The sequence below is a fragment of the Scophthalmus maximus genome, chromosome 3, assembly GCF_022379125.1.
Source record: "Scophthalmus maximus strain ysfricsl-2021 chromosome 3, ASM2237912v1, whole genome shotgun sequence".
Lineage (NCBI taxonomy): Eukaryota > Metazoa > Chordata > Actinopteri > Pleuronectiformes > Scophthalmidae > Scophthalmus > Scophthalmus maximus.
In genome coordinates this window covers 28,904,424-29,032,500 of record NC_061517.1, presented here as the reverse complement: position 1 = coordinate 29,032,500, position 128,077 = coordinate 28,904,424, and the positions used below count along the sequence as shown (strand labels likewise).

The 128,077-nt window shown below is 43.1% G+C and overlaps 4 protein-coding genes across 12 annotated transcripts; 1 reads left to right on the top strand and 3 right to left on the bottom strand.

Annotated features, from left to right (window-relative positions):
* Positions 1-7,432: 7,432 nt before the first annotated feature.
* Positions 7,433-46,979, top strand: plagl2 (pleiomorphic adenoma gene-like 2). 2 transcript variants are annotated; one of them, XM_035645651.2, is made up of 4 exons: positions 7,433-7,685; positions 38,823-38,991; positions 39,081-39,206; positions 40,265-46,979. In XM_035645651.2, exon 4 carries the CDS (start codon positions 40,269-40,271, stop codon positions 41,727-41,729), a length of 1,461 nt encoding a protein of 486 aa, XP_035501544.1. In that variant the 5' UTR covers positions 7,433-7,685; positions 38,823-38,991; positions 39,081-39,206; positions 40,265-40,268; the 3' UTR covers positions 41,730-46,979. The 2 variants fall into 2 exon arrangements, with proteins under 2 accessions (XP_035501544.1, XP_035501543.1); XM_035645650.2 differs by having other exon boundaries at positions 39,081-39,582.
* Positions 46,980-49,156: 2,177 nt separating this feature from the next.
* On the bottom strand, positions 49,157-66,524 carry tm9sf4 (transmembrane 9 superfamily protein member 4). 2 transcript variants are annotated; one of them, XM_035645649.2, is made up of 18 exons: positions 66,478-66,524; positions 63,648-63,758; positions 63,313-63,412; positions 62,988-63,144; positions 62,358-62,502; positions 61,619-61,742; positions 61,369-61,490; positions 60,667-60,778; positions 59,021-59,091; positions 58,473-58,605; positions 58,069-58,150; positions 57,875-57,950; positions 57,003-57,086; positions 56,404-56,579; positions 56,249-56,312; positions 54,925-55,044; positions 52,599-52,688; positions 49,157-52,021 (listed from the first exon to the last, which is right to left on the bottom strand). In XM_035645649.2, the coding sequence occupies exons 1-18, from the start codon at positions 66,493-66,495 to the stop codon at positions 51,872-51,874; spliced, it is 1,935 nt and encodes a 644-aa protein (XP_035501542.1). In that variant the 5' UTR covers positions 66,496-66,524; the 3' UTR covers positions 49,157-51,871. The 2 variants fall into 2 exon arrangements, with proteins under 2 accessions (XP_035501542.1, XP_035501541.1); XM_035645648.2 differs by lacking the exon at positions 66,478-66,524 and adding an exon at positions 66,364-66,420.
* Positions 66,525-67,317: 793 nt separating this feature from the next.
* hck (HCK proto-oncogene, Src family tyrosine kinase) lies at positions 67,318-83,050 on the bottom strand. 3 transcript variants are annotated; one of them, XM_035644255.2, is made up of 13 exons: positions 82,793-83,050; positions 76,727-76,863; positions 75,632-75,692; positions 75,017-75,110; positions 74,760-74,855; positions 74,357-74,460; positions 73,457-73,606; positions 73,092-73,244; positions 72,812-72,994; positions 72,314-72,390; positions 70,551-70,704; positions 70,084-70,215; positions 67,318-69,162 (listed from the first exon to the last, which is right to left on the bottom strand). In XM_035644255.2, exons 2-13 carry the CDS (start codon positions 76,853-76,855, stop codon positions 68,960-68,962), a joined length of 1,536 nt encoding a protein of 511 aa, XP_035500148.1. In that variant the 5' UTR covers positions 76,856-76,863; positions 82,793-83,050; the 3' UTR covers positions 67,318-68,959. The 3 variants fall into 3 exon arrangements, with proteins under 3 accessions (XP_035500148.1, XP_035500149.1, XP_035500150.1); XM_035644256.2 differs by having other exon boundaries at positions 75,632-75,656; positions 82,793-83,047; XM_035644257.2 differs by lacking the exon at positions 76,727-76,863 and having other exon boundaries at positions 75,632-75,656; positions 82,793-83,048.
* A 2,967-nt stretch (positions 83,051-86,017) lies between these two features.
* On the bottom strand, positions 86,018-96,164 carry rbbp8l (retinoblastoma binding protein 8-like). 5 transcript variants are annotated; one of them, XM_035644253.2, is made up of 14 exons: positions 96,005-96,164; positions 94,387-94,476; positions 94,198-94,240; positions 92,994-93,089; positions 91,868-91,980; positions 91,568-91,643; positions 91,214-91,386; positions 91,077-91,120; positions 90,870-90,946; positions 89,088-89,823; positions 88,887-88,983; positions 88,723-88,784; positions 88,436-88,586; positions 86,018-87,668 (listed from the first exon to the last, which is right to left on the bottom strand). In XM_035644253.2, the coding sequence occupies exons 2-14, from the start codon at positions 94,445-94,447 to the stop codon at positions 87,631-87,633; spliced, it is 1,767 nt and encodes a 588-aa protein (XP_035500146.1). In that variant the 5' UTR covers positions 94,448-94,476; positions 96,005-96,164; the 3' UTR covers positions 86,018-87,630. The 5 variants fall into 5 exon arrangements, with proteins under 5 accessions (XP_035500146.1, XP_035500143.1, XP_035500142.1 ...); XM_035644250.2 differs by having other exon boundaries at positions 88,723-88,787; positions 96,005-96,162; XM_035644249.2 differs by having other exon boundaries at positions 88,723-88,787; positions 88,887-88,986; positions 96,005-96,161.
* Between the last annotated feature and the right edge of the window lie 31,913 nt (positions 96,165-128,077).

Here is a 128,077-nt window from a genome sequence, read left to right as displayed (position 1 = left end):
ACCCTCCGCCTTGTGCGACTGAATCCACTGACAACTGCTCGAATATGTCACGTCGCAGGAGTTCATCATCTGCTCAGTGACACGGCTGCTCTGCGTATACAATATGATCTGCATGCAATTTGTCGCCCTTTATTAATCCAGGGACTGCGACTGCATGTATCCAGTTCAATGGTCAATAATAGATTATTATCATTATTGTGATTTTAAAAAAGTATTTACAATACCTGATGAAGACTATATTCATGATGAAATCTAGATTATTTTTTTTTTTCAATTTTTAATTTGATCACAATGAAGACTTTTGGGAAGTTTAAGACTCAGGCTGCCGCTTTCAAAGACACTTAATCCTTCCACATCCTCCAGTTCAGCCAACCCAGTCTAACGTATTCTCTCTCTTTGTGCTCAATCACTCTCGTTTTTTTCTTTTCTCTGATGCTCGGCAGCTGGCTGCTCTTTCCCTCTTTTCCTGTGCCGTTCGCTCTCTGTCTGCTCCTCCCCCCATCCCTTGAACACACACTGTTTTTCATTGTTCGAGATGACACCAATGATAACAATGCAAAGAGCCACAACTCACAGCCAGAGTACGCTGCAGAGAGACAGAGAGAGAGAGAGAGAGAGAGACTTCCTTCAGGTGAACAAATGACACTCATCACAAAAACAAAAATGAAACAAAAAACTTTAACTTAACTTGATATCTCCCCACTTTTATTGGATTTTTATTGCGTCTGATCTGGAAATTAGAGCCTTCTTTCAAAAGGCAATACTTGCACTCTGTATAAAATACATATGGTTTTTTATAGTTAAAAAAAAAATTGTTGCATATTTTTTAATATGTCCACCTCTTCCCCGATGCCTTGACTCTTGCTGCTGCTGTAACAAGTGAATTTCCCCAGCTCGTGATGAATAAAGTCTTATCTTATCGTATCCTAAGTCAAAAAGTGACCGGTAGATGTTGTAGTTGTTACCCTGCAGAATGAGGTTGTGATCCTTTTTTCGAGGCCAGAAGTTCCTCAGACGCTTCGCTCTCGACGTTGTGAGGCTGCGGAGTCAGAAGGTTCGCGTTTCATCGTGACGTTTAAAGGTGCTTGTGTGTGGCTCACGTTTCCTCCCTCCTCTGTTTTCACCTCTGCCGACACAGAATAACAGGCCCGTAGCGCTCCGTGGCCTTTTCCTCAAACAACCCGCCCCCTGTTGACCTTTCTGTGTCGATAGCGACAACCTGGCTTTCAGTTCAGCTGAGGGCTGTGAGCCCATAACCTTAGCGTGTGTGGTGTAATTCCCCATTTTCAGCATGCAGCTATTTACAACTTAGTTAATGTTAAATCGTCCAAGTCCACAGGTTTTCTTTCAGACAGGGCTTTGACAAACACACAGGTCAAAGGCCAGTGAAGAAAATCTTGCTAAAAAATCATTTAAAAAAAATATGAATATTACTTAAAAATCTAGCATAAATCAAAGTAATTCCAGCTCTAAAGATTTCTGCACTTATCTTTTATTTATTTTAAGAGGTGCTGAGTAACCAACCCAAACTAGAAAAAATCTTTTGATAAAGTTATTTATCTGCATTTACAGTAGGTCTTTTCCCCCCAGAACAATAGCCAAATCAGAACTATACCCTTTAGTGACTTGGATAAAAATTAGATCTAATATGAGAGAGACAAAACTCAATTTGGCTCTGAAGATTTATGTAAAAAAAAAAAATACTAGCCAAAATAACAAAGCTCTGTTGACCAAAGGCCTTCTATTTCAAATTTGTTCTCAGTTTTTTGCCCCCTTTATTTTGGTAAGAAATAGAATGATAAGAAAAAAACAATCTTGCACAAAAGTAACAAAAAAGTGACTACAGTATTATGACTCAAAGATTTCTCTTGATTTAGATGTGCTAAAAAAGGGCCCAAACTAACAAATCGGTCCATGTGCTGACAAAATCAATATATTTTTTCCATTTTAGCTTTACTCATATGATCCCCTTTGACAATGCTGGATTTGAGTAATGTACGGATAGAATCCAAATCTACAATAAAAGTATAAGAAATACATTTTGGCTGCATAGATTTCTTAAAACTTTATTTTATTAAATTACAAAAAAAGGCCTATTTACATGGGTTTTTTTCATAGAGATTCTCCAGTGTAGCAGCAATGTGCCCTCCTCATAGTGAAAGGGTGAATGAATCAATTTAATAAAACTAACAAAAAAATAACAAAAGTATATTTGGGCTGTCAAGATTTATTTGGATTTAAATGTGTCAAGAAAACAAGGCCATAACTTTCCCCTCTCTGCTCTGACGTTGATCATGAATGAAATCAGAATTAATCCAAAACAGTCGTAAATATTGACTCTCATTTAGACGTGTTCAGAAAATTGTTGAGTCAAAAAGTAGACAACAAAAAAAAGTCACAAATTAGTTAAAAAAACTTGTTGTTAAATTTGGATTTAATGTGGAAGTGTTCAGAAAAACATTATCCAAACCCAACCAAACCCTTTTGATTGCTTTCCCCCAGCTTTTCCCCCCTTGGCAGCGGCGTGCCTTGGTGATGTGGATGAAGACTAACTTCAACAGAGAAGTGAAACACAGGTCGCTGTAAAAACCGACTTAAACTTTGAGGTGTTGAGAAATCTGGCTAAAAACAGACAGTTTTTTAAACTACTTTTGGTTGAAAGTTTTAGTCGAAGGATAATTGAAACTCATTTGGGCTGTACGGACTTCATTCGATTTCCTGTGTGGAAGATAAGACAACTGACAAGTACTAACAAATCTCTGATGACAAAATGCTCATTTTTAGTTTAACTGTACTTCTCAACTGTGATCCCCTGTTTGGCAGCGGATAGAAACCGATTCTGACCTCTGACATTGCTTCTGTGCAAAAAATAATAAAACAAATGGAGTGTTAAAATATATTTAGATTTTGAGGTATTGAAAAATATATATATATAAACCATCAAAAGCCTGTTATCAAAACACCTCTCCTCGTTTTCAGTTCCCTCTCGGCAGGGATCTCCCTTTGGCAGCTGCCGTGCCCCCGGCGACGTGGACGCGTGGCCGGACAGGACGCCCCGCCTCTCCACCCATCCACCTTATCGACCCGCCGCACAGCACTGGTGCGGGGGCTGCCTGCGACCTGATACCTCACATCGCCGCGGAGAAGTCGGTCCCGGCTGAGATAGAGCTCCCCACCTCTGCTGTGCCCGTGGCTATACCCCGGAGTTATCACGCACCAGATGCTCAGCGGTTGCATAATGCACACAGGATGTGATCACTGGCTCCATATCTGACGGTGCAGCACCGCAGAGCTCGGCGTGCTCTTTTGACAGGTGCTGTAGTAGCAATTTTCGTGGTACTTTGTGTTTTGAGCTGTCAATTTTGTGTGCGAGAGGGAATGTTTTCATGCTTGTTTTACACCCAAAGATGAACCAAAACCCCCCAACAAAACCCCCCAAATATTCTTAAGCCTTTTCAGCCCACGAACCGAACAGAAGCAATTTCGTCTCACCCTGAACCCCGGTCTCATTAAAACACAACTCGTTTACACAACTGTAATCAAGGGAATGCTCATGCCTCAGTCCCATGTCTGTTGGGGATGGTGGTGTCTGTCTCCCTGTGTCCCGGTGGTCCCCCTCCCGCGCCACCACCCCCTGCCCCGTCCTTCTCCGAGCTGTTTATCGCCCATCTCTGCTAATGTAAAGAGCCCATATAAAAACACACACGCACACAGTCATTTCCCACCACGCCAGACACTGAACGAAAAGGAAAAAAAGGCACGCTGGATATTCTGGTGGCAAGGAAATCCTCTCCAGATGTGAACAAATTGTCCCTCTTACTAATTGCCATTGTTTTTGCGCTGATTTCTGGGTTTCTCAGGTTTGCGTACAGAGGGGGCTGAGAAGTGCATGTCAGAATTAGACGTGTGCGTGTGTGTATCTGTTGCTCAGGTATGTGCGACTATGAAGCCGACGGTGCTTCAAGGAGAGCCGTGAAGTGAAGGAGGGGGCGTAAGGGAAATTGGGATGACACCCGAGGAATAGCTGGAGATCCGACTACTGTTATACCCAGCAGGCATAAGCAGACGCAGATGTTTCCGCTCAATGCCTGATGAAGGCTTCATTTAAGCGAGCCCGTTGCGTTCTTCGGTCCTGTGATCATAACTTCTGAAGGGGTCGGCTCCGTCGTCCCTCACAGTGCATCTAATCAGGACTGATTAGGTGTGTGGTAGCCAGAGACATGCAGGGGAGTGGCTGCTCCGAAAAAGGCTTCCCCCCGCTGCTGCACTCACCAGGGCGGTTTCTGCGCTCATGGTGTTCCCCAGACGGTCTGGACACATGAGAGAGACAGAGAGACAGAGAGGAAATCAGAGGATGTGCAGCGCCACGACATGACGTGGCAAAAGACTTAAGTTAAAAGTCCCTGTCCGCAACTCTGAATAGAGCAGACCACCGTGCAACTGCAATCAACCCCGCTGTGGTCGCACCCACCACACTGTAATCCAAATAAATAAACAGTGGCATAATAAAAAGAGGTCTCCCGCGCCTCGACCTCATCCATCTTCCAACCGTTTGTTTCTCTCTATCCTCTTCTCTCGCTCCCACTTCTGTCCATTTCGCAGCCTCCTCACGTGAGGGGCTGCAGATGGTCCGAGGGGGGGGAATTCCCTGTGACCCCCCATTTCTCAGAACTTACGGATCATTTATGTGCGACGTTATCTGCTTCACTCCGTGGCATCAATGAAACTGTGATAAAACAATATCAGGCCCCATCCTCGAGTAAACTGACCTGGCCTGAGCAGAGCTGATGCTGTTTTCATACTCACAGTCAATTCATAGAGACTTTCTATGTAATCACATATGTTCCGTACCATGTGGCCAATTAACAGGGAAAATCAAAAAAAAACTTAAGAGTTAAAGAGGGTTAGGGGTTAAAGTAAAAACAAATGTCACACCGCACAATGAAACTCTTACTGAGGTCCTCCTCCATTACACAGTTAGATAAAAGAATAAAAAATATCTGTTTCAAAATAAAAGTGCAGCGTTGTTGAGCCACAGTGGACGTTAAGTGCATTGTGTTGCATGTTGAACCTACACTTGTATAAAATAGGAAGTGAATTGTGCATAAAGTATGTGCAAACGAGATGTGATGAATGGATATTTTAAGTACTATAAATAAATAGAAATATGTATTTATCATATTTTTTACATCATATTATCATATCAAAAGCACTGTTAGAGCAAATCAGTGATCCAGAGGTCTTAACCAAGTGTGTCTAGCAACTTATTGCTTGTAATTATATTGTAATTTATTACAGGTCAGCAAAAACAGACAAACGTGTCCTTTAGAAATCTTATTATATAATAATATAATTTAGAAATATGTATACAGTATGTTTTTATGTGTTATAGAAAAGATGAAATCCATAATTCTATGACAACATGCAGTGAAATGATTGCATCAGTTTGATCAAATACCGGGGTCTTCCCTGACCACGTCACGTGGGGAGTCTCATATCTCTAAAAACAAAACTAAAAACTAAAAAACAGCAACATCCTGAAAGTATTATTTGAACCTAAACCCACTCAACTACTCAGTGGAAATATGAGTGTGATAAATAATTCATCATTCATACCCATAAGGATGTGGCTTTTAATGAATGTACTAATTATGATCCACCCTTAAAAAAATAAATAAATTGAATTACATCATCACAATAACGAAAAGCTAACCGACCTCCGCAGGACTGTCACCTCATCACCGCACACACACACACACGGGCACGCGCGCACACGCACGCGCACACGCACACGCACCTGTTCAACAGCCATTCCTCTTGTATTGAACACGCCAAAAAGGCTTATGGTGCTTTCATGTTCGGTCGGAAATGTGGCAACATGGTTATCAAACAAAACACGATTTACTCTAAGTGGAGTCTTGTGTGGTATATTGAAATGTAACTTTTCTTTTCAATTTAGTGCTCACCCAGCAGCATAAGCATCAGTTGTCATTGGATCGTTGAATCAAAACACCAATCACTGGCACTTTTAACTTTTAAAGTATATATTATGGTCCATTGATGTCGTTCATTTTGCTACACAAATCAACATAAAAATGGGCTCCTTTTTCTTTCTTAGAGATCATTAAAACGTACATAAATAAGCTCCGCTGACAAGTGTTTTTCTTTTCTTTTTTTCCCCCATTTCTATAGATGTAAAATATGAGCAGGCGGGTTGCACTTGAAGGCATCATTATTGAAGACTCTTGCTCCCCCACCCCCAATAGGCCACTCACTCTCCCTGCGCAAACACATTCACCCTGCGGGCTTGGTGGGGCTGGGGGCTGGGGGGGTGGGCCGGGGCCGTGGGGGCGTTTAGGGTGATGAGGAAACGAGTTGGTGTGCCCTGGAAGTAATTCTTCCACCCCGCGGACCCCCCCCCCCCCCCCCCCCCCCCCCCCCTCCTCTTCCCTCCAGGAAGAAAAAAATAATAATAACACAAGGTGGAAGAAACGGGACCACCACCATTACCAACACGTGGGGACCCGGGGGCGACCATCCACATTCCTGCTGATGGACTGAAAGTTTTCTTCATCTATCCGCTTTCACATAGATTAAATAGATACATATGAAATAGCACTATTTCAAGACCATGATTTATATAATTACATTTTGTTTTTTATTTCTGCTTTTTTTTAAAACATTTTTTTATGGTTAATGTGCTCAAGAAATATGTCAATATAACCCACATAAAATCCCACCACTCCACTTTAGTGTTTTGTATGTATTTATTATGTATATTATTATTATCGATTCACACACTTCGTCTGCGGTGACTCGTTTTATTCGAACGCACTGATTTCCAGCTGTGTGCGCCCCGCTCCCCCCACTGTCTCACCCCAACCGGCCCGTGATGAGCGACGAAACAAACACACACCTCGCACGTCTAATAACGACCGTTTGCAAAAGTGACGGGGGGCTCATGTGACGACGGAAGTTGGTCGCGTTTTTTCCCCCATCCTCCTTTTAAAGTATGATAACACAAGACTAGCCAAACAACCCTTTTTTTTTCTTATGTTAAACAATAGGCCTCCAAAGTCAAAATAGAAATATTAAAATATAAGGCAGTAGCGGCCTAAATAATGATGTAATGAATTTGGCTATGGGCAACAATTGGGAATCCATTAAAAATATTTGGTCATTTGAACCTCCGTTTCCAGGCAACATAATTATGTTGTTTGTAGAATTATTGTGATTATTTTTAAAGATATTGTCTGCCCCCCCTCCATAAACATAATGTATAGGACACTTAATCGGGACAGCAGGTGTAATAACCGAATCAATCGCCTGTGACTGGGAGCACTGGCTGAAAAACCAGTAACGCTGTCCCTGCTTGGAAAAAAAAAAAAAAAAAAAAAAAAAAAAGTTTGCGAAAGTGGCCTGACGTCACACTCCCACAATGCTTACCGCCCCATAACTCCGCTGCAGCCCGAGGAGAGCCAGGCACGCTCTCGGGCCCCGAATATAGAAAGAAATAATTGGGGGGGAAAAATCTGGAAAAATTAATAAACGAGCGGATCGAGCGGAGGACGGCGCGGGGAGCGGCGGCGGCTCTCCCACGGCGGGTTTCGTGCTCCGGTCCGGGATGGAAGGTTACCGGGGCCGCTCCGTGTGAAATTGACTAATGCGGTGCTGGAAACTTTTAGGTGGGTTGACTGCTCGTGTTTTTTCTTCTTCTTCTTCTTCCTCCCTCTCTCTCTCTCTCTTCTGCAAGAGCTCGTACTGTGGCCGCGCGTCCCGACGCGTGCATGTGTGTCTCCGTCCGAAACAACTTCGTGTAAACTTCGTGTCAACTTCCCATCTCGCGCACGCTGACACATCGACGCGCGCGACACTCCAATTGTTATGAATGTGTTGTTACCGCTGCGCAGTCGGACTTTGCGTAAAACCTTTCGGGGGGGCTTATTTTGTTGTTGTTGTGGCAAACTGGAAGGACATTTAATTTTGAATCACTCTTTCGCTTCCTCCTCTGTTTTCTCCCCCCCCCCCCCCGATCTGTTTTGGTCGGTGAATAAGTTGCCAGCGCGAGTGCGAGGAGTTTGGAGCCTCGGCGCACTGCGTCGCGCGGCCCGTCGCCGTTGACGTCCGGCGCTTCTCTTTTGCGAGTTTCTTCTGCGTTCCGGTGACTTTTCGTTGGAGGCGAGTTTCCGAGAGTGGCACGCCGCCGCGCAGGAGGGGGACGTCCCCGCGCTGCCTGTCGCCGTGCGACGGGGAGGAGAAAGTGCGATTAACAGAAAGTCGCAGTTGTTGTGCGTCGAGTTCGCTTCTCTGCGCCGTGTGCACCAGGAGGGGTTTGAGACTGGAGCGCAGCGGAGAGTGGCGCAGCCATTGTTGGCCACTGCGTGTATCCGCCGCGCTCGGTTATTTCCACGGCTTGTGTCATGTTTGCGGCCCGTCGGATGTTGTGCGTCTCTTGCCTGCGTGTGTGTGCGCGCGCGCGCGCGCGTGTGTGTGAGGGGGGGCTTTTCCTTGGAAGCGGGTAAATAACAAGACCCCACCATAAGAGGGGGTTGAGGGGGGTGGGTGGGGGTCACAATGTGGGGGTTCGGTTTGTGCACTTGTTATTGATAGCTGACTTGGCTGAAGGTTTTTCTGCTCGCCACACATTTGTTTTCAATGAGGAGTCTGGAGAACCAGTTGCTCCGAGTGACCGAAAACGAACTAATATTGTGCAGATAAATACAAAGTTGAATTGACCTTGTTGCACTGTGGTGTTTTTCTCATGTCCGTACTGTCACCACGACAACATCTTTATAGCTACATATAGTACATTGTATTTCATGTAATTGTGTCTGTACATGAGCTGTTAGTTATCAGCGGACATCCTGTGGTTGTAACTTGTACAGGGAGGAATCTCATAGGCTCCGGGCTAACTATGATTATTCACTATCAGCTGTGTTATTAATGTATGGTTTAGTCTTTAAAGTTTGAAAAGAAAAAATACCGGTTTCAAATTTACTTGCGCCAAAGTTGAGGCCTTCAGGTAAAGCTTCGATCGACAGTCCTCAACCTTCCAGCGTCGGTGATTTACCATCACACGAGAAAGGAAAAGGACGCGGACTGTATAGCAGGGACGTTTTGGTTTAAATGTCTTAGCAAATTGATTGATTAAGATGTATTTTTGTGGATTGTCTAATCGATCGAGCAGATCCAGATTGTACCTGCGATGGCCTGCTCGCTTTCTCATGACACACACTACCCTTCTGTGCACAAACTGGTCATTTCTCTGGGGGACAAAAGAGTCAACCGGTGATGTAGTGTTAGATCAAATTCAATTAAAAAGGTAAATTGTGACCTTAAGGCCGCAAGACCAACAAAGTGCATATATTTGCATATGTAAGAGCTCCTCAAAACTTTAAAAAGATCAATGTCAAAGTTGCAGATCAATGAGATCTGGTGAAGTGGGACCACCACACAATTTGTGCTGCAGGCTTTTAAAAAATTTTTTTTCCATCAAGGCCTCTAGCTACATAATAAGGAAATGGAAGAGGGTTTGTCACGAGACAGTGCCTTTGTTGCCGCCACGTGAAGTGCAAGTCGAGACCTATGTGTGTGTTGATGTTTGCCACCCTCTCTCCGGAACAACCCCAGTGAGCGGCGGATCCGCTGCGCGGGCTTCAGCGGTTTGAATTTCCTCTGGAGACTCCTCCAACATTCAGACCATCGAGGCAGGCCGGCGTCGCTCTCGTACACCTGTTTTATTTCGGGACGCGGTGGCGGAGGTGCAAGGCTCGCGTAGACGCCGTAAATAGTTCGCTCAAACTTCCAAATATCAGAGGTGGGTTTGTGAACGGCCAGAAAAGAAAAAAAAAAGTGTCTTTTCTCTGCGTGGCGAAAAAAGATCATTAGAAGTCACTTTTAGAGCTGCAGCAGTTATCGATTAGTAATCGGTTAGTAATCGATTACTAAATTAATCGCCAACTATTTTGATAATCGATTAATCGATTCAAGTAGTTTTTATGGGAAAAAAGTCAAAATGCTCTGATTTCAGATTCGTAAATGTGAATATTTTCTGGTTTCTTTGCTGCTCTGTGACAGTAAACGCATTTTCTTGTGTGGACAAAACAAAACATCATCTTGGGGTTTTGGGAAACACGGACGGCACTTTTTACCATTTCATGGACCAAACTACCAGTCGATTAATCGAGAAAATAATCAACAGATTAATCGATTATGAAAATAATCGTTAGTTGCGGCCCTAGACATTTGAAATAGATCAAGCAAGCAAGGGATATTGGGAATAAACTTCCAAACTTCCATTTTTCATATTTCTTTTAAGAATCACGCGGAGCCAATCCCACTTCTAAATATTTGTTTTCACAGTCATAAAGTCCCGATGATTCATGTTATGCTGGTGCATTCTTCGCTGATCTTGCCTCCAAAAAATATTTTGCGCCGGCGTCCCGGAGCCAGCTTCTTCTCATTAACTCCCATGCATTGCCTTCCATTGCTTCCATGCCCCTGTGGTCGGAGGCAGCACGTTTCATGTTTGCCTTTGTGATTGAGTGAATGTGTTTTGCCTGTGAGAGCTCGCACACATGCCTGTTTTTTGAGATGGTAGATGGGAGCGTGTGTGTGTGTGTGTGTGTGTGTGTGTGTGTGCCTGAGAGAGAGAGAGAGAGAGAGAGAGAGAGGGAGTGAAAGAAAGAGAGAGCTGTTTTTGACCTGGAGGGAGGTCTTCTCCTCTGAAAAAAAATCCCCCACAATTCCTTGCACCTCAGTGGGCAGCGGCAGCGGCGGCGGTGGCAGCAGCGGCGGTGGCGGCCGCGGCAACAGCAGGCTGATTTCCATGAGAAAAGAGCATCAGTTGGGTTAATGGGAGGGACAGCCCTCTGAGGGGGACAAATGGTAGTTAATAACCAGGGAAGAATCGGAAAAGCTCTGATCCCTCTCTTTGTACTTTCTTCACCTTCCAGAGGCAGGGATGGAGCGGGGCGGGTGGGGGGTGCCGAGGAGATGGGTGAGGGAGGAGAGGGACACTGGGTTCAGGCTAGAATGGATGTTGTTCGCTAAAGGCCTGCGAGGAGATTGCACTATTTGTTATTTTCTCAAGACAGCAGGGGGGGGGGGGGGGGGGGGGGCAAGCTAAGAGCCTGAGAACCTGAACACGGAACATGGGGCAACAGCGAAGACAGGCACAGTTTGTGTGTGTATGTGTTTGTGTGTGCCCGTGTCGTAGTTTGTGTATTTGAACTTTTTGTCTCCTCACATGGACACTGCAGTGTTTACACGCATGTGTGTCCAGTGTCATGGGACGAGCGGGGAAAGATTATTTGTGATATGTGAGGTTTCACACTCACACACACACACACACACACACACACACACACACACACTCTGTGGCCGCTGGTCACTCAGGTCAACTGTGAGAGAGGGATGGCTGGAGAGGAGGAGAGAGTTGCACTGTGTGTCCATCAGGGAAAAGAAGAGAAGTGCCGCAGGTCTGGAGAAGAAGAATAAAGAACTGAGAGAGAGAAAGGCATTTGATATAGGACATTTCAGCGCCTCACATGCACTATGATGTGCAAAACAAAGCGTTAGTTAAGACGTGATTTTATTTGATTTATTTATTTGCACACATAAAATTCCAGATGATGAAAAAATAAGAATGTGTCCGGAAAATTCAAGAAGCCATAGGTCTTATACAAGGGACCTTCCCTCAATTTAAGAAGAAAAGACAAATGATAACAAAATATTAAAACTAAGCTGACATGATTATAGAGAAATACAACGAAAAGTGATGACAAATAACAAGAAGCACACAAAATGAACAAAAGACTAACCAATGAGTAGACCACAGTTCAGTACACACAAAAGAACCCCCCCCCCCCCCCAGGTGACAACCTTGTATTACAAAATACATGTAAAACAATGAGGGGGGAAAAGGAATATAGGTACACATCAAGAAATGATCAGACATCATGAATTCAATGTGCGGACAGTGTCTTTTAAAAAATGTTCTAAAGATGACGAGCTCTTAATAACGTGCACTTTGGCGTTCCATATCTGTAAACCGCGATATCTGAGGGAGTACTGGCCATGTTTTGTTTTGTAGAATGTCTTTCCTACGTAGGGCTGTGTATGAAATACAATACTGAATGTATGATGTCCCGAAAGCTATATTTGAGAGATTTGGATTCTTTCATTGAATGATGGTGGTGTTTGCCTCTAGTTTTTTCGTGGCTGTTTCTCGTCCTTGCTGCTTTTAATTCCAAGCTGCTTATTTGAGGCTCAAACTGATGTTTACAAATGTATATAAGTGCTAAAAACGGATCGGTGATTTGTCATTAATGTGGTGTCAATTTTCTGAACGCTAACAAACTCGAAATGGATGCCGCTGCGTAACGGAGATCGACAAATCTGCTTGCGGACTTTGCGACCCTCGCGGCGCTGTGTGTTTGTGTCACGTTATGTCCGGCATCGCGAGTAGCCCATGTTGTCTGCCGTGTAACTGACTGCGTCCACCGTGTCAATTCGCTGAGTGTGTGACTGTGGAGAGTGTTCGTTCAGTTGCTTCATGGCCATTGGAAAAGGTGGTTTGACTGTAGTATTTCAACTCAAGGTCCACTCACACAACTGCACATCATGGACTTCATCAGCAGACAGGATTTGGATTGATTTAGCCGAATAGTTACTTGCTGCTAAAGCAACTCTAGGCCAGTTTCTCGGTTTGAGTCGTAAAATGTTGATGTGCTGATATTAAACTTTTTCATATCACTCACATTGAAATGAACTGTTTTTTTATTTGAGGTAATATGTGCTGGGTGCAAAAAAAACTTTCTCCACAGTGGATACAGCACTTTACATACATTTACTACACACACTTGGCAGCGGTGACAGAGGAGAGAGAAGAATGATGCTTTACTGTGAAAACGACTGATTGAAAACAGACGTACAAATGATCAGCGCGTGCACACGAACGCACACACACATTTACAAGGCTAATTAAAGTTTAAAAAAAAAAACCCTTCACATTTTCATTTTTATTATGCATAGGCACAACAGTAATAACGCAGGCGCACACGCACACATTTACTCCCAGTCTGGCAGAGGCTCCTCGGACCGGCGCACATTCTGACGGGTGCTGCAGTATGCCCGGTCAGAAATAGTAAGAGGATGCTAGATGCTTGAACCACATACTGCCACTTTTGCTTGCGGATCTTTTTTCTAGGAAGAGCGGGGCAGCTGTGGCTTTTCAGAACCTAGATCCATCCATCAACCGGCACCCATGGTTTACACCACACAACACACACACACACACACACACACACACCCTCTTTCCTTCCCCTCTTTTTCCTCCCTTCATCCTTCACCCCCCTTTCTCTCTCATTCTCTGTCCCTCCGTCCTTCTCCGCTCTGCCCTTCATCCATCCCTCTCTTCCAAACTGAGTTTACAGCCCCCAGGCCACTTCCGCCAGGCTGTCTGCAACAGATTTATTAATAGGCTTTTCTCTCTCTGCAGTAAACACAGCGTTGGTTTAGGGGGGGGGGGGGGGTTGTCTCTCAGACACTGATAGACTTGTACTTAACCTTAGGCACTGACTGACTTGAGAAAAGAGCAAAGCCTGTTGGTTTTCAGAGATGATCCACTGCAGATAAGGTCTAAGAAAAAGAGTCTGCAGAAAATAAACACAAGTAGGAAATGGAAGCAGCTTGCAGTGATATTTTACATTGTTTTTAAAATACCAGTTGAGGCACACATTTGGGTGGATCGTCATTGCATAGGCACCTCAGCTTGCTGATCCACTGTAACATACTAAACTTCGGACATTGTTCTGAACTTCTCTGGAGGGGCTGTACGAGAGGATGCAAATCTCCGGAGATAAACCGCAGAATTGCATTTGGACATTCTGTCATGTCATATCTGGAAACCGCTTATGATGCCAGTGGCAGAATTACTCATGTAATATCTTTGTGCAGTCTCTTAAAAAACGAAAACCTTGTAAAAAAAATGAGTTAAGTATCCTCTTTAAGGCTACATGATTGGCATTGTGCTAAAAAAAAATACTCAGGGTGTCCAATGCAAAACGTCAGCTTGCTAGTTGTATTGCAGTGAAGAAGTTACTAAGCCTTAGTATTCCAAGTGTGATGAGGAATCTAGGTGTATACTGTACATGTTTGGATAGGCAGACCGGATTTAGATGTGGAGAAAAGGCTCTTAGGACGAGGAGTGAGCTCGATAATCTTAACGGTGTGTCAGGTAACAAGGTGAGTCGAATCTAACTAAAGAGACGCACAGAACCGGAAACTTTACAATGAACTCTGGTATAGTAGCATCCTGGACTGACTTTGACCATGTGTGGAGTTATGATGTCTTTTGCACATGCCCTGCACAAAAAGGATTTATTTAGAAATGCTCCTTGGCTTTGGAAGTGAGGCAGTGTTGGTTTGCTACTGTTGTAAACTTGCTGAGCCAGACGTACCATAAAAATTCATCATGAGAGGAGATAAACACGCCTTACTTAGACTAAAAACAACCCCACAACCCCTAAAGCAGTTTTACAAGCCGAGCACCTCTCTTGCTGCAGCCCTGCGTACTCTGCCGCCGCTCAACCTGTGAACAAATGCAGAGCTTGACAAGTCTGCTGTCGCGTCGTTGCGATTGGACATTGCGCTTTTTTCGGGCCAGGCGGGTTTCGCTCGCTCTCAGTTCCAAGACGAGAGGGTGAACTGTTGATGACGACGGCGTGATGAGATCGACAGCTCCAGAATCCAGAATGCGAATTTTATGCAGCGAACCAGTACTGTTTCCATGGCCAAGGGGGCATTTTTGAGCTCTGCCTCAATAAAAGTTATAACACAGGTCAAGGAGAATCAGTTTGCAGATTAGCTGCATCCCCAAATTCAGATCTGAGTTGGGGAAAATTAAGACATTTTTAAATGGATAATGTGCACGAGAGAGAGAGAGAGAGAGAGAGAGAGAGAGGTGAACTGGCCTGAGCCATTGGAGACGCCATGGAGTTGTACCGGACCAATGAAACAGGACCTCACGCTCTGCTGGCCTGTCATCATGCAGGATTGAGTACTGAGCAAGAAAGCATACTCCTTGAATGATATACTGACAATCTGACGTCCTCATGGTTATTACAGATGTAGCCTGGCGTTTTAAAGGGCTCTTCTTACCGCGACATGCGTTGCTTGCATGGCGGATCTTTGTGGCGAAATGGCTTGCTTGGTTTGTTGCCTCGTGGTTGCAGAGGTCTGTTGAATTGAAGTTTTCTTTTTGATATCGGATCATTTGTTTTGTCTTCCTCTTGTCATGTAAACGGAAGGTTGAAATGGATCAGAGGTTGGATTTTGAAATATGACATACTTCTCAGATACTGCTGCTGTTTTAGGAAAATACGTAAACCTGCTCTTATGAAATCACCTCCATTTTTAGAGTTGTTTTATGTTTTTGGAGGCTGTGATGTGATTGTTTTGTGTGTGTTTTAGGGCTCCAAATATAAGTTATTGAATCTCCATTATTTAATCTGATGATTGGTTTTAAAATAATGTCACTGTGTAATTATTTGGTGTATAAAACGTCAAAATGTGTCTTTCCAAAGTGTGGTTTTGGATATTAATTTAATAGCATTACTTCCACATATATATATATTTTTAAAGCTTATAGTTATAGTATAGTACGTGCTTTCCTATTTATTTGGTGATAATTTATTGTTCTTAACGGCAAACCGCTGCTCACTGTTTTCTTTGCAGTGATAAATATGGTGAAATTTAATTTTAATGTTTTGTTTAGTACATTTCTCCCTTATGTGGCAGAGCTTCTTGTAATTCAACATAACCAGCAGCACAATTCCTGTCATAGGAAAGCATTTTGAAGTGTACTTTTATTTAATTTTTAAACATTTATACTGTTTTCAGTTTCGACAGCCAATCTGGGGCCTGCGTCATCACAGAGGCTGACTTTGATTTCATTGGCTCACGGTCAGAGCGACTATAAAGCTGGAATCATTTTTTCGTTATCGATCGATCTGCTGATTATTTTCAAGATTAATCTCTCTGTCATTGGGCATTTAAAATGTCAGAAAATGGCCAAAAATCTGTTTTCCTAGAGCCCAAGCCGACATAGTCAAACTGCTGGAGATGTCTGAAAACAACTGGGCAAAACCCAAAGATATTCCGCTACTGTCATTAAAAGTAAAATGAAAGAAGCTCCAACCGGCTGATAAATTTATTATCAAAAATGTTACTGATTTAATTTTCGAACAATTGACTACTTGATTCATCATTGTAGCTCGTATAGTGGCCAACACGGGCTGCCTGAGATAGTTCCAAAGACGGTTGGTAGCTGAGATATGTCATTATTTCAGGACTGAAAAAGGAAAACAGTTTATTGATTGGTCAAGACATTGAAAATTAATTAGTGGAAATACAAAATGTGGTTTTTACAACTTATCAATTTTGTTTACATTTCCAATTTAATATTTCATTAATAAAATGAATCCCTGTTTTAAAAAGCTATTTGATTAAATGTTAAATTTATTTTTTCACATTTTGTATACCAAATAATTACTTTACAGAAAACGCTTGCAGATGAATTTGTAATAAAAATAATCATTCGTCAAATAATCAGCAATTATTTTCATCAACAATGGTTTCCCAAGATTGGAACTTGATTTAATGTTCCGAGCATTTTGAACGTAGCAGGTGACAACCTTGAACTTTTCCTCTAATGTTGGTGAGTCGTGATCCAGAACAAGAACCCTGTCTCCCAGAAAGCATCTGTATTCTGAAGCTGCTCGTACCAAACATGGACGCAGATGTATTCATAAAACAACGCAGGAACCTCGACCATTGAGCTTCTGTCGCTTTGCATTCGACTTCCCTTCCTGTAACTTTTTGGCCATCAAGCAGGAGACAAAAAATAACTGGGCTAGAAAAGAGCTCAACCCAGAGCCAGACTGAAAAATGAAAAAGAAATGTATTCACGATCTTCAGCATCCCTGTTATTATACGTTCAACAATGACGCTGCGGTCGGAGCCACGGTGGACGCGATGCGGTGCGCCGGTATCATGCGCTGTAGCCGAGGAATGCACCACTACTCGACCGTCTAGTATGTACATGCAGAGAGAGGACCGATGCATGTCGGAGTGTTGCTGAGATTGGACACGTGACTCAGCACAGAGCTATCTGTGTGTGTGTGTGTGCGCGTGTGCGTGTGTGTGCGTGTCCTACCGGTACAGTAATATCTGGAATATGGTCCCGGTCTGTCCAGCACAGTCTAGAGATGCCGATTTGTGAGTCAGTGAGAAGACTGAAACCTGATCTGTGTGCTGAGAGAGAGGGAGAGAGAGAGTGTTAACTCTCTGACTCACACACTCGCTCACATATGGATACAGTAGTAGTGACAGATGACTGCGCTGCTCCTGATTCGTGCTCAGGAGTGTGAGCAGGGAGCGGGGGGGGGGGGGGGGGGGGGGGGGGAATGTAGCCACAGTGTCTGATGACACATCCCCTCTTCCTTCCTCTGAAGTGATTTTTAATAACGCCTCCGCCGCTCCCCGCCCTGCTCAACAATCCCCATACTCGCTAAATAACGCCAAGCAAAACCTCCGACTCCCTCGGCAGACAAAAGAAAATTCTCCGCAGCTCCAGTGTCCGCTGGCCGGAACGCAGCGGGGAGATGGGGAGCGGACGTTATTTTAGTTTCTCCCAGTATTTGAGCATCACTGTAAATATCTGACTTGACCGATTTTCAATTATTACAACATGCAAATACTAGAGACTGTTAAATATTCATATTGTATTTGTATATATTATCAGCAAAATCTAGTGGTTAAAAAAATGAATTTTAATATAGTGTTAAGGTCATTTCATACTACAAGGAGCATTTAAATGTTGTTACTTATTTGGTGTGGTTTATCATCATTTTATAATAATAATTGATCCATAGAAGTGATCGGAATTGTGATTTTTCTTTTGCTAAGCAACTGTGACTGTATCTCTCCAAACTAATGTGGTGGATTCAAAAGTACATTTCCTCTGAAGGTGAGTGGATTAGAAGTGGAGTTGAAGTAGCAGAAACTGGAAATACACTTAAGTTTTATCACTTTATCTTTCATTCAGCGCGAGCACAACGCATGATTTATGGTTCATATTCATATTGCTTGGTTCACTATACTTCTCCGCTGTAAGTTCACTATTTAAGGTAATAGGTGATAATTTCCCTTAAACTCCTAAAGGCAAGAAGTTGACATTCACTCTTGACCTCTGAAGTTGTCATTTAAAACCAAAAAAAATAATAATCTCAAGGTCCCCTTACTAGATTTCTCATTCAAGGGCTGTGGTCTTCATCTGAAAAGCCAGAAGGTGAGATTGGTTTACCGGTCATGATGTTGAAGAAACACGTATAAGATATGTACAAATAGTCTAACGTCATTCTTAATTCATATCATCATGATAAAAAAGTTATATTCATATAAAACGATGTTATAAACATTTATCATCGTTTGACCACAGGCTTCACGAGGGGACCTGTTAATAAAAGTTCCTGTGCTTATAGAACTCTGTGACAGTGCACATGATTTATTAAATGTTGCAATGACTAATGACCACACTCATCCTCCTCCTTGTCCTCCTCCTCCTCCTCCTCCTCCTTCACCTGTCCGCTCCTCATCCTCCTCCTCCTTCACCTGTCCGCTCCTCATCCTCCTCATCCTCCTCCTCCTCCTCCTTGTCCTCCTTCACCTGTCCGCTCCTCCTCCTCCTCCAGCTTGTTCATCGAGCCTGCGCTCTCCCCTCCTCTCCCGTCTCACTCCCACCGCACATTTCCCTGTCTCCCCTCCGTCTCTCAAGCGTACTTCTCTCACTCATTATTTCCTTCAAGTATTCTCCTTCTGTGCCATTCTCCGCTCAGAGCTTTGAATTTCCCCCCCTTTTTCCCTCACTCTCCCTCTTTTCTTACTCCAGCTCTCTGCGCCCCCCCCAAACCCCCCCCCCCCGGACGACCACTTACCAAATTTAACCCCTCACCCACTCAAACGCATTCCACCGGCTTCGTAAACACACACACATGCTTCCAAACATGTTATGGTACTCAGAGGGACTTCCTCCTCTCCGCTCCTCTTTCCTCACATCTCTCCATCCATTCTCTCCGCCTCTCTCTCCCCACCCTCTCCGTCCGTCCGCTCCGAGTCTCGGCGAGCGACAACAACAAGTTGGAGGAATGAAAGTGGGGTGACAACCGCGAGTCCCCTCTCTGCGTCCCCTCCAGGGCCAGTGTGAAGTTTTCAGTTTGATTGAAGGCCTCTTTTCTGTGGTGTGCGGTGTGAAAGCTGTCCTAATTGAATGATAAAGTGCCCTGAGATGGAGTCCAGTGAATAGCCAACAATGGCCAGCCTGTGTGTGGTAGAGGGATTTTGGTTCACATCCAGCCTCTGCCTCTCTGCTCCGAGAGGGGGCCTATTATAACACTCTCTGCTGGACTCGGTCACGTGACGCCGCCTCGCTCCCTGCGACTCACCCCCGTCCCCTCCCCTCCCCTGCCTGTTTGTCCCCCGTCCCCCCCCCAGTGTGGCCTGGCCAATCCGGTCACATCATCAGCCTCCTCTTCACTCGGCCGGTTTGGTTGGATGGTCTCATTTTGCCAGCGAGTGACTTTCAGTCGCAGCTATCTGTGTGTGTGTGTGTGTGTGTGTGTGTCTAAACTACTACAGTTTAATAAAAATGAAAGAAATCCCCAGATTCCAAATCTAAACTTCAAATTTCGGTGACACCCTTGGAGCTTGTTGTGACCCATTCAAAAGAGGCAGTGTCCTCTTGAGACCCCTGGTTACGGCTTATGGCCTTTGTGTGAACATGAGTTATGAGCAGTTCACATAAAGAGTGTTTTTTTCCCCTTTTCTTTCCAAGGTCGTTTGAATAGTTTTTAGAATCGGAAGAAAATGTTTTGGACATGTAACAAGAAAATAAGCAAATTGATAAAATCTGGATTAAGAGGGAAAAAAACTAAAAACCTAAGGGGATATATGCCGAGGACGTGCAGCCGTTTTATAGGCATTTAAATGTCACATTGCGTTTGTCCTGAGTTACTAAAAGACCACGCTGAAGTTTTGTGTCCATTAAATGGAGGAAAAGCAGAGTTAAAGTGATGCGGTGAAGAAGTGCAGAAACAGGCCGGTGAGGTTGGACGTGTACTGCGCCGGATTTATCACCTCAGACTGACCACTGCAACAGACGATACGGTCCGCATGTTCTTCTTTGTTCGGATTGAATCATTCCGGTAGAAGATTTTACGGTCGGCGGCTTACGTGTGACTTAGCATGACGGAGCGTGTACACTCACTGCCGCGTTCAATCTATCGTCTGATCAGCTCTTTAAGAGTTTGTACTAAGGACAAACTCCTTCCTGTATTATGGAGGCACTTCATATTACTGTAGGCCTGTGTCACGGGGGGTTCAGAACCCGACCTCCGGCATGGGAGGCTGACCTTGACTGTAGGTAGTTCAGATGGGCTCAATGGCCTCAGTTTTTGAGTAATCATATTAAGTCCCATTCAAAATTGACGAGTTTCTTCAAATGATTTTGGGAAACACGGATTATTATCTTTTTCCTCTGTCAGTTATTAGGGCCTGGTTTGAAGTAGTCCAACTGCCGAGTGGTAGCTGCTGTCGTGAGGATGTGGAGGTGGCCCCATCGATCGCCCGTCGATCTCGGCTATAGTTGGCGCCGTGGCCACCAAGTACCCAATGAACACTTTGAACTGATCTATCAGTTGTCCAGCTGATATTTAGTCGCACCGCGGCTTTGCAGGAGAGTTATACCTGCTGCACGTGGAGTGGCCGGGGGATCGGAGGCGGTGGGCACAGAGGGGCCGAGGGTGGGTGTGAAGTGAAGAGCGCGGGGGCTATGGATGCTGGGCAATCTGTTAACTATTTTACCCTCCATCTGAAACCTAAACCTTTTCTCAGAGGAAGACAGAGCTCCTTACATTCCCCCCACTTATACACACACACACACACACACACACACGCGCGAAAATTGTTGGAGAGGTAGTGAGGTGGAAGACCACCCTCTGGCTTCCCAGTGATTCAGATGAGGGAGAAGGAAAGTGCTGTGTTAACATGTGTTAATGAATAACTCCTGAGCTCAACGCTCTTTCCGTGCAGGCTCCCTGTCAATTCTGTTCTTTTTTTCTATCTTTCTCCAGTTTATGTATTTGTAACGATATAATGTTTTTTCTTGCGTACAAGTAAACTTTCAGGGGTTTCCTGATAATCCATGAGTTTGACGGTGCCATTGGTTAGAGAATAATATATGGTGCTTTGTCAAGTGTACGATGATCGTAAAAAAAAACAGTCAGTTCAAAATAGTTATAAAAACTATAAAAATCATTATGGAAAATGAGAGACAACCCCACTATTTCCTCCTGGTCATGGTGGTGGCCTGTTGAAACTGAAAGGATAGGGCATGGTGAAAGTCCACGAGCATTCATAAAAAATGCCCAGTCAAATGTATCCTCTACTCTGTGATAAGATCAAGTGAAATTCAATCTCGGCTGATTCAGATTTTAATATTTGGGATGGAAATGTTGTTTGAGCCCGCTGCTCGCACTTTGTGGAGGCACCGCTGCAATTTGCTTTCCATGACGAGCAAATGGAACCTTCTACACTTCACCCCCTGTTAGTTCAAGTGTGTGAAAGAGTGTGGAGCCACGCTCGCAGCTCTGTGAGGCTGCAACGAGCTGTAACCAGCATGGCTCTGTTGTGTGTGTGTGTGTGCTAAGGGCGGTCATTGTTTCAGGTGAGGTGCCATGAACAGCGTTGGATCGTCTGCGTGCAGCACCTTAGCACTAAGCTCTGAACACATTTTCATTGGTTTGGTTTTGTTAGTTCTGTAACACAATTAGATTTGTAAATTAACCAACGTACTTACAATAACTACAACTAACAATATAGTAAAAAGTCCACCTTTCAGGCCACGTCAGCATTAATACATTTTACGCCTCAAAATTTTTAATTTTAAAAACAAGAATAATCCGTAGAATAATTCACAGACATATCTGTATCGGCGTTTATGTTTACCGATATTGAATCTTTTATGTGTACAGAGTAAACAATGCAGGAAAAAATGCATTGATGTTTGCTTTTTACATAAAATAAATAATGTTTATTTGCTTAATACAAGTTCTCTATATTTAGTTGGTTTTCCTTTTGTCTATAGATATTCATGATGAAGTTTATGGTTAAACTATAATATCAAGCCTCTTTGTCATAAAGGTTTTATAACAACATCTTAGGAAGCATTGACAGATTATATATATATATATATATATATATATACATATTGGCCGCTGTATCAGTACCAGTAATCATGTACTCCCTAACACCGATATTGAAATCGGTCCCCAAACATCCACAGAGGTCGGGCTCTAAAATCCACAGCCGTCAATAACTGGCTGACGTCAACAAACCTGTCCTGTCCTGCAGCCACCTTCTTCTCCTTTTCATCCGTGTTTTGTTTGTCTTGTTAAAAAATGTTCATTCATTTATTACCTTATGTAATGCGCTGATGCATTGGATGATGCGTTTTGCTTGTGTTTCTGTAGACTTCACGTCCTGCCGCCAGCAGCGACGTCATCGCTGGATCATCATATTTTTGGCTTGCTCATTTTGGTGAAATCTCTCAGGCTTTTTTCGTTTGTGTTTTCAGTGTTTCTTATTTTATTCATTTACTGTTGTTCCTCTTAAACATTGGGGAGTATGTAAAACGTGCATTAAGCTGTGAGCAATAAGGCTGGCTGCCGTCAATATTTTCCCTCCTGTTAACACATTCCACGAAAAGCCAAAATTATTGCATATCACAGCCTGATATAGCTGTAGCGTACTCCTCTGTGCCACAGAGCTCCATTGTCGTTCATAACTATTAAAAACACATCAGTGAGTCACGCTGTTGCACTCGGTGACATGTTCCATCATCGCCATGAACACACACACACACACACACACTGCAGTTTATTTTGACTCTGTCCCACGCACTCCGTCCTCGGCCCGTCCCAGATACACGCTCACGGTCCAAATGTGGATTCATTCGCTGGTGAAAATAGTCCTGACAAATGTAGTGTTTTCTCATGTTGGTGCAGTTTTCTTTTGGTCCAAGTCTTTAGTACGACCCAGAGGACTTGGGACAGAGTTTCACTAAAAAACAAGAAAAGTTGTGAAATCATATGTTTTTGCAATATTGCCAGCCATAACCTCTACAGCTGAGATTCTGAAGTATAGGGTCATAGCCTTTTGACGGCCTTCACCATTTTAGCCTCGAGTTCACTTTTCGATGGTCAAAATGCTACGTTTTAGTTTGCTACAGTGCTAATATGTGTCGATTATAAGATATCGACAGAACACGTACTCAGTTTTTGACGAACGGAGTGGCAGTTGATTTGTAAAGATACGTGGTGCTACATTCTCCCATTCTGATAGCGTGGAACCACTGGGAGCAGGTCACATGAGGCCAGGGCGTCTGCGGCCTGAACGCTGGGAAGGTAGCAGAAAGTGAAAACACAGACTTTGACGGAGAGACAGAGAATTAATGTGGACCTGTGATGTCATGAGAAATACTGTGTATGATCCTTAGTCAACCAAGAGTTCAAACTGAAATGTTGAAAGAAAATGCGATAATTGAGAGTAGGTTTTACAGATTGATCGATATCAGAAACAGTAGTTGGCTGCAGCCCTAATAGATCGCCGTGCAGCTTGTGTTGCACATCTACTCCGGGCCGTATGGATTTGTGGCTCTCTCTTGCCTCGTGTCCCAGACTTGCGCGGCCTCGCCTCTGATCAGTTACCCAGTAGGAACTGTTCCGTCCCAAACACAAAGACTCATCTGTGAGCTCTGACGCCGGAGAGACGAGACTCCCTCCATGTCACTGCAGAGCGAGAGCGGGTGCTTGTTCTAATATGCCTGTCAGACGTGTGAATCTGGGGCCTCAACGTGTAGTGTCTTTTCTTTTCTTTTTTTTTTACAGTGAACTAAATATTTCTCCTCCGAAAAAAAAAAGAAGAACTTAAAAAGTCTGATTGAGCCGATTTTTGTCTGTAATGCACCAAATGTCACACTGCTGTTTTTGCGCCGACGTGTATTCAGCGGCGGATGTTTCCAACGTGTGCGCTCGCCGCCTGCCTCAGTCCCTCTCACTCTGGTGCTGTCAGCTGCTCGCCCTTCTCTTCTCTTCTCACCTCATTTCTTGTCCTGTTGTTATGTTCTCTCTCTCTCTCTCTTCCCATCTCTCTGTGTGTCTCCCTCCCTCCCTCCTTGCTCGCCTGTCGCACGGCTGTCATCTGTTGGAGGTGCCTGCAGCCTCAGATTCTCGGAACGTGATCAAGTTTCAAAAAAATGCAAGGAATGCGAGCTGCCCACTGCCCATTTTTCAAGGCCCTGTTTATGCAAGAATGTTATTTTTACAAGTCTCTACCTTTAAACCCCCCCCCCCCCCAAAACACACACACACACACGCACACACACACACATACAAGCAACACACACACCTCCTTTTCCCTTCCATAACCCTGAACATCCTTTAAAAATACACATGGCGACTGGATGAAGAAGTGTGAGCAGTCGAGTGTAGCCGAGCGCGGGGGCCGTTCGGCACACAAGAAACAAACGAGAGGAAGACCAGCAGATCAGCAGCGGAGTAAGGAAAGGGGAAAAAAGAAAAGTAGGAGAAGGCTGCGGGTTCTGTTGAAACCTGTAGATTTCTGGAAACAAAAGCCCGTCCAACAATGCCTGTTGTTTCAAGCTGAGCTGACGTTGCCGAACTTAGAGATTGTTTGTTGCTGACCCCATGTGAATCGGAGAGAGCCCGTGGCAGGCCAGGGAAACAAAAGTGTCAGAGTCCCAGTGGCTGCGTGGACCGGCTCCCACCTCAGGCGTCATGTGTTTCGACCAGAGCAACTCAATGCTCACCGCGTGCAAATCTCTGTGTGGACTACACAGTTGAATATGACAATATCTTCATCTCAGTATTACTGCTCTAGAAAATAAGGCAAACGTAAATAATTGCGTCATACTTACGCCAGCATACATTTAAACCACAGCGTAAAATAGAGCCTCAATTCAAACTGAACAGGAACTGACTGAAGTAAAAATTATAAACACTTATTTTGTTGAACAGCAAGAGGAAAAACACCACTCAGACGTTGACTCTACTATGTTCAAAGGTGTGAGGAATCGGCAAAAAAAAGAAAAAAACCATTGTGAAATATAAGTATTATTAATGCTATCATTAAGAAGAGCTTTAAAGGAGACATATATTGCTCCTATTCAAGTTCATACTCTTAATTTGTGTGACCACTTGAAAAGGTTATCATGCTCTAATGTTCCAGAAAGGCATCAGTGTTCTCATACTCCCATTCCTGCAGCTCCTCTTTTCACCCTCTGTTAAAACGCCTGGATTTATTTAAGCCCCGCCCTCCTGATAATCCCCACTCTGCTCTGATTGGCCAGCTGGCCCAGTCTGTTGTGATTGGGCATCTGATTTCAAAACGTGTCGGAAATGTCACCCTTTCATCCAGAAAAATGGAGATTCTTAGATTGCATGCGGGGTTACCCCAGAAGAGTCCAACTGTGACATCACAGTTGGACTCTTCATAAATCTGAACCAGTGGTTCAGAGCCAGGCTGTAGGGTTTAGCCAGCTCACCCAAAAACAACAGGATGGTCTTTTGTCACAGTTTGTGAACTGGCAGGCTCCACGGATACACACATTTATGTGCACAAACACTGAAAAAGTGATTTTGGCATTATGGGTCACCTTTAATGTACCAGTGCAAAAGTCCCAGTTTTGTACCAAAGTAGCAATACCCCACTGTAAAAATACTCCATTACAAGTTAAAGTCCTGCATACAAAATGTGAGACCATGTATCTTAAGCTGAGCAACAGCATCAGTGACCTCTGTGACCACAGATGGTCATTTCTTAATGTCTTGTGGCTGCTGGTATGTAGCTAAACCTTAATGATTACAAGTCATGTCACTGTCACACATTAACTATTAAAGCTGCTCTTATCATTTTTTTCTCCAAATAAGCAATGTATGAAATAATCCTGAATGTGAATTATGAAAATGGCGATGCTCCTGGTGATACTCTGCAGTTGCCGTCTGATCCAACTGACCATTTTAGCGCCTTTCAGCTCACTGTTTTGGTTTGCCCGTGCAGGCAGCCGTTTTACGCCGAGAAAGCCACTGTCCACTACCTGTCACCAGTGGCAAACAGCAGGCAGACACATTCAGAGAAAGAAACTGGAGCATTTAACACCCGAAAAGCCAGATGTTGTCGGCAGCCGTGGCTCAGGGGGTAGAGAGGCCGTCCTGAATGTTCTATCAACGCTTCCCAACGGTCAGAGCGTCGAAGTGTCCTTGGGCAAGACAATGAACCATAAATTGACGTTCACTCAAATCAATAAACAGCAGCAGTGTGAATGGGTGAATGTGACTCGTACTGTTATCCTATTTCACTCAGGAGTTGGTAGAGACCAAAGCAGAGTTCAAAAAGTGTGAACATTTGACTTAGATTCATCATGTGGACATAAACACTACTCAAAATAAAATGAATGTTTACATTTGCTATGTACCCGATTCATATGGAAGTAAGCCACTAATATTAAGCAGTATTGACTCTATAAGTCCTGTGATAGGCTGGCGACCTGTCCAGGGTGTACCCCGCCTCTCGCCCAATGTTAGCTGGGATTGGCTGCGACCCCCCCGCGACCCTTAAATGGATAAAGCGGTAGACGATGAATGAATGAATGACTATAAGTTGATAGTATCATATCACCTTTTTAAGCTGTCTGATTACGGTAGATACAATAGATGTCCTTTGGAAATGGTATTCTGATATCACACTTGATATTTCATATTTAATACAGTAAACACTGTATGGTAATGCACATGTAGATACAGTAATTGGAGAACCCGGTGCTTGTGGAAAGGTGCTCGTGTGTTGTGCTAAAGCTCTGCTCTTTAAACGTGACGGGGCGAGGGACAAACAGAGAGAGAGAGAGGCTGGGATATGACGCCCACTGGCACCGTGCCCACATCTCCGGCTGCTGTGGAGCTCCGTGTCACGGTCAGGACTCCCTGCCAGAAGGGCTTTCCCCAGAATCACCTCTGCACGCGCGCACACACACACTAACACACACACACACACACACTAACACACACGAAGAAGACTTGTTATGTCGCCTTTGCTTGTTAGCACTGAACCAAACAATTCAGAGACGTAATGGTTGAACTTTTATTGCTGCATGTTATTTCATGTGTTCCTTTAATTGTAAAGCACATTGAGACCATGTTTAATGGTGGTTTTACACTTTAAATACATTTTGATTGATCGATTGATTGATTGTATAAATGCGAAAACAACAATGGGCGGGCCTGTTTAAATTTGGGACTTACTACTTCAGCTTTAGCAACAAAAGAAAGAATCCAGAAAGAATCCACATCACTGCATTTCAGATTTAAAATGCACCACAGCTACGTTTACACCTCCTGTCCGGGGTTTTCAAGCACCTCGAACGGAGAAGTTTAGAAACGCTGCCGGCATTCTTTTAGGGATGCGTCTTAGTCTGGACGGGCAAGAAACAGCAACGTTTGAAAGAACAATGACGCCGTCGCTCTCGTTCGCTTCCCGATTGGTTGTTGCCGGTCACGACTCGATGACCAGCGGTGAATAGAAAAACGTTGCTGCCACTAACAGTTGCATCTCGTCTTTGGTCCAAGAAAAGAAATCCCCGCTCTCACTTTGTCACCATTGCTGTTCATCGTCGTAGTATTTTCTGTAACCAACTGCAGAGGAGACGATCTGCTACCCCTTTACACCAGCCGCACATGACCAGTGCTCGATCTCATGACGATTCATGTGATGTGTGTTTTCAGGTGTCTTAGTATGGACAGGGATTATAACGGAAATACTAGTGTGGACTTTAAAACGAAAACCCCCATGGTGTGGAGGAATCCCTTTACTGCATGTGTTGGATGGAAAATGCAAAAAGGAATACGAAGCCGGCCTCTTCCTCAACAACACATTTAAGACTAGAGTAGTATATGAGAGGATGACCTGAAATTGACCATTGCGTGTGCATCTGGTACCATGACTTTGACACGGGCACGTCTTCCTAGTGCCTCAGCCAATGTGCATGTGCTACTGACGACAGTGGTCGGTGCGAGTTTTCTTCAAATAACAACCACCCCCAACTGAGGTTGATGTCAAATTAGCGTAGAGAGAGACGCCCATGTTGGTCTTTGTTTGTGGAGCCAGTTCATTTTCGAATTAGTCGCCACCAAACCCCGACCGCCGTTAAAGGACGGATGTGTGTTACCCAGATGTCTCCCCCTTACTCGGATGGAGCCGGGAGAGAGGCCGACAGAAAGACATCGGGACGTGGAGAGAGAAGTGAGGCTGATGGCGATAATAAGGACAGTCGCGGCTGTGATGATGATAACGATGATGATAATGATGCTACTATTTTGTGTTTTGAGCTTTGCTTTTATTGAGCTGTGAATATGTTGCCTGGTTTGAATAACACTGTTTTGTTCAGTTTAACTTGGTTGTGATTTCCCCCTTGTTTTGCATGCTTGAAGTTTCAAATTGTCCCGATCGAAACCATTAATGAGTGTTATTACGCTTAAAGAATGTTTTAATACAGACATAGGATGCAGAATCATCATAATGGTGTGATTGTGTGCATCAAAGGGTTGAACTGTGCATTTATGAAGTGCTTTAGTGGAGATTAAAAAAATATGGCCTATAAATAATATTGCGATATATGAGAAATCACGTCTTTTTTCACGAAAACACACGTGAGAAGTGACACTGGAAAATATGCGATACATGCGTGAAACAGGAATTGTTTGTCACTTTCATGATGGACGTCAAAGGAAACTGTTCAATATACTGCAGGATACTCTTATGTTGACAGGTCCGAACGGGAAGTAGTTTGAGGGGACGCTCTCTGTGTTGGGTGGAGAGAGAAATAACTTGATGTGTTAATATGTGGTTCTGCATTAAATCAGCTCGAGCTGATGTCGGTGAACACCACTGCTAACAACTGACTGTCCTCCCAGGACCCGTGAGCTGCCGCTGGGGCGTCACGTCGTTGAAGCTGTAATTATAAACCCGGCCGCACCAGTTCATTGGCCCAACATCGGTATCGGACAATAATCGCATTGGTGACTGCCACTGGCCTATTGGCAAATTAAATGCCATCCGCCAATGCCAGTAGCCCATTTTTAGCTGCTGTGTCGCTTTAAGTGCACTCGCTAAATGTTATGCTTGTTATTTGCCAGAGAACGTTCAGTAGGTGGCGCTATAAACACCCAATAGCCACCGACTAAAGGTTGTTTCATAAATTCGTAAGCAAAAAACCCAGGAGCTATCGGCCAAAGCGTTATTTCAGACATGGTTTCCATCCATAATTCCACAGTCGGTGCAATCTGAGTTCCTGCTCACTGACAGTATTCACTACGCATGATAGAGGAGAGCGCTCTCTCCGTCATTGGTCCAGTCGCGGCGGTGACAGGAAAATGACCGGACAGGCGGCTCCATAACCTCCGCCCTCTGTATGTTGCGCTCCGATGCCAATCACAATGTGGAGCAATGCTCAGCGTCACGGAGGTGTCAGGGTTAAGGTCAGCACGTCTACGGCCTCCTGTGTGGCCACTGGAACTGGGAACTTCTATCTGCTCAGGCAGTTATTGCAAAACAAAGAAACAAAAAAAAGTCTGTTGTTGGTTATTACAAAAGGCAAATGACTGTAGGCACTGATTTCAAGTTAGACTTAAGGTTTCCCTGTGAACGTGTGTGTGTGTGTGGCCTGCAGTCTCACTAACACACATTCCCAGTGTCAAATAGGCAGAGTGGACTCGGTGTCACCTCCGACAACCTCACTGACCCCTGCATCCTCCTCAGCAGCTCAACATAGAACACAAGCACACACACACACACACACACACACACACACACACAGACACTGGACATATGTATTAGTTGAAGACCAACGTGCAATGCTAGTTATTGGTAAATGGACTTCATAGAGCGCTTTTCTAGTCTTATAGACCACTCAAAGCGCTTTACAGGACAAGTCACATTCACACTCATTCACACAGCGCTGCTATTCACCATGTGTCTTGCCCAAAGGCACTTAGGGATTCTGACCGACCTTCTGGCTCGCAGACGACCTTCTCTACCTCCTGAGACCCAGCTGCTCCCTGATACACTCTGTCAACCTCGCACGGCGTTTTTGTGTCTTCTACCGCAAAACACTTGTGTGATGACAGTTTTAGATTTACCAGCGATACCGCGGCTGCATGTCTTCGGCTTCGCCATCAACGTGTTCCTCTGTTGGGGGCTGGCGCTCGCTGCGGATCATCTTGTTCTGGAGATATACGAAGATGTGTTTGCTGTTTGCCCCCGAAGCGCATCTCCCCCTTTCTTCCTAGTATTCGCCGTGGTGTCATAGGTCTTAGCTTTAATGTATCTGTGTGACGTCTTTGGTTGCGTGCTGACTTTTCTGTTTAGAACATTTTCAAATGCTGTTTTGTTTTTTCGAAAACTCAAGTCAGCGCCCCAGCATTTGGTGTCATGTGTTTGTAGACACCAATTGTACCATTGTAATAGTGAAACATTGACATGTCGCTTGATAAGTGACCGGCTGTTGCGTGTGCCTGGGGGCTCAGCCTTTTGCTTTGTGGTTTGACCTGAGAGACACGTGCGTATTCATACAACACTGGGGAATACTGTTAGTGGCTGAAAAACATCTGTTCAAACTTTTGTTGTTGTTGCAGTAACTACGTTATTTCACAGCACTTCTCCTCTCAAACGGCGGTGTGACACTCTGGTCAAGATTTAAACATCTCTGAATCCGTGAAATTGTGAAATATGTTAAGAATTGTTAGCTGGATTGGCCCTGTTGTTCAAGATACATCCCAATGAACCTTGGTGCTTCTTGACGCTTTTTGCGACGGGCGTAAGTAGGAGCCCGGACTCTTGTCTCAGAAGGAATAATAAGAAATAAGACCCAAGGAGTTAAGGTCTGTAATCATTCTAATTTGATAGTATGATAAATGTATACTATCCATATAATAATCAATAAAACATAACATTTCCTTTCCATTATTTTGCTGCCTTCAATTTGCATAAATCAAAACAGTTGAACCATCCTGTTTCTATCGTTTCGATCGGTCATAAAATCATAAATAAACTTCTCATTTAGGTTCTTCACTGCAGCCATTGAAGAAGCAGGCAACGCGTCTGTTCACACCAAATGTCAACGGATCATGTTTCTTTACACGCCATTAAAAAAAACATGCATGAATGAAACAAATAAAGAGTTTAGCTCCGGACTCCAGGGACGTCCATTCAGAACGTATTAGTGAGCCGCTGATGGAGTTATGTTCACAAGCCAGTTCGATCCTCTCATTTCTGATGTTGGAGGTTCCCATCCCATACCACCGATGATGACCAACTGGTGTAAATGCATAAAACTAATAGCGCTGCAATGTATAATATGACAACTTAAATGTTCATAGAATCCCCCAGACACCAGAAGCACACAGCGTCCAATTCTCATTTTGATTTGTTCCAAACTTAGTACTGTTTCTGCTTCTGGAAATGTCAAAGATCCAGCGCATCTAGAGTCCTTTTTCCACTGGGTTTTTTTGTAATCGGCAGGAAAAGCAAGTTCATTCACATGGAAGAGTAAACATCAACATGAATCACTTAAGTGTAGAGTCAAAAGCAGCTTGGGGCTATTAAAGGGAATGTAAAGGAAAATGTCAACCGGTTTGCAGCGGCAGGGTGAATTCAGGAGAAGCAGGCAGTGCAGTAGTAAAGGTGTTCCCTGGTGGCAGTTAGATGAGCCCTCCCCCCCGAGCCAGACCTCAGCCTGGGCTATCTTTAGCCGGGGGCAGCAGTGCCGGTTTTATGGCCCGCTGTGGCTGGGACTAACTGTCGGGACGGGTGAGGGTTTGGCATGGCCGAGGCGAACTCTGGCTGCGGGTGAGGACTCTTCCTCTCCTCCTCCACCGCTCCATCCGCCCCCCCCGCTTGCACAGCTTCACCCTGGCTAAAAAAAAAAAAGCAGGAGAGGAACTGAAACCTGGGCCGGAGGGGGGAGAGGAAGGATGGAGGGGAGGAGGGCGCGGACTCGGAACACAACAGAGCTGCTACACACACCTCTCACTCGGCCCTCGTGCCTGCCGCCGCCTCTGCAGGTGACAGGGTAATGTCATGTCTCTTTAAGAATGAAAATGGTACATTGGACAGAAAAGGAGTCATAAACAATTTTGATGAACAAAGTTGTTAATGAACAGAAAGGATTGGCTCCTTCTGTAAATGCTGTTAATGCTCTGCGCCTGGTGAAGAATAATCGTGGAAGTGACCATGATGAAAACACAATTAGCTCCTTAGCCCTCCAGAACCCTGCAGGTTAACATTTATTACCATTCTGTATTTTTGTACCTTAATTAAAATAAACCTTTTACTATGAAACAGAACCAGAACCAAACCAGACACATTGTTAAGTCCTTGTTCAGTTAATCGTTCAATTCGATTAGTTGATTGGAAATAATAATAAATCTGCCAAAATGATCTACAACTGTAAATCATACTACAACACTTCGCCCTTTTAACTCCAAACATTTGATCGTCAGAAGTTGTTGCTCTCTGGGATTTTTCCTCACAGTCGATTGAATATGTTTGGTCAAAGAAAATTTTTTTTCTAGGACGCTGTGATTAGCAGACAACAAAATGATTAATCAGGAAAATAGTTCATTAATTCTCATCTATCTTCTCTCTGTTGTCATAAAGGATCTTACATTCCCCAAATGATCATATCTTATCTAATCTAATCTGATCCTAATCTGAATTTGGAAATTTGCCGGAAATGTTGTTTGGACTCCACTGTAGTGAGTTGATGGCAGCCATGCTGCCTTCATGTGCGCCGGCTTCCAGTCCTGGTCAATGTGTTAAGTAAAGCATGACCCCCCCACCCCCACCCCCATCTCCCGCTGGAGTCACTTGACTGGTGCAAAGACCCCTGACTCCACCACTGCAGATGACTCCTGTTTTCCCTCCTTTTTTCTGGGGGGGGGGGGGAGTCTTTTATCCCTTCATCCTTCGCCTGTTGCTTTAATTGAAAAAGGAGAAAGTCCTCTCATGTTCCATACAAACAATGTATAATTAGGGCCCTCATTTAATTATTATTATTATTGTTATTAATACTATTATTCCGTTTTTATTTAACCTTGATTTACAGGATCGCAAATCTTGTATTTAATGGGGTTGTGGCCAAGATAGGCTGCAAAACCTCTGAGCACACACTGGTAAGATGAAGTTTCTTAAAGTACAAAATAGATTTACAACGACACGTGTGGTTACATGTGCACTTTTCGAACTAGGCAACAAATCAATGTCACGGTTTGTAAAAGGTTTTTGGTGAAAATACTTTTTGTCGTTCGAATTTAGAGGCCTTGAACGTCGACGAAGCAAGGTGCCTGTTTCTCACGCCGCGCAGGACATTTTCTAGGTTTCAGCTCAAATGTTGGTGCAGCACGTTCACCTCCCCACCCCCTCCCCGTGAGTGCGGCTGTTGTCACCTAAGCTCCGGACGGTGAACTCACGTTCTATATTTAGTTTGTTCGTATAGTTAAGTCGAGAAGGCTCTGTGGCCTACGGCGTCCTGCCGTGTGGGCCGCGGTGGTGCACAGGACACCGGTCGGCTCTGGTCCGGCCTGGTGCGGCTCTGCATCGTGGCCCAACAGCGCCGTGAAGAAATCCGGCAAACCCCTGAATCCTCCCTCACATGTTGCTGCGCGGTGGCTGTGGTCGGGCAGCGAAGGGGTTAATACCACTCACTCAGCATGCGGGAGCCGTGGCAGGCGAGCAGGCAGGCAGTGCAGGGGCTGACCTCTGACCCCACAGGAAAGGAATGTGGAAGCTCTTTCATCCAGGACAGAAACCAAAGACACCCGGGCGGTTGGAAAGTGGCGGTTCAATTCTGCTTTCAACGTTTTTGATCAGGGGAAGTGAGCAGAGGTTCCACGTGAATGTGCTGCGGAGTGTCTGTCGTGGTGGGCATCTGCCATTTTGGAACGGAGTTCCATCGTGCGGCGGTGTGCTCGTTACTTTGTGCTCACGACAGCGAGGGCGAAGTGTGATTAGTGGTTGGAAATGGCTGCGGTTGTGCCGTTTGCGCTGGTGGAAAACCCGTGTGCTCTGACCCAGAACCTACTGGACCGGGATAATATGTTTATACCTGCGTGACAAGCGAGACGCTCTTAAGCTTTTTAACTATAACTACAGATTATGTTTTGTTAACTTTTTTTCTAGAAAAATTGTTTATAATGTTTGTCTCTAAAATGTCCAGAAATAGTCATATTACAATCATATTAGACAAAGTGGCAAATACCGATGAGTTGGCTGGTGAGTTTGTGTCACATGATATTTAACTAGTTTTCACCATCGTAAACACTTAAGTTCTACTCAAAGTGGAAATATTAGATTGGAATTAGAGGTGAATAGCTATCACAGTACAACGATGAACGTAACTCTCATGGTATCGCTCTGCTCTGTTTTTCGTGCCGTCGAGAAGGGAAGCAGAATAAGTGCGGGTGTTGTTTGATGCCTGGGAATGGACAGTCGACAAATAGAGGCCTGTAATCGAATAGGATGTGTGGCTTTGATGACGTGTTGGATGCAGCAGTTGAACATTCATGGGACTTGCATCGCCCTCTGAAACTGGCAAGAGAAGAGCAAAGAAAAGTCACATTGTCTGCATCCTCCTGGGATTGCTGTGGCACATCCACCACAGTCAAAATGGCTTCGTGAGACAGATTTGTTCCGTCACACAAGTAGTCTCTCAGCTTGAAGTCGAGCAAAACACTATCCAAGCAAACAGTGAGCACCCGGTGTAAGCTGATGGACGGACAGAGAATCGGAAGTGTGTGTTATTAGCGTTAGTGCACCGGTGAAAGCTGAGAAAACACTTGAATCGCACAAAAAGGATGAAAAAGAATGAGGTACGTGTAAGATTGTCGAGGTTTTGTGGGATTTACAGCTGGTTTGAACACAATGAAACGGACAGCACTGCAACAGATGAAACAAATGGAACCAGTCAAAAACAGAGTAACATCTTCAATATAATACAATAATGTCTCTTATGCAGTTCTACACCTGTCAATCTTCATTAGCGGTGAAAAATGTCAAACAACTTTCACCATAAGAGGAAACAATACCTCTAGTATACCGTATACAAATACACTACAAACAAATGAAGGAATCAAATGTATGGAAATGATGACATTAATTGGTTATTATTTCTATGCTACTTGTTCGTTCATGCACAGGCGCAAGTAGTTGGCCGTTGGTGCCGCGAGTGCATCTGGAGGAGATTGTGCCGCACATTGCAGTCGCACGGAGCTGCGGACTGATGGTGATGGATTTACTGTACGAACGCGGCAGCGGGGGCAGAGTGGACGTAATGAGGAACATACACGGGCGTGTGAAGTGAGCCACGGTGACAAGAGGGAACCCGACGATCTTACTCATGTACTTCGCCCTGCAAAGGCAGAGAGTTGTCACTGCAGCGAGGCTGAACTTACGAAGAGGGTTTAAAGCTAGTCTTGTCAACCAACTGTTTAACAGACGGAAAGTTTGTGGTGCATTTACTGTCTGTCTGTCAGCTATAGAATTTACGATATATAGTTCATTTTAAAATACACTGTTGAATCTAGAGCTGCAACAGTTTTAATCAATTAATCGGCAACCATTTTGATAATCAATTAATCGGTTCAAGTCGTTTTTAGGAAAAAGAAAGTCAAAATTCTCTGATTTCAGCTTCTTCAATGTGAACATGTTCTGGTTTCTTTGCTCCTCTGTGACAGTAACTGAATATCTTTGGTGTGTGGACAAAACAAAACATCATGTTGGTGGTTTGGGGGAACATGATTGACATGTTATGCACCAAACAACTAATCGATCGATAATAAAAAGATAATCGTTAGTTTCAGCCCTACATAAATCCATTTATTTGATATATGTGTATATATATATATGTATATATATATGTATATATATATACATATATATATTTCAGTGGATTCAATGCATGTTTTTTTTTATTGCCACTGCTCGGATAGCAAGGCTAACATTAGTCTGGCTATATTTTTCTTAGTCATGATCTGTTACGTTGTTCCACAAATTGCATTAAAAAGATCCAATTGGTCGAACTTATCTGATATTAGCGAGTACGTTTTTGGTTTAGCTCCGGTCAGACGTGGTTATCTCACTGGTTGGCTTTCACCCGACAGTTTTCTCGTTGGTTGTTTTGTACGCGTGATGAACACAGGTTTGTTGGGCTTTAAACACTCGTCGCACTATATCAATATTAAGATTTCTGGGGTGGAAGTAGAACTTTGAAGCAAGTGTGGGTGATACGTAGGAAACACGAATGTTTTTTTTTTAAATGGTCACATGCCAGGCGTGCAGGAAAAACAGGGAACAAATGATACAATGAATGATGGCTGAATTTTATTTAGCTGCTTCCACGTTGTTCACACGAGCTCACTGTCTTGACGTGCTGGGACAGAGCTATTTTAATGCCCTTGGTAACAGCTGCACTATTACTCTAAGACAATGCCTGCCTTTAAAAAAAACTTTAAGTAAACAGAAATTCCCTCTGTATTTTTCAAATAGGGAACTGATGGTCTCTTTTTGTAGATTACTTTTTTTTGCCTTTTAGAACATTTTTTACAGTTTTATTTTTGCTAAATCAATGTCAAATGAACAACACATGACACGTTGTTTCGTTATTAACTACAGCGGCGCTGCTTGAGGCCGAGTTGGCGGTCAAATTGAGTAATTAGCAACGCTGGTTTAAATTGATATTATTTCCATTTTAAAACTGGAAGAAATGCCCAACACCTCATCTGTGTAGGGTGGTAACACACTTTAAGATACGCAGGTAATCCAAACATTTTATTTATGTGATGTTACATAATGGAAACATGACAATATCACATTGGGTCAGTAGGACTCACTGAAGCCTGTCCGGGCCTGGGGGCATCCATGCGTTAAGTGACCCCTCCACGTGGTCTGTCATGGTGCCTCCTTTGTGGTCAAGCTCTATTTGGTTTATTTCTGTAACTTGACGGTGATGATTCTCTTCATTGTACTGTATCTGGCCGTCTGTGTGCATGCCTTTGTGAGTGTGTTTGAGCATGCCGGCTTTTTTTTCTTCTTCTTTCTGGTGGGGGGGGGGGAGGCATGATGTTGCATTCGGCGTGACCAGAACTCTGTGTGTTGTATGTGCCGTTGTGTGCGGAGGAAAGAGGCAGCGCAACACGGCATGGTTCAGGCCAGGAATGTGCGATGTGGGTAGGCTGCACAATAGAGCCGGGCTCCCTGAGGGCGGTCAATGGGACGAGTGTCACCCCCCGGCACCCTCCCCGCTGGGTGATGACCATCACACAACGCTACAGGTGTCAGGTCCTCTTAACCACCACTGCGACTACACACACATCACGGGAACAAAAACACATGCATGCACATGTACACCAACAGACATGCGTGAGCACATGAGGCACGCATGTGCTCGTCTTGTGTAGAAGAATTTACATGACCACACACACACACAACTCTCATTTGTGCATTTTTTAGCCAGACTTTCCAACGTGTGGATACATGTGTTCACACCTACAGTAAACTGTATCTCTATGTAAACACGTCCAAATAAGAAGCATCTGCAAGAACGACCAACTCATTCACCTCTCACACAGAAAGGATGCCGTTACATTTGGAGCTGTGTATGTAAGTGCAGACTTTGTGCGTGTGTGCGCGCGCGTGTGTGTGTGTGCATTCTGTCACAAATGCCCACATGTGTTCACGGCACTCATTTCACGTGACGGACGCTGGGAGCACGGCCGGCGGCGGCGATCAGTGTTGTGTCCGCTCAACCTTGGACTTGGCCGATGTGTTCGCTAGCAGAGGTCACAGAGGTCACAGAGGGTAAATAAGGGAATGCAGAGATGACAGGGGGAGAGAGTTCAGCCCGCCTCTCAGGAACAACCAGCTGAAATAGTTTGTTGGTTATTTTAATGAACAACTGCAGGTCAGTGACTATTTCCAGTCACGCTGTGTGGTTGTTTTTAGTTTTTTTGTGACTTTGTGGTTTTTGACAATTTTTGCTGCGATGCCCAGAATTAGTTGAATTCTTGCTGACAGGTAACGCTAACCCCCCCCCCTTCCGCAACCCTCTCTCTTCCCCGGGGGCTTGTGTATGTTTCTGTGTTTTCCCAAGGATTTCCGGAGCCTTATCAAGTTTCATAACAAGTACATACATGTACACACACAAAGCTGGATTTGTGCACTGCGCTGTCATCTGAAGAAAAAAAACACACACCACATGATGAAGGATAAGGCCGTGTAATTACATTCAGTCTTCACGTGGTCATTCAAACAAAGGTACTGTGCTTCGACTGTGAGTGAGGATCATCAATCACAAAACAGTTTTTTCCGCCAATCCCTTTGCAGTCCCCGTCAGGTCTGTCACACTTGTCATCCAGCGCCCCCTAGTGAGCTCAGGGGGAAACTTGCTTATGATGTGGAACTTGCAAATGATATATTAGGATTCAAGTCAGGTCTTTTGAATTGGTTTCATTTATTTCTCGGTTTATGAGGTTTTAGATCGGCCGCATGAATAAATTCCACTACCATGCCAAAGCTTTGAAAAGAGGCTGCGGGTCACTTCTTGAACCCTTGTGATTGTTGCGTGTGCTCTCTCCTCACAGGACAGTAAGGATGCAGAACATTATTTCCCACTCACCGCCAACCATAGCTGTTGGGACTGGGTGAGGAGGACCGAAGACGAGACCAGAGAGAAGGAGAGACAGAAGCGGAGAGAGAGAGAGAGAGAGAGAGAGAGAGAGGGAAGGAGCCTACAGAGTTGAATTTTAAGAGGTAAGAAATAGGGTAAACTGCCTTTCAATGTTGCCACGAGCTTGAAGACAGCGACTGCCAAAGCATGTACTACTCTTCTCTCATCACAGATTTTTGTCTTACCCCGATGTTACTGCCAGATCATTGGCCCTCCCTGTGAGCCGCCAGACGCCCCCGTTGTCCGCAAACCCCCCTGCGACTTCCCACGTTGAGCCTGCGAGGCAGGGGAGCCACAAGTGAGTTTTCATGGCAGCGGCACTCTAGGGCTGCCATGGCAGCTGCTGCCGCTGATGCCTCACACCGTATTACCGCACTGACGCCGGAGGAAGAGGGACGACGGACGCTCGCCAAGCTGTTCGGTAGCGCCGCCCCGCTGCCACGGACAGAGAGAGAGCAAGAGCGAGAGAGGGGGCGAGAGAGAGAGAAGGAGAGGGAAGGGGAGGGTGAGGAGGTAGGGAGAGGGAGCGGGAGCGAGTGCTTGGTGTGCGGGGCTCTGTTCACCTCACAGGAGAAGCTGCGCGTCCACGCCTTGAGTCACACGGGAGAGAAACCCTTCCACTGCTCGCATCCACACTGTCCCAAGGCCTTCAGCTCCAAATACAAACTCTTCAGGTATAAAGCCTCAATCACATTTCTCAGGTCACATTCTTTTCCTTCTTTTTTTAAATACAGTGTGATGCCAGGCTTCTTCAGCTTTTCTCAGAACCCCCATTTAGCAGGAAAGGAAGAAAGTTTATATTGTCATTCAACATGTGTGATTCAGAAAAAATTGCATCTTGATCTACGATAAGCAACACATCAAGTATTTATCATCTTGTTTCACAGCCTGCAACTTTGCTCGCACCACGAGCATCATTCTCAGACGCACCAGGCAGCTGTTCTCAGTGAAAACGCTCTGACAAACCCAGAGTACACGTCTTAGCGTTTAGCGGCAAGAGAGCCACAGATTTCCCCCCCCAGGTGGCGGAGACCAAAGAAGAGCAGAAAGTAGAGTCAACATTGCACTTACATTCATCAGGTGGCTAAAAAACACAAACAATATGTGAAGGTTGCACTGGCCCAAGTGGCCAGAAATTCAATCAGTGCAAATTTAAATGACTGAATCTCAAACTCATGGACATACAAGGATGTTTGGAATCCATTTTGAGTCCTGACAGTAAAACACTGTGACACTGTATGTAGACACAAGGGGCTAGACTGAAAGGAATTCATGCCTCACGTTTGCATGCACACTGCTGACACACTCCTGAAAAACCTCTGCCATTAACACACTCGCTCTCTCTTTCTTGCGCAGGCATATGGCCACACACTCTCCACAGAAGACCCATCAGTGCTCATTCTGTGAGAAAATGTTCCACCGCAAGGACCACCTGAAAAACCACCTGCAGACCCATGACCCCAACAAGGAGGCCTTCAAGTGTGAGGAGTGTGGGAAGCACTACAACACCAAGCCGGGATATAAGCGCCATATGGCCATGCACTCTGCCACGGCAGGGGATCTCACCTGTAAAGTGTGCATGCAGAGCTATGAGAGTACACCCGTTCTCCTGGAGCACCTCAAGAGCCACTCCGGGAAGTCGTTGGGTGGCACCAAGGAGAAAAAACACCCGTGCGACCACTGCGACCGTCGGTTCTACACGAGGAAGGATGTGAGACGTCACATGGTGGTCCACACGGGCCGAAAGGACTTCCTGTGCCAGTACTGTGCCCAACGCTTCGGCAGGAAGGATCACCTGACGCGCCACGTGAAGAAGAGTCACTCGCAGGAGCTGCTGAAGATCAAGACGGAGCCGCCGGACATGCTCGGTCTTCTGGCTTCTGGATCACCACCTTGCTCTGTGAAGGAGGAGCTCAGCCCCATGATGTGTGGCATGGGTCCCAACAAAGATCCCATGATGGGCAAACCCTTCCCCAGTGGGGCCCCTTTTCCAATGGGCATGTACAACCCCCACCACCTCCAGGCAATGTCTAATACTGGGGTGGGTCACCCACTCCCGTCCCTAATGCCTGGCACCTTGTCTGCAGCTATGGGCATGGGCTGCCACATGGAATCCCCTGGACCTCTTCATCCACACTCCCATCACCACCACCATCATCACCACCATCACCACCACCACCATTCCCCTCCGCTGCCCACCCACCACCAGACTCCGGCTCCCCAGCAGCAGCACCAGCCCCAGCCAGCCCCCAAATACCAGCTGGGATCTACCTCATACCTGCTGGACAAGCCCTTGAAAGTGGAGATGGAGAGCTTCCTCATGGATCTGCAGAGTGGCTTGCCAGGCCCGGTTCACTCTGCAGAGCCCCACGCTGCTGCCTCGCCCCCCAAGGACGGACTGGAGCCCACCTCGGGCCTGACGGACGAGCTTTGCGGGGATCACCTCCTGTCCAAGAGCCCTGCGATGATCGCGGAGTCTCTGTGTGCTGCTAACATGGACTTCTCCCACCTGCTGGGGTTCCTGCCCCTGAACCTGCCCCCGTACAGCGCCCCCATGAGCACGGGAGGGCTGGTGATGGGCTACACCTCATCCGCGACCCCCTCCTCTTCCTCCTCCTCCTCCTCCTCATCTCTGCATGCTGCCGAGCCCCATGCCGCAGCAGTCAGCACGGCACCTCTTACCTCTTTGCAACCGCAACCTCAGGAGCAGCAGAGCTCCAGCGGGGGTCTGGGCTTCGGACCCCTGCACCCCCTTCCCCCGGTGTTCAGCTCCAGCCTTAGTACCACCACACTGCCTCGCTTCCACCAGGCCTTCCAGTGAGAGAGAGCCCAGCCCTCTGGCTTCCACGCCAGCCTTGGCTCCGCTCACCATGGATATTTGGGGCTGTGGCTCTTTCCAGAGCCTGATCGAAAAGTTGGAGAATTAAGATCAATAAACCTACAAATGAACACTTAGAAGCCTTAAAAGAAAGCGCACAAAAGCTTTTGATTGAGCCTTAAAAGGAAATTAAGCGCCCTTTGAGCAAAAAAAGGAAAAGGTGAGAAAAGAAGACGAAGCAGCTTTTATTTGGGCTTTTTTGCTCGCCCCCTATCCTATAGTTATAACGTCGTATTAACCCTTCTTTTAAATTTCCATTTATTTCCCCTTTAATCCCCCTTCCATCCCCTATTTAGTGGTATAGAGGGCAGGATCAGTAGGCCAAAAGGCGTGGTACTGCATACTTTATAATGTAATAATTGAAAAAAAAAGAGTCAAAGATAATTTTTTTTTTAGTGAAGATTGTCTGTCTTGTTGTGACCCAGAACAAAAAAAATATAGTTTGAAGTGGATATTTTGTTTTACTTACTTTTTTTCTCTTCCAAATGTAAGAACATGGTAGAATGTGTCTCATCTTGAGTTCTGAACCTCCCACTCTGAGAACCATCAAGTGTCATGACCAGTGCGGAGAGGAGAGAGATCAGTGAAGGAATGAAGAGAGAAACAGCCAGGCTAGAGCCACCAAAAGTGAGCCCTGCCCCTAAAAAAGTGCTCTTATAACGACAAGTCCCAACTATTTTTCTTTTAGCTGTGACTAATGTGCTCCTAGAGTCAGGTCAGTTTGAACGGAAATAGGAGGACTGCGTCCTCTGTTTGCTGCCCAACAGAAAGACCAGTCACACGCATGGCCACGCATTTAAAAAAAAAGACGATATTTGAGAGATATGTGGAATTGTGTGAGTTGGATGACAACGATGTATCATCATGCTGGCTTTTTTTTTTTAACCTTTTACTCTTAACTTTTCCTCAAGAGAAGCACTTTTTTTTTCTAGCAGAAGGCACTTGACCTTTAGGAGTCTCCTCGGGGAAACCTTGAATCTCCTTCCTCGAGACTTCTGGAGGTTTTCACTGCCCGAGACCCAGAGTCCACCTGGTGTCTCTTGCGAGGACTCTCCTTCCCTCACCCGTCTTTCCTCCAACAGTTATCTTTAAAGAAAGAATAATGTTCCCGTGATAACGATATATATCGACGATACCCGACATATCTAAGACATAGGCTGTATTCTTGGAAACCATAACACAGACACATCTTTTCGCAGTCTTTTAAAAAGATGCATCATCATGGTAATGGAGAACCCTGACATATGTGAATGGCAGAGAACAAGAATTACAGTGACAGATGAGGAAGAAGAAAAAATGTGTTAAAGAATGTTATTGCAGTGTACGAAATATCTCAAGAATGAATATTATAATTGCTTTTATCTCAGTAAGGTGTATTTTAGATAGACGTATTAAAACTAAGTGATGATGTTTTTGATGTCTGGCAGGTTTACATTTGAGTGTATCTTGCTTTTTTTTTTTGATCAAACAAATGGATGAAGTATTAGCTTTTCCCCGTAAGCTTTCTCTGTCATATCCAATCTTTACCTTTACATGTACTGTGGATGGGAAATATCTTTAGACGGCTGTTAGTGGCTTAATAATCAAGTAGGAATTGAACTAGATAGATTGTGTCGTAGGGTTGCTGACATGGATGGAATATGAATTTACGACTGTAGGTCTTCATCCGGTGGATTGTGTTTCCCCTGAGCTGTGATGGAATCCCAGCTGGTTTCACCCCAAGCTCGAGGGCCGTGGATGTGTCGTAGTTCGGAGCCTTTTCTAGCCATTCACCGCCGGCCTATTAAAGAAACCTGAGCCCAAAGTTAACCCAAGCCTCAAAGCGAGAAAGGTGCTCCTTTGTCCAATAGGACGCAAACAACACAGCTGGCATATCCATACGTTTCACAAGGGGCTGAGATCCTGCATCATCTGTGGCTGTGCCCCGTCCCGGTCGGGACCGGGGGAGCAGTCCCCATGCCACAGGCGAGGCCCACTCATGGCATCAAATGTAGAGCGAAAACGGACAAAGGAAGAAAGAGAGAAAGAAAAGAAGAGAGAAAGGAAGAAAGAAAACATAGCACATGAAAAAGAAAATAGAACATCAAAAGACATATTGCTGCTTTTAGCCACGGCTGCTGATGGACGACGACTGTAGACCACTAGAACATTTCAATCTTTTGCAAGATGGACAGTGAGCTGGAAACGTGCACAAACAGAACCAACAAAGTGTTCATCAGCCCCGCCCCCCCCCCCCCCCCCCTTCTCCTCCTCCTCCTCCTCTTCCTCTTTTCTCAGCTGCTTTGTAGAATCAAAGGAAAAGGGTCTGACGAAATATGGCGATATCCGGAAGAGCGACGCAGTCACTGAATTCCCGGGGCTTTGACATTCAAAGCACAGTGGGGGGACACATGGCTGCCTGCGAGAGTCGGGGCATCGCCTGTAGTCATATATTTGTTTTGTTTGTTGTCATATGATATATTATTTTTCTGTTTGTATAAAACAGGACCTCGAAAAAAACAACACAACACATCACCTCATTTGTATTTTTTTTATTTTTTATTTTTTTCTTACCAAAACCTCGGGAGAAGAAACTCACACCTTTGCACAATTGCTTGTTACAGAATGCTGCAAGTGTCATCCGATTTCTATACTGTAGGACATCAAGGAAGCCGGCGAGCTACCAGTGGCTGACGGCCCCCAGCGTGATTTTTAGAATTTATAATCAGCGAGCACTGATGTTGAAAACGCTTCCCCACAGTCTGACTGTTCAACCACACCTGAAGCCGAACTTCTCGATGTTATATTCCAAGTTCTGAACTCATTTTAGAACTTGTTTGACACTTATTAGTCTCCCCCCTGGAAGGGTCATTATTTTGATGACGACTCTTGTAAAATGATCGAACTTGTCATTGATCCTGAATAAATCCGCTGCCGGCACCTTTCTGCTAAATTGACCTGATATATATTAAAAAAAAAAAAAAAAAAAAAAAAAGAGGCAAGATTCAAATTTGCTCTTTTACTGTGAGCTTCTGGCTCAAGCCAGATTTGTAGCAATCAAATTGAGCATTTATATTTTTGTAACAAATATTCATTTAGTCCTTTCAAAAAAGAAAAGGGTGAAGGAGACGATTTCGGCATGTATTAAGTTTGTCCTCCCTGGGTTTCTGTGAGCTAATCTGAATTCTAGCACTTTCAACCTTTAAAAAAAAAAAAACTTTTTTTTTTCTTTTAAAATTTCAGCTTATATGTTCATATGTTTTTAAATTTTGTATTGATCATGTTCATGTATGTGCCATTAGTTTGATGTGTAGACTTTTAACCTTTGTGTATTTCTCCTCTCCAAAAGAATAACAGTATTTTTGATAGACCTTTCACTAATAACCTCCTGCATACCAACCCCCGCCCCTTCTCCTTTGAAACTTTTTTTTTTTTTTGGTAACCAGCTTTGCCTTCTTTCTCATAAATTTATATAATCAAACGTTACAGCCAAGTGCACGGGGAGAACAGCGGCAACATATCTGTTATTCTGAGGCGGCGAGAAACGAGGGCCCCTCCCTGACCACGCCCCACCAGCGAACCCTGCCTGTAACTGAACGGACGCCCCGTCATGAGTGACCCCAATGTGAAAGCACTTACAGCTGAAAGGAGCAACTTCCTGCTATAATGACTCAAACGCTCGAATGATGCCACCGTGTTGGAACCGACGACAGTTTGGGGGTTTTTCATTGCGAAGCGGGTCCACTCATCGAAAGGTTGGAGAATGACAAGTGTTCAAATTTCTAAGACGGAGGTGAAAAGTGTGGCCGCGCTTGTAGCTGCAAAACAGACCCCAGGTTCAGCCACGAGTCTCTCCGTCGTTCTTTGTAACGGGATCGTCCCGGGGAAACGGGCCCAGCTGATCCGTATGGAAGCCCGCTTCTGACAAGAGAAGGAAAGAAAAAGATGAAAAGTCTTGGCTTACTGCGTCATAAATATGAGCCTTTAAGTCAAACCGAACTTGCCCATTAGAAAATATGAAATATTGAGTCAAGTTTATTGACTCATCTAGAAAAAAGAAGTAGAAAACAATGCGATGCCGAGTCAAACTTTGACTTGCTTTCTAATAATCCTGACTTGCACAAAACGCAATTTGTGATTTAATTATTGAATCTGTATCAAAATTTAGTAAATACAAACCTTTACGATTTCATAAAATCAAAAGTTAGAAAGACTTTAAGTCATTTTGATTTACTTAAGTGAGATTAGATTTTCTACCCTCGATAAAAACTACAAAATTATGACCTAATCCAGGGAGTGGAAACTTTTATTCACTATCTCTTACGTCATCATTTTGATTTATTCTGACGTACAGCATCTTATCAGTTGAACTGATCCTCTTTTCCTTTACACAGTCACCACGTCGTCCTTCTCTTTCTGACGGAAGTGGGCTTCCGTAGCCTGAGCGAACGCAGCAAAAGAAGAAAGAAAAGAAAAGCTGATACCAAATCAGTGTGATTCAGAAACCGATGCTCGTGCTGTTCCGCTCCTTGGCTTGGCTGTAGATCCATTACCTCGAACCTGCACCTACTAGGGATGCACTTATCCTCACCTTCTCCTCTTAACTAGTAGGTGCAGAACACGCAAGAAAAAAAAGTTAAGGGAATTTACTCATCAGTTTAAAGCGGAAAAAAAAACTGATTTGATTTTATTAATGCTCTCCCTCTCTCTCTCTTTATTTTTGCTTTTAGAAAGACAGTGGGTATTGTCTGATGCAGGCAACACCCACATGTAGTTTTATATATTTCTAGCTAAATGTAAGTCTTGCATTCCAACCTCTTTGTGTATCTCGTTTAGTGACATAGCCCTTTATTTTTTATCACTCGCTATTACGGCCACGTCTGGCATAAAAAAAAAGAAAAGGTGAACGAAAATAGAATATTTGCATTCACTTACACTATTTTATATAGCATGGAGTTTATCAACTACAGGGAGAATTATATAAATGATGCGCTTCAGAGGAAGAAAGAAAATGAGAAGTCTTGCTTTTTTTTTGTTACATATCTCACATGCAATCAGTTGCTACGATGTAAAAGTGACAGATTTGTATATTGGTTGATCCAAAGAGATGGTGAACACAACAACAGAACTATTGACTTATTGTACAGTACAGTGTATCTTTGAGTTGTCATGTGTTATGTTGAAATGATTAAAAGACGAACCAGCGGTTTCATACCCTCTTTGCATTTTTTCCCCCCAATATCATTCAATATCATTTAAACTGCGGAGTGGCAGAAGACCTTCAATGTAGTAATAACCACCATGACGGATTCTCATGTCCTTTGTATTTTCGCTGAAAGGAAACTCTTGGATTGGATTCGGTTGGATCGGTTGGATTCTAGTGGCCTGTTTTTGTTTTATTCAAGGTAACGCGGAAGAGACTTAAAAACCGCTTTAAATTCAATTCAGTTTTATTTGTACAGTGCCAAATCTCGACTCACAATATCTCAAGGCCCTTTACACAGCGAGTTCGAGACCTTTCAATGGATCTCATTACCCTAGAATTCAAAAGGAAAGCTCATTCAAAAGTATACATTTTTTATATTGAAATTAAAAAACTCTTATAGAGACATTTGCTCTCACGCAGTTATCTGTTTAATGGAAACAAAGCTTCGTCAGTTGTGTTGAGCCAGGGTTCAAATCCAGAGCGGTCGAGGCAACGTCGCCAACCACTGCACCACCGTGCCGCACCTGGTCTCCTCAGTGTAGGAGTCTTCCCTTTTCCCCCTGATCCACGGCTGAGGACTTATTCTCATTTTCCCCTCACTTTACCTATTTTACCACTGGAGTCTACTTATGTGTTAATATTGACATTTGACACAACTTCAGCTGCACCAAATACATAAGAGGTCCATTTTCCACATATATATATATATATATGTATATAGTAATTTCCCCCCAAAGCTACAGTATCTCTTTACTATAATTTCCATCCAAACCATACATACACGTATTTGGGCCGCTCCATGGCATGTCCCTATGATAGCTAATGTAATATCTTCTCACTTCCAATCAGTGAGCCTCTACTGACACAGCAGGCCCGACTCCCACTTTGAAAAAACCTCGGGGAGATTATTGAATGACCGACTCACTATGATTCTCACAGTATTTGGATATGGTCCAGTTTACAGTGCAGTATCTCGCAGTAATATCTCGGGGCTATCTGACGGGTGTCCCCGCAGTGTGTCTGTGCCTGGTGTCGGACCAGGGTCTGGATCGTGTCTCAGAGAGCTGCACCACGCAGTGAGCCTGCGCGCATATCAAAGTGTCGAGACCGCCCTAATGACAGTGCTGGGGAGCTAAGCTGCAATTACATCAACTGAGCGGACTTTCACGCATGCACTTATGGGAGGGCCAACTGTGCCATAACTCAAGAATAGAAACTTTTTATTGGTTTCGTGGGATTTTTTCATAGGAACCCGGAGAGCTTTAAAAAAAAAAATAATAATAAAGGATTTAAAAGGACTGAGTCACCACATCAATGACTTTATCATCTGATCATAGCCCTGCGGACATTTGGGCAACACAGAAACCAGGGATTTACACCTTTACACACACATCTGGTGGGGTAAGTTCTAACATCTTCCGAACTCCTTTCGCTAGTTTCTAGAGCAGTTTCTATTCAAAAGACAGAGGAAGCATTCAGAAAAACATTGCAACATTGTCTCACTATGGGAGCAAGCCCCGCTGCGACCCTTCAGTGAACCAACTCCCATTCAGATTCTGGGGTGGCCACAGAAGTAGCCAGTGAGTGGTGCTGTAGTTGTTGAGATATTTCAGTCTGGGCCAAAGTGGTGGGCCCAACAGGCCAGTGTTGCAAACACTTGGATGATAGTGCCTTTCTGAACCAAAGCTGAGGCAACCTCAATGCAACATCAGAGCTATTACGTCAGACTTAAAGGGGCAGTGAGGAATTTTAATCCAATACACTTTTTTGTAAATATCTGCAAATATTTCCTCACATTCCACTAGCTGTCAGTTCTGTGCGTGTGGAAAAAATAATGATTTTTCACCGCAGTCCATGCTCTGTAAATTGAGAACCCCCCCAAAAATGGTGCGGACTGCACCACACTGAGTACAATTTGTAAACATCTTAACACCCCCGACACCTTAAAGGGGCAGTATCAGCGAATATTCCCTCTATATTCCATTTTTTTCGGCTCAGCCGAGGCTCTGTAATCCGGACCCAAAAATTTGGTGCGGACCGCACCACACACTTTCTGCCCCTTTAAGAAATGCTCTGCCAGTGCCACAGCTCTTACAGACCGAGTTGTACTTCAGCCTGAAACTGAACTGTCCGTGTACGATCCGCTGAACCGCCCCCTTTGGGAAAGCACAACGTAAGCTTGTCATCATATTCAACTTGTCATCACTTTATTGTTTTGTCATTGTACATTTTGTGGTTGGACATTCTGAAAAAAAAAAAATTAAAAAAGCAACAGAGAGAAAAGTAACAGAAGTTGGTTCCTTTGAAAGTCATCATGAGCGTCATGCTTCTGGCTAAAACGATGACCGGAATCATTACAGAGGGCGCAACGAACAGCAAGAACGCAAAACAAACACAATGCTGTTTTTCTTTTATTTACATTGTCAAACCCTCCATCATACATACGCATGCATGACTCGGGCCACTTTAAAGTCCGTCCGTAAAAAAAGTCTCCCCCGGCGTGTGCGCTTCAGCAGCATGGGAGAGGAGCGTCGGCCTCGACGTAAGAAAGCAGCTCAAGTGTCTCTGACGTGATGTAGAGGGCAGAGGGCGGTGCAGCGGTACAGAGGTGTATGATGGCAGTGGGAGATAAATTTAAAATAAAAGGGAATGATTGTGCCAGGGAACAGTCATTTGAGTTGAGGCCACCTCTGACCCTTTACTGAGCCGGCATGTGGCAGGGGTAACTTCAATATTTTTGGCTGAGCCGCTTGTCAGGTGGTTGGGTGGGCCTGACTCTGACGGAGGGAGGAGGGGGCATCAGGGTCGATCCATGCACTGGCCCCGCACCAACAAATCACCTTCACTTGTGTGCGGAAAAAATGGCCATAGCACTATGATTGTGTATTAAAACAAGCATTTTGATACTTGACTAAAATCAGTCTGACGGTCACCATGAAGTCTGCTAGGAATCCGACTCGAGTGGCCGTTGTGTGGGTTTAGTTAAGTTTCCTTTCAGCTTTAGATTGATTTAAAAAAGAAAAAGAAAAATCACTGCCAGCGCTTCAGCGGATCGTACACAGGCAGTGATAAAACTCTTTTCAGATCCGTGCTGCCTGTTGAAATGCAGTCTTCAGAATATTCTCGAACATAACCGTTAACTACGGTGAACTGCAATTGAGATTTCTGTATTATACTACTGTCAGTGCTCTGCAGGACGTATCTCGTCTAACGGCAGAGCTTCTTTTAGCATAAAGGCTGGCTGGGGGGGGGGGGGGCATATCCCCAGTCCTCATGCTGGGCTGACTGACTGTGGGCGACAGCATCGTACCCAGGTCTCATCCCGAGTTCTGAGAACGACACCGGCTTTGTCATTCAACTCACATTTAGGAAGCAAATAAGTGTATTTCACAATTATTTCTTTACTACGTGTATGCTGTGATTTTATAAATATATATATGTAATGTGAGGTAATTTAGCTAAAATAAAATAGATTGGTTTTCTATGGGAAGCCGTTAATTAGAGCAGTTTGTCACATTTTTATCAGGCCCCACACACATTTCAAAATTGCGTTTCAAAGTCTTTTAGCCGAAAAAACATAAATAAACAATAGTAATTCGAGGAGTCGTCGTCAGCCTACACAGAAACATTAACTGTACATATCTAATAAGAACACTGTGGGTCACATTTCAATCCTCGGCTGCATTCGGTAGAAACAATCTCTTCTCCCCCCACGAAGAGTATCACACATTTGATTCAAACATGATATTTCCCAACAAAATGGTCCTTTGGAATCCCCCCACCACAGACGGCCGCTCCGCTCTGCACTCCTCTCCACTACTGCATAGTTCAGCAGGCGTCCCGGGACCGCTCGGGCTACTGAGCGTCCTGCGAGTGACCGCTGGAAAAAACCTTCAAACACGCCTTTGTGCTGTAGACTTTCAGAATTCAACAGGTCCCTCCTCGTCGTTTGAGTGTCGACTGCAGCTTTTTCCTTTTCCTCCGACTCCAGGCGCTTCAGAGCGTCGGGTTCCCGGTATCATTCAGAGCTGTTATGCATCGTTTAAAACAAACGGAGCGATTCTCTGACAAAGAGCAACCGATTTGTAAGAAGGAGCTAATGTTTTGATTATAGTGGAGGTTTACATGGTCACACCAGGACATGGAAACTGATGTAAAAAATAATAGAACATTTAATTTATCCTTTCTTCTGTTACAATGCAGAGCTTCCATCCAGATCTGTTAGAAACAACGAAGTTAGCAACGTTAACCACAGTGACGCCTCCCCCCGATCCGTCCCCGATCCGTAACGTCTCTGACATGAAGTCACATTTGAAAACAGAGACAGTGGAAAAAAGCAAAGACTAAGAATTTATGTAAAGAAATCAGATGAAAATAGCTTCTCGGGAGATAATGATGAGAAATGAAGTCAGAGATGAATCAAAAATAAAAACCCTGGATAAGTTAAGAGTCATAACACAAAATGAAAAGACAAAAGAGGGAAATGTGCAGAAACGGTCGTTTGACAAGCTTTGGCCCACCGTGTTGTGTGCACGAGGTGAAAACAGCAGGAGACGTGAACTGTCCCGTCAGAGGAGGATCCCCTCTGAGGAGCTGTCCCAGAGAGAGAGGAGGGAGGAAGAAGCGAGGGAGAGGGGGATGGGGGGGAGTGAAACAGCTGGTTCAGCTCTGCCGCTTGCTGTTCTTCCAAATGACGCCAGTGGGTGGGACTGTTGCGGCATTAAAAACACGCCCCTCTTGTTCCCTCTACACACAAGTCAGTGCTTGTAGGACATGAATTATAAAAAACACATTTAAAAAAAAAAAAAAAAAAAAAAAGAAACGTGGCGAAAAAACAAAAGAAAAATCAACCCTCCCGCCCCTCGCAAAAAAAGAAAAAAACAACGACGGTAGACACGACTCAGTCGATCTTGACTGCGGCGTAGATTTTCCTGATGAACATGTAGGCGGCGTAGAAGCCGATCGTGCCGGTGAGCAGCCAGAAGGACAGCACCATCAGGGCTGTGTAGCCGAAGTACAAGAGGGAGGGGATGAATTCCACAATGTCCAGCTGGGTAGGAATAAACAAGAGGAGGGGGACGTTTCAGCATACGCTCCGTTTCAACCCTTTGTGGTCACTTTTCATAACCTTGGTGGATATACAAAAGTGAAAGCAGACATACAAGTTCCCTTTTTGAGTCACTGAATACTTCCCACCACAGGCTTCGTCAAGCTCTCAGAGTAAAGGCTTCAAATTGTAACTTCACTTTGGACCATTTAAAGGACCAGTGTGTAGGATTTAGGAGGATCTATGTGGCTCTTTTGATATCTAGGTTACCTGAAGGCCAACTCACTTGGCTAGGGAGGGGGGAGGTCGAGCGAGAGCGATCTGCCTGAATTTCAATTAAATCTTGAAAAATAGGGGCATTCTAAAATCTTGACCTGGAGTCTATCTGCTGGGAGGGGAACGTTTCTCTCCTCTCACCTTAAATCTTAGGGATTTTGCAATGTGGTCTCCAGGTCATATTCACTGAGAAGGAGCTCGTAGCCCCAGTTTACTGACACAGGTTTTTTTCTCCCAAACATTTGAAAGATTCAGGCAAAAAGGTGTCCTGCTGATGTCACGTGGGTTCAACTGGGGATTTTACCTTGTTGATAAAGTAGAAGACAGCGTAAACAAGGACGTAGAACGCCGAGCCTCCTGAAACCAGCAGCGTCCTCCACCACCAGCGGTAGTCCTGACAGTGAGGAGAGACAGAGACGACACAGCGTGAACGCGATGTCTTGTTTATGTGTACAGGTGAAGTACCGTAGGACCAGGAGAGCCGTGCACTGATGGATAATGTTGTTGACTGTACAGCCACATGTTCAATCACACTTCAATACTCTGAACATTTGAACGACGCCACTGCTCTTTCTTCAACCTTGTAGAACCCAATAATATAGAAATTGTCATAAAAACCTGAACATTTAATAACTTCCCAATAATGTCATGAAATGTCTTGACCAATAAAATTTAATAATCTCTGTATCAAGAAAATAAAAAATCATCCTATGACCGGGATGTTAATACATGATCAGGTTGACCGTATTTGTATAATAATGTTATAATTTCACAATAATGTAATACTATTAATAATGTAATAAAAATCTCCACATAACTCCATCAAAATTTTTATTAAGTATTACATTGACGGGAGGTAATTAAATAATTGGGTTAACCTTATTTTTTCGGAACCAATAATGTAATAATTCCACAATAATATAATAACTATTAATAATGTAATAAATGACGGGAGATTATTACATTATTGGGTTAACTTATTTTTGCAGAACCAATAATGTAATAAAAATCTCTCCACATCTACATCAAAAATGTAATTAAAATGTAATAAAGTATTACATTGACGGGAGGTTATTACATTATTGGGTTAACCTTAGGTTTTCAGAAACAATAATTTAATAACTATTAACAATTTAATATATAAACTCCACATATCTCCATCAACAATGTAATTAAAATGTAAAAAAGTATTACATTGATGGGAGGTTACTACATTATTGGGTTAACCTTTTTTTTTAGAACCAATAATGTAATAATTTCACAATAATGTAATAAAAATATCCAAATAGCGGCATCAAAATGTAATTAAAATGTAATAAAGTATTACATTGGTGCAAGGTTATTACATTCTTGGGTTAACCTTATTTTTGCAGAACCAATAATATAATAATTTCCCAATATTGTAATAACAATAAGACATTATTTCAAAATAAGCAGTTTTAATTTGCAGTGCTGCACAGTGCACTGCCATTGTTCTATGGTAGAAACCACAAGAAGTCAGGCGGACATAACAGTGTATAGATGTGGGTATTAAATCAAAGTCCTCTGATAAACCCATATGGGATTGACTTTTGAAAGTTAAAATAGTAATTTCAGTGATTCTGTGTCAATTTAGTGTCACAATATTTGGGCAGGAGACCTCAGCGCCTCACAGTCGACTTATATCCTCTAGTGGTCAAAGATGGGAACTGCAACAAGCGCGGATAGAGGCTCATAGGGGTAGGGCGCTACTCTGCATCCTGTACTGTTAGTCTGACTAGAAAGGTCTCTAACATTTCAAACCCCCCCCCCATTATCTTTTCCAATAAGATGAAATAATACATTTGCACATGGCGAAGGTGAGCCCAGATTAATCAGGATTAACCTCAATTTGAAAAACATCCACATACATCATGTGACCACGCTGAGCTGCCTTTATTTTCGAAACCAAAATGTCTTTATATTCATATCCCATTAATATCTAGGCTACATGGTGGTATGATTCATCAGCAAATAAACAGAAAGAGAAGGCGGTGGTGTATGTAAGTGTTTGGTTCTGGTATATGAAACTGTACATAATACTCAATGCAGAATAAGGATTTATAGTTGGAAATATAGTATTTGATGGAATTGTAGCAGGTGGCTCTTCACTTTTTATATTATTACAGAAAAGTATTGTTTTGCTTATTTGAGAATAAGGACAAGTTGAAATGTGTTTTAGATTATTGGTAGTTATTACATTATTTGGAAATTATCACAATATTGGGTTCTACAAGTATGGGTTTCTTCATGCTCTATAAAATAGTGATAAACTCCAATGAGGACATATTTTGAGATGCTTCTTTTTGGATGTGAGGAATTCATCTAATTTGTTCTCCCTCTTAAGGCACAAATACTTAATTTTATTTTTTTTTAATCTATAAACCTCAGTGTTTAGCACCTTTCAGGCTTTTATCTAAGTCACCACATGTCTTCGCTAGTCTGTTGTAATTTTCAGGGCAACTTGTGCAACCCAGAAATGTCGTCAACATTATTGTGACATGTACTTTATTTGTTCAGGCATCAGGATCCCTTGAATGCTCAGATCAAGCAGCAAAATTACAACGCTAATGGTACATGTGTTTATTTAGACCTGGTCTCAATGAACTCACCTCTGCACAGAGCTGGAAGTAAACCATGACGATGCTGATCTGAGAGCAGGAGACCACCAAGATGATGAACACAAGGAACAGGAAGCCAAAGAGGTAATAGAACTGATTCTCCCAGATGGCCTGCAGGGGGCGACACGCACACATACATGTTGACATGTCAGTGAAGGTGAGGTGCGAGCAGCCAACTTCACACCAGTGATAGTTGGTGATAGTATTATATCTCTATAATGATTCCACCTCTATTCACTCTACTGGCAAAGTAAGAGAAAATATCGCCAGAAAGACAAAATTATTAAAAAAAAAACGTGTTTATTGGGTTAAAATAAGAATGAAAATGAGGTATAGGTCTTGCCCAGGTGTTCTGGGGGGAGAAACCAGCATCACAATGTGGGTTAATGAGAGGATGTGATTCAGTGTCAGAGTTCGTCAGTCAGACTGTTGTTATGCGCTCTGGGAGAAGTATTGCTTCAGAGGATGGAACGCATGATGTGACTTTCAATGTCTGTGACAAACCTGGAAAGGGACACGTGAACGCAACATCACAGACAATTACACACATGAGTTTGGCCTCGTGTTCCAGGAATGTTTGGCTGGTGGGGTCTGTTCAAAAAGACTAAAGATGTCCCCTCTCACTTTCCTGACTGTATCATCCCTACATCCACCACAGTAATAATAATAATAATACATCACATTTATATCGTGCTTTTCCAAATCCACAAAGACGCTTACAGTAAAAAGGTATTGTCTCAGGATATAGGGTTTGGTATTAATAGAAGCTCCCCGGGTGCAGTGGTGCCTTGATGTTCACGTTTTCCATCTTTGATGTCGACACAGTTCAGAAAGTTCCAAAATCACCAAAAAAATCATCAGTTGCAATGGCTTCCCATTGGGCGACTGAAGGGCAGGGAAGGACGCCTGGCTGCGGTGCTTTCCATTAACCTTAACAGACTTCCAATATTATGCAAGACGCTGTGCGGAAGGCAAGTTTTGTAGCTAGCTGCTGCAGGCTGTTGGCTTCCACCGGAAGCTGAAACTCACTCTCCGAGTAATGTCTACCGGTAAACTGGACATCCACTGACGATGACCCAGTCGTCAAATCTACCTGTTGACACCGGCTGTGTGTGCCCTAAAACCAAAACGTGTGTTTTGCATGGTAATGTAAGGTATGGCAAAATCAATGTTGTGGCAGAATGTGACCTTGGTGACGGAACCGGTTTACCATGCGCCCCGAATTACTTATGTTCTGCGAGGCACTGAAAGAAGAGCTGATGTGGTTTTGAACTGATCGCAAGATAGATCCGATAGATAGAACAGTTGCACTCACACTGAAAATGAAGAAGAGCTCGATGAACATGGCACCAAACGGCAGGATCCCAGCCATCAGGATTCTAGAGGAGAGAAAAGAAATATTCGTAAGACAAGAGAGCACGCCTCAACTCAAAAGCTAAAACCCTGCACGCGTCATGGTTCAACACTCACCCGACAAACTTGTTCATGTACCAGCGCTGCTCCGGGACCTGCCGAGGGATCTGGTTGGTGCGCACTGGGTTATCATAGGGCTGTTTGCGGAAGCCAAAGTAGTAGCCCAGGTAGACCAGGGGCATGGAAATACCAAACCACATGCACAGCAGGGCCAGCATGGTGGTGAACGGAACCTGATGTGGTTGGGATAGAGCAAAACGTTTCACAGTCCATGTCAGTGTACTAACACGTTTTCAATTTGAACGTGACGTTAAACCGACCACCTAAGTGCTCTAAGTTTGGAGTGAATTGGATAATAGTTCACAAGATGCTCTGAAATAAACATTAAAATGATGGTGTATTTACTTCCTGGATTACTTTGGAGATGAAGCTCAAGATTTTATAAAGTATGTTTTGTATTTCTTCTCTCAAAAGTTGCAGTCTCACGTTAACATTCTAAGAGGAGAAAATCTAGGCAATGCCTTACAAGTGATCTGTTTCAACTATTATCAAATTCTATTACAGTATAATAATGAACCTTCAAGGTCGGTCGTTTCATAATCTACGTGAAAGCCTAAACGTTGTGTGGTTGTGTGTGTCCGAGGCATGAGACTCACCGCCCCAGAGGAGTGTTCTCCCCAGATGAAACAGTTTAGGATGAAGCAAATTCCAAAAACCACTGCAGGATACAAAGTTGCTGTCTACAGCAGGAAGAGAGACCAGACAAAGACAAGCTCAGGCTTTTTGTTTACAGTGACACCAATTGTAATATGCTCCTTCATTTACACATCTAAACAAACATTGGGTTTGCATTAAAAAAATAAGTTATATGGGGGATTCTTTTACTGAACAATAATTACTTTGGTTTGTTTCGATTTGTCAGCAGGATTACACAAAAAATACAGAACGGATTTCCACAACACTTGGTGGAAGGATGGGACATTGGCCAATAAACAACTCGTGACATTTTTTTGGTTTGATTTTTTTGGTGGACATTTGCACAGATTTTCCAGGAAATAATTCTTAAATCTTGATGAAAACAAATCAGGCATATTTAGGGCACTGTGCACCCTTACTGTTTTGATTGTTTTTAAAGTCAACAATGTCCAGACACCGATTTATCATTCAGATCGTCTGTCGGGGTATGTTCCAAACTGCTCACTGGCTTTACTGACCGTGGCTTTCTCCACCAAACATTTGGAACATAATCCCACCAGACCACAGAAGCAACTCTCTGTTGATACATCTGAGAAACTGCTCAAAACTTTGCATTTATGGTTTTGCTTTGAATTCATTTCAACTATGTTTTTATTTTTTCTCGACGTTGATTTACCTCCCATAACTTGTTTTCCCAGATATCTTCTTTATCTCTCTATATTACCTATTGTTCTTGACATTAACTGTTGTTTAAATTGTAGTTCATTTTTAATTTTATTATGAGGGGTCATTTTTTTTCCCACATTGCTGATTTCATGGATCACCAACTCACACAAAATGCTCCTTTCCTCCAGCGATGACCCTTCAGTGTGCGGTACAGTCTGCCAGCAAAGTAGCCACCAAACACACTGGAAGAAACACACCAACAGGAGAAAGCAGTGTACAGTTAAAGAAATGCACTGATTGGAAAAGGGGCCTTTCTGGGATTGTCGTCGTGGCGATCAGAGAGATGAATGTGGCTCTTACCCCATGAACATGAAAAGGAAGCAAGCAGTGGTCATCAAGGCCCCTCTGCTGGATGGAGACAACATGCCCAACATTGCAACAACTAAGACAAACACAGGAAAACACACATGAATTAATGTTTCACACATTACACCAACAATCAATGCTCCGTCTGGTTTTTCAATAGTTACTTGATTCAAACTGAAGTTCCTTAATCAGAACTTAACAGTTAATCAACTGAATGTATTGATCTGATAACAACCTCTGTTTGAGGTTGGTCAAACTACAGAAACACTGATGTTTCAGAGCAGAGATTCGTTCACCTCGTGACCGACCTGTGGCGGTGGCATGCAGAGCCTTGTGGCTGAAGGAGAAACGTGCACCGTTAGCATCTGCAAAGGAACCAATGAAAGAGAAACACTCACAGATGACGATGAGGATCATGCAGAAGAGCTGGATCCCCGAGCCCAGTAGAGAGCTGAGGATCATGGGATACTGAGGCGGCCTGAAGACGTCGCCATGAACGTTCTTCCAGCCCGACTCCTCCATGGTGTCCTCCTGCTCAGGGAGGAATGAAATGAGATCAGCCGCTCAAATGAACATCAACAATGTAAGTCTACTTCCATTAACACTAAAATCATTTATAATAAAACTAATTCACTCGGATCTATACAGCTTATCATAGACCTGTTGAAAACCAGGCGAAAGAATTTCATATCGATAATTATCATGATAAATGTAAAATCATTAGATTTAGAGGAAACCAGACAGATAATTGTGGCTTCAAATTCTTCTTTATGGGCAGAAGAAGACAAACACCAGCTTAAAAGTGAAACATTCAAAACAATTTGTATTATAGCTGTCATTATATTGATTTATACTGAACATGTTTTAATATTGCTACCGAAGAACATTTTATCCTGGAATTTATTGCCATAGTTTTATTGCCCAGTCCTAGTGGGTGTTTTCTTACTATGTCATCTTCTCTGTTGTAGTTAGCGATGTCCTTCCTCAGGGTCCTGATGATGATCATACTCAGAATCCCTGAGAGCACGAGAAACACGTCAGTCAGCAAGAAAAATGAAAATCTCTACACTTTAAATGCTGTCATCAAACTATCGATTACATTTTTGGGGTATTATGTCACATAATCAGGATTGGGTTGTAATGGATTTCATTTCATCTGGAATATGTTTTCAGATTAAAAAAATGTGTTACTATAATCAGACCACATTTGATAAAAAGTGAAATTAAGATTAGATGAGAAGAACCTTTATTGATCCCCCATAGGGGAAATTCAGAATTGTAAAGAGATTGTCAACATTATCTGATGACATTTTCAAATGATTTCCCCCTCAATATATTAACTCATGAAAAGCACGTCATTCGTGTGTTTCTTCAACAAGTGCTACACTTTGTGAAGTGGTTAAAAACAAGTCCTTCGACTTAAAAAATGTGCAACCCAAGAACGTCTACGTCCAGTACAATTTGTGCAAGAAAAAAATAAAGCTGTTGCCGTATATAAATCTTAAGAAACATTTTTGAGTTAAGTTTCCTTCTCAGTAAACAGCAAACAAAAAAAAGTGGCATGTATTTAACTTTTTTGGCTTTTTGTTTTGCTTTAGCTTGAATTTTGTTCCTACCACTTTCACACTGTGCTCCTCAGCTCATTTGCGTCTGTGGCAGCAGTTAGGAGGAAAATGGTTGAGATGGCACATGCTAACATGCAAAGACTGAATATGCAAAATGCATTAATTTGCATTGAAGATAGATAAATATGTTTCTAGAGAAAATTTGGGGCTATTTCTATTTTTAGTATAATGTGCCATATCCAAAACACAACACCTTTAATGGCCACTTAAAGGGACAATAATAATCTTAGGTGGGAAAAGGGTCATAATATCACAAGAATAAAGTTGTGATTTTACAAGACAAAGTCTTAATATTACGAGAATAACAACTAGCTTTTAGGCAGCGTGTGGTTTTTGATGGGGAACATCTGGAGATCAGCCTACATTAACATGAGGAATGTGGAGCCTCTTGTTAATTTATACTTAAAAGGGCAGTAAGCGATTCCAAAACAATACACGTTTTGTAAAAAACTGTGAATATTTCGTCACGGCCCCCTAGCTGTCGGTTGTGTGTGTGTGTGCCGAAATCGAAAACAAAACAAATGGCGCCGCCATACACAACCGTTAAAATGAGGACGCTGGTCAAATTTTTCTTTTTTCTTCTTCTCGAAATGTTCTGACATTTTTCTAATCAAATTTTGACTTGACTCCTGTAATATGTATGTAAATTAAATTACAACTTGATTCTCATAATATTACAACCTTGTCGGAATTTCTGATTTTTCCCCATCAAGAGTGCCCTTATATTCTGTCGTACAAAAGTATTCAGATTACTTTTTGTTTTGTTTTAATTTAATGGACTGATTTAAAAAAAAAAACAACAAACTGTTATTTCTATTTAGAATTAGACTTTACAGTATTCTGACCCATCCTGGACACCATACAGAGTCCACGGACCTGATCACCCACAGTTCTTTACTGTATTGTTTGAAGACATTTAAGGGATGACAGTTGAACTGAGCAGCAATTAGTAACAAACTGGACGTACCGGACAGGAAGAACACGACGACCACAGAGTTGACGATGGAGAACCAGTGAATCTGGACATCGCTCATGGTCAGGTACGTGTCCCATCGAGACGCCCACTTCACCTCGCTCTCCTACACATGGGAGACGACAAGGTCAGCAGTCCCTCTTCCACACTTTATAACTCCACATCCTAGAAAACTCAGCAGCTTGAAAAGGAATTTTATCATTTGACCTTGGTGCATGGAAATTCAATTTGGCTTTGAGGTTGTGTTAAAGATCATGATCCATCCGTCCATTATTAGTGTATGAATTCTTGTTTAGTACATGTTTAGTGAGGTCACAGTGGCTGTGACCTTTGACTACCAAATTACAACAATTACATCCTCCAAGTCCAAGTACTGTAAGAAAGCCGTTCCTGAGATATCGTGTACGTATAGACGGACCAACTAACTGTAGATGTGTAGTGAAGACTTTGAGGGAATCTAATAAAAGGTATTTATAAGTGTATTTTGTCATAATTGACATTGGCATTCTTGACATATGGACAAAACAGACCTTCAACACAAATGTAATCAGTTACTCTTTGAGTCCCAGTGAACGTGTTCAAAATTTTTAAGAAATCCCCTCAGTCGTTCCTAAAATATTGCGTTCTCGCAAATTTATCCGGGGGTATTTACTGATTGGTCTGACTCCTGGTAACAAGATGTTTCAAGTCACTGACCTCCCAGTGGACAGAGTAGGTGAAGAGAACCTCGTTCTCTTTGGTCGGGTCAACCTCCTGGGGGGCGGAGCCACTGGCTTCGGGCAAGGTGCAAGTCTTCTCTTTTTCCACTGCTTTCAGATCTGGGTATAGATAAATGTAGATGAAGTGCCATGAGAAGTCAGCGATGACAGCATTTGTCTTACGGACTTTTGCAGACTTTACGTTTGGAGGCAACGATAGTGTTTAATCACCGTGGGTTGACACATACCGTCTACTTTTACACTTTGGGGTACGACCTCAAATCGCACCACCCTGTAGTCATGAAGTTCACCCTCTTCCACCTTCTCCCTGTGGAAGTACAGGATGAAGGAAAGGTGGTTGTGCAGATAAAACTGTGAGGGACAGAAGAGAAGGGGCAAGACAAAAATTAGCTGACTTCGGCTGCGGTTCTCGCACTGTTGTTATATTCACACTCATTGTTTTCCACATTTTATTTTCAAAAAGTGCAAATAAAAAAAGACATGTGTTTCTGCCTGAGTAACCGAGTCCCCTTTGGTTTCAATAAGTGTCTTGATCCGGAACATGACCAGGACATTTTCAACAAAAGGCTGTACTTAAAATAGTTACAGTGAGGTTAGTCTGTGGATGCACATGTAGGATAACTCCTTGTGTCTTCATTCAGACACAAACATTACCCTAGACATCTGACATTTCATTTTATTTCTATAATCTAATTATCAGTGGATGAATTTTCAGAAGTTTTGTTTCATTTACCCTGGAAATGAAAAAAACCCTAACCCTAAACAATCTATCAAAGTTGAAGTTTGGAAAACAACAACTCATTCAGTAATATTCATAAGAGGTTCAATCTTCAAGTCACTTGCATTGAAGTAGTTTGATCAGATGTGACAAACCACCCAATAACTTTCATCACATCTAGATTTAAATATTGCAAAATACAAAACAAACAATGTGTTCAAGAGAGGACGATGCTGTAGAATATCTACCTTGTTGTTATCGACGAAGCCCAGTCTGTAGCCATGCTCAAACTGGATGTCTTTCACCACATCCTTCTTCTGCTCCTCCTCACCTCCTGCCTCTCTGTTGGGGTAAAACTCCAACCTGGTTGCAACTGGCAGGTTGTCTGCGATACTGAAAGGCACAGCGAGGTGTTCCATTAGTTTGTATGATGAACATTAAAAAAAGAGAAGCCATAAATGCTAAAGAAACCGGTGTTTCTGCCGAACACAGAGCCATTTTAAATTAATCAAATTTAAATGGTTAATGAGACATCATATAAGACCAACCATGTTAAATAAATGTGATCCCAATACACAGCCCTGATGTGTGTTAAATGTGGAAAAAATGTACTCTACTTCATTGGCAATGGGGCTGCCCGAGTATCCAGACTTTCCGGTTGGAAGTTTTGAATATCAGAATTTTTCCTGAAAACTGCCTACTAAGCAAGGATGATAAGAAAATGCCTGAATACTGCTTGTTACAAGCAAAACACACCATAGCCAAATTTTGAGAGAGATCTTTTACTAAACCAAGTTTACAAGTGTGGCTTGCCGGACTGTCAAACTCTCTTGCCCTTGAAAAAATGATTCCCCCTGGGGGGACAAATGCATGCTCACAGGTGAACGTAGTACTCCTCCTGGATTCGCTCAGCAACCAGCTTGCTCTCTTGTACGCTGAGCTTTTTCTTGCTGCACATCATCTCACATTTCTTGTCTTTGTTCATCTCAACATTGTACTGGGTGTTCACAATACGGTCCCCGCGTAAAACCTCACCTACAAGAGAGAATGATGAAGACATATTAATAATGAATAAACGTGTTGTTCAACTTCAGCGGGCTGTGGTGATTTGCCTTTCCAGATTAGGATCAGGTCAAATTAAGTGATAAATGTATAGAAACTTCACAGACCGCATTCCACACATGCCTGCAGCTACCCACTTACCCAGGTTCTCTCCCTTGTAGAACACAGATTCTGGCTTACAGAAAGGGAGGGAGTAGTATTCATAAGGAAGCTGGGTCCGGGAGCTGGTCAGCTTCACTGCCTGAAAAACAAATCACCTGACTGACAGACACTGCACAGTGATATGGAAAACTACAATCACAACGACTTGATGTGCATGACACTGGTAACTAGGGATGGAAATTCCACAAGAAAGACTCCAGCTGGGTTCACAGAACCTCTGTGAGGCAAGGAACTGGTAGCAAACAAAAAAACCAACCATATCATAATGTTCCCGCTAATCTGCAAAATGTTGATCAAATCAATTTAAGTCTCACCTTAATATCTACTGTCTCTGCGTCGCGGAAGTCCCGTGGAGCGACTCCAGGGACATAGAACGGCCGCCCCACAGGCAACAAGGACAACAGCAGCAAGGCCCACCACGTCTCCTGCAAAACACACACACACCATCACATTTTACCACGCACGCACGCAAAATAAAATTGACAAAAAGATTTTAAACATGAAATAATATCACGCCACAAAAATACACAATAACTTAGATAATAATAATAATAATTCAGTAATTGCAAATACTGTGCATTTGTTGATAAAGAGGTGTAAACCATGCTGAGCTTCAAGAAAAAGAGAAGAGGGGCAGTAGACATAGGGAGATATTTTTCATTTGAGGCAGATCATAAGGTACAAAATAAAGACATGTCATCATAATGTTCATATACTGAAATTTTAACGGTTACCGTTTACAAATTGCAATGCAAATTGGTGTCCGTTTGTAATAGTGCTCCACAGAATATGCTCATCTTGTTCAGGCTAACGTAGCAACAGGCTGCTGTCATTACAGTACGTCAAAATATAATGGATGCTGTTTGAATGAATGTTTTCACAAAATTGGTCTGTCACCTTGTTTTAAATTCAAACTACCTCTTGCACATTGATTACATGGTGTGTGTGTGTGTGTGTGTGTGTGTGTGTGTGTGTGTGTGTGTGTGTGTGTGTGACCCACTGTTGTTATCTACTTGCTATGGTATGTATGGAGAATCATGATATTCCAATGGCCTTGGTATCGACTATAAAAGTTATCATATCAGCCCTAAATTGCCGACATAGAAACGTGTAATACTCTTCAGTGTTTCCCCTAGGTTTACTGGTTTGGGGTGGTGGGGTGGTGGTGGGGGGGGGATTAGGGTTAGGTTTCACAAATCACGTTAAGTTTCATCCCCAATCTTTTATACAGGAATGAGGAATAAGATGTATAAGTAAAGTGACCCGAAATGACTTCTGCTTGGCATTATATGTAAAATACAAAAATATTTATAAACATTTGTTTATTTTCATTCATCGTCTTCCGCTTTATCCATTTAAGGGTCGCGGGGGGGCTGGAGCCAATCCCAGCTAACATTGGGCGAGAGGCGGGGTTCACCCTGGACAGGTCGCCAGCCTATCGCAGGGCCACATACAGAGACGGACAACCATTCACTCTCACATTCACACCTACGGTCAATTTAGAGTCTCCAATGAACCTATCCCCATTCTGCATGTCTTTGGACTGTGGGAGGAAGCCGGAGAACCCGGAGAGAACCCAAGCATACACGGGGCGAACATGCAAACTCCAAACAAAAAGGCCCTGGTTGAACCGGGATTCGAACCCAGAACCTTCTTGCTGCGAGGCGAAAGCGCTAACCACTACACCACCGTGCAGCATTTGTTTATTTTTTTTTACTAAAATTAATTTGACTTTTCAGGCGGGGCGATCCCCCCCCCCAATTCAATGGTAAGGGAAACACTGCTTTTTCTGGAACAGGTTTATACCTCGCTTGCAATCATGTTTCTTTTTGTGCGGAAGAGGTGTCACATGAAAATGCACACGGACCCAGGCTTTTTCCTCTGACACCACACCAGAACTATAACATTTCACTGAAGTTTATCGTCATCGAGTCAAACAACCTTTGCCAACAACTTAATGATTGAGCGGGGAAGATTATACTGATATGTCTAAGGCACTCAATGAATATTCCGCTGACATGTTGTTGTTTTTTTACCCTAATGAAAACACTATGGCACAGCTGCACGTCTGCTACTGCTCCTGTAAGAGGAGATCTGCGAAGATTCACCCCGACCGGTCGCGGCAGATGTTCAAAGTCGCGCAGGTCATGGGCCGCGGACGCTGAGGGACGTCACGGGGTTCAAAAGCTGGGGGGGGGGGGGCGCGCGAGCATCCATCTGTCGCCCAGGTGATTTCGGCAGCGGAAGTTTTATTAGCAGGGAGCCTAAGACAAAGACTTCGAAATGAAATCCACACCCATGTTTGCCAGAGGGCGTGTGACAAAAGCACAGCTCCTGGGGGCCTCCACGATACCAGCTGCGGACCATCAGCATACAACTGACACCAGGGAGGAAAGATTTGTTTTGTGGCGAGTCAACCATCCCGCACATGAAGCAGGTGCAGGTTGGACAAAAGCCTGATTACGACCCTGTGTTTACCACTGTGGGGCGACACACGACCAACACGGGGAGCCAACGTCTCATTGACACTATCGATTGGTTGTTTTGCACCGGGGCAAGTTAGCAAAGCGTGGCTACCGACTTCAGCGACAGTTGTGTTTGTCAAAAAACAAAACACGATCCCTCTGTCGTGGTCGTACTTCGTCGCTCATCCGCCGCCGTTGTCTCGACATATTTCTGCTCTTCCCACTCCCAACACCCCCCCCCCCCCCCCCGATCGGACGCTGTCCGCCACGGCTGCTAGCGGCTAACGCGAAGTGAAAGTTGGGCTCCCTGATTTCTCCCGGCCGTAGGGCGCATGACAGGCCGAAAGCAGCGCGCGTGTTTATCGATCCTCTCTCGGGCCACTTGAACATCACAGACGAATCGCAAAGAAGCGGTTTCTACAGCCACAGCTCGCCGACAATTAAGCTAGGCGACATTAGCTAACTTGGCTAACTCCGGTCAGCAGTTAGCCAGATCGTCAACATCCGAACCGCAGCGGAACTCCCGTGAATCTGCGCCCAGTCAAACCATTCAAATGACGTTTACCGGCCGCGGGGTCGCTTCCAGCCCGCCACGACCGCGGCGCATTGTCCGGGTTAACGTGAGGACAGTGTCAGCGATGTGTAGTTTGAAGAAAAAGAGTTCGCTTTTGCCACTCACCATAGCCGCGGCCGCCATTTTGAATACGTGTCATTGGTGACGTCGCGGGAGGTATCGGTTGTCGATGAGGGGAGGGGGGGTTATCGGGACGCACCCAGAAATGCACCTGAAAGTCAAATTACTTGGAATACAAGTACATGATAATGTTATCAAAAATATTCCCTTCGTCATTTGAATGACAGGCCAGAACATGATTTATATTAACTATCATATTTGGATAATTCGTTTTTTCCCGAGCTTACATTTAATTCCCACAGACAAACGTATGAACTTCATATGAAACTAAAATCTCAGTAAACATGGCAACGCCGTTGTACAAATACACATTTGGATCAATAATCATTGTTTTCCAAAGCACTTTATTTTCACATTTGCATCACAGTCGCATTGCACCAAGCATCTAACAAAATATTTCTATTGATATAGAAAAAACACAAAAATATTCCTAACCTTATGAATGTATGTACAGTGCTGGGCATTGAATCAATATTGTAACATATCAGGTCTTTATGTAACGTGTGTCAAAGCAACGCTGACATAGTCAATATCGCACGATTCATTGAATGTTTGATTCAATTTTTTCCACATCTCCAACACAATATCGTTTCAGTTTTGAGTGATTGTGCAACAACTCTGATACTATTTACAGCAATGTGAGAAACACCGTATTCAAATAGTATAGAAAAAATGAGCAGGGCCATGAGTCTGAAAAGAAACCAGCAAAGCATTTCCTTTTGGAAAGCTAATTACATTCAAGATACAATAATGTTCAGTGCAGTATTATTTGCGCAAATAAATTATTTTTTTCCAAAACAGAGAAAAGATTCCAAAAGATGTGAGTACATAACATTAGCTTTTAATGGGTGACAAGAATCAACAGGCATTACAACTTATAAATGACTTCACATTAAAGAACTTATTCCTAAATACACAAATTTCTTTATTTATATAGGTGTACACACAGAGCATATGGGATATATTGTAAATGTTAAGACTGACAGAAACAACCACTGCAGAAGGCACTATCAAGGAGTAATGCTGAAACAAGCCACAGCATAGTGGAAAAATATCTATGGAATTTCATCAATTTGTCTTGAACTCTGTGTAACGTCCAGAGTTCCCACTTTCCTTTCACAGTTTTAAACACACATTTAACAGCTTTGCTCGCTGAATCGTTGATATCAACACAGCTGGACACAGCACACATTTCACTGTGAAAATCTGTGTTGCGGTTATACCTTATGAATGCACAGTGTGTGCTGGAGCATAACAGCTCAATCCAGTGTGTTTTCACTGTCACTGCTTTCAGGTGGCTTACGGTTGTTTGTCTGTGATCACGTGCGTATCTATGTACTGTGTTAAATTAATTTTGTGTGAGATAGTCATGCTTTCACAAAAGCATGTGCTGGATAGTATGGCCATCTACATATTGCAGATGTCTCGCAGACATACCTGGAATGTTAGGTGCTGGAGTGTTAGGGACTGAACAAAAATTATACAGCGGGTGAGGGCAGAAAAATATTGTTCGGTCCGACTGTTCAGGCTAACATGGAAATTGTATAAGTGCGCTATCCTAAGTCTATCCTTTTGTGGCAGGGCTTATCCGAGCACATGTGCTATTTTCACTTGTAAACCAAGAGTGCTGCACAGGTCCAGTTTTGCAACCCACCCCTCAGAATACACATCATTTTTAGTAAAACATAATCAACAGAGTAAGTACAAGTCAATTGAAAATAAGTTATTCAAAGCTTTGTGTTGTTGGTCACTTATTATATTATAAACTGTAGATAAATATGCATATAGCATCTCTCTCTATAATGCACCGATCTTGTGGTTAACAAGATTGCCAAATGACTAACAGTTAGTTTTGTGACCATAAACATCCAGTATGGCTGATGTAGCTTTTGCCATATTAGCCTATGATCAAACCAATTGTGCAACTGACGTTAGTATGAGGTAAATGGTAAATGGTAAATGTACTGTATTTATATAGCACTTTTCTAGTCTTATTGACTACTCAAAGCGCTTTACAGGACAAGTCACATTCACCCATTCACACACATTCATACTGTACTGCGCTGCTATTTACTGCACTTTTCATCACATTCATACACATTCAAAGTCTGCCGGAAGACCCGCCAGAGGAAATTTAGGGTTAAGTGTCTTGCCCAAGGACACATCATCGGCATGCGGAACAGGGGAAGCTTTTTATACTGTGGTTGCATTTCTTTAAATGTTCAAATTAATTTAATGGTAGAATCAAACAATTAAAAATGTTAGGTAAGGCCTAGCTTCCTAATTGATAAAAAGTTAAACCCTCCCCAATAATTTTTGTACTGTCCCTTGTTACAATAAGGGCTTGACCACAGAGTGCCGTTTGGAGCACTTTCCAAATTACACTGCTTCATATAGAAACTGGACTTGCTGCTAAGTACGACCAGAAGAATATTGTAACAGAAAACTTGTCTGAGGATCTTCACTCTCATGGTTGCTGCTGGTACTGGCTCTCTGTGGCTGTGTAGAAATCCTCCAGGACACTCTGCAGGTAATCAAAGGTGGGACGGTCCTCCGGCTTCTTCTTCCAACACTCCAGCATGATCTCATAGAGTTCGACGGGACAGCTGTCCAAGCGCTGCATTCGGTAGTCTGTCTCCAGGGAACGGATCACCTCTGGGTTGGTCATCCCTGAAACCAAAGGATGTGATTGTGTCCAATTAAAAGAGAAAGATATTGTGGTCTCTTGTTAGATGGGATGCTAACTTTGTGGCTATATGGATGGTACTGTAATGCCAGTCAGTTGGTTCACCAGCTGTCCAAACTAAAATATCTAAACAACAATTGATTGGAGTGCCTTGACACCCAGTGAATGAATCCCTATAACTGTGGTGATCCTTTTACTTAAGCGTTTTCAAGAGGTTGATATATATAGTTTTGAGTTAAATATATCTAACTCCTGGATGGATTGCTATGTAAGTGGGTACAAAACATCATCTGATTCCATCATCACATCCACATTTTAACAGGTCCAGCACCAAATACCTGCAAAACTAATGCTGAATACTAATGTTAGCATGCTAAAATGCTAAATTAGGATTATAATCATGGAAAACATGGTTTTACCTATTAAAACATCAGCATGTAAGCGTTGATACTGTAAGTAACAATGCCAATGTATTGTCTTATAGAGGTGCTAGCATAGCTGTAGCATTGTCACTACTGCACCTGACATCAAAGGCAACATATAATACCTTGATAAAGTGCTGAAGACCAAAGAGATGTGCTTTTAAACAACACAAGAGGAAAACTGCGGATGGTCATTGGACATGCACACAGTCGTTCTTTGTGAGGTGTTTTCCCTTCTGCTAGTTTCAAGTAAATTTCAAATTTACCACTGTTATTCAATTCCAACATGGGAGTCATGCTACCACTCCCCCTGACTTTAGAAGGACGTTCTAAACCGAGGGAAAGAGACCTAATGGCCAGAGTTTGGGTGTGGAAATGGGAACAAATAATTGTGTATAGTAATTGCAATTGTATGGTCCCTCGGAGGCATTCCTGACAACAATATATCAAAGATGAAATTGGTGAAATAGGTGATCCACCTACCTGGGTATGGTGTGCGTCCATAGCTGATAATCTCAGTCAGCAAGATGCCAAAAGACCAGACATCAGATTTGATGGTGAAAGAGCCATAATTGATGGCCTCAGGGGCTGTCCATTTGATGGGGAATTTGGCTCCTGGTTATTGGGGGAGAAATTGCAAAATTTGAACTCAGGTCGACTTTGTTATTGAGACATTAGTTGGCTCTTATTGACACTGCTGAGAAATTTCCACACTGCTCTCACATCCTCTCAAACACTTAACATCTTCTGCCCATTCAGTTAGCCTAAAGCAATTTACTCTAATCCTCGCTACTGCCACTCGTGTTGTGATCTGACAGCTGCCTGACACAAAGGATTTTCCTCTGAACTGATGAAACGGTGGCTGCTTTGATTTCTTCAGTTCCTTAGTTTCTTAGTCACTTCTGCTGATGACATCTGGCTAACGTGTGACAGAGAACACTGCATCGTACCTTCTCTGGCTGTGTACTCGTTGTCTTCAATGATACGAGCGAGGCCAAAGTCAGCAATCTTGCACACTAAAGCCTTGCTGACCAGGATGTTGGCAGCTCTCAGGTCTCTGTGGATGTAGTTCCTCTGCTCAATGTAGGCCATGCCCTCTGCAGTCTAGAGACAATAAGTCAGAGTTAAAGATTCAGAACATATTTCCCATTGTAATTGTCACCGGCAATGAAACGGCAGCATTATCATCATTTTATTTTTACAGACAAACACCATTGTGATCTCAGACATACTGTATTAACTGTAAACTGCACGGCTGGTAGTAACAGTTACAGACATTTACCATAATATACGTGAAGATTTATTCACGTGTAACCTCTCCCTTTAGCTATTTTGTGTTAGCACCAGATAAGACCAATCTCTCCAACTTATCTGATGAATATTTCAACATCACAAAATCGCTCATGGCAGGACTGAATCAAAAGAGGCAGCTCTGACATTCTTCTTCTTCCCTTTATTCTCTGTTCTTTGTATGAAAGGCACCTGATGCAGCATGGTGCTGCTTCATAAACTCCCAAACTCTAAAAACTCTCAAAGAGGGAACCTGTACCAAATCCACGTGTAATGCGGACAGGTTGATGTTGCCAACTAGAGGAACAGAGATTAAGAGAAACTCCAAGTTTAAATACTGTACTACCTAAGTATTAAAATCTCTCCTTTTGCTTTAAAGCAGACATGTTTTTCGTGGGGTTTTATCCTCCAATAACATTCATGGTCTGCAGGAGATGGTTCCTACTGCCTTTGGTAATAATCCTATTCGATTTGGTACAAGCACTCATGTTCCCCTCAGGATGAACTGCAAAACTTTTGTGATCCACTCATCTGGCTGTCGTGATCCGCATGGATCATGAACTCTTATGTTATAGTGGACTCTGTTTTGTTTATTTTATTATTCCCTTTGTTAGCGCTTTCGATCTCTTGTTGTTGGTTCCGGGTTTATTTTGAAGTAGTTCCTTGTGTTTCCGCACTTCCTGTTTCCCTGTCTTTTGTCTGTTCTCTTTACTTTGCCTGTGTCTCCTGCCCCTGTGATTGTCTGCACCTGTTCCTAATGTGTCTCACCTGTGTTCTATTTGCCCCGCCCTCCTCGTGTGTATTTAGTCTCTGTGCTTCCCTTGGTCTTGTTCGTGTCGTCTGTTTTTTTCTCCCAGTCTTTTCCTGAGGAGTCTGTTCTTGTGATATTGCCCCAGTCTGCTTCTGATGTCTCCTGTGCCTTGGTTCTCTGGTTTGTTTTATAGTTTGATCTCTAGTGATTGATTTTGTTATTTCTACTTAAAATACTGTCTCTTTCTGTTTTTGCTAATTAAAAATAGTGTTTATTTTTAACCTCTGCATTTGGGTCCTGCTACCTGCATAACGTGACACTAGCACCATATTAATTTTTGTCAATTTCAGCAGTTTGAAGTCTATCACATCAATGAAACTGCTTCCTTAATAATAGATTTCATTTAATCTACCTATAGTTCACTATAGGCAAAGTTTCAGTATTAATTTAAATAATCTAAAGCTCTTCCCTGCTCACTGATGTAGACTGTCTGAGATTCAATTAACACCAATGGAACAATACATTCATTTTAAATGTTCAGTTCAATAGGTACAGAATGATATATTTGATTTTTCAAAACAATCCTAACTAAGGAACTGCTGATCAAGAAACAACCAGAGGCCTGGTCTGACAAGCTGACTTATAGAATGGAGGACTGACGATGACTCTCACCTGTGCAGAGAAGTCGATGAGCTTGGGGAGCTTGACACGGTTCCCCTCATCACTCTTTAAGAAGTCTAATAAACTACCTGTAGGCGTACACACAAACACATGCCACATGTAAAGATCCATGCACTACACACATCCTAAACAAAGTATCTGTGAATTTGTCGAATGAATTTTGGGTGTTGAATCTCAACACAAATGTTCAGATGTTACAGAACCTGGCATACTGATTTTTCTTTTAAATAAAGTCATCGGTTCTGTTTTTTTGTTGTTGTGTTACTCCACATAGCAGCTGCCAACTGCAAAAATACCCCTTGGGTATTAGTCTCCCTTGTGGGAAATAACTGCCATCACTTTGGTTTAGTTTTAGTGTAATATGATGTAGACATTTTATAGCCTTTCCCTGAAATAAAAAAGAAAATGACATAAATGGACAGCTAAGTCTTTTTAATGTACTTATGCACCTGCATATACACACACACTCATGCCCGAGCACACACACACCTTTCTCCATGTACTCAGTGATGATATAGATTGGCTCCTCCTTGGTGACCACAGCATGGAGTCGGACCAATCTTTCATGCTGAAGCGACTTCATTAGGTTGGCCTCCGCCATGAAGGCCTCAACCGACATGCTGCCAGGTTTCATGGTCTTCACTGCAACCTTGGTATGCTTATTGTATGTAGCTTAAAACAGAACAATTGGCATTACAGAATTAATTGCCAGCTTTATTTTGCCAACAAAAACTGGACTCTGAAACGATTCAGATGTGCAGCATCTCACCCATCCAGACTTCTCCAAACTGGCCTGCGCCAAGCTTCTTATCCAGTTTGAGAGATGACCTGGGGATTTCCCAGGCGTCTTTCTCCCATGGCTTCTCTGGTTTGGGGCTCAGGCACGGGTTGGTCAGGGTTTGGCAGAGGCCATCTCCCAGCTCTGGAATGAGCAAAATAAATGTATTTTGTTACTATAGAGTGTTCTGCGGATCAAGCACTGACCTGGAGTCACTTTTTTCTAAGCCCCTTGAGATGACTTTAGATTCTTTACTCACCCATTATAACAGGTGATAACTCAACTAAGCCACTGAAAGCCGCAGCTGTGAGGAGGTCAGATCATTCAGTGACAAACTGGGGACACAGTCAACTTACTCTTGTAATGGCTGACCAGCTCATGCAGATTGCTGAAGGTGATGCGGGGAGAGATGTAGAATCCCCCATTGTCCAGCGTTCGGATCTTATAATGCTTAACCGTGTCAGCGGTCTGGACATCGCTGTCCCTGACAGACAGAGAGTAGCTGCCTGTGGTAAAAGAGAGAGGAAAAACTCTGATTTGCGGCCAATATTTTGTGTCACTGACACTCGCTTTAATTTGAGATGATTCAACATTTCAAAGTCTTTAATCTTAACATTTTTTTATGTTAACAAACTCAATGTATCGCAAAGATATTTATTCTGGTGATGGTAGAAAAAACTGCCTGCAGACCAACACAGGCCACTGAAAGGGCCACTACACTGTTGCATTTTATAATAATGAATTTGGAGGATACAGGAAAGACAGGTGTTGAGAAAATGAAAAAGAAAATGTTTAAAATTTAAATACCCGGACTTTTTGTCTCATATATGTGTGCAATTCTGAAAACACTGGTACATTTCCCATAACAATGCAGACTTTCTTTAAAAAAAATGTTTTAAACAAGATTACATACAAAGTCAATGCAAAGAGGCGACTAGACGTGAATATCGCGGCACTGACATGGGCGTCGCAGCTGCTGATGACGGTGAGAGCAAAACGGGTCCTGCGAAACTTGTCACTACGAGCGACACCTTTGACGTTATATAAAGTTATATCTTCCAATATTGTAATCTGTTGGTGTTGTACACATTTGCAAAATGTCGCGGGCCTACAAATGAGCATGCCTTGGACAATTTCAGTTTTTCTGCCAAAATCAAATCCCATGATTTGGCAGGTGGACGTTTTGCTGTCAATAATTTTCTCTTCATAGTTACCGCAACACCCCTCCAACAAATGGCAATCGATGATTCACTCACCCTTGGTGGTCTCACTGTCTCGGATCATAAAGGATCCTATTTTGTTCCCGGTGGCCAGCAGCTGTCTCTCAGCATCTTTCCTGCTCACGCCCTTAAAGAACCACCTCAACGACAGGAAGCACATCAGTTAGAACAGAAACCGCTCAACGGCTCTCCCTGCACAAGCCTGCACAAGTTTCCCCTGCGTGAAAATCGTGAACTTACAAAATGTGTAGTTTAAATATTGCATGTGAAACTGCTACTATGTAAAGTTAATGTTGATAATTGTAATACAAATAAAAATAATTGAATGTGATGTTCATAGCTTCCCAAGACAAAAGGAATGAATTAATTTTTTTCATATTTACAGTCTAATAAAACATATGCTAATCATGCACATGAATTTGCTTGTGAGAACACTTACTCCTCTACCTCCAGAGTATCTTTGGCTACATAGTTACTGGGGATGTAGCCTTCCTGACCTGTACCGATTGACATAGCTCTCCACCACTCCCCCATTCTACAGAGGGATACAGAGAAGAAGGAGAGGAAAACACGTACAACAAGTGTGAACATTTCTTGTCAGCAAATCCACAATATACTTGACAAGTCCAGAAACTAAATTAAGAACAGAAGCGACAAAGAGGAAGCAATCTGTCTCACTGCCGACGCTCCACTCACTCCTCTAAGATCCTGAGCTTTTCTCCCTTCTTGAAGCCGAGGTCTCCTTCGTGAATAGCCTCGTAGTCGTACAGTGCCATGGCAATACTTTCTCCTGCGGCAAGAGAAAAGTGGACAATGTGTGAATGTACATGTGCGTGTGTATGGGTAGCTTTTATTTTTTCGAATTTTTGTATGGTGCACCCAAGTCTGAACAGTGCCCGTCTTTGTCACTCCAGTTGGGTTCCCTGCACTTTGACTATGTGACCAACTTCCTTGTACAGTATGACTGATAATAATAGCAATAGGGCTTCTGCAGAATGTAGGGCTGTGTGGTGAGGTGGGGAGCAGGGCTATCGCTCTGCACCCGCACGCTGACTCTACTTCCTTTCTCGCTCTCTCTCCCTCTCATGTGTGTTGTTGGGTTGAGCTTCAGACAGCGTTTCTCTGTGTCTGACCGAGACAACATCATATCATGTCTGTGGGTGGCGCTGACAGTAAGAAACAGAGGTGCCGTTAATCGACTTTAAAGGGCTCATTAGTCGCTGACTCTTAAACAGGATGCAGAATCAAGTACAGGTTATAACACTGTCTAAGTGTAAATACAGTTGTATGTTAATGAAGATGGTGACTCACCATATGAGTTGGATTGCATTTTGCTCTGCGGAGAGATAGACAGTGACATGGAGGTGTAAGGCTAAGAGAGAAGAGGCCAGTTCCATCAAACATTCACATATACTGTATACAGTACATACGCACACATATATATATACAATACGTTGTTTCTTTTGTTCACGTACAAAAAAGGATTAGTGCCATTTTAAATTGCCTCAAGTATAGAACTCTGTTATATTCTTCTTTCTCATTCAAGTGTGACAGATGGTCCAAATCCGGACTGCCCTGGCTTTGGCTTTACACAATAAAGCAAATTGAGTTTTGATTTTCAAAGGGCACATTTACTAAATTCTCAAAGTCAGCTGGACACTACACAGAAAACAGATATTTGAAAGGAAGGAAGGAAGGAGTTTAACTATCAGGATGTTGTTGGTGCTTATCTTTACTTTAGGTTTTAGGGTTTGTAGTTGGGGCTACTCCATATGTTTGTTTTCAGCAAAGTGAAATGTTAACACATAGGTATGATAAGCTGAAGGACAGGCCAGGAGGACTGACTGCACATCTGTGAGATACTACATGTCGTGGGTGTTGCTCAATCATGGATTTTTGATTAAAACTGCATGCGTGCTCTGGTTCTGCTTCTGTCACTTCCTCTTTCTTCATCGAGGGTAAAAACAGGAGTTACAGTCAGCACACAGGAAGCAGGAGCCAGAGGTACCGCACTTTACACTCAGCAGTGCTGCTACTTCGTGGTACAGATCGAAGGCTGGCCACGACGAGTCACATGATCACGGTCAGTGTTACATTTCAGTGCACGTCTATCCTCTCTGAGAGACCACATGGAAACTGTCTCCTGTCTACAGGACACACACACACACACACGCAATAAAAGACCTCAAAGCTAAACGTAGAAAAACACTTTTGTCTTTAAGTGGTTGTGGCAGTAACCAGTTTATACCTGTTTCTGCACCCTACGCCATTAATGAATGATGGAAACTGACGAAGTATATTTACTTAAGTACTCTGCCACTTTGTACTTGTATTTCATGATTAACACCAACAAGTTCCACATCTTTTTACACATATTTATTTATCCGCTTCGACTTTAGTGCTTACAGCTTTGCTTGAGTTTCCTGTGGTGGGGTCTTTGACATAGTGGGCCGTCTGTGCGCGGTTCTGCCGCTCATCATTACCCGAGTCTTTGCTGTGAGGCTCCTGATCCGTCTTAGAGCCCACACAGCCCATGGTTCCCTCTGCAGGAGGACCACGTGGGGAGAAACCGCCGGGGCACAGATGGTTAGCAGGAGGGAGGGGGGGGGAGAAGGAAAGGGTGGCGTTAAAATCAAATGGTCAGGCACAATTCTCCTAGAGTGACCTGATATATATCAACCATACCTAGAGAATAGTGGACTTGTTTGGAAGTCACAACTATTAACTACTGAAAAAAAAACATAAAGGTGTTGTGAACTAGTTTTTGTGATGCTGCATTCTCATGTGCACTTAAAATGCACATGAAAACGAAATTAAAGCATTGAATGACCCTTGAATACTAGAAAGGACTCTGTGCTGGTCAAATATGATAGTAACATTAAAAATGATTTATATCTTTATAAATCCTGTCATTTTCTGGTACTGGTATTGTTTGCAAAACGCATCTGCTGTTTGCAATCATTATTTGAGGTGTTATTGCAAAACACAGATCCCAGATCAATACCGAGGCACTGAAGACATTTTCCGACTTAGCTTTCAAACAGATAAATTGGGATCTACAAAATAACACAAGGTGTTTAACTTGCCACAAAAACCATATACTAATGGTAAGTATCAGCCAAAATGTGTTTCTAAGATCAAAAAACATTCTCAGTGAATATGGATTATCGTAACTATAGCATAAACATAATGATCACGGAGATAACAATCTAGAATACATTAAAGTTAGCTGCTACGGGTAAAACACATTCGACACTTCGACCAAACTGTCAGGTATTGATTATTGAAGTAATATCAGCACGGGGAACAATGGATATCATTGTAAAACAGTTTATTTACTACATTTTGGCTTAAAATTTCTCATCACATTATTTGATTAGATTTTTTTTTAACCTCTGCCATGTGGAGGTCATGGCTTCACCCCTGACCTTTCGTTTGTCTGTCAGCAGGATTACACAAAAACTACTGAATGGATTTCAAAGAAACTCTGGGTTTAACATTCTCGCGTATTTCCCAGGGAACAAAGCATGGATCTTACTGAAAGAAATCAGGCAATTTTCGAGGACTGATATCTATGAGTACTGTAGGTGCGGCTTGATTGAATTAAATTCAAGTATTGTTTGGCCATCCCGCATTGATTAATCCTGCAGTGTTTTGATTCCGATTCGTTGGCAGCATCCAGTGTTGACAGGTAATTTGTTGGCAAACTGTGAACCTTTGAGCTCTGTGACACAGAACTTAGACGATACCTCCCTTCCGCTTACCTCTATTACTGTAAATGTGTTCTAAAACATCTCTAGTATTGGCTGGAGACGGTGTGAAAATGGGGTATCACATGAGGTCGTTAGATATTTTTTGCCGCGGGCGGAGACTGAGAAGACAAAGATGCCTCATAGCTTATTCAGCCAGCTTCCTTGCTGATCATGACTACCCCTGTAATATCTAGTCGTGTTTATGCTGATTAACCACATTTCTAAGGATATCAGTAACACAACAGCTGCACATCTACCCCGACTCTATCAAAGTATTCCAAGGCTGAACACTGCAAGGTCTTTCTATCACCAGCCCACTTTTCCATCTGTAACATCTAGTGAATACTTTGTTCTCTCTATGAATCTGTTTCCAAATGTAAAACTTGTATGCAGTTATGTGGAACAACGTCTAACAAAGAGGGAACTGTGATGTTTTCTAGAGTATGTATGCTCACGTACAGTACTTACAGAGGACAGAAGAGGGTTATACTTGGTAACTTATATCCCTTCAGCTCGGAGGAAAAAAGCTTGCTGCACTTAACAAAGGCAGTAATGTTTATCATGAGCTCGAAACAGCAGGGCCCTGTTACCACGCAAATGGATGAGTGATGGTTTTAGATTTCACGTGTCACCACTAAATGACCAAAACTACCACTGACATTCACAGAAGACATTTTGAATCGCAAAGCCAGTTGGTGCTACAAATGCATTTTGTTAAGCAATGGAAAAGTTACATATGAACATCTAGACAAAGGAAGTTCCTGAGGTCAAAACCGGTGGTGTTAATGTATCTGCTTCCTTTTTTCTCTCTGTTCTAAAACTTGTTCCTCTTAAGAATGCCTAAACAAAGCAAGGCCATGTTTCTTTGACACTTTTGAAAGACTTTTGATTTCTATTTAAAACTCTTTGATTCAATTTCTCTTCTGCATTTAAAAGATGAGGCTGCCTGTTATATTTTTTCCTGACACGTGAGGCCGATGGTAACATGTTGTCTGGTTCTGCACAAATGCAGCTGTCGCTGGTTCATCTCAGTCCATGTGTGAACAGCTACAATACATCAGTCCAAAATCTGAACTAGTTTGGTCTCAGTGAAAGGGGAAGAAAAAATTAATCATATTTGCGACTGACATGACAAGACAAAAGTTGGAAGGTGGATTAAAGTTTCATTGATTGAATGATGATATTGAAAATATAAATTAAAGCCAGTAGTCACCCTGAACTCTCCGCAAGTAACGGAATCAAGTTTGATGCAGAACTTGTGATGTTCCTTTTAGCCAGGATGCTAAAATTGGCTATGTAGCAATAGCAAAACTTACACCTTTAAACAATAATGATAACAGTATTAGCTCTCGCAATGTCACTGGCTAGAAAAACATAATATCAAAAGGATCAGTTTGGCTTCAGCTTTCTTGCAGTGAGTTAGATGGGAAGATCGATACTACTCTGACGCATAAAAAATGGAATCAGAAGGGGAAAAGCCTGGCTCAATTCAAAGGTAAAAAAGAAAAACCCAGCCTTGCAACACATCAATTCAGACAGCGGTCCAGAAAACAACCAACACCAGAAAATGAAAAAGACTGCTTCCCCTTCATGCTTTGCTGATTGCCAGCTGGCTCCATCTTCATACTCGTTCCAGTTTCAGGGCAGGCAGCAACGCACTCACCGAAACAAACCTCAAAAAAGACCTGCAGCACGTTTGCTTCTGTGCAGATGGCGGCGTGCGGGACAGGCAGACCAGGCTGGTCCGAACACTCAGTTAACACTCGGCTCAACTCAGCTCACCATGCACCTTTCATACAAACACGCAGCCTTGAGTGTTCCGCAGGGCAAGATTGAAGCAGCACAGAGAAACCCATGATAATAATAATAGTAATAATCAATGTCATTTATAGAACACTTTTCATTGCTAAAAGCAATCTCAAAGTGCTAAACACATGAGATTCGAAAGGTTAGTAAAATCGATGATTATGACTCAAGGACCTTAAATGAAAGCCAGGCTGGCTTTCACAGAGGTGCACTGTGGCACAGAAAAGGCCCTCATGGCCCTCAACGATGTGAAATCAAGATAAGATAAGATCATCTTTTAGTTGTCCCACTACGGGGAAATTTACCATGTTCTACACTTGTCCTCGTAAACAGCATGCTGGGAACATGGGCTTAGTCCATGCCCGAAGCATCAGAAAAGGAAGTCAACCTAAACCCAAACAACACCACGAGTGCAGAATGATACTACTCTTTTCACTCAGGCGCCTGAGCCCGACTTCAGCCGACTTCTGCAGGTTTTTTTCCCCCTCTTCTTCAGGATTTGAAAGGTGAATCTATGAGGAACTGCTTAGGCTAGGACAAACACGGTTTCATTTCTGTGCTTCTGTTTCTCCTCCGTCATGTTTTTTTGCCTCCTCTTTGTGTGGCTTTGTGACAGCAGCCTTAAAAAAAAGAGACGTGCTTTGTGCTGTCAGTCTGCGGAATCAAGTCTAGGTTGAATTGCGTATAAAGTCCAAAGACAGATCATGTGTAATGGTTGAAACAACTGTACTGTTCTTAATTCATATTCAACTTCTGTTAAAACTCCCTGGGAGGATTTCATCACCGTCCAGGAATGTTTATTCTTTGTGAAATTTCTTATTGAGGACAGGAATGCAACCGCGTCACTTGAAGATCAGGGATATGTGCTTCAATATCACCAAATAGCTTAGAATGTAGATTTCTAGGACTTTAAAGGACAATATCACATTTTGCTTTCTTGCAGAGAGTTGTTTTTTAAAACCAATATATTCTTAATTTTGATCGGTTATGAAGAAGGTGACGTTTGATTTTCACCTTAGTGTGAAATGACAATGAACCCTAACCCTTACCCTAACCCGATTAAAGTTCAATGCAGCATGCAAATGCTTTATAAGTGTAAAATAGTAATATAATGACAGTTTACGTCGTTGTCCACCATCTCTAGAATTCCAGGAGACGTGACTTTAAGCATGTGCAAGCGGTGAACCAATGAATGACCTCATTCTTCGTGTGTTGTAGGCACCGTGTTGTCCACCATACTGCACTACCATATTTCTACAGTAGCCAGGAATGGACAAACCAAACACTGGCGCCAAAGAGGGGCTTTTGCTTTTAGTAGATTCTCCTACATGCCTGGAAGGGGAGGGCGATGAGGCGTATTCAGTTGATTGCAAGAAACTACTGAATACTCCCTTTAAAAGACACCATTCTGTTTACACGCTATAATGTGCTATAACAGTAGGCAAATAAATTATTTAAGTCAGTTAGTAGCATCACAATCCCGGGTGTGTTTAGATGAAAAAGGGTGTTTAGTTGCTAATGAATTCAACTTTAAACTTGTATTATCTTCTCTCAAAAGTTACATAGTCATGCTTAAGATGCCTAAAACAGGACAGAAGTGGTAGTTGGTCGCAGTTGCAAGCAAGGTGAAGCATTGGTCTTGGTATTAACACAGAGAACATAGTAAGGTTATCTATAACTAATAACTATAACTATTCCTTAAATAATCAATTTTGAGAATCTGTTCGTAGTGGAAAGTTCCAGGATGAACTTCCTGATCACAAGCTCAAACCAACTGAGATGGCAGCACGGTGTGTCCATGTGCACCATGCGGCAGTCCAAGCAGTGAGCAGGCACCAGGATGCTTCTGGCTCATGTCTGGCAGTTAGCTACGTGGCCTCATTTACGCAGGACCCCATGTGTTATTCTACCACCGAACTGGTAGGGCCACAGTAACACTGACGCACACACACACACACACACACACACACACTGGAGCCGTGTGTCTCTCGACAGACTGAAGACAGCAATAATTCATACGCGTTCTGTTGGGTTCTTCAGATGCAAATTGTGTTGGTGCCGAGCCGAGTGTGTACCAGTTAGGGGTTTTGCTTCAGGCCATCACAACATCACCTGTCGGTTTGGCACAAAACCAACAGGACATTAGACAGGCAGACAGACAGACAGGCAGACAGACAGACAGACAGACAGACAGACAGACAGACAGGCAGACAGACAGGCAGACAGAAACAAAGAAAATATATTCTCACCCCCTCAAGGTATTACTAGATGCTTTGTTATTAAGTTACCTATAACACGATAAGACTCAGGACTGCACTGCCACTTTGTACATGAGCTGACAAGGGCACGTACATTTTTTTCACTTGTATAATGATGACCATTTCATACAATTAAAACAAAATTACAGCATTTTTTCCACAGCATATCATCTATTGTGTCAATCATATAATTCAACTAAAATGATCTGGTTGCAGCTTTTCTCTGTTTTATATTGTCGTATGACATTTCTCCGACATTTGAATGGCATACACTACTGTAGAGTGTATATTCATCATTGGCTGTATAACTATTTGGGGATGTCTTTAATTTTTAAGGACCATTCAACATTTTAAAATGAAAATGAAAATTTCTGGTTTATCGACAGTGTAAAAAGAACTCTCTCACACACACACACACACACACACACACGACTTCTATAGGTGGTTGTTTTGGACCCAAAGACCTCCAACTTCCTCTTTTTCGAAGAGGGCATCCTTGTTATTACATTGTATTCATTTGTCGGTCAGCAAAGGCTTAACTGAATCTGTCAGACATTAACTCCACAGCCTGCGTATGTTTTTTTCTTTTTTTCTTCCATACAGCCATCTCTAAGTTACAACCCTTCGTCTCCACACCAGCAAACCGGCACACTTACCGCTCGCCAATCGACCACCTCGACTCCTGTTCCTGTGCTTGTAAATACGATGTTCTAGGTTCGGCTGACTGCGGCAAGAATATTCCTCATAGCTTTCTTTCTTTTCTTTTCTTTTTTAAGTAGCTCCCATCTCCTTCACAGTCGCTGCTCGCTCTTGTCTCGTGGCTGAGGTCGAAGATGTGGCCGGAGCGGCAGAGCGCAGCGCACTGGACGCGCAGGAGGAAGTTGGAGCTGTGCGCATCTGACTTCTGTGGCGGAAAAGAGGAACCAGATCACACCAATCGTTCTCTTGGTTTCACTGGTTGAAACCCCCCCCGCGGCGGCTCTTTCTGTGACACAATGACGACGGGGAGAGAGGAAAGCCTCCCCGTGCGTCAAAACTCAGAATAATTCAAATAACTCTGAAGTCGTAAAGATGTGGAATGCGGTACTGTACAGTTTTGGCACAATCAGCCATTGTGTCAACTGCTGTGGTGCCTCTGAGAGCTGGAGGGAGGAGAGGATGGATGCAGGGGTGGATGAATGGGTGGATGCCATTGGTGGATGGACAGCTGTGTTTCTTTTCGGGCTCGTTTGCATGACGCGCAGGACGAACCGAACATGTATTCAAATGAGAGTTTGACAGCTACAGCACACGCAACACCAGCAGCTCAGCAGTGACACACGGGAAGGAAGCTCCCGACTCCGGCTGTAATCCTCAATCAACAGCCAGGATTAGAGAGCCAGGTCCCCTCTGAAACCCGCGCTGGGACGATGGAGGGAGGCTGATGAGGATAAGAGTCAAACAAATGAGATCAGGGTGGAAAACAGAGACAGGTAGAATGTAATCATATATTCTTTTTTTTAAACAACGTGAATGTTAGATTGACAAAAAAAGAAAAGAATCATAGCATGGGGATGGGTATAAAGAGAGATAATCATGCCTGGTTTACTCATTTATTCAAACTGGCCTTTGCCTATAGGGTTTTCCGTCTCTATCTCTATATGTGTGCTAATGCGTATTTTCTGGTTCTTTCAGTCTTTAATTTGGACAATTGTGCTTCTGTGAGTGTGTGGTAGCTGGGGCCACACTGACTCTATATTCACTGCAGCCTTTTGGTGCTTTTCAAACTCCAGAGGGCGAATGAGTTCCTCATTAACCAGGTTAAAGATCCACAGAGAGTTGAATTATCAGTGCAGGGAATCTGGTGGCAAAATGACTTGACGTCCGATTGCTCTTCACATGAATGAGTAAACAGTAATCTCGGATAATTAGCCTTCGCCGTCCTTACATATAGGGTTTATTGTGACGCAGATCTGTTGACAGAGAAGGTTCATGTAACGTCACTGGAAACAGCCAAACCACAAAAAAAAACAACCATGAGGCACATTCTATCTGAGCACCAGGGACGGGATGGCAACTCCGAACAAAAAACTTAAAACAATCTCATCTAAAACATTCCTATGTGGATGCCCTTGGGCCTCTCGGGTCAACCGCATGTGAGACACTACCTCGATTAGGCATAATGTGTCATGTGGTTGTCTGTCCGGTCTAGTGAGCCCAGTTGTCTCAGGGCGGAGCACCTGCTCACTGGTCACTGGGACAAAGGGTTTCTTTTTTTTGGCCCATCAACCTGCATTGTCACCTTTTTTGGGGTCATTATTGCACATCATTTCCTACTTTCTTACTTAATCTTGTCACAGTTCCTCCTTGTATGAATGACTTTCAGAGTGTAAGTTTCAGTCAGACCCCAGACATGAATGTGATTAATATTTTTTGACAAAGTCAAAAAAGACTTGCAGAGTGAGCTTGACTAAATACCAGTGACCTAACATAGACTCTAGGCCTTTCATTTTATTTTGGAATTGCCTGATATCCTCTCCATGCCCAAAGATTAAAACGACTTATTACAGCCAGTGTTTGTGTACTTCCTACTAAATTAAATGTTTAACATTTAAAAACATAATTGAGTTTGGTGAAAGGATACAAAACACAAAGCTTCCAACTTGGACTTGACTTGACTTACTGTTGATTTCTCAGCTATCATCACTTCCTGTTCCCGAAGACTACTAACTTGGGACTTGTTACTCTTGACTCGGGACTTATTCCCACTTATTGACTTGACACTTGAAAACCAATTTGCTGTGTGCCTCCATCGGCTGGCAGAAACATCTTGCTTAAATTTGTGCATCCGCTTTATTTGGTTGTGGCTGACAGATGGTGACTACAGTGGCAACATATACAATTTCTTCAGCGGTTGTGACACGGTGATGAGAATACCAGAGTAAAAAAGTGTAGATTTAGTGGGCTGATCAGCAGAGATTGAATATAATATTAATTTAGATGTTTTCACTTTCACTGTATATATAACCCCTTAAGAACTATCATCATAAAGTACATTTTGTTACTTTATAAGGAGCTCTTTTTATGTACATCAGAAGCAGGTCCTCTTCCATGTTGGAGGTGTTTGTTTCTTAAGTAGCCCAGAATAGACAAACCAAACACTTTCACATATGTATGTCCCCCGGGGGCCACCGTAGCTACATGCTTGGAAGAGCAGGGTGAGGGGTAGTCAGTTGGTCACAATCTGCAAATTCACCACCAGATGTCACTAATTCTTACACACTGGTCCTTAAATATTAAAACAAAAAAACAAATTCCCAGGATTGTAATGGTTTTCATTGATCTTATTTAAAGGCATTTTCAAGTCCACACAGTTCACATTAACATGATACCTAATGTAAAAAAAGAAGAAAGGAAGAAACAAGTTGTATCACTCGGAATAGTTTAAATTTTTCCATCAGTCACCCCCTGTGGTTGGAGAAGCAACCAGAGACCAAATGATCAGAGGCTCTGCTGTACTGTATTACTCCGTCACATGATCACAGCTTTGTCTGAGGAATCTTTCCAAGGGTAAAATCGTTCAGCGAATCGAATGGCTGGACTACGGGACTGGTGTCCTGCAACAGTCAAGTTGTATCACACCACACTGCTACACACGACAAACATTTGAGGATTTCTACATCACACAAGAGTTTTTTCGTGATGTCCTAAGCGAGACGTCAGACATGACGTCCCTCCTGTTTCCCAGAACACTCATCGGGGGGGGGGGGGGGGGGGGGGAGCAACAGGGGCAACGTTCAAGAACAGAAATTGGTTTCAGCATCAGAGGTAGTGCATGTTCATCCACCAGTATGTAAGTGTGTGTTGTATAATTGCAGAAAAACAAAATATCTGATAAGGACTCACTGAAACACAGCATTTAGCTTGATTTATTGGCACACTGTAAAAGCACAAAACAATTTGACTTACACAAGTATCACAGTCAATCACATTTTCATTAACAGATATGTGGATGGCAGGGGAGTGCTATTTGCCCACTGACCATTGACCAAGTACTTTGCTTAATGGACTCTAATGGCATTAAAGCGATAGAGAATAGATCAGAGTTAGGACTGCACGTGTTGGGGTTGTCACACACAGGAGGGTAAAAAGTGCACACTTTTGTAAAAGGAAAGAAGACATTTAAAAACTTTTTTTTTACATTTCTAATAAATATCGTCTGATTCTGCCTGTTGATTAGGCTATTTCCATTAAAAAAATATATATTGTTGTTTAATCACTCACAATGGGACACATTGACCTGACAGTGCTGTACCGCTAACGTATAGGTTGTTTTTACCAACTCTGACACACTCTCCTCACTTTTTATTTCCTCCATCCACCCGGCCTAACAAGCTGTCACAGCTGTGAGCGAAAGTTAGTACTTTCAGAATATGTGTATTCGGAAAAAAAGAAAAAGAGGAAGAGGAACAACCAACTTTGTTGGTCGGAGAAGGAAGGGTGGGGGTGCTGTGGTAAAAATAGCTCGGCTGTGACAGCAATGCCAGGAAAGTGAAATAAACATAAATACTTAGTATACGGAAAGTAGTGCGAGAAGTGCGTGATGAGTATTGGAGAGGAAGGTTTTCAGCCTTCGCAGATGACACCCAAACACGTATTGGTCTGGAATGGAAGCTCAAAACGTTGGTTGCTTCTCTTGAAATGTTCCATTGTTTCGAAAACAATGATGATAGTGCTGTAGATGAAAAACATCGTCACGTCGTATTGCATCGGTGGGCGGAACAGTTTGGATCAGTTACTGCACTCGTCTCCCGTTGGTCACACCCAGGGTGGCTGTTTGATTGGTAGATTGTGTAAATGGGCTGCTACGTGTTGCACAATGTGTGACTTTCTCGGCCCGAACACCAAACTGCTGAAAGCTGCTCAACACAATACTTAAGTACAGAAAGAACATTAACATTCACCTTGATCAAGGTTTAAGTTACAGCTGAGTAATGGCATTCGTAAAATGTTTTATACAGATGTAAAGAGTCTAATGTCGCCTACCTCTATAAACTTGATACTGTGGATTCAGTGACTCCATTGGAAATGTAATTTACATTTGTACGAAAATGTATTAACAAACGCAATAATCAATAATAAATAGACTATTGTGTTTACATGACTTTGTTTTCTTTTTTAAGGTTCCATGTGTTGCATGTCAATATATTGATCATATCATTATCAATATATAGATTCCTGCAAGCAGACAGGGCAATCATCGAGAGTTTTCGGGCTTAAAAAATTGATGAGTCTGTCTGGGCACTGTGCTCCACATCTCAGAGGCAAATGAGGGAAATATTATGATGCCAATAGGGAAAAAAGTTACTTCAACCTGTAAATACTCATCTTTGCCCTATATCCAGATTGGTCAGTGTTACGTTAAGTCAAACCAGATGATGAAAACATATCCTGGATATGTTGAACTCGCCTCGTAGTACAGGCCCCAGGCCACTGTGATATCACCCTTTTTTTGCTAGGGCTCTTCTCCGCGATTCTTTTCCTGCTGGATATCTGCGAGGAAGAAAAGGAAATTGTTCAGAATGGCTCCTTTTTGCGACAGAGAAACGGTTCCCTGCAGAAGTTTGATCTTTTTTTTTTGATGGTTACTTTTGTACATGTAGCCTATACAAACAGACTGAACAGAAGGAAGAAGTTAAGAGGGATAATGTTCCAGAGCACATAAGTCATTTCCAAGCCCTGGTATATTTAATTGACGGGGTTTATAGTGAAAATAAAGTACATCATTTAACATTCATATGATTCACACAAAGAATGTTGGCTTTGATATCAAACCAAAATTCAAGTAAATTATATTTCTCAGTCATAATTACAACTCGAAGTTAAAAACCGGCCAAGAGACAATTAGCTCAGCATAAAGTCAGAAATCAGGTTGACAGCTTTACGGGGGCGGGGTTTCTTGTGTAGTGACACACAACCACTTGTTAAACCAATATTTTCTACTACTTATATTTTTGTATAACTTACAAAACCGGTCTATAACATGTAAAATTGTGCTGTTAGATGTTCTTTTCCTTTGGACAAAGCTAGACTAGCTGTGTCTCCCTGCCTCTATGCTGTTAAAAAAGCCCCCAAAACGTTACCCTTTGCCTTAAATATATGTATATCCGCAGAACTATAAGTGAAATAAGTGTGGATAACGTGGGGAAACAATCTTAATCCACAAAGCTTTAGAAAAAAGACCACACCTAAGTGGGAAAGAAAGGAAGCAAGAAGGGATGACTGACACACAAAGAGAAGAAATGTGAACTGATGCCTACTGTCTGTGTCTGATTCTCGGTCGGTTTCTGTGTCCACAGATGCCCTCTTTCTCTTGCAGCCCTGGCGGCTTTCCTGGCCTGACATACTCTTCTCCTCGTCCTGCTCATCGGAGCTGCTTCCAGGCTCAACCGGTGGTGACGACGACTGTGACTGGACAGAGGAAACATAAGCGTTCACGTCACAAATAGACCTTCACTCTGACTGAACGGAAACTAGAAACAGCTTATATTTAATACGATAAAATGGTGATGTAGGGTATCTATTTTTCTGGCTTGAATGACCATACCTTGCCATTCGATGATAAGGATTCTTGCTTTTGCAGAGCAGAATTCAGAGTCTCTAGCACAACTACTGTTACAGAAACATGACAAGAGTATGTATTTCACACCTGTGCACAATATATATATGGATGCCAACACACACAGATACATCAAAGTCTAAGCTCTTTACCTGGACGTAATGATATTGTGAGAACAGGCACCTTCTTTTCATTGCTTTGGTCTGTATTTCCATTCACCGCTTCTTTCTGCTCTTTATCTGTGATAACCTGCTGTGATGAGACCATCAAAATGTAAATCCTGTTCGTCCCCTCTATACCCTCACACCAATGTCTTTGTCTTTTCATTTCATTGCCAAAAGTTGTAAATTTACCTTGTGGTTGTGGTCACTGGTAGGTTCTTCCTCTTGTTGTTTGAACAGCGGTGAAGAGGAAGATGACGACAGGCAGACGGGCAAATGTGATGATAAAGATATGTGTACAGGTGTATTTGATCTCAGGGCGTTGTCAGGGCTCATCTGTACTTTCTCTCCACCTTGCAAGTCTAAAGGCCAATCATCTCTCTGTGGTTGGATGGTTTTGGACTTCCCTCGATCTGAAAGGTCCAGAGGCCCCTCGCATATCTCTTTAAGCCCTTCTCCAGAGACACTCTCAGCCTTAGTTGGCTGCATTTCTTTTTTCTCCTGGGGCTTAATTTGACTCTCCGGGTGGTCTAGCAGATTCCTGAACCTGAACACCACAGTTGGTTCTATTGCTGGGGACTGAGGGGTGCCTTGTTTAGGCCAGGGACAACCAAAAACCTGCCTTCTAGGGTTGGCATGTTGGCTAGTTGGGACAAGGTTTGGAAAGCGTGGCAGATTTGGTTTGGGAGAAGGGTGCATCACCTGGCTGGTGCCTGCCGCAGACACATTAACCCAGTCAGTAGAATCAGATAAGGGCCAGGGGAGAGTAAGAGGGCTACTTCTGATTGGTTGCGGACGGCAAGGGACAGGAGTGTGGAGCACGTGCCGACTGAGGTTGACTCCACCAGTTGAGGAAGAAGAATTCTTATGTAGGAGAGCTTGAGAAGGGATGGAGGATCGCTGGTCCAGTCCCTCTATACCCTGAGCCCTAAGTTTGGAGAAACAGATGTCACAGGGGAAGATGTTAAATTGTACAAAAAGGGACATTGTTGGACGGCCCCTCAGAGTTGGAGGAGACCTCTTCTGGGAGTTTGTTTCAGATGTGGTGCACAGAAGCTGAACGATCTCCATGTTTTAGTTTACATACACTAATGACTTAGATGATCAGAGTGGTCTGTCCTGTCCCCAAACCAACAGGGGTTTAAAGCCAATGGTTGTATCTATCATGATCCGCCAGGATTTGGAACTCGTGAACGCCTATAGTAGGACTACAAGAACTCTTATGAACTTTTTGGTGTTTGTTTGAAGACTTTATTGTTCATTTATTTTTTGATTCACCCTCAAGTAACCTTTCATTAATACTTATGTTGACTCATTTGCTTATTTTTTTTGTTCATTTTCTGTCCACTTCCTCTTTCACCTGTTTCTCTTATTGGTATCTTGACTTTTCTTGTGATTCCGGCCCTTGTGATTCTCTGCACCTGTCCCAAATGTGTTTTACATGTGTCCAATTATTCCTTCCTCCCTGGTGTATATAGTTTCTGTGTTTCCCTTTGTCAGATCTGTGTTGCTCAGTCTTCCACCCTGTGATATCTCCTGATCTCTACAGCTTTGGCCTATTTTGTTTAATTAGATTCACCATTGCGCATTTGGATCCTGCTTAACTTGCAGTATTTGTTGATTTAGATGAGGACAGTAGCAGCAGCATTCTGAATAAGAGAAAGACCAGTAAAAAGACTGTTACAGCTAGTGACCCTACTGAAGAAAGAAAGGTCTTCTAGGTCCTGCTGAGTATCAATTACGCCGTAACTCAAAAGAGTCTGGAGTACGGACGTGACACGTTAACTTGTCAAAAGTTAGCAAAACTGTGCTGGTGTGGATGTAGCCTTAGTTTCTATTCTTTAATATGAACGATTGAGTGACGGTGAGGTATGACACCTAGTCACCGTGCTGTTCCATGCAATTATCTCTTGCATCCACTCATGGACCGGCACAACAGTCCACTTTTCTATCCCCTATGTCCGTCTGGCTCACCTCCTCTCTCCAGCAAGGGTTACACCATGTTCTGACTTCCAGGATGTTGATTGAGTTGAAAGAGGCTTGAACGACTCCTGGGAGAATGGAGAAGGACAAATAACCAGAATTTTGAGACTGGTGACGATCATCCTATCTACTTCAGTAAGAAAACAAATACGAAGAGAGTATTTTCCAAAATCTCACACTTTAAATATTAAAACTTACATAGTGGCTTCTGCTCATCACACTCAATTGTCTGTGTTCAGCTTCTGCATGATCACACACAGAAAATGTGAACTTGTGCAAGCAAGAGAGCACGATAGTCGTACAAACAAGCGAGCACAGCTCTTCTTCACCCTCACCTTCGGTTCGTTTGTCCCTCTCAGTCTTCAGTCCAGCGTCGCCATCCGATTGCTGGTTGCTGGCCCTGCTCTTTGCCACATTGACGAAGGTCTCGGGTCCAGTGGAGGGTGAAAAGTCAGGGGAGCTGTTTGGTTTGGCCTCTGTGATAGGGCTGCTGTTGGAGGAGTGGTCACTGTGCAACACGCGCACGCACACACACGCACACACACACACACACACACACAAAATACAATATGTAATCTCACACTGACTATGACTATGAGAAATACCTTGAATAATACCAAACAAAAGAGAAAAGGATCTCTAGCCTAGCGTTAGGGTAGCCTAAAACATTAGCCAAAACTGAAACTTACTCCAGTACTGCTCTGAAATTCCTGATTTCATCTCTGAGTCTCTTGTTCTCCTTTTTCAGGTTGGTCATCTCTCCCACTACAACACAGACCAAAGGTCAGGATCAGAGCACTCCACAGCAAAGTTATCTACAAAACGTATGTTTGTTGGAAAGCAATATTACAGACAGGACGCCTAATGAACATTGTGAGAAGCAAATGCCAAAAGAATATTTCAGTTGGAGTACAGAACTGACAAGAAATATGACGAGATTCAAGTGGCGGTTGAGGAATAGGTGGACGGTTGGATCAAACGGAGCATACCCATTAGAGAGATGTGCTGGATGCTCTGTATATGTGAGGCTTCAAATTCCTGCTGTCTTCTGTTGGCGACCTCTTGGGTGACCGTGCACCTGTCGCACAGCCCTGCTCTCAGCCTGCACAGGCAGCAGAAAACCACACATCACAAACACAACGAATAACTAGTGTTATTAGGTGAACAATATACAGTATGTTCACCTAATGAATGCGTCTGCCTGTTAGGTCAAACACAATTCAATCATCCATTAAAGCAAATCTATGTGAGATTATGTTTCGAAAAGAAGAAAGAACACAAATCTCCTTTAACAAAAAAAACCTGGAATTTATTAATGATAAAACGTACAATTGCTCAGTTCAGTACACGGTGAGGTTTTGCAGTATTGTCTTGCATATGACCAAACTTCAGGTAAGTATGACAATATAACCTTTATGACCTCTGCAACTGCACCATAGGTTGACCCTGAGCTTTAAATACCATTGTTCTCATGACATATTATGAACCACTAAACATCTTGTTTATCCATGGCAGCTGTTATATCAGAGCATGATATTATAAAGTGTTGAATTTTTTATGTTAACATCATTTAAATTACACTGATCTCTGCTTTCCTTGTCTCCGGACACATGATTATTGTTGACATTTTCATGTTGAGGCCTTGGTACCTTTTCTGTGCTTTACACCAAAGCTGCAACAGTAATCGACTACTTAATTAATCTGCAAATATTTTGATAATCGATTAATCGAAGTTCAAGTAGTTTTAACGGGGGAAAAAGGCAAAATTCTCTGATTTCAACTTCAATATTTTCTGGTTCTTTGCTCCTCCCGACACGATGTTTTGTTTTGTTCACACACAAAAATGAAATATCTTTGGTGTGTGAACCAAACAAAACATCACGTCGGGGTTTTGTGAAACACGATCAACATCTTTCACCATTTTATGACCAAACAACTTATCGATTAATTCAGAAAATAATTGACAGTTGCAGCCCTAATTTACACATTTGTGCGTGCGCACACGCACACACACACACACACACGCACACACACACACACACACACACACACACACACACACACACACACACACTTGCTATAATGCAAAACAAAAGCGGAGCGTGGCATCAGTACCTGTTTTCCAGTATCTTGATGTTCTCTGTGAGTAATCGGTGCTGTTCTTTCATCTGCTGGTTTCTGGTGAACAGTTCCTCCATTCGCTTTGTATCACTGTTTGCATTCATGCGTGAGCGCACACACACACACACAAACACACGCACACATAGCCGGATTTAAAGTCCCAACACCGTGAACCGTAAAACAAGGCATTCTTGCTCAACGTCTCCGTTCCAAACACCCGAGTCGACCCAGATTGACAGGTAGGTGTAGATGAACTGGCTGCCATGCTAACCTCTTTAAATAGTCTTGTGGGCGTGTACCCTATTGACTCTCCTTTCTCTCGTACTTCGTCTCTCCTCTCATGCTCTGATTTGCCAAATCTGGACAGCCAAATCAGAGTGATCCCTTTCATCGACTGACTCCGACGCCGATTCAAAATTGGCAGAAAAGCAGAGACGGCCTACAATTTCGACTTGCCACGACTTGGACTATCGACACTCATCGGATGAAATAAAACAATTCAAGTATGTTTTACGTTACTATTGGATAATAACATATAATTGGATTTCATCCACAGAATCTATGTCAGTTATTTGGTCATTTGGCATCACCACTTTTGAGAAGGACAAATAAATACTGATTGATAGATGGATTCCTTAATATTGCTGTTCAGACATTTGAATAGTAATGTCAGTATCTGCCTAAAAAAACCTAGGCAAAGGCTTTAATCAGTACAGATAACTAGTTGTGCTGAAGCTTAAAACTTGGGATGCCATGACACTGAGTGGGAGCGATTATAGGTTGAATTCTGACTTTTATTGTTATAATACCTAGTTGACCCACAGTCTGAACATGTGTTACCAAGTTCTAAGGGTCATAAGTTGATTTCACTTGCTCCTAAACCATTTGAATTTGGCTCATACACTGTCTTATATTAACTTCCAGTTATATCAAGAAACGTCCAATTGCCAGTTGTTTTGTTCATCCCCTCTGCGGGAACACAAAAGAGAGATTTTGGGACTCAGCACCAGACTGAATGACTTGTTACAACAGGAGCTTCCCCACGAGCCAAACACTGCATGAACGAATGCAGCGCCAGGTGCAGGACCAGTATCATAATAGTGGCTGAACTTGTATATAACTAAACTTCAATATATCTTGCCAGTGTTGTCCAGACACAATGGTCCAGAGATCTCTGCGAGGTGAAGAAGCCACTCACCAGCCTTTCTTGTTGGACAGCTCTTGGACTTTTACCTGCCAACCTAAAAGTCAACAACAGGTTGGAAGGAAATGTGGTGAAATTGTTTCTGCCCTCTGGGACTTTTTTTTTTTTGCAACTACACTACAGTGTTCCTCTCGTTCTTATATTCTGTTACCAGTGGGCGCTGTTTTAAAAATGTCCACTTACCCTCCAGTTCTCGCTCGTGGACCTCCCGCAGTTTAAGGAGCAGGTCATTAAAGCACTCCATTGCTGTCGTGATAACCTTTGACCTTGAGTCTGGTTGTAGAAGAAAAGATAGAGGCAGATTGAATATGTTCTCCCGTGTCTTCAACAGATCGCATTAAATTGTGCTGAATCTTCCTTTCGAATAGCAGACTTGACTGCACTTGACATAACACGCCCTAATTCCAACACTTTTACAAAATGATAAAACTATTGAAGTATTGATGGAGTGAAATAAGTTGCAATTCGAGTTATTAAGTTGCACGGGCGTTATGCCCTGAGGTCTGTTGTGCATCTGAGGACATACAGCACACCACACCTTGCTCGCGCAGCTCTTTTTTGTAAGCTGCCCCCGTTAACCAAATGTGGCAGCAAAATTTCGTTGTTATATTGAGGATGATCAGAACTAGCTAGACCGGTCCTTCCAGGAGTGGGACCAAGTCTACGGTTTGTCTTTCCAAGTGCATGAGTCGCAGCTTGTACAGTTTGTGCATTTGTGTGTGTGAGCGCACGCATGTGCGGCACGCGGCGTCAAACAGAGAAGGAACCCAGACAAGATCAGATCGCCGGTTGATTGAAAGTGTCAGTGCAGACATGTGGCTTTGTTACCCTGATAACATGTGATAACATGTGTAATGTGTGTGTCGCCCTCTGTCTCCCACACACACACACACACACACACACACGTGCAACCACTCATGGACACGATTGCATGCATTGAATACTATTTAGCATTTTGATCAGTGTGGATTAGGCTCTCTCGACATGTCAGGATATGTCAGGCAAGTGGCTGTGCAGATCACCTGAGCAGAGCAAGATAAGACCTGTATGCCTTTTTATTTGCCTGCCCTGCTATCTCTAGATCATTATCCCCCCCCCACAAACACACACGCGCGCACATACACACACACGCATATATATATATATATATATATATATATATATATATATATATATAAATATGTTCCGTATAGTCGTCCTCAAACCCGATCAGCCCACTTCTCCCGCTATTGACGGATCCACGTTATGCTCTGAAGCTTTACTGTAAGCCTTTCCCAAACATCCCAAACTCCAGTGTGCACGTTTGTTTTTTTTAATTATTGAGACATTTTAATATTACAACCAGTTTGGTCCACTTGAACTCCACCTTATGCACACACTCACAAATTCGCAATACATCTCTCAGCCCTAATATCATCAGACGTTGATAATACGACGTGAACGTGATATGGGAGTTGTTCTGTTTTGCATTGTGTTTGATTAAAAAGTCTCCATACATCTTATTATAGACGAGCGGCTTTTCATTGACTCGCTGTGTATTGTATGCATTGTAAATGTAGGCCCGATTACATTCTATAACAACATGGTGGAAAGAAAGTGCTCCCACACACACACACACACACACACACACACACTTTAGAATGACCATGAAAGGTCTGATAAGGCCACAATCATTTCCTGGATGGCAGCAGTCCTTGCCCTCACTCCCACCCACACATACCTGCACTCACTCTACCCACCTGTCAGCCAATCTATCCTGGCCCTCGGGCGTTAACTCCCAGCTTAATCAATAGTAACTCACCTCATGCGGCCGTTTCCAGACACCCACTGCCGGGGCACGCTCTTTGTCTCTCAGACTTCAGAGATGGACCAAGTGATACAGAAACAGAGGGAGAGAAGGCACGATAATGAAGGGAGAGAGAGGAGAAGGAATTGTGGGAGAACGCCCCACACCCTCCCCTCTCTCATCTCTCCACCCCAGAAAACCGGTCGGAGCTGTTGTCCCCTTGAGCAACACAAACACCGACGCCTGGGCAAGTTCTCCCTTGATATTCCTGTTCTGCTGAAATCCTACCTAACCGGCTAAACTGGCCCCATAAAGCCCTGTGGGGATTGAGGGACAACACTGACTGGCAAACAGAAGTGTGTAATGCAGAAGTTGTAATGATACAAAATGGATTAGGAAGTTTTCATTTTCACCAACAATGAAAGTTTCAAGTATATTCATGAATAAAGGTTTTTGAATAAAGGAATTCAAAGGTCAAAGGTGATTCATAACCCTCAGAGCAGGACAACGGTCTGAAAAACTTTCTTCTTCCCTCTCAAGTGCAGTGGGTAGAGGAAAGTTGGGGAAAGGGCCACAATGACTGTTGGTCTAATTTGCAATAAATCTTGAACACTGTCGGTGTATATAGATACACATATGTAGGCAGCTGCATGTGGGAATCAAGCCATTGTGCAGTGACAGGGTGTGGTTGATCAGATGACTCTATTACTGGTATTTAAATTCAGTGGCAAACTACAGACAATAACAATGGCACATTGGAAACGAGGTATTTGATCTGAAAAAACCTGAAAAAATTTCCTGATTCCTGAGCAACATTCCTCATGAAAGGCCTGGCGGGGCTGAGGCCTTCAGCGCCATCCTCCTTCTTGTCCTATCACTCCCTTCTGCCTCGAGAGGATAAACAGCACGAACATACGATTGCACGTTTTTCACCGTCACTTAGTTCATCTGCGGAAACTAAAGCATATGTGACACGTAAAGGTTATGTGTACAGTATTCACTGACACTCTAGACACACAACCTGAAGCACAACAGGCCCGCATGGCGGCTAGCAGCTAGTTAGCATTAGTGAGCTGCGCCACGCCTTGTGTAAGACTGAAAGACGTCCAGCGTCTTGATTACATCACTACCAATCGGAGCTCTATAAACCAGGAGCCGGCGAATGGTTTCACAAGGAAGGCCTGACATACGCTAACACGCACGTGCGTATGCACTAGAATAAACATGCATCCGGACCGGTTACCACAACAAAGAACTGAGTATCTCAGATTTCAATGCACACAAAAGGAGCTTGACTTCATTCTTCCTTCAGGGAAGCAATTTCTCCACCACGTCACTCCATAGAAAAGTGTTATTGGGTGCTACATTGAATTTTAAATCTTAAAACTTTATTCGAGTCCAAGTGCAAATGCAGTGTAGAACCTGGTGTGATTTATTAAATACACTTTGACTAAACAGGTTAACAGCCCTCTGTTAACCTGTTAAGCCATCTTTGCTGTAGTGGGGTGGGGCAGGATGCCTTAAAGTGGCAGTAAGCCATTCTAAAGCAATACGCGTTTTGTAAAAATCTGCGAATATTTCCTCACCGTCTGCCAGCCGTCGGTTCTGTGTGTGCACCGGAAAAGAAAATCCGGGTTTTCGGCTCAGGTTTGGGCCCTAATGGTTAGTGCGTCGGACTCCCGCACCCGAGGTCGCGGCCAGAGCAGGAAAATTACAACAACAAACAGAGAAACAAGCTTTCTCCAAAATCGCTTGCTGCCCCTTTAACAGGCAGTCTGAGTTGAATATATCTTCTTCCACTTCCACCGTGTGCCTTACACAGGCCGTTGCTCATCAACAGTCATATATGAACGGGCACTGCACTAGTAATAGCTAAATAACGTGTGAGATAACATTAAAGTACATTTTCAGGAATAAGCCTCTGTGGTCTATATTCAAATCACGATGAGACCCAAACTAAAACAATGAAGAGATGCAAAATGACAAATGACCATAAAGAAACAAACAAAAACAACTACGAAGAGAAGGTAAGTGGCTGTAAAAAGTCACAAAATGCGATAAGGAAAGGCAAAACTGCCACAAAGAGATGCCAAACGACCACAGAGTAACTACTAGGGATGCAGCAGCGATTCAGAAATAGTTACACAGGGATTGACAACAACAACAACAGGATGCAAAATGACACAAAGAGATGAAAAAGGTCTGAAAAGGGATGCAAAATGACAATTACATGGAGATGCCAAACAACCGCAAAGAGATCAAAAAAGAAAAAAGGCTCATAAAATAACCACGACATGCAAAGTGACCCGAGTCGCCCGTCAGTCTGTCTGTGACTGAGACCAACCTGAGATCTGCCAGAAGGATAATGGTAAACACCAAGGGTGCCTGGTGTGATGAAATATTTGAAAATGGAAGGGGGCACGATAGGTGGATGGGGCCATTTAGGAGTTCATGACCCATTAAGAACCTTAGTAGTCTGATGTAATGTGAATTGTGAGTTGAGGAAAGTAGGATTGGTGTAATGTGTAATGTTCACATTTAAAATTCTTCTTCTTTTTTACAAATTCTACCAACGGTATTCTGGCCCTTTCTCCCAATGATGCCAATAAAGGAAGTTGAATGAAATATCACACATTAGTGTAATGTTTATTTGTATCCACAAGAGGGCCCAGTTGAGCCTTGAAGCGGACAGAGGCTCCTTTATAGCTCATGATGACCAAATGAATGACTGAACGATTGAAGGCACATCACATTTAGAAAGGTGAAGCAGTGTGAGAAGTCAAGCAGGAGGCCGTGAGCGGAGTGTGCGCAGGGTGACCCAGGGGTGAAAGGTCAAGCCTGCCTCTTTCTTCTTCTTTTTGGTGCTGTCCACGTCTCCTCCTCTGCAGAGACCCCTCACTCACTCATTTACCTCTCATTGCTCGAGCTGAACACATTAGACGTCAGATACGATTATGAGGTAGCTGTTGCTGTCACCTCTTGTGCACATTTCAGCTTAACGGCGAAAATGGAAAGTGCAATATTTGTTTTCCATCCAGTTTTAGGTTGTGCAGGTTTTCAAGCTGATAGGGGAGGAGCGGAGTTCAGCTCTGTTCTTCCACTCTGCACAGCCAATCCAGGAGGTACGTGAGCAACACGAACAAACAGAAAGCCACGGCAACACAATCCTATCAGATCTGTGTGTGTTCTACAGGGTGAGTCTGTCTCAAGGGCTTTCGGGTACAACAACACAGAGCTCAGCGAAGTCTGTGAGTGTGTGAGAGCGTGTTTACCTGTCTGGGTTGACGCATTCAGTTAAATCTGTCCATTCAATAGCGTGGCCTTTACTGTTACTGGGACATTTATCAAACTGAAAAGAAAAAAAAGCATGACATTCCCGCCATGCGGCTTCAACATCATTAGCAGGATTGTACTGCACCAGCAGCCTGTATATATCTACCACTAAGTCTGTGTCCTTCCTAATGTCGGCCTTACACCAAACGACTTTCAAGGTGATTTCACTGTCGCAGACAAATTTCCAATGTCGGTATAAAATCACGAGTTTTGCTGGAGTCGAGGCGCGCTCCCGTCACCTCAGTCGTGTGGTGCAAGGTGGTGATCCGAGCTGTTTTAAGTCTTTTCCGCGTCTTGAAGTTCCGATAAAATCAACCGTGTTTGGCATTGAGACTCCAATTTGAAACTACCTGGTTACGTGAATGGGGACAGTGCGGGGGACAGCGTAGTTTCATTGGAGTCTCCGTGCGATGTTGCATCATGTCTCTTTTTCTTGTTGGCTTATATTTTCTCTACAAACCATTGCACACACTAGGACACCTAGTGGCTAAAAGCTGCTGGTACTTCTCCATTGTTCAACAATCTCTCTTCCTGTAAACTTCCACCAGGAGCATGATAGGAAACAGTCTAAAATGGAATCTACTTGCAATCTTGTAAATAGTGACCCTGCAAGATCCCCAGTCTTTGCAGACTGCGACTGAAAACTCTGTGACGAATGACACATTGTCTTTAGATGTGAGAGGGTGTCTTCCTAAAGTTGTCCGGAAGGCATAAGTTGTTTGTGTACACTTCTCTGACATGATCCGCCAGGAGTATTTTGGTTATGGACTATTTTGTTACTTTGTTTGCTTTTATGATGTTATTCAGTAGTCTTCCTGGTGTTTCTGCCTTTGTTAGGTTCTTGTTATCCCCGTGTGTATATTCAGTTGTTACTTCCTGTCTTATTTTTGTAGTTGGATTCCTGGTGTCTGCACTTCCTGTTTCCCTGTCTCTTGTCTGTTCTCTTTACTTTCACTGTGTCTCCTGCCCCTGTGATTGTCTGCACCTGTTCCTAATGTGTCTCACCTGTGTTCGATTTGCCCCGCCCTCCTCGTGTGTGTTTAGTCTCTGTGCTTCCCTCGGTCTTTGTCAGATCGTCTGTTGATTTTCACCCCAACCGGTTTGTGACATGTCCCGTGATTTTTCCTCCAGTCTGTCCGTCTCTCGTTCCCCGGTTTGTTTGGTTTTGTAAATGTCCAGTGATTTAGTTATTTACCTTTTTTTAGACCCCAAGTCTGTTTTTTACAGAAGAGTTTTAGGACCAGGCATAAGAAGAAACAAATTGAGGGGGAAGATTTTTATTGATTTATTTAACATTTCGAGAATAAAGTCGAGATGTTGCGAATAAAGTCCAAATGTCGAGATTAAAGTCGAAATACCCTAAACGACCGTGTTGTGGTACCAGTTCAGCTGTCACACATCCACGTTAACTAAAGTTAACAAAGCTACGCTAGCTTCGGTAACTGCACGTCTCTCAAAATTCTTCAGAGAGAAGGCGGAACCAAAACAATATTGTTCTGACCCCATCCCGCTTTCTGTGATCACCTACATTGTGTTTTAATGCAACGCACAAGTGTTCTCATTCACACATTGTTCTGTTTCTGTTGTTAGATAGTGAAGCAAATAAATATAGTATAACCAGAAGCTATACCATGTGGTGCACTGTAGATAACATCGTGAGACTTACATTTACCAGGTGGCCAGGGACTCAAGCTACTGACCAAGAGTTTTGTTCTGTTAAAAGGTTTTCTTTGTGTGTTTGCAGCTTGTTTCTGCCACTACCAAGTGACCAAAAGAATCAGCTCTTGAATAAAGAACAGAGAAAAATTTGTGGCCAAGAAAGTTGCATTTACATGCTTCAGAGAATGTGCGAAATATCTGTAACCTAACTGATACTCGGCTAAAGTGTTTGGTAGTTACAGGTATATGTATTGTGTTGTTTTTGTAGAATCTAATTTTCCAAATGTTCCATATTGACCTCACCATTGAACAAATTGTCGTACAAGATCTGATGACCATACCGCATTACCTCTTTTAATCTAAAATCATTTTTTTTTCCCCCCACGAGGTGGGTAAGGAGCCATCCCTTCCATGCCACTGATTGGCTTACTCCAGTATTGTTACTCTTACCATAAATAATCAGCTCTCTTCATTAATGAACCTAGCCAATCAGAGGCAATGAAGGAGCATAAACCTGTTGTATTAGCAAGCTAACATACAAGGTATGTCTGCGACTGAGAACATGGTACCAAGAACCAGATAAGATTGGGTTTGTTCATTGTAGGGCTGCAACCAACAATTTTTATCATAATCGATTAATCTGTTGATTATTTTCTCAATTAATCGATTAGTTGTTTGGTCCATAAAATGTCGTTAAATTGTGAAAAATGTCGATCGTGTTGCCATAACCCCAAGATGATGTTCTGACTTTTCCTCACACCAAAGATATTCAGTTCAATGTCACAGAGGAGCAAAGAAACCAGAACATATTCACATTTAAGAAGCTGACAACAGAGAATTTTGACATTTTTTTCATAAAAACTACTTAAACCGATTAATCGATTATTAAAATAGTTGGCAATTAATTTACAAATCAATTAATCGATTAACTGTTGCAGCTCTAGCATGCGTGTTGTCACGTCTCCTGGAAATCAAAAGATGGCGGGCAACAACGTAACATCTCACATATTTTGATTCGATGCTGTTTTAATGCTGCGTTTATTTTAGTTAGTGTTGGGGTTGGGGGTGTGGTTACAGTTAAGGGTTGTGGTTAGGGTTAGGGTTGTGGTTAGGGTTCGTTGACCTTTTACATTACAAATAACAGCAAACGACAACTTCTTTCGAATAAAAACGTACAATACATTGGTTTTAAAAAACAAATAAGCACTACAATAAAAACAGTCTCTATACATCTACCGCTCTTTCAACCACATTTTAATATCTGCCATGGTCAAAGGAAAGGAAAAACTCTGGAGCAGAAGGTGACGTTATTGCCCCTGGTTGCCAATCTCCATGAAAAACGAAAAAAGAAGAAGAGTGTACAACCAATCACGTTGCAAGTGTACAACCAATCACGTTGAGATCTCTCGTGGCCCAAGAACACGGCCTCAACCAGAACACACATTCCGACAGTGAGCTAGGTCTGTTATCGTAGGCTTGCAACAGTTACGCCTGGCTGTAACTGGTTGTTAATATTTGGTGGAAACTGATCTCAACATAAGAATAAGTTTGATGTGGTGCAACTCGTTTTACTTTATTGATGCATACAGTTACTCTTCACTCTGGCAAACACTACATCACGCTACAATTTGCCTGAATTTTAACTTATCGACAGCTGCTGCCACTGACCCCCCTACAAAACAAGCCCTTCAGATTCTGTAGTAATCTATTTTCAGTAAAGATTACCCCCCTCCAAAAAATTCAAAAGAGATGGTCAAAATTGGCAGATGTTTCCAACGCAAGTTGCCATTGAGCCCTCCAAACACTTTCTCAGCTCTCTTTTTGGGTCAACACAAGGTGCTGTAAGTTACGACACCCATGAGCTATAGGAATTTGAACCCATCCTTTGACTTGTTATGATGTTCGTTTACCCTCTCTCAACCCCCCCTCTCCTACACCTCTTATTTATGATCATTACCTTGACCTGCACCAGTCATCACTAAAACACTCACAGGCTTGTAAATCACATGCATCTCTCTCGCTCAGTTACATAAACAGTATTTAAAAGATCTGTTGAGCAGGCAATAGACCAAAGGGGCACCAATCGGACAGACATCGTCACTGTCTCCCTGGGAGCATTAGGGAAAACCTCTGGATATTGTGTTTAGTTTTCAGTGCTTCAATTTATCCATTTTACCAATCTGAGAAGGATGGGACTGTAAGAGAAATGCTTGTATTATCTGTGATTTTCAGATCAAACATTCAATTGCTGGCATGTTCCTTCTCTGTAGGCCTGGGTGTAAATCACATTCAGCTTTCCCAAAACATTAGTACCACTCAAAGATGATGTGAGTAATGTTGATTATCCTCTCGTGGATGGAATGTAAACGGTCAATTCTCATTGTCACCATCATGGATGCAGGTGAATTGAGCAGGTGTCAAGACCTGAGAGACTTTGACGAGGGCCACCTTGTTGTAGCCAGATGATTGGGTTGGAGCATCCATGAAAAGATAGAAGGTTTGAGAGGTTCTCCCAGTCAGCAGTGATGAGTACCCACCGATAAATCCCTGTAACATTGACGCTGTAACAAAAGAGTGAAGATTGTCCCTGTGAACTCACCAAAGGACATCTGTGCCACAAGTTGCAGAATATTTAGATGATGGTTTAGGGTGGGTGGGGCTGCAGAGCACCTGGTGGCCATTCTGGTCATGATGTTCTCGTACTGTTAACCGGAATGGTTCCGGTAAGGGATACTTTAAAAAGATGCATTGCTGTTGATGAACACACAAACCGCCCTACCTCTGATTTAACCTGCTTTTACGCTGCCTTCAAATGGGGTCGTGTTCATACGAACACCCCGCTCTTGTGCTATTCACGGCCTTAGACCTCAGACGTTGGACGATAAAGTTAATATTTATATTCAATACACTTTAATTGTCCTTCCTACTTACAACAGTTTTTAATTCCATACACTTCCTTATATTCTCTCAGAGACACTCAACATTCCTTTCTTTTTTATTCCCAGAATTTTCAATGAAATTGGTCGCAGGTCATTAAAAGCTACAGTAAGTAATATTTAGAAGAACGTATTCACAGAAATTGAATATACTGTCCATAATTGTGTGTTCATATATGTATAATCAACTGCAACAAAGAATGTTATTTTGTCAACTTTGAATGCGTTAAAGTAATAGTAACATTAGTGGGGATAAGACCTCCGTCTAAATCACCATGTTTGCTACGTCATGTTGTGCTCCTTTCTGGTTCAACTGCGACTCTGGTGGGGAAAAATTCACCGACCCGACTTCGGGGGTTGGTAATCCGAGTTGTAATGGAACGCAGCATTAAATACGGTTGCAGAAAACGGTCGAGAATAGGTTGCATTCGCATTGAAGGGGGTTGAGGGTGAGCGAGGCTGGATGTATTTATGTGTTTGTAACTGCTCAACACAAAGCATACCATGTCAACAACTTCCCATTAACTCAAAAGTTCCATTTCCCAGACCACGTTTCGCCAAAATGTCATCTTCAAAAAATACCCTGTTTTAAGCTTTGTGCCTTTTTAGAGTGAGTGTTTAAAGTGTTGTATTATGGACTTTATTTCCATAGTGCAGAGAGAGCCAGGAAATACGAAATGTATTGTAGATGTTTCCCTAAATGGTTTATTTTATATTAAATTAAAAACATGTATTCATCTCATACGGGAAGTTTCAGTTTATTTGAAATTGTCAAAATTATAGTGGAACAAAGCCTGTTCATGTCAGGGGGGGCTTGGGGAACAGAACTCAAGCGCAGACTGGAGTAGGTGGAAAAGAGTCTTATTTTATTGAAGCAGTGAGTGTGGGCCGGCAGTGGGGGTGCAGGGTCCGAAGATGGCTGGGCTGGCAGAGGGGTTGCTGGGCTGTGTTCCTCAGTGCGGCTGTAGACTTGATGTTCCAGTGCATGGCTATTGGCAGAGGATTCCAAAGGTGGGTTATTTCTGAGAACAGAGCTCCTCCAGTTAGTACGTCAAAGAACGGAGCAGACAGGTAAGTACAAAAACAAGAAACTAGACTTGATACAAATCTCGAAGGCTGGTGAAATGAAGGCAGATGAGCAGGATGAGTTGTAGGTGCGCTGATAGGGATTGGTGCCAGGTGTGGGGAGAGTCAGCAGGAGGGCGTGTCCACACACCGTGGAACCTGAAGACGGAAACACAGACAGACAGACAAAAAAACAAAATACATTCACACACACACACACACACACACACACCAGACTGTCACCGTGCGGAAGTCCCGGCAGGCGGGGGCGTGACAGTTCAAAGATGACGGTTAGTTGTTAAAGTTTGCTTTAAATTGTAGGGATATGAATATGAATATACATGTCAAAATCCTACTTCTGCAGCTGTAAAGTTTTTAATAGCCACTTGTGTTTATACTAGAAATGGAGATGAAACTCTATAAAATTCTGCAGTGATTAGATTGATGATTAGCAAGAAACACACCTGAACAATAAAACAACGTGCGTGCGCACACACACACACACACACACACAGGGCAGATAAGACATCAAAGCAGCGGGCAGATTTACAAGACACTGCAGAGGGCCTTTAAAAATACTGCTGCATAAATGTTTATGCGGCTCTCTTCATGTCAGGCACTAGGGGGAGGAGAGCATGGCCGAGCAGCGCGAGACCAGACACTTTGCAGATTAACTGCTGCCCATGAATATGATGAACCGTTTGCATTTCTGCGAGGGAGGCACTGTAATAGCTTTAAATGGCCTACGCCGTAAATCTGCCTGGCTTGTGAGGGCTCTGACAGGTGCATTGTGGACACCTTTGACTGTGAACGCAGACCTGCACAAGCCTTGTGTTAGCCATACTCTGAAAGAAAAGATAACGCACTACTCATATTAGAAAAAGAATTCAGAGGCAATGCAGGTGGCTTTAGTAAGAGTGTCTTCAAAGCATGTATATAACCACACTGTCCAAATACTGACAGCTGTGGATTTAGCCTGTTGCTGCACAAGCACAGTTAACACCAGAGCCCACAAATCAGCGAAATACATTATCCATGGAATATAAATGACCAACATGAGCCAGCTCCATCTCTGGCTGGAGTGAACAACCCACACAAACAAGGGTGTGAAGAGTAAGTCTTCACACCCTTGTTTGTGCCCATTCTTTTCCCACCGCATGAGTCCAAATCAGTGGGGTTTTTTTGCACGTGTCACTAAAACTCAGACGCGGACACAGTTTGGGTGTGGGAGAATAAAACACGAGGGTGGAGCGTTCGCGCAATGTGGCTCCTACAGTACGTCTGCCGGACCCATGGCCATGTTCAGACACAGGTAGCCCAGGAGACACGCGGATTCAATTGCACTATGTGAAACAATATGTCGACTTTGAACACAGTAGTGGGAATCTATTATTGCAGGGACCGTGAACAGGTGCGGCAATAAATAGATTCCGACAATGATTCACACTCTTATTTTGTCCCTCTCTGAGGTCATGTGTTTGTTTTTTTATAAAAGTTTGATTTAAAAATAAGAGATGATTTTTTTTTAACAATTTGATGCAGAGGAAACAAGTAAATCGTATATCAACCTCATTAAATGATTTGACTCCAGCAGACACGTTGACACAGTAATTTACTTCCAATATTCTCTGTCATTTTAGCTCATATTTGGTCTTCACCAACTGCTGAGCAACAAATTTGGACGCTTCAGCATCTCTACATTTTCCACTATGTTAACTAGCTCTGCCTGCCATTTGGTGCTGGGCAGGTAGTGTACTGTACAATATGTTTATCAGTGATTCACTGATAAGAGCAGGGTAATTGAGCGAAGATTTTCGTGAAAAGTGCTCTATAAATCCAATTTATTATTATTATTACCTTTCACGTCACATGTAGTCATTTGATCCATCTAGAATTGTTGATTAGAGACGCTTTAATGGCCTATTTCTTTAGTATAAGGTTTAAAAGGAAAAATTATTCAAATATAAATAATAATAAAAATAAAATCAGTTAGAACATAAGGCTGTTTCTGCCCTGTATGGCAATTTTTTATCTGGCCATTAAAAATTAATTTGGACAATTTGTTGTAATTTTGATATCATTAGGATGGTGAAGAGTTATATTCCAGAGGTTTAAAATGTAAGACAGGCATTGGCGAGTTTTTGTTGCTCATTGACGAAATAATGGCAGACTTCTTAAAAATACTTAGCCCTCAATAGTCTCAGAAATTGGAGGCAGAACCCAGCCAAATCCAAACATCCAGACATTATTCATCAACTTTTAAGATACAGTGTGATTTACCCTTTCTGAAGATATCAGTATCCTAAATGTCCTTTGCAAATGAGCTTCCAAAATTAAATGACAGATAGACATTTGAGAATCATTGCGCTTGTAAAGTTTCCAGAATTTTCTACATGGCGAACAGGAACCACAAATGGTGAATTATATGGACCCAATGTTATTTTCTTTTTAAACCTATTTTTTTAATATTTATTTTATCTGATTTCTACTCTGCAGCACTTTGAGATTGCTTTTAACAACGAAGTGTTCTATAAATGGAATGTATTATTATTATTATTATTATTAACCCCCCCCCAAAAAAGATTTATGATATTTATGATATTATATATAATGAATTGTATATATGCATGATAGAAACATGGGGCTCACGTTGCAGCAGCTTACATGGATGATCCATGACTAACATAATTGCTGTTCCTGCAAAAAGTTTACACCTGTTCATAAAATTTAAAACCTGTGATGTTTAATGTGAAGAACTGTGTGAAAAAAGAAATACACATTTAATTTGTTGATATTTGAGCTCATATGGCCAAAAACAAAAGTATAAATTGGGCTACTTTTACTTCTGGACTGAACTTTGGACTCTCTTGACCCCTCTTATCAGATATACCGGCAACCTTGTGAGGCAGGTCATGTAGCATGCCGTACATGAATCCCCCCCAAAAAAGGTGCCACTTGGCGTGTGTGTGTTTGTGTGTGTGTGTGTAGCCACTGGACCTCTTTGTCCTCCATTTGAGAACGAGGGACATCCACCCTGCTGACAAGCACAAAACAAATGTCCCAAACAATTCAAATCCCCTCGTATTGCTTGCCGAACTGTAAAAAGCGCTGATGTAGGTGGACGTATTAGTGTGACTGAGAATAATGTGGTGTTCTTTCAACAGCCGAGCCAGAGAACATCAGGTGCAAGTGCAGTGCGACGGCGGCCACCCAGAGCGATGAATAAACCCGGGACGTCAAACAAGCGGAGAGGTCGGGTAAATATTTCAAATCCCAGCGAGGCGGAAGAGAATAAAGAGACTGAACAGGCCAGTGTGCGATAATAAGAAGGAAGAATAAGGAGGAATAAAGTGTGAATGTGTGTGGAGAATGTGTACCTGTGGGTACACGGGAGTGTGAGTGTGTGTTTGTTTTACAGGGTGAGTCTGTCTCCAGGGGTTTTGTGGCGGAGATCATGATATGCTGTTTCAGTACGGAGATGGATGTGTGTGTCCTTGTGTGTGAGGGACGGGTGTGTTATTATTTCATGTAGCTATCAAATTAGAGTGAGTGTGTATAGTAACAATACAGGAAAGAACCCAGGAGTTTGTACACTCACGCCGACACACACACACACACACTCACACACACACACACACACACGCTCCACTTCTACACTTGCCAAACCCTAACCGTAATCTTCACCTAACCTTACCTTCACCTTAAAACATGTCTTCATGGAGAAATTATGATACAGATTTGTATCATGTGGGCCTGCTTTTGTCCCCCATAACTTCATGAAGAGGACAACAGATTCCGGGGAAATCGGGGACACTGGGGGTAAAAGCAATTGAAGGGCAAAAGGAGAGGGTAGATACAGATTTTTTATTTCGATCCACACCAAATTTCACTCACTCATATCCCTCCCCTACATACGCCTGTTTTATTTTCCCACCAAGATCCATGAATTATTATGTCCTCTAGTGTTACTTTTTTTTTTTTAATTGCTAACAGGCATCTTTCAGTACTAGAGACCCTTTTTCAAAACTCTTCATACAGTCTTGCATCAATAACATGCATCTGGGCCAAACAATTAATCTCACCTCCAAAACTCACCCAAATCACCACAACACATTAAAAAAAATAATAATCTCGTTCGACCAGAACACTGACAACAAGAGAACAAACACTGTAAGTCACAACACACTAACAACAGGGAGCAACACCTAAATGGTGAACTTTGACCTTTGGAGTTTGAATGATTTTTCACAAAATTCAATTACTTTATTGACTGTACTGAAATATATGTAAGAAGAATGACTCAGAAATTGATTACAAAAAAACCCAGACAACAACATGTATAGTATAATCACTCATACTGTACAGTACAGTGAGGCCTCTAGTCCTCCCTCTCTCCTGCATGTCGAGGCAGATGTTCCGCCCACAACTGAGTCCGGCTTTGGTGGAGAGCAAAAGGGTTTTTTCATTGAATGCATTTTGTGTGTTAGCAATGGAAAATGGTCCACAGTTTGGTTCACACAGACTTCTGTTTTACCGACTGCGTGAAGAGTTTGGACAATGTGACTCCAGTTTGGACCAATGCATGTTAGAAATCGAAAAAAAATACTGTGACACGCTCGAGTTCCCAGGCATCAGACCTGCTACACCTCCGCGCTGTAACAGCACGTATACGCTGACTGCCAGACAGACAGACGGGCAGAGACGCAAATACACGCCTGTCCCTCAGTTGATTTGTTTGTTTGCGTATCCGTAGTTTACAATAAGCACTTTTTTTGGGGGGGGGGGATCGGCGAGAGCCGCGTTGTTGTGTTGCCACTGGCTTCCTGTCTGTACCAGCCTGTTTCCTGCGTGCCTCCGCGACAGGACGCCGGGCTTCCTCCCCTGGATGAGTGGTGTGGTTCTGCTGATAAAAGCACAGTGGCACTGTGTTTCTCTCTGCCTCAGCCTATTTCAGTTTTTTAATTCTGCGTTCTTTGTCACTATACCCCCGACTCCATTTTCCAAAAACACTCCTGCCGATCACCAGCGCCGGTGGAATGGTTTTGAAAGTGATGGCCGTGTGAACATATACAGTGTCCGCATTCATCTTCATTCAAGCTAATAGAGATGGACAGAGGACAGAGACGGGCAGTATCTATCACATGAGGGTTTCCTGCCAGTGGTAAGGACTGATGGACTGGAGACAAGCTGAGGACGGGGGGCGGGGGCATTCTTCTCTCGAACTTTTCTTCCTCTTCATACAGCGAGCTCCTCTCGCACTCAGCCCTCGGCAGACAAATTGCTTGGCCTTGGATGGAGTGAGTGTGCTCGAGGAGACGGAGCGTTGGAGGAGGGAGGCGGAGAGGACTTTGCCCTGATTTATTCCCCCGTCTCTAGGCCACGGTCTTCAAGTAACACCCCACAACTTCCAGCCTCACAGTCTTCTGTAAAGTTCAAGGAGTAATTGTTACTTAAAATGCACTAAAACATATCACTCTTGTGCACGAGCGAACCGGCCGCAGACGCGTTCCCGTTAACTTGTGTTACCGTTATTACCATTAATGGTTAACTATTACATTGTTTAGTTACAATTATCAATGCCGTTCGGTCTCCTGGGAACCAACACTGGAAACATTACAGAAAAAGAGTGCATGTCCCTGACTCCAGAAAAATGCTGTTTACTCTCTCGCTCACCCTTCTTACCCTGCTGTGGCCCCATTGGCTGTCACCGGGGCCATTCATCCTGGGAGGAGCCAATGAGCGATAGGCCCAGGCTCGGAGTTAAACCAATCAAACTGCGCAGGACTTTGACATTGAGGGAGATGCTGGGAATAGCGGGCCGCTGTTTATGGGCTCCTGCCTGCCTGACAGAAAGCAGAACTCTTCAATGGGAGGGGAAAAAAAGCAATTAGGCAATTACACCATCTAGTCCTATAAGGATCTCACATCACGCTGTTTTCTTAGCCTCTTCCAGGGCCGATAAGGGGCAGCTGCTGCAGAGCTGAAAAACGATCAGTAGAAGACCCGCGGAGGATGGCAGAGAAGAGGAATGGGAAGGGAAGAGGGATGGGGGAAAGGCCGGACGGCGGAGAGGGATAAGAGAGGGAACAAAAGGAATAGAAGGGCAGTGGGCAAGAGGTAAGAGGAAGAGGGGAAAGTGAGGGATAGAGTTCAGAGAGGGGTTGTCAGGAGAAAGTCGAGGAAGAAGGATGAGTAAAGTAAGAGGTTACATGCTGAAGGCCGGAAGGAGATTTGTTTCCTCCAGGCATTTAGCATCCACTGAAATGTGTTTAACTGAACGCTTGGATGGTGAAACACGACTCTCTCAGCTCCTATAAATTATAGCAAGTAAAAAAAGAAAAATCCATTCATGATGCCACATTAATCAGATGACCAACATGGGTACTACCATCAATACTGTACCCTTAGTTCCTGTACATACTGCATTTTTGTATATTTTGATTTTGGTTTGCAACACCCATATTCCACCCATTATCTAACCCTGGCGCGCTAACCCACTTTAGGCGAGGCATCTGATGTCAGATGGAAGTGATGATGACAATGATGGCGATGCTATCTTTTGTAGTGCCATACAACGACAAGCCTCCCCAGCTTGAATACAACCTGGCGGTGATCTTGTGTAGAAGAAGATCCAGCTGGTCCGTGTTTGTCTGTTGTTCCATGGCCGACCAAGCAGAAAAGCTGGACATTTTTGGGTACTCTAACATGATGAGCACCACCCCATTTGAAGGAAACATCAATTCCTAAACTGGGCGGGGGCTGCATTATGGGAAATGTAGGATTATGAATTATCACAGAATCAGGTGGGTAAGACAAGACATTCAAACCGACGCATCCCAAGCAGGAGAGGGAGGAAAAGTACGACAAACACTACATAATCAAATATATTTTGCCCCAAATCAGGAAGGCCCTCCTTTCTCTTATGACTTTTATCGTAATGGAATATTTCAGCGGAACTTCCAGGGCAACTTTCCACTCCATAAAGCAGATACAGCCAGTGGAGTCAGATCAACCATCATAATGACACAATGTACGCGTCAACCCTCTTATCAAGATTAGATATTCAGAGTGATGGTGCAGCCTCACTGGATCAGACCTGAAGCTGGCAATGGACCATCCAGAAACAATCCATCTGCTGTAACAGCGGCACACCTGGGTGGTCCAGCATCTCTCTCACTCATTCTCTCCTTGTAAGTCTTTCTTTTCCTCCTCATGCTCTTCATCGCTCCTTCTCTCTTTCACACTCTCACAATGCTCTCCTCTTCGTTCCCTCATGCCTCCCTTCCGTCCACTCCTCACGCAAAGGATGCCGGTCCAACATGCAAGCGTCACCATAATAACCCAGATAAAAGTCATAAACAGTTTTCCCAAAGTGCTCCCTGAGTATTAGCCTCTCCTCCACTTCCTATCGTTCGACTGCTCTTTGTTTCCGAGCCAGTTATTCTCTCTCTAAGTATGTCATTGAGAGACACATAAGATCCTCTAAGACCATTTCAAAACTAATAAACAATTGTCAAGTCAGAGGGAAAGCAGAGAGAACACGGGCCACTTTAAAAGCAGATCAAAGGCTGGAGGGAGGAGAGGCAAGAGGATGGGTTGGTGTGCGCACACACACACACACACACACACACACTCATATTCATCACCCTTTGTAAATCTGTACAAAAGATCTGCAGTTGGCTATTCCTAAAGGGTTTTCATGAAACTATTTTCGAAAAACCATATATCTATATTTAGCATTATTCTGCTTTTTTCATACATTCAGTGTATTAACATTCAGAAATGATCTCCTCATGCAGTAGTTTTAATTGGCAGTGGCGCAGTCTGGATTTGGACGCAGACTACACGTGAGCATGAGTCATGAAAACCCACTTGGTTTACATCTCCGCTTCTCAGCTTCACGGTTTTACTGTTCGCGTGCCGCCTACAGCGCCATCAGAGGTAAATCAAGTTACTGCAAATCCTACACTAACCACTGCAGCTGCTTCACATTGAAGGTGTTCAAAGGGTGCTGGCTTTTATTGTGAAGCTTCCACAGGAAGCGCCATGTATTGGCCACAATCTTTTATATAAAAAGAAAAAACTAAAAATGCATCTGCAAAATAAGACCAGGGCGATTTTGGTCTCTCTCTAGTAGATCATTTTAATTTTGTGAGGGAGTCATGGAAGAGTCAGGAGCAACCACATCAAGTTGTAAGAAAAAAGGGCTGCAGGCAACTCAACTGTGTCCTGCTGTTGTGCTGAAAAAACGAATTCCCAGTGAGCGGCATGAAATCACACTGTGGCAATTTTTGTTAAATGGCTATTTTTATTCAAAACTCATGAGTTATTACACTGTGATCAGATACATCAGTTTGCTCTACTCTTGTAAAGCTGCTGCCCAAGGAGTGTTTGCTGTCGTATATACCACACTTGCTGTTACCACGGTAACCAATAGAGATCCGAATCAGATCTGAAAACCTTAAAGGATCCCTGAGGGGAAATTGCTTGTTATGAAATTGTTAAAAAAGTACAAAAAATTTTGATATTATTGAATACACAGTAAATGAATAGACAAAGTACAAATGGGAAAGTACAGAAAGGAATGTGGGAGGTGAAGTATTCAGGCTTGATGGTGAAAGTGGGGAGAGATGGATCCAGCTGAATTGCCGAGATACCACGGAGGAACCAGTAAAGTGGTGGTGGGATATGTAATATGGACCTAACCTCAAATTTAGGACCCTGACCATGTAAGTAAAATGAATCATGTAACTAACTGGAAGCCACTGTAAAGACGTGAGAACAGAGCACAACACGTAGGTTCCAGAAGTGAAAATCCCATCAATTTTCTCCATTGACATTTGGATTATTAGCCATTATGTCGTAACCATCCAACGATGTTGTAGAAGCCACAAGTTCATATGATATCAACCTTGTTTTAAGAAAAACACGTTTTATTCGCGATGTCATTGAAAAATACTACACTACCCACAATCCTAAAGAGGAAACACTTCCTACACCCTGAACTTCATGTCGGCTAGTGATTTTGCGTTCCATTGTACCTCGGAACTCGGCGATAAGGCTTCGGGGTTGTCGTTCCATTTTACATCAGAAATCGAATTTACAGGCCTCTGAGTCAGAGGGTTGCAACTGGAACGCTCTCCTGCGTTACTAATACCCGCTGCGACCACTGTACTCTATGATAGTTATACACGACATGTATACGTTACAAGACTATTACCAACAATATGAACACTATTGGGATGATGATGAAGGCTACATAAATTTAAGAAGAAGCTAAACTGTCAGTTGGAAGTAGCTTGAGGCATTCGCAATGGTTTATGGGATGAGTAGTTCCTTCGCTGTTAAAATTATTATGTACACAGTTTTGTACCTTCACTTTTTTCCGTTTTCGAATTTTTTTTGGGTCCGAATAAAATGTCTCATGGTAATTATTCATCTCGTTGTTTATTGGCTTTGTTACAGGCTTAAAACTCTTTATATAAGAATGTCAATGGAGTTGAAAGTTGTTCTCTTTTCTTGTTTTAAGTTAGAACTCTAGCAGCAGCATTTGGACTTAGTTTTCACCATGGTCTTCTTGGGAAGGCCAGTGAGGACAGCATTGCAATGTCAAGTCTGGAGGATATAAAGGATATAAAGGCATCAATAGGTTTCTCTGAGTCATTTTTACACACAAAGTCCCTCAATGTTGCTATTTTTGAGGTGCCAAAATGCAGATTTTGTTCTAACTTTGATTTGGTTGGGACCAAAAAAGTTTGTTGAGAGAGTTGTTGCTTGCATAGCTATCATAAGCCACCTTGTGCTTTTGGAAGATATGGCTAATGCAGAGTTCACACTACACCATTTTAAGTCCCAATTTTCAGCTCGCCGACAAATCCTGGAGTTGCAGCAAATCGGAGGAAAATCAGCGCGACATCGAGGAACGCAAAGTGATCAAAGTGACTCACCGAGGCCTCGCCGACGTCTTTCAGAAATCTAGCAGGCAAAATATCTGGAAGTCGGGGAAACCCATCTCCTGCAGGATGAGCTGTGATGTGACAGGCAGCGAGTGCGTCAACCTGGAAACCCGGGGGAGGAACTGTAGCATAACAACACAACAACACTCTTCACCCATATTCTCTGCCTTTTCTCCGTGTTTCTGAAGAAATCTATAATATGGACTATATGCGGGACTTGTTTCTGTCATGTTGTGCATTTTCACTGCAACAGATGATGAGCGTAACCTCGAGCTGCTTTAGAGCGGAACCACATATGAACACGTCAAGCTATTTGTCTCCGTCTGCACAACAGAGCGGCCGCTCAAACTTCTTCCTGTTTCTGACCTGTCAACATAAGAGTATCCTGCAACATATTGAACACAGCTTCTTTTTGACGTCCATCATGAAAGTGACAAACAATTCTCATTTCGCGCGCGTATCACATATTTTCCCGTGTCACTTCTAGCGTGTGTTTTTTCGCGACAAAACGTACTTTGGAGACATTTCTCCTGGTGAAAGATCGTGTAGTGTGTGACCGCCCGTTGCAGATGAGTCGCGTAGTGTGAACAGCCCAATGACAGAAAGCCTGCGATCACAAGACAGCACGTCGTGTAGTGTGAACGGTACAGAGATCTTACGACTTTGAAAATCGTGTGGTGTGTCCAAGGCATAAGTGGGAGCATATGCGGCTGAAGAAAAGTGGTCCTAGAATGGATCCTTGTGTGACCCCTCATGGCATTGGTGGTTTTCTCTCATTTATATGTGCAGACAGAACTAAAACAACCTCTGCCTTCTAGGTATATCCTGAACCATGTGAGGAGAGTCCAAACCAGTTTTCTAATTTGCTAATACTTTGTGAACAATTAGCCTTGTACACATTTTCTAATTCCGACATTCTCTTTTTTGTACAAATCTATTTTAATAATTTACAAACTTAAAAACTTTTTTCCCACTCAGGTTTACAAAGAGTGAAATTCAGCCATATAGGCTTTCAAATGAGCCCAGCATCCATAAAACGCCTATAATTCACAGGACAGGTGGAAGTCTGCAAAGGAATTTTCCTCTCACGCCTCTGAGGTCTCACTCCCCCACATCTCTCCTCCCTGTCCCTGCCAGAGGAGCCAGGCTGCCTGAGACGGAGGGAGCCGAACCTCCGCAGGGCGGTGGAGGAGGTGGAGAAGATAGGGGAGGGGGGACTCGGAGGGGAGGGAGATAAGTCGACTTCACAGCCCGTGACATAAATCACATCAAGACATGACAGTAGGACATTGACCAGGACCACTGATAAAGCCCAGCAGGGAGGGAGAGAGGGAGAGGGAGAGAGAGGGAGAGAGAAAGAGGCCTTTTGGGGTTATTATTACCCATACAAACTCCCAGTCTTCAGCTATCAGTGGTCACTAATGAGCACAGAGAGTGGGTGGCATTGTTTAATACAGCTGTCTGCTTGTACTGCCCTCCATTGTAACAGGGAGGCTGGCTGTGTTATTTCGATGGGGGGGGGGGGGGGGGGGGGGGGGGTAAAATTTGCGTGAGCGTGAGCTCTCATTCTCGGAAGACGGATCATCTGTGAGGTGATCAGATGATTCGGAGGGAATGGCCGTCCGTCGATGCAGATGCCTTGTGTAATTGGGTTGGACAAGCGTGGGTGCCGCTGCTGCAATGTTTTGACAGCAAATTATGGGACAATAGTCATCGACTCTCACATGTTTGGCACACTTCATTTTCAAAAAAGAGGCCAGTTAGACTCTGCTGAATCCAATTCAGAGATATTCACAACAATGGCGCCAGGTACTGGCACTGATTCACCTTGTCACAATTCCATTGGATTTCTCAATTAGCCAGATTCAAGAGTCAATATCAATTCAGTTTGGGGTATTTTTCCAGTAAAATATCAATTCTGCATGGTTACGAAAGAGATACTCTGAGAGCTGATGCTGTAAACTGTACATGAACCATCAAAACTAATTGTATTAGTTATTAAAATAACTAATACAGGTTAGTTATTTTATTTGACCCTTAAAGCTTTTAATTCAATGAAAAAAGATTTTTGTTGGTTCTCTGTAGGTGGTTTTCTTTACAATTCGTATGGCTTCCTTTTGAAGCATAAAGATTGGATTGGTGTTTTGCACAGTAAGTTTATGTATGGGAACACGAGGGAACAATACAGAGTATATAATGATTTTGCATTTAAGAAATCTCTTACTTTATATAGTATTGCAATTGACTTATAAATCTTGGTTTTGATATAAGTTATATCGGGTTTAATTTATTGTCTTTAATCACTCCAAGAAATTTAATAACAGACACCCTTTCTATTTCAACTTCATTCATCATGAGTTTATTTATTGAGTTTGACAAACAATTACCAAATATAATAAATGTAGTTTTACTTAAATTAAGTGTTTGTTTATTAGAGTCAAACCTTTTTTTCATTAATACCAATTCATGTTCCACTGTATCCAAATGTTGCTTCAGATTCTCACCAGAACAAACCGAGGTGACATGATACCTGGCCGGATACACGCTAATCAATCACAAAAATGACAAATGATTATTCAAATTTCTTCTACGCTGTTCATCCCATTTGGTATGAAGACCATAGACCGTATATAAAGATGGACGATGCGTCTCCATCTCTAATGCAAGTTATTGGAAGGACAACAACATTTCACAAAACACTGTAAAGTTCTGGTCAGGTTTAGATACAAAAGTGACTTTACTATTATTATTTTTTTATTAAAAACTGACTGCTTTTAGTTGAAACAGTATAAACAGTGTTTTGTTGATCAATCCACTCCTTCTCCACACCGGCCACACTGCGATAATCTGTGAGCAAATCTGATCTGATAGCTGTCACCCACATAGGACCATATGATAGTTGCCATTAGGAAACACGATAATTTCATGTTTACTTGGTGTACTGATTGGTGATCAACGTCCAACTAAGTAATCTGACAACCCAAGTAAGTCAAGAACTATTTGCTTATTCTGTTCTGCTAAGGTCTGTTCATGCACTCATCAAACTGACAAACAGCTCCTTTTTCAGTGTGGTCCGTGCCTGTGAAGATTTTCTCCCTCGGCTTCTGTTCTCTCACTCGTGTGGGCACAAAGAAAGAATGGGGGTTTGTAAACTGTTTGACAGCTCTACATTTCTGCCGCAGAGCTTTAACGGACTGTTTATCCGAGCGGCTAATTTGTTACGAAAGCGAAACGTCCCTCTGTATACCAAAATGCCCTCCTCGGTTGCAGAAGGCCTGTACATCACTGGGAAAGCCACTAAAAGCCAAGCGAAGTGTGATGATTATAAATGGACAGTCCATCACTCTGAGGCCCTGTGGCTCATACAGTACATTCAGACGGTGGTTTTAGATGCTAGGTTTTGGAGAACTTTGGAAGCCCAGTCCCTCCATGGAAAGAGAAGCTGAAAAAAAGAAACATTCATTGTAAGTCAGAATTTGGACTTGGTATCTCAGAAGTTTGACTGAAAATTGATTGATTGTATCTTTATATTGCAACATTTATTTTATTTTTTTCATGATTATTATTTTGGCAGGAATGAGCTTCCGTACTATAGCTCTGAGAAAATGACCTTTGGTGAAAATCCTCAATCCTGTATAAAATCATATGTTTTTTTTATTGTTTCAGTGTCTAACACATAACATTTCTGTTAAAGAATAATCCGAATGTATTTTCCAATTTATACATTTTTTTCTTATAATTATACGATTTGAGGCGACCTTCAAGGGGGCTCTGGAACCGGAAGTACCTGGTTCTGGAGAAGTATATCCTATTGCCTTTAAGTGGCCATACAATGCAAATATCAGCATTTTTTTAGCAGAGCCACTGTCACCAAACAGTTCTCAGATGAAAAGGAAAAGGTCATTTGTATAATTTGACTGAAAGTTGGACACAAAAAGCGGACACAAAGTTTTGTGAGGAACACTAGACATCCCATCCTAGAGCACTGTATTTACTGTTTTGACTTTTCTTTGAGTCCTGGGGGGGAATCTGACATGTCTGCAGATAGTATAGTGCCATCAAGTGTCCACAAGGGAAGAGTTATTTTACCAACAGTCCCACAATGCAATGCATTACATTTCATAGAAGTGTTGGTTCACATGACATTTGTCAGTTAGGATGCAAAGTGATGTTCATCAGTTTTTCCAACATTTAGAATGTACTGCTGACAGGAATATCATGTTTATGTTATACATTTTACATTTTAGACAGATGGAGGAGCAACTCTACCAGAGTTTGAGGTTAAAATGCATTTCGCTTTTATTTGATAATGTGCTCTAGTGGAGCGTATTTCCAAATGAATTGACGCCTCTTAAAGTGCCCAGCTGGAAATGAATTAGGTTGAAATTAGTTTCCACAAAACCTCTCAGACCTCGGGCCAGGTTGCCCTAAATCATCCTCGAGTGACTTGCACACACAAAGGAGAGCACATGGGCACACACCCACAAGTGCCCACGAGAACATCACTTGCATTCCTCTGCGTCAAAGGTGGATTTCCTGAAAGGAGTTATCCAACAAAGCATCTTGCAATTTATACCGTATTCGCTGCAAACGAAAGGCTGCGTAGAAATCGGACGCCACGTTCAGCAGTCCAAATGGATTTGTTTTAAGATCCGGCGTTAGAGCAATGTCAGCGTCTCTGGTGCAAGAGGCGGCACACACACACACACACACACACACACACACACGTTAGAGATAGAGCAAATGTCTTTGTTTCTGCTTTAAACTGTCAGCTCGGGACAATCCCGAGCCAGACAAAGTCCCAGTGGAGATTTCTCAAACTCGCTCGAGACATCAAAGTTCAAGAATTCATGATCCTGCGCCGCAGTGTAAGCCCACGGCCCCCTCGCAGACCTTATCTGAGAGCTGTGATGTAAAGCGGAGCTCCGGACACTAAAACCCTCACAGTGGGACATGAAAAAGCAGGAATGAGTGTGTGGTGCTCGCCAGACTAGCCGCCGGAGACGGAAACGAACTGGCTTCTTACCCACCAAACACTCGCCGCTGGCTCGTACAGTGCTGCAACGTCGAACATCAAACACTCGCCGGGTGATTTACTGGGTGCAGAGAGAATCCAGAGGTAATTCCAGGAGTTAAATATAAAGGTGTGTGTATTAAAGAGAGAGAGAGAGAGTATAGGATACAGTGTGTGTGTGCGTGTGTGTGCGTGTGTGCGTGTGCGTGCGTGTGTGTGTGTGTGTGTGTGTGTGTGTGTGTGTGAGATGTATTTGGGTCTGGGTCCCCCTGGGCAGTGGAGCCTGCTGCCTGTCAGGGTGAGTGGCCTTATCTTCTCCAAACATTTACTTGACCCTTTGTCTTACAGGGCCCAGGACAATGAGGCAGGCGTGAGGAATCCCAGCATGCGCTCTCACACACACGCGCGCACACACACACACACACACGCAAAGGGATGGACAGGCTGCTTGTTTTTTTGATACCCGGCCTCCATGATGACACAGAGTTTCCTCCACTCTGCCCTGCACGCGCTCTTGTCATACTTCCTGTCCTGTGGGCATTAATACCGATCAGTCGTCACATTCTGTGTCAGTATACGCTGAAGCACAGTCATATTTAACCCGGGAAGGAAAACAGCTCTCCGTCCATGTGTATCAGCTCTACTGCTAAACCCATCTCTTCGGGAGAGTCTGGACAGAAGTCGATCTGCAAACGAACATGCGTGCGTAAAAATGAAAATTGGCGGTATCTCATGTTACCCACTGGCTATCGTTGCACTTCTGCCGCTTCATGCACACATCATTGATTCATGCCTTTTTCTTCTCTTGGCAGAGGAGGAACCATTCAAGAGTACAAACTCTCAAAATTCTGAAATCAAAAGTTTTCTCGGGAAAGAAGAAAACAAAGTTCTCGGACGTTCCTCCATCCAACGTCCCAGATATTTTATTACAAGCGCAGGTACAAAGAGAGATGACGGCCTTTAACCCAACGAGCTGATCTGATCAATCATTAAAGTTATAAAATCTGACTTTGGCACGAAGGGGACCTATCTTTTTTGTTTTCTTCCTTGCACAGGTTGCGGGTGAAGGGGAAACGGTTTCAGGCACGCGACCAGCTTTATGATCAACGCATAATGAGTTTGGCATAATTAGGGCCAAATTCCTTTGACTGTCCCGTCTCTTGTTCTGGCCGAGCTGCCTGGAACTATTTATTTCTTCTCCTTCTCTAGGCTGCTGTAAAGCCACTTATCTGTATGTTTAGCTGATGTCTGAGAAGAATGCAGCAATAAGCCTTTGTTTCTGTGTCGGCTGAGTGGAGGTGGGATGCTGGGTTTGAGTAAGTGCGTGTGTGTGTGTGTGTGTGTGTCTTCTTACTGGTATAAAGAAGATATTATTTCTTTATATGTATAAGTATCCACATATGCATTTGTAAATCTGGGTTCTGTCAAGTCTATGCTAAATTTGGAAGAAGGAGGAGGAGGAGGAGATGGGGGGAGGAACAGAAGTGAGGATGATCGCAAAACAAAGTCAGACTTCTGTTGGTTCCTTTGTGTGAATTTTATGGTCCTTCACCGCAGTGATTACATGACTGAGCAGGTCATCATCCCTTGTGACCCTTAAATGTGTGTGTGTGTGTGTGTGTGTGTGTGTGTGTGTGCTTCCAGCCTTCACATGCTGACCCGAGGTGACACTTGAAGCCTGCTGCACCTTCTCCAAGAAAGCGCTCAAATTAGGAACTAACTCAAATCACAAAAGCAAACCTTGTATGGACACAGTTCTCAGTAGTTGGGCTGTTAAACTAATTTGCAAATAAATCTGGATGTGAAACAGGCCTGAAATTTAAGTCAGAATGATCCTAAAATGGTCTGTTAAAAGTCTTAAATTGAATACGGGATACCTGCTGCAGATGCCTATGACCAAGGTTTAGATTTCACTTGTCAGCGGTGGATGTCAGCGCTGCAATGTGTATTCAAGGCTACATTCACACCACATACGCTTCAGTTTGAAAGCGCATCACTGATGTTATGTGAAGACTACTACCCACTACTCCGGAGTTCTTGAGCACCTAAAACTGAGACGTTTGGAGACGCTGCTGCCACCTGGTTTAGTTGGTAAGCTCCAGGTCTGTGTTTTAGTCTGGATGGGCAGAAACTGAGACATTTGGAAATGACGACGGAGTCAACCCGCACTCGCTTCCTGATTGGTTCTTATCAGTCACGACTCAACTACCAGTGGTGAATGCAAAACATTCCAAACACTTACTGTGAAAAGTAAAAGTTCCACCTTGTTGTCAGTCAAAGAAAAGAGCAGGTTCTCAGTTCTCGATACATCGAAAGGTCGTCTGATGACAGTGACCAAGGGAGGATCTCAACGCTCATTGGCTATCGCGTAATTGTGTCTTGCAAAAATGTCCCTCGAGTGCAAATATTTCATCTCGGGCGACTGGCGCAGGCGGCATGAATTTACGTGTTTTGCACAACTGCAACATTTGCGTCGCCTGCGTCAGCACTGAGAAAGTCACATCTAGCCGCGTCTTTGCATTGAATGTATTCTTGTCACGCTAAATATTCGCATTGCGTCCAGTGTGAATGCACCATCAGAAGACAAAACTCACTTTCTGTTGTCTTCATTACAACAAGTCTTCCAAATCAAACTGCAAACTGTACTGTTTTCCCTCTGTACCAACACAGAGAAGTGTTTTTCTGGTCACACATTGGCAGGAAGACTTCATTAGATGGGTTTTATGAGGTGGCGTTTTCTTAGCCTCAGGGGGCGATCGGGGCTTGGGTCACATTGACTATTTGTAAAGATTCGTTGAGCATCATTATCACGGTTATGTCACCCTGAATTCTTGGTGGGCAGCCTTCTCAAGTCACTTTGGGCTGTGGGTAAAAGGCGGTCTACTGTTTCTTTTAAATCAGCAAAAAACTCGGCAAGACAGCACAAACAACTTTTGGAGTCCACATCAGACTCCCCTACTCTATACACCACTTTGCCCAGCAAGAGTGGCATATCGGAATAACTCCTCAGCTAAGTGACACGAATAAGCGACCTAAATGGTGAGTGTGTGTGTGTGTGTGTTTGTGTGTGTGTGTGTGTGTGCAAAGCATAGACTGTTTATAAAGATGAATGATATATCCCAATAAGTGAAGACAAATCATCTTGATTGCCCCCTAGTGGCTGGCTGCAGTGTAGGTCATAAACCCCGCCTCCTCCAAACAAAAAGCAAACAAAAAAATCCAAGTACACGTTAAATGCGTTTTCCCCAAAGATGTTTTCTGTCATTTTAGTCGGGTCTTATAACATTGATATGCTCAGGTATGCTGAAATGTTCATGTTTATGGTAGTTTGATGCTAAATGTCATGATTGACAGCAGGTCTGATTCATGATCTGTCAAGTGCACATATCGGCGAGACCTCCAATCCACGGCACAAAATAGCAGCACCTGTACCGAGGTTATTTTGGCTTCATGTTTGTACAACTGGAGGAAGTGGCAACCCATGGTTAACAGACGAACAGCATTCTTTTTAAACAGAAGTACGTCACGAAGCCTTGTGCATGTAGTCAATTCACAAGATGAACATCATTGAAGACTTGAAACTTGAGATTGAGACCATAAACTTCTCAGGACAAATGCTTACAGATGTTAGGTAGGGTCATGTCGTGTAGAGTCATTTTCTCATAGATTCTATCGAAACTGACTTCTACTTGCAACCAGTGGAGTCGCCCTCTGCTGGTCATTCAAGAGAATACATGTTTCAGGCACTTCAATGTGTCGTCCATCTTTATGGTAAAAAAGACAAATTGCTATTGCTCATAATCATTTTTGCTCTGTATATAATATTAAAACTTAATTTATTCTTCAGTCCAGAATAATATAATTAAAATACATTACCACAGTATAATGTACAGCTTGATAAGCAGCTTCAATTAGAGAACTTAAGTGATTCAAATTAGTGAGGTTACAATAACAGTGTAGCTACTTAGTTATGGTTATAATAATAGCCGCATGGTAAAGGATAGGCAACAATTATTGAGATGATTCAAAAGAAACCCTCACTAGTTTTGAATTTGGCACCTGCTGATATGAAGGATGCTGTCGTTGTTCTTGGGAGGACGGTCAGAAACCTGTGGGAGAAAACACGAGCTGGCCATGAACTGCTCTCGCTGTCCCGCCATGGTATCTCTTAATATCTCCAGTAGCCTTGGTGAGCAGTTACATTTCTGAGGGGGGGGCATGTCAGACACAGCCGTTCGGAACCGACAGTGGAACTGTGTGGAAAGAACAGCCTCATTGATTTTATTTGATCAGAACAAGCTGTCGAAACGACACTGGTACCAATGCCAGACGCAGAGTGCCCCTCTCTTAACCAATCCAGGCCCTTGTAAGCAGAACTGAACACCCGCTAAATTATCTCGGAGTATCTCTGAGCTCTTGATCTTTGATGTAATATGAGCACGCTGAGAAACTCTTTGCTCTTTACTCCATCTAATCAAATAAATCATGATTAAACATATATCACAGAGGGGGAGGCTCTCGGGCGGATGTATAGACCAACGCGTCCCTTTATTTGTATGTTTTGTATTTGGTCTTTCTTCTCTTCTTTCTTTCTTTTATCAAATTCCAAACCAAGACCGATACAGGCAAAATAACAAAACATGAACAACATGCAAATGTATTGAACAGCTCGGAGCAGTGAGCGTACGACTCCAGTCCAAATTCAAACCGCCTCTCACTCCCTCCCCGAGTAACCCGAGGGCTTGACTTGGCTAAACCCTCCGCAGCCAGTCAGTCTTTGGTCTGTGCATTCTTTCGCTCATGAAAAATCAATGAAATAAATAGGGTGCATCTCAGTGCAGGAAGCAGAGGGGAGGCTGCTCTGCGGGTTATCCAGAGTGCACATTCAGAAGCTCAGACAGGAACAGATGAGCCGAAAAGACGGATGAAGGTACGGGGACGGAGAGGGAGAGTCGGAGGAAACGCGGCAGCAGACAGCAGGCGGGGGAGAGGGAAACAGATGAAGGTAGAAGGAGAGGAGAAAGGGAGACCAGGGGATGAACTTGAAACGACAAGAGGCAGGCTCACGTCTTCCAAAGTGTTCCAAAGTGCGCAATGGAGAATTGGGAGAAAGCAAACGGAGAGCAAAGGGAAAGGTAAATCACCAAATACCGGAGCAGCCACGGACGGTCAGAGGTGTTTGTAGCCGCGACGTACAGCAAGAAAATCTGAAGATTGAATCGCTGGAACGACATGTTTACCTCCTCTCAGGGAATACTGACAGCGGATAGAGATACATGGAGAATGTAGAGGAGGGGGCTGATGGAATGAAAGGCCGGATTCTGCGGGGGGGGGGGGGGGGGGGGGGGGGGGTCTGTGCTTTACAATGGCTGTAATGATCATTACTTAGTTCAGTGCTTAGGTGCAGGGGTGGTGGCTGCGGCAGGGATGACTTCACCGACTGGAGCTTCATCAGGAGATCAAACACAGTGCCTGTCAGGGCCGCGGGCGACACACACACACACACACACACACACACACACACACACACACACACACACACACACAAAGCAACTCCACTGATGATCTTCAAAGTGTGCGTGGAGCAGAGGATGTGCTCAAGGTAATACCACAGCCTTGTGTATTCTGGAGCAGACAAAGAAAACTGTTCATAGCAGCTGCTGTGGAGAGTGGAGTGCAGAACAAACCTGCAGCAATTGCAGCTTTTGCAAAATGATGGAGGAATTATTAAAAGTGTGGGGCTGTGCTTGGGCCACGAGGCCAGCGTCGTGATCCTCCCGCCCCCGCAAAACAACGATTATTGTCCTTTTTCTCCGGGCAACGCAATTTGTACGGCAGAAAACTGAAACGTCGGAGCTGTTCCCGAACACAACTCGAGAAAATTTGTTCAGCAAAACAGCGCAAAGTATTTTTGGTCCTTCTGATCCAGCATGGCTGCGAATAACCCACAGGGGGCTCATCTTGATGGGCCCACTTTGTGCCAGGAGCGGGCAGATTTATAGGATGATCCAGTAACAAGTGGAAGTGAAGCGTACCCTTCACTTCACTTCCCTAAATTTTGAAATGACCCGGATTCTGTTTGGATTCTCTAAATTCCTTAGGAAAGGAGCTTCAATGCTACCTTTCCTATCTCCTGTAGCAGAGGGTACACTGGACTTTCCTATTGGAAAGGAAAGGAGGAATAGATGTCCCACAATTCATTGCAACAGCCATGCACAAACGCAAATGGTTAAATCTAAAGTAGAAGAATAAGAAGAATTTGAATATGACCCAGAAGAGACGCAGGTCATCATGTAAATTACCATTGGATATTCATCATTTACATCTGATGTCACAAGGTGGTAATACACACTGAAACATGCTGATGGAGCCGCTGCGTTTTTTGTATTTCATCTTCACAAATTTGTAGTTTCACCCCGACAGACTCACGTCAATAACATCGGCCGTCGCCGGATGACGTAGTTTAGTAAAAGTGGAGTCGGACTCTCTGAGCACCGCTGTCGGCCTTTCCTAAATCCTAGGAATCCTCCTTTACACCTTTCCTTGACCTTGTGACGTTTTCCACCGAGGTCAAGGTCATGTTCAGCAGTGTGTACCTCTTTGTCCTGGGACACATTGAAGGAACGCTCAGTATCTGCCGAGTCATCTGCCACTCATGATTCATGTTTATTATGGTTTTGATTAGGTTTTTTTAAACCAGCGGCTTGAAGCATTAAGACATGTAACCGAAAACCATGATCTTTCCCCAACCTTGGCCAAGAACTCTGAGTGCTGAAACAGAACCATGACACTCGTTCATCACGCTGCCGTCGCCCATGTTGCCCGAACTTTACCAAGGTCAGGACTCATGATACAAACGTCTCTGCTCCCCACAGCATGTGCAGTGAAATAGAAGGGTTTTGTACGATTGCAACGTGGGTGGAGGATGTGTTGTCCATCTCCCTTCAGAGTCACGGTCGTGTTTGAGGTTTAAACAGCGTAGTTGTTGGAACGATACAATAAATGATGAGTCAGACACAACAGTCAAGTTTGCATGACGGATGAAACTTAACATGCAACCTTCACGCCCCATGTACATTTAAGTACGTAAGTACTTGTCACGTAAGTGTGGACGTGACCCTGAAGCCAAGACGGGGAGGTTCCGTCATATTGTCGAGAGAACAGAGAAGCTTTGAGACGTGAAAGATATGTTCATGTCACAGCACTACAAAAACATTTAGTTAGGAGAACTCAAAAATTCAACTCCTCTCAACAAAAGCCAACTAATTATCTTTTGATGTGATCATTTATCTTTCATGATCAGGAAAACTTCAAATCATTAGTTGACATGCTAAGAATTACAAACATTAAATTGTCCTAACTTGCAATTTTTGCAGTACAAGACACAGTCTCCCATTCACACACATTCATACAGCACTTTCTCTACATCCTCTTTAACACACTGACCTGCCGGTTGGTGGACAACCCGCTCTACCTCCTGAGCCACAGTCACCGACTTATGTTTGTGTCTTGAAGAATTCATTAGAAAAGGATTCATTACTTTTGATGGACTGAAAAGCCGTATACAGGGCTTTAAATGAACTCTTTTGATCACCGGCAAACAAGGCTAGTAGATTTTTAAAGTTGCCCACTGAATACATTTAGGCATCCATGTTTCTTTGAATTGTTTTTGTGGCCGATATACATTAAAATGGTAAATATATACACACCACGCTTAAGGCATGTAGCCGAAGGTCGTGTGACACGTCGCGACATAGTGTTCATGGGAAATGCAGGATTAGTTCCACCAGTAGTGTTGCCAGAAAAAGATTACTGACAAAAACCGCCATCATTTATTGTCGGTAAACAGACCAATCTGGCAAAACACTGACGTTGCATCGTTTCTGCAGCCTGCCGAAAAACGCAGTGTTATTTGCGTCATTCATCACCAGCCACATTGGCTAGTAACTTTATGATGTTACCCGCCAAAAGTAATTTTTATCCTGTAGAATTATTCCCATCCAAACTTTCTGATAAGGTCAAACAGCCACAACAAGTTGCAAACCAATAATTAAGAAGGAGAGGAATAATGGGTAAAAGTGTAGTCGAGACCCCTGCAAATTGTTCTGAGGACCCAGTCGTAGGC

What these genes read in the sequence shown, in the direction of transcription:
- plagl2 (XM_035645650.2), top strand. Translation starts at nt 39,242, where the DNA reads ATGGCAGCTGCTGCCGCTGATGCCTCACACCGTATTACCGCACTGACG. An exon ending in TCCAAATACAAACTCTTCAG is followed by an intron (nt 39,583 to 40,264) that starts GTATAAAGCCTC and finishes TTTCTTGCGCAG; the next exon opens with GCATATGGCCACACACTCTC.
- tm9sf4 (XM_035645648.2), bottom strand. Translation starts at nt 66,405, where the DNA reads ATGCGCCGCGGTCGTGGCGGGCTGGAAGCGACCCCGCGGCCG. An exon ending in GAGAACACTCCTCTGGGGCG is followed by an intron (nt 56,580 to 57,002) that starts GTGAGTCTCATG and finishes CAACCACATCAG; the next exon opens with GTTCCGTTCACCACCATGCT. An exon ending in ACTTCCAGCTCTGTGCAGAG is followed by an intron (nt 52,689 to 54,924) that starts GTGAGTTCATTG and finishes CCTCACTGTCAG; the next exon opens with GACTACCGCTGGTGGTGGAG.
- hck (XM_035644255.2), bottom strand. Translation starts at nt 76,855, where the DNA reads ATGGGCTGTGTGGGCTCTAAGACGGATCAGGAGCCTCACAGCAAAGAC. An exon ending in GATACTCTGGAGGTAGAGGA is followed by an intron (nt 74,461 to 74,759) that starts GTAAGTGTTCTC and finishes CCTGTCGTTGAG; the next exon opens with GTGGTTCTTTAAGGGCGTGA. An exon ending in GTTTGGAGAAGTCTGGATGG is followed by an intron (nt 72,995 to 73,091) that starts GTGAGATGCTGC and finishes TTCTGTTTTAAG; the next exon opens with CTACATACAATAAGCATACC.
- rbbp8l (XM_035644249.2), bottom strand. Translation starts at nt 94,447, where the DNA reads ATGGAGTGCTTTAATGACCTGCTCCTTAAACTGCGGGAGGTCCACGAG. An exon ending in CTGTCCAACAAGAAAGGCTG is followed by an intron (nt 93,090 to 94,197) that starts GTGAGTGGCTTC and finishes GAATGCAAACAG; the next exon opens with TGATACAAAGCGAATGGAGG. An exon ending in CCAGTGACCACAACCACAAG is followed by an intron (nt 88,987 to 89,087) that starts GTAAATTTACAA and finishes GTCTCATCACAG; the next exon opens with CAGGTTATCACAGATAAAGA.